At 46.2% G+C, this 144179-nt stretch overlaps 1 long non-coding RNA gene across 1 annotated transcript; it reads right to left on the bottom strand.

Annotated features, from left to right (window-relative positions):
- Positions 1–47101: 47101 nt before the first annotated feature.
- On the bottom strand, positions 47102–116669 carry LOC144770111 (uncharacterized). The gene is made up of 2 exons (XR_013598798.1): positions 116591–116669; positions 47102–47355 (listed from the first exon to the last, which is right to left on the bottom strand). It is a non-coding gene; the product is annotated as an uncharacterized LOC144770111 (long non-coding RNA).
- Between the last annotated feature and the right edge of the window lie 27510 nt (positions 116670–144179).

Here is a 144179-nt window from a genome sequence, read left to right as displayed (position 1 = left end):
TGCACACTTAGGAATTCCAGCATTTTGCCATACTGGAGCCAACAACTTACAGATCCCTTTCACACTGATATGAGCCATTCCATGCGCCATCGTAACCACTGCAAGCACATACGCATCGGGTAACAACCATCGCTGATGCTCTGACAATTCAACCCAACAACCACTTGCATCTAATTTACCCGTACTCTCTCTCCACACACTCAGCTCTTTCTCTGTAGCTTCAGCTTGAATAGACATCACACTCTCTATCGTATCTTCACACATTCCAACGTCACTAATCCATCTTGCAGGGCCCGCCACATACATTCGACTCATCACATCTCTTGCTGTTTCTTTCGCCACTTCAACAGCAAACGCATTATCGCGACCAACGTCGTCAGTAACCTTCTTGTGTGCACTACATTTCACAATCGCAACTTGCAATGGCAAGGTAAGTGACTCAAGAAGCTCATTCACCAGCTGACCATGCTGTATCTTGGCTCCATGCGAAGTCAGTCAATCTTCTTCCCTCCTTTGATAAGAGATGACCCAAGTAGGTCACTTCTTGTCGACAATACTGTAATTTAGAAAGGGACACTTTATGATGCAGATCAGACAAATGACGCAACAACGACAATGTGGCTTCATTACAAATCTCCTCAGTATCTGCAGCGACTAGTAAATCGTCGACGTACTGAATAAGAGCAGCACCATCAGGTAAAACAATCGTATCAAGCTGTGTCTTCAAAGCCTGACTATATATTGATGGACTCTCACAATAGCCTTGGGGAGCGCGTTTGAACCGGAAGCTTCATCCTCCTAAACAGAAGCCGAAAATATCCCTACTCTCCTCGGCAATCCGGATGCTGAAAAAGGCATTTTTCAGGTCAATCACCGAGAACCAAGTGGCGGAAGCTGGAATCATCGTTAATAAGGCAGTGATATCAGGAACAACTGGAAACTGTGGCACAACTATTTTATTCACCTCCCTAAGATCAATCACAAACCTGTAAACAGGTGGCTGAGAAGAGTCAGTTCACTTCAGAACAGGCAGAACAGGGCTATTGCAAACGTTACCTCTTGTTTCTTCAATTACATCTTTTTCAATCAAGTCATGAATGATCGCTAGCAACCCCCTTCCACCTTCACTAGAGATCTTGTATTGGGGAACGCGTGGCATTTTAACGTTCGCTTTCAACGTCACAACATATGGCGGTATTTCCAAAAGACCCACATCATTAGGACCAGCAGCCCAAATAGAATCAGGAAGAGAAAACAGTTCTGCCGGAAGTTTATCCTTCGACAAATACATTGAGGAGACCACTTTCTTACCCAGTGTAAGCTGTACTCCCGAAGGAGAATACAATCTCGCGTACAATCTTTTCAACAGATCCAATCCTAACAAGTTCTCACCACAACCCGTTGTCAGAATAAGGGGTGCTTCGAATTCACATGGTCCAACAGAAAGAGGGGGGCGTGGCTTGGGCACCGACAGGGATGGCGGCGTGAGCCTGTAGCTCCGAGCCGGATCCCGTATTTCTCCTGAGATTCCTCGCTTCAGAGTTGGCTGGGAACTTGCCAGATAATCTGTCGCATTGGTCCGACCTCGGAGCACTCTGGAGGGCGAGCAGTTGGCCCCCGGATAAGCAGGGAGCCGCCGCGGTGGTCCCGTGGAGCCGTGAACAAAGGGCCAAGATGGCGGCTGCCCGGACTAATGGAGGCGGCGCAGAGGAGCGCGGTGATGGGAGGTTGCTGTGAGGCGGGGACGGCTGCCTGACGGGACCCGCAGCGAACGAGCCAGATCCTTGGAGGCGGCCGAGTCGGAGGAAGCAGGGCGGGTTCTCGTCCGTGCTGCGGATCGAGGACCGGGCGGCCCGCCCCCCCCCGCCGCATACTACAGGGGCTCTCTGTGACTGGAGCTGCCCGGCGGCTTTGCGTGCGGGGTCGGAGGCAGCGCCCGGGCGCTAGTGGCCGCGACTACGCTCCTGGCGGGGCTGTGCTGGGGTCTGCTGTGGACCGGTGTGGAGCCCCAGGGACCTGGAGGGCTTGGAGGCAGTGGCACAGGGGATGCCCCGGCGGGCGCCGCCGGTCCCTACGACGGCCGGTGATTGAGGGCCGCTGCCGGAGCAGGGTTACCATAGTGCTGCGCCCGGGAGGAGAAGACCTGGCTGGCGTTAGCGAACGCGGCAATTGGTGATCGAGGGCCACTGCACGGCATGGAGGATTGGCAGGAGGCAGTTCCTAGCCGGCCTCTGGGAGACCCCGAGCTTGTTCTCCCTGCTCCTTGCCCTACTGCCGAACACGCACCGAGGCGGAGACGGCCCGGCGCCTAACACAGGGTCGGAGCGGTGCGGGACGCCGGGAGGGGCCCCCGGGAAAAGGCGGTGCTGGGCGGGCTATTACAGACGGGATAAAACGGAGGCCTGCCATTTTGGACACTGGCGCAGAACCCCCCAGCCGTGAGTGGACAGCACGCCGGAGCAAGGGGCTGCGACCCGGGGAACCCGTGTTGGAGATTCTAAGGGCCCGGGCGGTGCCTCTACCTGGCGATTGGGCACTACAATTGATTAACACGCCTGGAGACCTACTGGGACGCCACGCCTGGTGTCAGAGATGGCCGCCACTGGGGGCGCGACGGGAGCGGAGCGGCAGCTGAACCGGTCGACGGTGCAGGACGTAGATGGCACACTGCAGGAGAGCCACGATACAACTGCACAGGAACGTAGACTGAACGCACGCCTGGACAGCATATTGGAAGCGATTACTGCAACCAAAGAAACTCTGCATCACGATATCGCACAGGTGGCTACGGGGCTGGGCCTCCTGAAGGCAGACCATGCCAAACTTTCTGATAGGGTGAAGGAGAACGAGCAGCTGCTCCAAGAGTTAAAACCGGCGGTGGTCACTGCGGAGCATAAACTGTCTGATATACTCGCCCGACTAGCGACGCTGGAGAGACGGGTGGAGGATTCCGAAGGCCGGAACCGCCGGAACAACGTACGGATGGTAGGCCTGCCGGAAAAAGTCGAGATGGACGATGCAGTGGCATATATGGAACACTGGTTCAAATCGGTGGTTGCCCCGGACGGGCTGTCTCAATTCTTTTCAATTGAAAGGGCGCATAGGGTCCCGGCTCGCCCTCCCATGCAGGGCCGACCCCCCAGACCAATGGTAGTTAGGCTCCTGCATTTTAAAGACCGTGACCTACTGATACAAAGAGCACGGGATACGGGCCCCTTCAAGGTGGACAATAGCTCGGTGACGATTTTCCCGGATTACACCCAGGAAGTCCAGAGCAACCTTCCTGGCGGTGAAAAAGGAACTCCGAGAGGAGGGGATACAGTATTCACTGCTCTTTCCGGCTCGACTTAGGGTGAACATTGATGGCACGACCCAATTTTTCAGCTCCCCGGATGAGGCATGGTCCTGGCTGGAGCTATATCGAGCGGGCAGACAGCCAGACTAAGGGAGGAAAGGAGAAGCAGAGACCAGTCCGGGTTCGAAAATCTCAACGTATCCGCAAACGCAACCAACTGCAGAGGACACGGGAGGCGGAACTGATGGCTGCTGACCGCAAGGGAGCTCTGGTGGCAACGGCAATTATCACGGGGTCGCAGCAGGAGACGTTGTCGGAGGGGTCGGGTTCGGAGGATGGAGAGAACAGATCTGGAGGAGAACTTTCGGAGGTTGAAGACTCTGCGGGGCCGGCGGTCACACCACAGACAGCGGATGGCTTGTTTAATGAATAGTTTTGGGACGTCGTACTGGCTATATGTTGGGGCAGGCAATTCCTGACGTTTGATGACTAGCAGGTACTCTGTTGTAAATGTTATGGGGATCATGGGCTTGGAGTGAGGGCTGGGCGCACCCCTGGTCGGCTCAGGGACATACCCCCGTTGCCCTTAAGGCTTTCTGTGGTGACTACCACAGGTTAGTGCGTAGAAAGATAAGTTACAGGTTTGGATGGGGGCTACGGCAGTGTTGTTAGGTCCTGTCCTGGGGAGTGGGGTTGGGATAGTTTGTTGGGGCGTTTTGGGGTTGGGATACTGCTGTGCTGGTGTGGGGAGTCATTTTCTACTATTGAAGTGGGGAGGGGATGGCTGCGATGGGGTCGTTACCTGATCTGAAGTGCCTCACATGGAATGTTCGTGGACTCAGGACAATGTCTAAGAGGTACAAGGTGCACGCTTATCTGGTGAGGAGGGGCATCCAAATAGCACTGTTGCAAGAGACCCATTTGACCAAACTAGAATGTGGTGCCCTGCAAAAAGAGATGGAGGGGACAAGTGTTTGGCACCTCCTACTCGGCGTTTGCGAGAGGGGTGCTGATATGGGTCAGAGCAGGGGTCCCATTCCAAGTCACGAGTCAATTGGTGGACCCAGGGGGTAGGTTTGTGGTGGTGGAAGGGAGGCTCTATGGTAGGGAGGTGGTCCTGTGTAGTGTTCATGCCCCCAACGTCGACCAAGCCCGATATTTTGATGCTCTTACGGGCTCGCTGGCCCACTTCCTGAAGGGCCCCATAGTCTTGGGAGGGGATTTTAACTCGATCACTGATGTGGCGTGGGATAGGTCACACCCGCCTTTAGCAGACTCCCCGGTGCGTAGGCTAGCAGCGCACAGGAAGGACTGGCAAGTGAAGTGGGGCCTGATAGATGTGTGGAGGGCACAGCATCCTAATGTTAGGGATTACTCCTTTTTCTCTGCACTGCACGCTCTGCACGTCAGAATTGACTCAGTCTTGTGTAGCGGCCCCCTGGCTGCCATGGTCTCGCGCACTGAGTACCTTGCTAGGACCATCTCAGACCACAACCCCTTATTGATAGCGATGCGGTGGCAGGAGACGAGGTCGGCGGTACCGACTTGGAGGCTCAGGCCTGATACGCTTGAAGACCCAGTGTTTAGTGACAGGGTCCACCAGGGCGTGACGCTTTACTTCGATGAGAATGGGGGGTCAGCAACCACAAGATCGGTTGAATGGGATGCGATGAAGGTGGTGGTGAGAGGAGTATGTATGGGCAGCTTCTCGAATGTGCGGACGACTGTCCTGGCGGATCTGGAGAAGGCGGAGGGTGTGCTGAGAGAGCTTGAACGACATAGGCCCGAAAGGCCGGACCTACAGGGCCAGCTGCTGGAAGCGAAAGAACTGGTGGCGAGAGAAACGGAGCGCTTGAGATGCTATGACTATAAGCTGTACATCACTAAGGCGCATGCGGAGAGGGATAAAGTGGGCACGCTGCTTGCGAAACTTGCTAACCCGGAGCCTAGGGCGCACCCAATTATGGGTATCAGAACAGAGACGGGGGAGGTGGTCCACTCACAAGCGGCCATATTGACGCGCTTTCAGAGGTACTATGTGGGCCTTTATGATACCCAGTTGGACGCAGAGTCTGCATTCATAGGCGAATATTTACGCACTGTGCAATTACCGGTGTTAGATGAAGAAACGGCGAAGGCCTTGGGTGGTCCGGTCACTTTAACGGAGATTCGAGGGGCTATCACAAAGATGGCTAGGAATAAGACGCCGGGGGTGGACGGCCTCCCCATTGAGTTTTATGTGAAGTGTATGGATGTGCTGGCACCCAGGCTGTTGGCGGTGTATTCGGAGGCTGAGACTCTGGGGCGCCTTCCTGGCTCCATGAGGGAGGCCCTGATGGTGCCGCTGTTGAAGCCTGGTAAGGATGCGCTGGATGTGACGTCGTATAGACCCCTCTCAATGCTGACTGTCGATTACAAGATCCTGAGCCGTATCCTGGCCACCAGGCTGCTGCCACACATGACCATGCTGGTGCATGAAGATCAAGCAGGGTTCATTCCTACCAGGAACATGGCCATTAACACCCTCCGGCTGATCCGCATTCTGAATGGTGCCTTGAGTTCGGACCATGCTTCGGCTGTACTCTCGGTAGATATTGAGAAGGCTTTCAACAGCCTTGAATGGTGTTATCTAGATGGGGTGTTAGAGAAGTTCGGGCTAGGTGGAGGCTTTGGGCGATGGACAAAAGTTCTGTACTCAGCTGCCACTGCTAGGGTTCGTATGGGGTCGGTCATATCGCCTGCTTATCCGGTACGCAGGGGAACGAGGCAGGGATGCTCGCTATTCCCTCTATTGTTCGCTCTTGCGATGGAACCACTGGCGGCTCGAGCTAGGGAGGGAGTTTCATTTAAGGGGATTAGTTGTAATGAGGATATCCACCACATCTCGTTATATGCGGATGATCTGCTGTTGTATCTGGAGGACACAGGGGCAGCTCTTAGAGGAGCCGTAGAGATGTTATCGGCTTTCGGCGGCCTGTCGGGACTTAAGGTGAACTGGACTAAGACGTGCGTTTTTCCACTACGAACGGATGTGCTTTATCCCCCTCTGGCAGTAGACGTGGCCTGGGAAGATAGGTGTTTTACGTACCTAGGAGTCAGGATTTATCATGATGCCGCGAATCTCCTGGAAGGTAATATAGGTCGATGCATCAGGGGATTGAGGGGATGCATGTCCTTTTGGGCCTCCCTCCCTCTATCGGTGCAGGGTCGAGTGGCCTTGTTAAAAATGGTCGCTCTGCCACGACTACTATATTATTTTAGGACGTTGCCGATCTGGTCCTTTAAAGACCTGAGATCGTTGATCTTTGATTTTCTTTGGGGCCATGGCAGACGCAGGGTGGCGCTGCATAATATGACCAGGCCCAAACTCGAGGGTGGGATGGCGGTGCCCGACTTCGAATTGTATTACCTGGCGGCCCAGCTCCAGGTTCTGACTCAAAACGTCGCGCGTGAATTCAGAGGCCCAGACCAGGACCGGGGGGAGGGGTATCGGGAGACACGTCTTGTCATACATCATTATGCAGCAGAGACTGGGCTTGCGAGAGCTCACCTTGGAGGAGAGAACCCTCCGGTTGTGCTGGCATAGGAGCCTGAAGAGGGCACGGGTAACGCGACCTTACGCTCCAGAGATCCCCTGGGGATGCTGACGGCATTGCCACATGGAGGCGACTGGTCACCGCTGCTGGAGTGGGAGGAGCTGGGTCTGCAGGTGGTAGGAGATCTTTATGCGGAGGGGCAGATGGTCCCGTTTGGGGTGCTGCAGGAAAACTTTGGTCTCTCGGACGGGGGTTATCTCCTGCACGCGGCGGTCTCTGCCGCACTGCAAAAACACTGGAAGGTTGGACTAACGGAGCCGGCCACGACTAAGGCGTGCCAGTATGTGGTGATGGCGGCGGGCACGATTAAGGCGGTCACTTGTCTCCAATCGCGGATGCTGACTGAGGGGCTAGAACCACTCTCGCTGCTGAAGGCAAAATGGGAGGACAGTATAGGTAGGCCCATTCCAGATGCGGACTGGAGCCACATATTGGAGCGGACGTGGAAGGGTTGTAGGAACGCCAGGTTCCAGCAGGTGCATTTTTTTATACTGCATAGAGCCTATCTGACCCCGGGGAAACTCAGACGACATTTTCAGGTGCAGGAGGCGGCTTGCCCACGGTGCTCGGCGCCTGGAGCTGAGCTGGACCATATGTTGTGGGGTTGCTCACGGCTGGGCACGTACTGGCCGGAGGTGGGTGAGCTTCTGAATGAGATAACAGACAGAGTAGTGGAGTTTGATATGGCGGCATGCCTGCTGCTTTGGTTTCCCCACACGGCGAAAACGAAAATCACGAGCAAGTTTATTGATCTGGGGCTCATGCTAGCCCAGAGAGAGATTACATGGCGCTGGAAATCCAAGGAAGGCCCGTCTCTCAGGAGATGGACGAGCGAGTTGTTGAAATGGTCTACGTGCGAAAGTGTGCTGAGAATGCGACAAGCCACCAGAACGGATAATGAGAAGAGCCTGGAGAGTGCTAGAGCATGGGAGGTGATAGTACAAGCGTTGCGTGACTGTTTGACGGACGATGAGGATGAAAGACTTCTTGCGCAAGGGGGTCCATGAAAACAGGTACATGTAGGCATGATACTTACTGATAGCGGGCCATCCTGTCGTACCCCCACGGTTGCGACCCACATCAGCTACAGGGAGGGGAGGGGAGGGGGGGAGGGGGGAAGGGACGTAAGGGTGTTCTTGCGTCCCCCTGATAGGGATGGTCCAGGACCCGACTGGAGGGGCGTAGTTGGCACCCACAAGAGAGGGACGAAGACACTAAGTGGGACTTCCCGGGGAACAGAGTGGTGAGGGCTGATGGGTGGCCATCCTGGGAAGATGATAGCGGAGACCTACTACACAGATTCATTGGGTCCGAGAGTGGCCGTCGGGGGAGGGATGATCCCTGTTGGGGATGGTTGGGGAGGAGATAGGGAGTTGTTGAGGGGGTGAACAAAAAGCAGATACTTCGTTATACTGATGGCCGGAAACCCTTCTGTACCACTCTTGACGATTTTATGCAGTAATTCGCTGCTACGCCGCCCGGCCTCCGGGATGTGGGCTGATGGGCCGTGTACGATCTGGAAACAACGTAATACCGTATACTGAGGGGAGGCTGAAGGCTGTACTGCATTGATGTGTTTATCTTAATTCTGCAATAAAAACAAATAAAAAAAAATAAAAAAATGGTCCAACAGAAAGAGGCATAGGACTAGAAATCGGGTTCCTAACCGGGGCGCCAGAAAAACCTACTGAAACATTCATTTCGCCAGACAAAGGTGCGCCAGGGAGTTTAGAGTGCATAATAGAACTTTTTGTAGCACCGGTATCCAACAGAAAAGGCTCTGACACACCTGATGTAATCACCTCAACATAAGGTCCACTCTGATCTACTGGAACTGAAACAACTCCCTCTCTTTGTCTATGGCTGTCCTAGCAATAATCACCTTCCATATTCTCACCTTCTGCATAGTAGTCATCAGCATAGTACTGAGTCGTCCTACCAGACGTGTTATTCTGCTGATCAAAATTATTCATTGAATTCTGTGGAGGAAAGGGATGTGTGTTCTGGGGAAAACCTCCACGTCCTCTACCTCTAGGAGCTTGTTGAGCATCCCGACCTCTTTCATACGTTGTAACAAAACTGGGCAGCTACTTTTAAAATGACCCTCTTTGCAATATGCACACTAATTAGGGCCTGCAGGAAAACGTTGCTGAGAAAACTCGAACCTTTGCGAGTTTCTCTGAAACTGCTGAGGTTGCTGATAATCACGCTGGCCGCCACGAGGTGGATACGCCTGCTGCAAAAGAACCTTCGTCTTCAATTCTTTAGGTTTCTTGTCTGCCCTATCCTTCTCGTCCTTATCTCTATTTTCGTAGTACTGTGCAGTAGCCAATATCTGTGCTGAAGAGGAAACTGCCCACGAACTCTCTGAATCTTTCAATTTCTTACTGTTAGGACCCGGGGTCCTTAGGGCATGTTCTGAGTGTGTTGTTAGGTGATTTTTGCCTAACTGGGACTACAAGTCCCAGAATGCCTTGAAGCGCTCTGCGGAAGACTATGATCCGCATGCACCAATCAGATGCCGATGGGGAGGTTCTTATGTCTCCATTCCCCTATCGACGGTGCTTGGTTTTCATTTGGAATCCTGCCTGAATCCCGACCCTTGGATCATTGTTGCAGTTCTTGCTCCCTTGAACTGGTTCGTGTTTCTTTTCCTCGACTCTGCAGCAGAAGCCTCGCGCGGCCGCGCTGGCTCTTGCGACCTACCATTCAACTTCCCTCCTCACGGCACTGTGCAAGCACCCCTCGCCACAGTGCACACCGGATTTGTTTACCTCCCTTCCTTTCCCGCTGATTGCGGATCACCGGTTTTGGCGTTCCTGTCCGTCACCCAGACCTGTAAGCCTCCGCTGTGTCCCTGCTCTCTCTTACCCGATACTGGAGTATCCGCAGTGGTTTCTCGGCGTGTCAGTTGTCCGACAGGACTTTTGCCGATGGATTTTGTTTTTCCTTTCTCTGGATTGAAGGACGCCGAGTGTTAGCGTCCGTCGGCTGTTTCTCGGTGGGAAACGCCCGAGAGCGGCTCCACTGGAGTGAACGTTGTTTTGTTTTCCCTTGCTGACTCCGTGAGAAGTATCACGACCCTGAAAGACATTTTCTTTTGGACTCTTCTTATTGGGAAGTGATAGTGACTGTGTTTGAACTCTTCATTTCTTCCGTGGATTCTTTCCCTGGAAAAGAGAGACCTAAGTATCCACCCTCCCTTTTTTTTGGTTCGTATATTATTATTTTTTTGTGGATACCTTTTGGGTGCGTTACACACGTTGGGCAGGTAAGAGCCTTGCAGCACACTCATTACAGAAAAAACATAGATTAGTTTTCCTTGTTCTCTTATGGTAGTGTACTAAGCAGTCTGTTGTATGTCTGTTTTCTTCTCTCCCCTGCAGGCTGCAGCTTCCTATTTGCGTACCTTGTCTAAGTACCCAGTCTTCATACAAGGAGACCTAAGGGTTTTAGGTCTCTCTCTTTTCTGGCGTCACCGCCCGTCCTGTGTGTGTTTGCGAACCGCAGGGGGTGTTGTGTCATAGGAACAGAGGGGGGCACTGTCTACTCTTCTGAGGAGCTGGTTTCTGCCTGGAGCCTGTTGATCGCCCAACACTTACACAACTCAGGAAGCAAATTGTGCACAAACTTGTCAACGAACAACCGTTGACCACCTTCTGTACTCATGTCTTGACCACTGTGGTCGATAAGCGTCTCTTCAAACCTGGTGAAGAAATCAGACACGGTTTCCTCCTTCTGCTTACATGCAGACAATTTATCCCAATTTACACGCATCGCAGGCATTAAAGTTTTCATGTAAGTAACGATCTTACCAGGGAGTTCTGCTACTAAAGGCTCAGGTTTAGCACCACCAACTTGTCGGCCATCTGCAGCAGCAATATTAACCCAGGTATCACCTAACTCCTGCGCATGATCCGTGTGACGAATCAATCCTCATAAAGGCTGTGGAACCACATTTCCAAACAACATGTCTATATCACCTAGATTCATAACACATGAGTCTGCGGTCTGTGATAATTCCTTATAATACCCTGCAGGATTTTTACGGGGGTCAGGTAAGGTCTGCTCAAGAGCCAAAACTTCAGCTCGCTTCCATGGAACATGTACCCAAACACGCTGAAAATGAGGCTGAACAGGTGGATTAGCTGCTAGATCCCCTTCTTTCCAAACTGTGGGGACTTCTCTCATCGGATATTGTCGCGCTTTTCTCCTAGCAGAGGGATCAGGTTCAAACAACGACCAAGAGATAGCCTCACTCCTAAATGACAACAATGTCGCAACTGCTCTCTCAACGTCGGAACCCACAATCGTGCCTTTCGCAAACTCGAACCGTACATGACACAACTCAGGCGGATTGGATTCCAAATCATTATCCTCCAATTCTTCACAAAGAAAAACACACATTTTGTCAAAAACATATCTCTGCTTCGGTGCTTCCCATTGACGGAAGACATCCATAACAGACTCTAACTCATATCTTGTAGGATCAGTAACCCATTTATGCGCCAAGTGATCCAACACTCCCTTCTCTCTAGAATCCGGTAGTTGGCTACGTAACTGTTTACGCTCTGAAACAGGGGTCATAATTAATGACCCAAAGAAAGGAGACAAGAGACTAGTAACAGTATCAGTCATTCTCTGTCGAACAGAAGGAGAAGTCGACAAAAGAACAGGAGGAAAGACAGGATGAGACAAGGCAGACACAGAGGCAGTATCAGGAGGAATATCGTAAGAAGTAGTTGATACAGTAGGCAAAGTCGTAGGAAGTATAAGCGGGGTAGGTAGCAAAGTCGGCGGCCCTTGATGAGGCTGCGCCATAGCAGTGGGAGCCAACTGAAGAGGAGCTGGTGGTTGTGGAAGAACCTGAGGCAAAACAACCAGAGGTTGCACAACTAAAGGTTGCGGAGGTGCTGTAGCACTCTGCGCATAAGGGGGTGGCGAGCTCAACAAATGCGACATTAAAGGATCTTTCTCAAGTTCCTTTGCTGCATCCTGCTGAAGAGGCGGCAAAACTGGATAGCATTTATCAATTGCCATTTTACGTTGCCTGTGCAACTGCTCACTCGCTTGTTCTTCTTCATCATCTTTATACTGCATAGTGGCTTGCATTATCGAGATACCCTTTTCTCTTTTGTAGTGTAGTTCCTATCATCCCAATAGGCTCTGCGCATTGGAATAATATCTTCAATAGTATAGACGTAGGACAGAGGTTAACTAGGTCTTCTACTGACGATATTAGACTTAAAGTTTAATGTTTGTGCCAGCTAGCTCAGAGTTCACTAGAAACTTTCTCGAATAGACAAGGAGGAGTTTAACTTCCCTGGATAGACCAGAAGGGATTTAGTTTCTGACAACCATAGAACATGACAACTTTGCTCTCCCCTAATCAAGAGTGTATCTCTAGAGTCGTGTGAAAACAAAAGACAACTTATTTTACTCAGTCAGTTCAGTGCATTCTTAGTTTCACCAGATTGTAGAGAAAAGGAAGAGACGGGCGTGTTCAATAAAAAGATGTTATTTATTGATCAGTCTCTTTTCTCATACAAGAGAAATGAATCGCTATTATTGTAATACTTAGAGTTAAGTAAAGTGCATACAGTAATAACAGAATTATAAAATAATACTGTAAAAGCATTGATATGGTTTCTTAGCCATATGATACTTAAAATGGATAAAATAGATACATACATATATACATTGACTAATCGTACTCAACTGGTGCTTCTAACTACGCCTACCCCAATGTACCTGACCTAAGCCTAATACGTGGCGGGAGTAGATAAGTAGCAGTTTAAGTTAAATTTGCTTTGCCAAGAGTCTGCTTCAAGAATTCTCTACAAAGGATGATTCAGTTCAGTACCTGGGAGTTTAGAAGGCTGGAGGGCTGGTATCTCTATCTCAGGTCTTGATATTCCAGCTGCCAGCGAGGGCTGCTTGGAAGCGCCGGAGCTGGATTTCTCGGCAGGAGAAAAGGCAGCGTCTCTCTCTCTCAGCGCGTCAGAAAGGAGGGGCAGCGTCTGTGGGCTTCGCTGTCAGCTGGGCTCCTCGGCAAGTCTCGCTGCTCCAATCTTGTCACCACCTCGTGTGTTTGCTTAAGGCAATGTCGGTATTATTTATACCTGAAAGGTGCCGGGATTGACGTAAGGATGGACATAAATACGTCAATAAGGATGTCATACGAACTGATCGTTCGCACATTCTTTACTGAAGTTCTCGGCTAAATCAAAACAATGGCTGTGGGGATTTCCCAGGTCGTGGTAGGTTTGATTTGTTTTGAGAACACCGTATGCCTATTAGAGGGCTGGAGGAATAGTGCTTGCCTAATGAGATGGCATGCGCTATGACCTAATCAGATAACGGGCTTCTGTGCCGTTGTGTGGCTAATCAGATAACGGGTTTCTGTGCAGTTGAATGGCTGCTAGTTAATTATTAACCAGACAAGGGTCAGAAATAGGGGGATCGATACAGTACCCATAGTAAATACACCACACCCACTCCACGTAATCTATGTCCATATTTACAAGTCTAGGCATAGTAAACATACTAGTAGTGCATGTGTATACCGAACCACCCCAAAATACAATCAAATGCATTTTGAAATTGCAAAATGGGAAATACACGAAAAGATGAGTATAGTCACTATATGCACTTCAAGCAGCATAATAAAGCTAAATCTAAACGCATATTTTTGAAATCAGCATGAATGAAATGCGGAAATTACACATGAAATGGCTCTTAATACAGAAGAAAAAAGTCGAGACCATCTCATCACAAAAATCATAATACTCGTGAACATGCTAGAGGGTAGCTAATGTGTCTTGAGTAGCTAAAGATAGAAATTTTGTTCTCTAAGAATAGTTTTACTTTAAGCAGAAGATAAGTGTCCCAAAAAAATCGTAAATATTTTGGAATGGAAGGGGAAAAAAATGTCTCGCTCTCTGTAAAAACTGGTGAGAAAATTTCTTTTGCTGTATTTTCAAAGTTGAAGGCCAAATACAGGGTGTAGGGAACGCCGTGTGCTAGTTTGTTCAAAGTCATTCTTTCTGCTCTGGTGAAAACATCATATTGTTGAGACTTTCGAAAAAAACTGTCAACTGCTTCTTGTGAAAGTTCCACTAGCTCGGAAAAATTTTCTAACATGCATTCATGAGCATGATTGACTTCATAGATGTTTTGTTCAGCATAGCTGACAGAAGGTTGTACCTGATCGATGCTGCTTTCATCTTGTACTTCACAACTCTTCAATCGTAGTGGTGAAGTCTCCACGAATGCCGTCGTCATGATTGGTAGCCGCTGGGGACAGCACAATGCATGAGCCGTTACCGGACCCAACAAAGTCTCTGCGTCCATTGGCACATCCGATTGTAGTGTCAGACAGGTGTCCAACACGCATTCTTCGCCGCATAGCAAGCACCTTAATACAGGCATAACACAACTTTGCCACATCGGTCTAAATGAAAGAAACCAAGTCATGTTTAAATCTCGTAGCCTTGCTAGTCCAAGAACTTTAGTTATGCGGTCCCGGTAGCCAATAGCTCGGATTGTTTCTTCCATTATCGCTGGTGTCTTGTCTGTGACGTGGTTTGCCATAGCGAAGTAACAGGATCAAAAATAGGATGCCTGCCACTAGTCCCAAAAGGAGAGGAAGTCCGCCAAAGATGGAATGGACAAAATCAGGAAAAATACCCAGGATGGCTTTGAATGGGGTTAAAGCTCCCGAAAACACTGTCTTAAATACACTCGCGATTCCACTTGTATCAGAAATATTTAAGATTTCGCTCAGTATTTCTGCGAAATGTATGGGGGAATTGGTTGATAACAGTGAATGAATCTCAGCTGTTGTCCTTGCAACTTGGAGATCATATGTTTCTTTTGATGACGATAACATGGTTGGCGTCTGTAGGAGCACTGTCTTCATTCTGCTTAAAGTATCAATTCGAATAGAAGAAATCTTCAAACTGGGCCACAACCTTGCCTCCCTGTCTCGGGCATCGTTCGGGTACAATACTCGTTCACAGCACATGACCTTCGTAGTCACGGTTATGAGATAAGGTTTTCCGGGCAGCAGACTGCAACATCTGCGATCTACAATTAGAATGTAACTCCCGTTCGAGAGTCTCTTGAAGAATGGTTCTATTTGTGTTGCAGGTGTGCCTAGCTGGTGACATGAAAGGTTATTTGAGTTCCCTTCACAAGCTCCATGCAAACTAATACCCTGACACAGAAGTGTACCGCTTAGTGACCTTTCACAATTATTGCCACTAAGGAACACACTTTGTCCTTTATTACTAACACATGCGTGTGTATAGGGCAAGTTCCATGTTGACTTAATGTATCCTTTACCCAACCTTTCATACTGGCCTGCCTGTATATATTTTTGGCAGTATTGAAACTGGAAAGTTGTTATCGGAATATTTATTATCCCGTGTATTTTCCATTCAATGACAGGTCGTTCTGACATTGTCAATGGTAATCTCTCAAGTTTTTCAATGCTCAGAATTGTATAGTCAGCGCCCTTCTGTGCCAAACTGATTTGTTTATCAGTAAGGTTAAAGATATTAAATAGTGACGTTGTGTTGATTAAACGCCAAGGCATATAGCCTGAACGCAGATTTTGTAACGTCCAGCCAAGTTGTACAATAGAACGCAATTGGGACTGACCGTGTTGTAACATCAGCAAGTCTTGCGATATTATATCGATTGCTGAAGACACAATACTGTCCAGTGAATATATTCTGGAGGACAGAGTCATTAACCCATTGTCCACAACAGAAAGTGATTTTTCCAAATGAATACGGTCAATTTCCCGTATTTTTTCTGCTGTCTCAATTTGAGTTACTTTCCAAACTTCTTTGTAAGCTGCATATATAGAGGCCGCTATGAAACGTTTTTGACGCTGTTTGCGTGGTCCCATAATGAAATCACGCAAGTCAGCACCTTCTTGAAGTAAAGTTAGGTGTTGCTTAATTTCCGCCAGTGTGGATGTTTGTAGCCATTGAAGGCAGAGCTTGCCCACACTGTAAGTAGTTACTATCCCTGGATGTTGTCTTTGGGAATATCTAGGGTCTGGCCTGGTCAATTTGAACCCCTGTATTTTGTTCAGGAATCTGTCTTGACAGTTATTTGTGTCTGTGGGCCAGATCAACCATTGTTTCCAATCAGGATGTGTTCTGTTTTGGTTTAAAATATGGTTTACGTCTATCTCAACCTCTATAGAGTTATTACTATTCGTTGTTGGCTTTGGAATAGACGGTTTGTTTAAGTCTTTGATTTTGGCTAAGCCAAGACAGGTAGTTTGTTGAATAGTGTCATTCAAAAATATAATTTGTTCTGGGATCATGCAGGCTCTGAACAATGATTCTATACCTTGTACTTGCCAATCTTTTGTACCCCAAACAGTTTTTGTTTCAATGTTACTGTTCCAGAAATCAAAACCAAATGTATTCATTTGCTTAAAAAATGAATCTGAATATATCAATTTTGTGTTTGTAAGCATGGTCTTCATACCGGTCTTATTTGATAATTTGAAATAAAATGTTTCTGCATTACTTGTATTAAACCCTGAAAAGTATGAATATTTATCAAAAAATGTTTTGGAACTACCCTTTGGTGGAGTAGCACAATGTTCCCATTGGTTATAATTTAAAACATTTCTAGGTTGTGCAGATTTATGGAGATAATGGTTACCATAGTGGTTATAGCAGAACATTTGATCATAATTAGATGAACCCTGTAAATAATCATGTTCTGTAAACTTAGTAGACATTACTAGGTCAGACATCATATCATTAATACTTTCAAAGTCCCAATCATCAGCAAATGTGCTTGGTTTTACAAAGTCACTTAACGAGATCTTAAATTGGTGTGGATACTTCAGGATTTCAACCGGGCCATAGATTTCATAATCAGTATTGTCCCATGCTACACCGCCTGGTATAGGATTGGCTGTGAAGTTCACTGAAGAAAGTTCTCTTTTCCTGACATGTGAAGATGTGTGTGGTTTAAGGACCAAGTTGATTTTCTGGCTTGCTGTGTCCATTTTAGCATATTTTCCCTCAATGAAATGTCCCAAGCATAGTACCATGATGAGCCAAAGTATGAAGACAAATGCACCTAATGTCACCCAAATTTCAATCCATGGAGAAGTCAGATAGGTTCTCTTTAGTTGCTGAAAAAGTTCCTTTGCTTTGTCTTTAAAAGTTTTTGTTGATGGCTGTACTTCTGGTTCGCTTTGTTCTTCTGAAGAATCATCGAAGTTGATGAAGTAGCCGGATGCCGTTCTGTCAATTGTTCCAATTGCTTCTGGATTACTTCTTGTTTTTGGCTTTTGCTTTGTTTCATTAGAAGAATCTGTAGTTACATCATCGTAGGTTGTTGTTTCTTGATGAAAAGCTTTGATTTGGGTTTTAAGAGGTTCAAGTTCCATTGCTTTGTTGCATAGTCCTTGTTGTTTCACTGTAGATTTTCCAAATGTGATCAGTCTTTCAGATTGAACCTCTGTGGATGTAGCAAACTTTGGTGTTCTGCTACTTCTTGGGAGTCCACTTGGCCTACTATTTGTTATCGGCCACATGATTGTGGTTTAACCAGGTCGATGGATATGACTCGGTTCTCCTTTTTACCAGCAAGGGACGGTAGTACTACTGATCTTGTCCCGTTGATAGACAAGACAGGAACTGCTTTTCTGTAAGAAGGCCCAAATTCCTTCTTTACCGCGATCTTTTCTCTGACCAGATCCCCGACTTTTGGAATCCAGACAGGCCTTGCTGGGACAGGTGGTTTTTCTTCAGTGGTTGTTGGCTACTGTTTCAACTTTATGTTGCTCAGGTCTTTTCTTGTTTCATTTAAGTCCTGTAAAATAGCCAAGCGATCTTTGATATCAAAGCATTTTTCTTTAACCACTGAAGTCTGACTATCTAAGTCCTGGATTAACATTCTAGTCCCAAACAATAGTTCGTACGGACTGAGTCCTTTCAGAGAATTTCTTGGCAGGTTATTTAGACTACGTTGGACACTTATTAAATGTTTGACCCACCCAGCTCCCGAACCTAATACCTTTGCTGTTATAGATTGCTTTATGCCTTGGTTTTTTCTTTACACCATCCCGTTTCCCTCAGGAAGGAAGTGAGAAGAGTCCCGCAATGCAATGTTAATTCTGGCCAGCCACCCCCCATAAGCTGTTCTAGAGCTAAAGGAAAGATTTTGGTCAGAACGTAACATGCTTCTAGCGTATATGCCATTATAGACTCGCAAATCTTTGTATAACAGTTCCGACGTCAGCCGAAAGTTGGGGCCTACATTATAAGTGAAAATAGTCTCTTCATGTTAATACGACGCATTATTCATACTGGAGTGAAACGCCATGATATTAAACCGTTTCTCTCGCCACTGCGATCTCTATTGCAGTCTGGGCAGTTTTTTACAAAAATGTGATGATGCAGGCTCATGCCTGGCCACCAGTACACTGATTGTAATTCTTCCAGAGAATCTTTTTGCTTAAGGTGTCTGAGACCCTCACCCATATGTGCGTCTGCTATTAACAAGCCTCTCCTGTCCATGTTTGGAATTACTCTATCCCCCACTCCAGGGATTCGAGCAAAAGGAACGGAGTTTGCATCGATTATGTATGTATTATTGAGTGGATAATTGATCGGTAGTGCAGAGCAGTTGCCTTTTGATGACGTTTTTACTGCCAGCACAGTTTCACCGTCAATGTATTTTACTGCACGCTTTTTTTGTAGTTACGGAAGCCGATTTAGTTGCTACCGCTGTGGCCGTCTCAGCCAATGAATTCCCTGCAACGTGAACGCCATCACGCTGATGACTCAGTGAGTGTATCACGTGAGTTTTTGGTAGTTCTTTCTGTAAAAGAACTACTTGTTCCCAAAGCACTTTTTGCTTTATTGTTGCACCTGTGTCATCTTTGTAACCGTTTTGAATCCATTTCTGTAAATCGTTATTGTATGATTTGACGCAGTAATTCGAATCGCACACTATAAGTGTCGGGAATTCGCGATCGGCATTATCTAGCGCCATTTTTAACGCTATTATTTCAGTTTGTTGTTCTGAATTATTTTCCACTGAGTGTGTTTTTGTAAGTAGAGGTCTTAATTTACCTCCGCGCCACACTTTTTACAATTTCGCATGTGGCGTTGTAAGCCAGCTCTCCCCAAACTGAGGGTTGAGCATGTCAGTCTGTATATATTATACAGGCGTACTGTCGTAAAGGCAGAATGTCGATTGGCAGAGGGTATTCTCTCTCATATTCTAGATCATTTAATTCTTTCATTTCCGGGTCAAAATAGTATTTTACTTTGTCTGTAGCAACAGAATTTACCCATTGTATCCATTCTGGATTCAGTGCCGTTGTCGGTAAATTACATGGTGTTGTTAATGCCTCAAAAGCTGATTCTGCTATTCGGACTGTAACCTGTCTACCGTCGGCTTGGTATTTTTCCTTTGCTACAGCTGTTTGAACCGCATGAACAATGTTTTCCTTAATGCTGAACCTTTTTTCAGCTTCTGTGTACAAATGTGATTTGTATGCTATTGGTACCTTCTCTCCCTCATTAGAGGTCAGGTATGTGAATCCGCATCTTCCTGGGATGACTCGAATCACAAGGTTGCGTGTGTTGTCACGTGTTTGTAATTTTGTTTTAACTAACATATCTGTTTGTAAAGATCTCAAAATTTCTGTGTGTTTTTGAGTCCAATTGATTCTTTTAAAATCTGGTTTTATAAGGTCATAGAGAGGTTTAACTCTCTCTGCATAATTTATAATGTAAGTTCTTCCGAAATTTAGGAAACCTAGAATTGATTGTAAGTTTTTTAGTGTTCTAGGTGCTTGGATTACAGCACATTTCTCTAGGAAATTGTCAGCCAGGCTTTTGCCTTCACTTGATAGTTCATATCCTAAAAACAGGACAGTTATATGGGCAATTCTTGACTTTTTAAAGTTGAATTTGTAACCCTCTGCTGCGAACCCAAGTATTATGGTGTTCACTCTCTTCAAGTGAGTATCCAAGTCATCATCTGTTAGATAGATGTCATCGACATAAGATAATGCCTCATCATCATATATTTGTAGTAACTCTGTTAGTCTTGCTGAGAATAATCCTGGGCTGTTCTTGAACCCCTGGGGCAAACGACAGAATTTTTTTTGCGCGCCATTTATTGAGAATGCGGTCAAATATCTGCTTTCTGGTGCTATATTTTGACAGAAGAATCCATTAGAGATGTCTAATGTTGTTTTGTATTTTTTGCGCACTATGTTATTCATTAGTGCAGCACTATGCGAGTTTTCTACTGCAAAAGTTTTGCAACATGAGTTAAGGTGTCTGTAGTCCAAAACAAGACGATATGAATTGTCTGGTTTGGAGACAGGAAACAAAGGATTATTCATTTGTGAGGTGCAAGTTTCAATCACCCCCTGGTATTCAAGTTGATCTAGGATCTCTTTTACCCGTTTTTTAGCTTCTTGCTTAATTGGATACTGCCTCTGAGCAGTAGGTTGTGATTTTAACTGGATTTTGTGAGGAGGAGAGTCCTCATCCCATCCCACATGGTTTTTATATAATGCAGGAGCTTGGGCTACTGCCCACTTCCTTGCAAGTGTATATTTTTTATGAATTGGAATATGATTTGAGAAGGCAGGCATAATTATTTCTTCGCCATGAGGGCACTCCCTGACAAACTCTGATGGCCAGTCTCTTTCAGCTAGAAGGATATCATAGCCTTTGGAGAGATTATCCCAAAAGAGACCCCTTATTTTCCTAGTCTTATCCCCCTCTATACGCAATGTTATTTCATATATTTTATGAGGTTTGCTAACTCTGGTATCTGCAGTTTCCACCTGAATGTATTCATTCGTGTCCACTGTCTCCAGATGATTCATAAGGATCTTGCGAGCTATGCTCACTTCTGCTGCGCTGTCTAGCATTGTCTGAGCCCATTCTCCGTTTTTCAGCTGTGTCCTCAGTATTCTCGGCATGGTTGATTACTTTAATACTGGCTACCTTCTTTTTTGGAAACTGTAATTTTTTATTTTGATGAGCAGGTTCCTTGTCTTTGGACTTGACGTGCTCTTCCCTGTGTTCTGACCGTCCTCTCCTTTCAGATTTCTGCGAGGAAGTCTGAAAAGATTGAGAGGGACGTGTATCAATATCTTGATATCTATCAGGTTTCTTCAGATTATCCCTATTTCTAAGGTTGTATTTTTTCTCAGAGGGCTCCCTTTGGGGAGACTTGTGTCCTTGGTCCGGAGATCTTTCTCTCCGCCGAGGAGACCTTCCTCTGGACTGGAATCTTTTTTCTTTAGGAGTGAATTGTTTATTTCCATCCCAGTTCTTTTTGTGAGGGTTTAGATTATTTTTAATAAATATTTTTTCAGGTTTTTCAATTAGTTGGGGTTTCACCGGTTTTCCACCCAAACTATCTCTTCCTAGTTCTTCATAGGATTTTTCTATGATTCTGGCAATCTCAAATGGTTGGTCTGCTATATCTGTCTCTTTCAACCTCTGGCGGATCGCCACATTTGCTGCTTCTCCCTTTATATTGGCTAGTAATATTGCCGAGACCTGCTTGAAGTCTTTTAGTAATTTCATACCAAGAGTTAAAGCAGGTTCTGGACCGTATTCATCTTGAATTTGTTTTAGCACATCTGGTATTACTGACATGGATGGAACACCATGTGTTTTTGTGTAAATGGAAGCAAAGACTGTACCCCAAGTGTCACAGTCCTCCACATGTGGTGCGATTCCCATTGGAAGACAGATAGTCAGAATCCTGTGTTTCTCAACCGGGGTGGTATCTGGAAATACCGCCTCTATTTGAGTGATTTTTTGTGCTAACCAGAATGGAATTTGTTCCCGTTTTGCGGGTACTTTACCTAGACAGGACTGTATGTTCTGTGGTGTAATTTTATTTGTGTTCCCCTGGTGAGGGATCAGCTGTGGAATATTAATAGCTGGTAGGACTGTTGAAGTCCGCATTACATATTGGACTAATTATCTGTGTATTTTAATTAGTTGTTTTAGCTGTGCTAAAAGATCTGGTGCAGACATTTCTTCAATGTCTGGATGTGGTGTGTATCCGGATAGGACCGGCCACGTTGCTCCTGGTCTACCTAGTGGACCGAGCCTGGTGATGTGATTATTATGTTTTAGGGCGCCATTAAACCAGAGCAGGTGCTCTTGGTATTTGAGTGGTATTTCCACCTCCTCGAAAGGAGTGTACTCATTTGGAGGTTCCTCTATTTTGTAATAGTGGAAGTCCTTTGTTACAGCGTTTGCTGCTGGAAAGTTTATCCATGAATAGAATACCTCTGTCTGCCGATATTCGTGTGCCTCGATTACGAATATGACTGTACCACCTCTCGGTGTCAGCCCATCTTCTATAAGTTTTAAAGTTATAGATTTCCTTATGTTGACCGGGATGAGTATTGCCTCCGGGTCAGTTTGCAGCAGATTATTGTCAGCTGCTATGAGTTCAGCTGCTATTCTAGCTGTCTCCCTTTCTTCTTCAGTTTCTGACATTCTACTGTCAAGAAGATTTTGTTTATTTGCAGATCAGGTTTCTATGGAAACAAAGATTAGATGCACAATATTTTGGAACAGTGTATCCTTCAACGTTGAATAAACCAAGAACCATACATAGGAGTCTCCTCCTACTAAGTTTGGCGGATTTAACCTTTCACCCACTCCAGACGTCTTTGGAGTATTATGGGGAAAAAGGGGTCTGTGTGAAAAAGCACGACTGAGTTACTCTAATGTATTACGTTAGATTTATCGCCCATCTAAAAACGTTGGGCGCCATGTAGTGTAGTTCCTATCATCCCAATAGGCTCTGCGCATTGGAATAATATCTTCAATAGTATAGACGTAGGACAGAGGTTAACTAGGTCTTCTACTGACGATATTAGACTTAAAGTTTAATGTTTGTGCCAGCTAGCTCAGAGTTCACTAGAAACTTTCTCGAATAGACAAGGAGGAGTTTAACTTCCCTGGATAGACAAGAAGGGATTTAGTTTCTGACAACCATAGAACATGACAACTTTGCTCTCCCCTAATCAAGAGTGTATCTCTAGAGTCGTGTGAAAACAAAAGACAACTTATTTTACTCAGTCAGTTCAGTGCATTCTTAGTTTCACCAGATTGTAGAGAAAAGGAAGAGACGGGCGTGTTCAATAAAAAGATGTTATTTATTGATCAGTCTCTTTTCTCATACAAGAGAAATGAATCGCTATTATTGTAATACTTAGAGTTAAGTAAAGTGCATACAGTAATAACAGAATTATACAATAATACTGTAAAAGGATTGATATGGTTTCTTAGCCATATGATACTTAAAATGGATAAAATAGATACATACATATATACATTGACTAATCGTACTCAACTGGTGCTTCTAACTACGCCTACCCCAATGTACCTGACCTAAGCCTAATACGTGGCGGGAGTAGATAAGTAGCAGTTTAAGTTAAGTTTGCTTTGCCAAGAGTCTGCTTCAAGAATTCTCTACAAAGGATGATTCAGTTCAGTACCTGGGAGTTTAGAAGGCTGGAGGGCTGGTATCTCTATCTCAGGTCTTGATATTCCAGCTGCCTGCGAGGGCTGCTTGGAAGCGCCGGAGCTGGATTTCTCGGCAGGAGAAAAGGCAGCGTCTCTCTCTCTCAGCGCGTCAGAAAGGAGGGGCAGCGTCTGTGGGCTTCGCGGTCAGCTGGGCTCCTCGGCAAGTCTCGCTGCTCCAATCTTGTCACCACCTCGTGTGTTTGCTTAAGGCAATGTCGGTATTATTTATACCTGAAAGGTGCCGGGATTGACGTAAGGATGGACATAAATACGTCAATAAGGATGTCATACGAACTGATCGTTCGCACATTCTTTACTGAAGTTCTCGGCTAAATCAAAACAATGGCTGTGGGGATTTCCCAGGTCGTGGTAGGTTTGATTTGTTTTGAGAACACCGTATGCCTATTAGGGGGCTGGAGGAATAGTGCTTGCCTAATGAGATGGCATGCGCTATGACCTAATCAGATAACGGGCTTCTGTGCCGTTGTGTGGCTAATCAGATAACGGGTTTCTGTGCAGTTGAATGGCTGCTAGTTAATTATTAACCAGACAAAGGTCAGAAATAGGGGGATCGATACAGTACCCATAGTAAATACACCACACTTTTATTCCTTTTTGCTAATTTAATTTCTTTCTGTTTGGCTTCCTTTCGCCATAGGCGGAAAGAGTCAAACGTCGCCAGCCGGGTTGTCTTCTTAAAAAGGCTAACCTCTGAATTATCTAAGATTTCTGTGTCAAAGCTACCATAATGAGGCCATTTGAGGACACCGTCCTTCCTCGTGTATCGGATCCACACTGCATTATATGTGATGGGGCCCACGCCATGCTTCATATAGAGTTCATAGGTTGGAGTTCCAATCGGAGGAACCGGACACGAGTCCTCCAATCGGGAATCCCTATTTCGACCACAACAAAACAAATTTCCTAGTCTGCTAAGACCAGGCATCTTCGCTCACTAGTCTAGCTTCAAACGTCAAAGGATTATCAAATACGATAGTCTCGTGAATACACGAGTCCCTCGGCTTTGGTACTTGCAAGTTCCAAATCAAAGATCCCAAGGGGATACCCAAAAACTAAGTACTGGGAGACGCTCCACTCATACTTAACTGAGGTATCGATGACCTCACCAGAAGACTCGTCTATCGTTTCGCTCTACAAATCATCAAAGGGTCCAGGACAGGGCGATAGTCAGGGCAGCAGTCCTTCGTAGCCGTCGGAAAGCGGGGAACCTCGCAGCAAAGACTTTCGGACCACGACGACATACAGGGGTCGATGAAGTGGTTGGCCTTCCTCCAGAATTCTCACACGAAGCTCCTCACGAACCTCTGGCTTGGACGGTACCGCTGAAATCGCCCCACGTTGGGCGCCAAATGAAGTACCGGGTTATTTAGAACCCAGCGGTGCCAGGGGACACACCCAAAGACTTCGGATTCTCCTGTCTCAGACTACAGAAACGCAGAGACTTCTTGGTGACGTCAAAGATCAATTTTATTGGCTGCAACCAGTAACAGAGTTCCTAGAAGTACACCACTGTGTATGTTCTCAGGAGACTGCTCCACAGAATTTCAGTACCACTTAGTTTGCAAAAATGTATGGGTTTACTAAATTACCCTTGGTGCCGGCAGAGCTAGGGTTAAAAAACGACAGCTACACACTTCGCAAAAAAGGGTAAATTGTCATTGTGAAAATGTGGTGTGTTCACGTTGGGTTTTGAGCCCTTTCCGGTCGTGGACACTATGCCTACCCACACAAGTGAGGTACCATTTTTGATTGGGAGACTTAGGGTAATTAAGATTTGTAAAGCAACTGTTATAACCTATTGAGTTTTGATGCATTTCTGCCTTCCAAATGAAAGACATTGTGTAAAAAAGAAGTCATTTTAAAAAATTACCAATAATTCTCATGCTAGAATGAGTATTCCCAATTTTGAAAATGTGCAAATATGTACTGTTTCTAAACTCTATAATTTGTAACCATTTCAGAAATACATAGGTGTCTTTCTTACAGATTTTTCCATGTATGCATTTTCGCACAATAATTGCTATATACCCGGTACATAATAAAAAGCCATTGCAAATTGCTACTCAGTTTTTAACTCTGGGTTCGTCTCCTTCTTGGTGAACCTACAAGTCCTATATATCCCCACAACTAGGAAGGTCCAGCGGATGTAACGGTATATTGCTTTCAAAGAGCTGTCATAATTACAAGAAGTTACAGGTGAAAACATTGACATAAAAGGCTGTTTTCTTCAACTATTTTTCAATTTTTCCAATATTTAACTGTTAGTTTCTATAAAGAAACCTTGATGGATCTACACAAATGACCCCTTTCTGAATTCAGAATCGTGTCTACTTTTCTAAAATGTATAGCTTTCCAGGATCCATTATTGCTTTCATACTCATTTTTACCATTAACTGGAAGGAGGTTAAAAGCACTAAAAATAGCAAAAATAGGCTATGTCCCAGAAAAATGCCAAAACGGTGTAAAAAATGTTGGCTCTCTGACAAAAGACTGTCATTCCCTAAAAGCTGGGAAAATGGTGATTTCAGCCCCACAAACCCTTTTTTGAAAACATTTGCAGGGAAAACCCCAGAGGCTTTCAATTGTAGCCAGTTTTTCCCATTTTCTGGAAAAAAAAACAAATGTTTACTGTATTTTGGCTAATTTCTGGGACCCTTCCAAGGGAATCCACAATCCCTGGGTACCTTTAGAATTCCCATTATGTTGGAAGAAAAGGACGCAAAATTGGCGTGAATACCTTATGTGGTTAAAAAGTTACAGGGGCCTAAGCGCACACTACCCCAAATAGCCAAAAAAAGGCTTAGCACAGGAGGGGAAAAGGCCTAGCGGCAAAGGGGTTAATGCAGTGAAATCATCATCATCTGTAAACCCAAAAGTTTTAAGACTCTCCATAGTGTTTTAATCAGTGTGCCAAAAAGAATTCAAAAACACCCAAGTGCAGAAAGATACTCACCTAACATACAAAACAGTGTGTTACCCACAACAAACAAATTATAACAAAGCACGTGTATATAGGTCCAATACAAATGGCACAAATTTGTCCGACCCACACATATGGTTAATGAAATCCCACAGTTACAAAAACCGTGAATACTGCGTAAAGATTAGGGGACCCCCTCTAGTAAAGATTATTTTAGGTCAGGGAGAAGAGGGGAGAAAAGCAACCAACACTATGAAAAAGCTCCCTCGTGACCTCTCTATTTTGTCAAAGGATTCACATTTTGAATTCCAACATGAGCAAACCTAAGTACCAAATACATATTTTTTACTTTCTCATTTTCATTTTTATTTACGTTTTTTTCTCATTAAATATTTTTGTCATCTCATTTTCAGCATAAATCTTTATCAAAAATACACAATTTTCATCAGAGATCTATAATACATAAATTATTTTCCACACTGCAGTCCATTCATTCCTAGGTAGAGAACCAACACAACCAAACCACTCATTCATACCTCATATACATTCCAATCCCAAAACAATCTATCTGAACAAGTTAACACGTTTAGTTGATTTTCATCTCTTGCCTCAAATGGGGTTACTACATTCAGTAGCATTATACAAAGACTCGCTCAATGCGTTTCGGTGGCATACAACGACAATCGGAGCCACCTTCTTCAGGACCCGTCAGATATGTCACACCTTGTTCTCTACACCCAGGGATCTCCTGCAGAAATGTATATATAAAAAACCCACAATAGGTTCCATGCCTATGACACATCAATTACAAACGACATTGATTGGACGAATATCAATTCATGCTATTATTAGAAGCTCAATACACCCGTGCCACCTTATACCACCAGATTATCCGTGATTATCTCAATACAGCTCGCACCATTGCTGTATTATTGTTGCCCCCACTTACTAGGGGCAAGAAAAACACAACCATCAAGGACAGAAAGAGAAAGGTTTTGTCTCTTTTTACAAATCTAATTAGGGCACTCTACACTCAGTACATTCAGTAAGGCGCCCACATTCCCTATATCCTCACTTTTTCAACATAATTCACTTCTAAGTGTGTACTCAGCTATACTACATTGATATTTACTTTTAACTTCTCTTCAAAGAAGAGTTTTAGGCATAAAACATTGGAGGCGGTACTCCAAATGTATACTTGTTTGTCCGGGAGAGCCTATTCAATAAAGAAATCATATTCTATCACTGACTTCATATTATCGATCACCTACATGTTAACCCACCTTATTCCCGATGTCTTACCTAACGACAGCCGCTTTTAATCCTGCCTATAATGACAAAGGTAGGGGACACGGGTTGCTACAAGGCCTCATTCACTTGTTACTTAACCTGTGTGTGAAAGGTATATAGTATAAAATCTATTCTAGCCCATTAAACACCTGGTCATAGTATATAATAGCCACAAGCAATCTATTTGTCCATATACCTTCAATGTATCCATTCCCGATATATATGTGCCAAAAGTCTTAATGCTGTGGTCCCTTGCGTTGTAACATCTTCTCGGTAAACGTTATTTCAACTTTTCTCGAGTCACTGCCAATAACGGAAAAGCAGGGTTCACTCTTCTCTGTTAGCTATTACCAACGATTGTTAAGAGAATGTTTTGCAATTTGGCCCTCCTCAGCAATGGCAAAGTATGGCATGATTTTGCCCTAACAGTGTGCAAGAAAAGGTACGGTGAATTAATGGATGAGGATGAAACAAATACATCACAGGAACAAAGTCCTGCCTCACCAGAGAATGTTGTATATGGTAAAAGATGTACAGAAGGGTCGTATGATGAATCTGATTCCGGTGAAGACTATGGGAGTACCCAACCCCAGGATCTCAACATAACTTTTCCCCCCAGTCTCGAGGAGGAATCAACCAACCAATCTAATGTACAGGTAACAACCAACCAGTCTAATGTACAGGTGACAACACCTGTTGAAGGGTCTCTAAGTAAGACAGTCGGACAAGAAGGTCCATCTCAAGGTTGTGACATAGAGGAACCCAGTACTAGCAGTAGAGGTAGAGTTATTGTTAAACCATGTTGGTATAAGGATTTTGAATGCCACTAAAGTGTTATCTTCCACTTCTTTATGTTTGCCTAAACCTCTTTCCTCCTCCCTTGTTCCCCTCCCGCCCGCCACTCCACTCCACTCCACTCCACTCCACTCCACTCCACTCCACTCCACTCCACTCCTCCCCCCCCCATTTCCTGTCCACTCCTCCCTCCCCATTTCCTGTCCTCCTTTGGGGAGGAGTTGTGTTAAGGTGGATGCTTGTTTCTAGAACCTTCCCTACCCTACCCTGCCCTGCTCTGCGGGCACCCGTACCCTCTCGTGCACTCACCTGCAATATGATGTATCAGCTGATGTTCTAGAATGTTAGCTTAGCAGTTGTTATTTTCTGTAGAAGTCGTTGGGGAGTTAACTGGTCTGTGGTCACTGCAGTGTCCTCCCTTTGGTGTGCTGAAATACTTCAATAAATTCTACTTCCAATTATTCTGACTTCTCGTTTTAATAGCCATGCCCTTAAAACACTTTTATGAAAGTTATGTACTGCTTACTTTTCTGATTCAAGCATGTGAATCTATGAAAGATTCAATCCTGCAGAAAAAGCAAGTTACTTACCTGTACACTGTGGTTCTCCATTATGGATATCCTTCATAGATTCACACGTGGCCCGCCCGCCTCCCCATTTTAAGGCGAACCACTTTTACCTCATGATGGGAAGCTTGGACTCACACTTTTGCTCGAAATCTGAGGTATGGTGGCTCTGCAGGGGATTGTGGTCTTAGGGCTGGCATCTCATTGGCTGATAGTTGGGTCTTATAAAGAGGACCATGGTTTAACACAAATTTGGTTCCCTTTGCATTGGTTTTATACGGATTTTCTTATATACTACTATATTTTAAATACTGTGAGACTCCCACCATGACGACAGGGAAGATTCAAGCATGTGAATCTATGAAAGATATCAATACAGGAGAACCACAGTGTACAGGTAAGTAACTTGTTTTTTTACAAATATTTTCTAGGATTACTATTTCTTGTCCTACTTCTGTAAATTCTTGGGCATTCATGAAAGTCGTATAGCTGCACTTAATGCAAGGACATATACCATGGGTGCACTTTCGAGACTTTCTTTAATAATTGGGCCTTGATCTGGTGTTGACCATGACCTTTTGCGTTTATTAAAATTCTGTCTCTCTATATCGGCTTGCTTCACCGTAAGTGACAGTATTCTGCTCTTTCACAAGGAGCATATCGGCACACAAAGCAGTTTTGTTCAGTGCCAGTAACTACTGTGGCAATGTGTGCTTTTTAATACCAAAAACAATTTTTGCTTTTGCCAATGTTTGTTATAATGGCGAGGGCCCGGCAGCTCCCACACTTATAAGGTTTAACAAAAACCATGCCAAAACAATTCACACATTGAAAAAAGCTGACCACCAAATTCAGACCTACTGACTTCGCCAACACTTGTTTATTTTTGTTTCCCATAATCTAATTGAAACTGGTTACACTGATTTTCCATTATGAATATGTTTGGGAAATACTAGCATGCATCAACACATGTTACTAAATGATGCTGCAAAGAAATGGTACCTGAAAGTTTACAGTAGTTTAGCTAAATGTTTTTTTTTCTGTTTTTCATTTTTTATGAACATTTTGGGCACCATTACGATCGCCCGCCACCGTAACAGAAAATGGGACAGAACGCCAGGCAAAATAGCAAAATGGCAAAATGAAAAAACTCTTGCGCCACCGCAAGTCTGGTGGTGGCAAGACCGCCGGACTCTTAATCAGGCCCTTAGTTTCTTACAGAATTGTAGATGGTACCCCATAGCTCTCAAGTCAAGATGAAGGTTATTCCAGATTTTAGAAACCAGAGAAGAAAAGACTCAGCTGCTATTATGTATCTTGTGAAAACAAAGGGTGGCAAAGAGGAATGCAGAAGCCAATCTAATGGCATGCCAGGTGCATAAAATTGGAAAAGCTCTTCAAAAAATGGGGCATGATTTTTTTTTTTTTAAATGCTTGCTGAGCCATACTCACGTTTTTTTGAACGGGACCCACTCTCTGACAGGGAACCAGTGAAGGGCCACACGATGAGACAGAATGTGAAACTCAGGCCTAGAATAGGTTGGGAATATTGAGTTTTAAGTAAGTTGGAGCTTTTGAGTCAGATAAGGTGGCATACCCAAACGAAAACCCAATATTCCAGCCTCAATGTAATCATCAAACAGACTATGATCTTTCTGAAAAAGGAAGAAAGCAAAGGAAGAATTATCCTCAACACTTTGAGGCGTAAAAAGCAAGACAAAGCAATTTTTCCTACAGGCCTTGTAAAGTTAAGCTGCTTGTTGGAAACAGACCCGAAATGCCAGTAATTCTTCCCATAAATGGGTTGGGGGGCAGATCTGTTAGGTAGCATGCATTTCACCACACTAGTATGTTGCTCCTAAAAGCCAAGATCTATGTCCTGTTGGACTTATGTTGCGGGGAATTAGCATCCTTTTATGCTGCAATGGAGCATAGACATTGTTTACACGTCTCGGATGATGGCTAATAACCCCAGTTACCAAAATGATTAACTGTCTGTTATCTGCATAAACAACTATTGCAAGTTCCTAAAGAATGAATTAAACGAGTCAAGGAAGCCATCTTGGTTTTAAATACAAAAGGAATTGGTGCTGTGCCCCCTACAGATTTCTGACACAATTCAAGAAACAGAGACGGCTCGAGAGTAAGGAATGACTACAGCCACTCCCAGATGCAATCTATCCTTCTAAAGACAACAATCTAGACAGATGGTGTAGGAGATTATATTGAAGGCAGTCTTAAAGTCAAGCAGGACCAGGACCGCTCATGGCATGTGCTGGTTGAAAGTCATCCTGGGTAGGATCAAGAAATGTGCAGTCATCCAAAAAGATTGCCAATTAGGAATTGGCCACTGCTTTAGTGAGGTTAGACTGAAAGGACAGTTGTGCTATAGAATGAAAGTTGGCCGTCATAGATGGATCGAACTTGGGTTCATTTTAGCAGTAATGATCATAGCTGTTTACCAGGTGGAGGAAACAGACAACACACATCTACCAGAGAGCTGCCATCGCACCCATTCTGTAATGCACCATCCACACCACCTTCAAAACTGGCTCCTTCCCCGACAACTGGAAGCGCGCAGAAGTCAGACCCCTGGTCAAGAAACCCTCAGCAGACCCGACGGACCTCCAAAACTACCGGCCCATCTCGCTCCTCCCCTTCACAGCAAATGTCGCAGAGAAGGCCGGAAACACAAAACTAACCGGGCTCATCGAAAACCACACCATCCTCGACCCCTCTCATTTCAGATTCCGCAGCAACCACAGCACCGAGACTGACCTACTCGCCACCACAGACAACATCCGCGCCCTCCTCGACCAAGGCCACACCACAGCCCTAATTCTACTTGACCTGTATGAAGCATTCAACACCGTCTCCCACCTCACACTCGCAGCCAGACTACACGACGCCGGCATACAAAGAACCGCCCTTGACTGGATCCGATCATTCCTCACCGGCAGAAGCCAAAGGATCAGACTTCCACCCTTCCTCTCCGAACCCAAGGGAAATCAGAGTCCCACAGGGATCATCGCTCAGCCCAACCCTCTTCAACATATACATGGCCCCCCTTACCGCCATCGTCCTACAGCACGGTCTCAACATAGGGTCCTTCGCTGACGACACCCAGCTCATCCTCTACCTCACCAAGGACCCCACCACCACCAGACTCAACTTCCAGAAAGGAATGCAGGAAATCGCAGCCTGGATGAGCACCAGCGGCCTGAAGCTCAACTCGGAGAAGACAGAAGTCCTCATCCTTGAAACCACTCCATCAGCAAGGGACAATTCCTGGTGGCCCGCCACCCTCGGCACCCCCTGACCCCCACAGACCACGCTAGAAACCTCAGCATCATAGTCGACTCCTCTCTCTCCATGAACGGACAGGTCAACGCCGTTGCTTCCAGCTGCTTCAACATCCTCCGCAAAACCTTCAAGTGGATCCCCCCCGAGGCAAGGAAGATAGTCCCCCATGCCCTCATCACCAGCATTCTGGACTTTGGAAATGCCCTCTATGCCGGCATAAACAAGTCTCTACTCCGCAAGCTCCAGACAATAGATCTTATATCCCCACAGGGAAATGTATTTATCATTTGCGGAGCACACCCTTCTTATATATTAATGAGATAGTTACCATGGAAAAAGAATGCCACTTGGTGGTTCTAGTGGGAGATTAAATGCGAAAATCTCCAATTCTGCTCTAGAGATTTATGCTAAGCCAGATAAAGAGGAAATCTGGCATATTCCTGACCCCTTTCTACCGGATAAAATAAAAACGGATAAATGGGGATTCTTCCTGCTTGAAAGTATTAGAAGGGCCTCAGACCAAGTCAATATTAATAGAGCCAAGGAAAATAGGAGGGCGCACTAAAGACGATTCACAACAAGATCACCAACCCTAGTAGAGACCCAGGGAAGCGGGGGAGCGGAGGACATTGCTGTCGCATGCAAGTAGGGAGGGGGAGGGAGAGGGAGGGATAGGCAGAAAGGGAGAGGGGGGGAGCACCTGTATTCGTCATTTATGTTGTGCAGTATTAGTCACGTTCGTTATGTTAGTCATGTTAGTCAACACCACACCCAATGCACAACTCCGGACAGGAGTGAGGCCCAAAACCTTACGCACCAAGAGCACCTTGACACCCGACAAGACAGACCGCACAATACACTTCCCAGACACTTAGAGACCAAGTTAGAGAGACCACTGCCAAGACACAATGAGTTAGAAGGACACTCTACAATCGGATCTCAAGGTGGTATCGTTGAACGTTAAGGGGTTGAACCACCCGGTCAAAAGAAAAAAGATACTAGACTATCTAGCAAAAACTAAAAGGAAACATCATCCTACTGCAATAAACTAAACTATCGGCAGAAGATGCGAACAAGCTCAAAGCTCGATGGATCGGCCACCTAGCATGCGCACCAGCAGTAGGAAAAAAAAGAGGAGTGGTCACCATGGTGAGCTCTAAGTCCAAAATGACAATCGAAAATGTAGAACATGATGAGGAAGGCAGAAATCTGCCCACACAACTCAAACAAGGAGAGGAGACTATATCGGTAACAAACATACGCGCCCAACACGGCGAACCCACCATTCTGGGAGAAAGTAAACAAGGTACTAGGAAGACACCACACGAACAATCTAAACCTAGTAGCTGGTGATTTCAACCTAGTCCTGGACCACACTCTAGACAGACAATCACACGCCAAGACAACACCAACAGCCTCCCATAGCATCTTAAAAAATATCTGCAATAGATTCCAGCTACAAGACCCATGGAGATTACAGCACCCAGACACTCGATACTATACGTTCTACTCCAACCCGCACAATACCTACAGCAGAATTGACTACATCCTCATCTCTAAATCACACACGCACCTGATTGAACATACAGAGATAGCAACTAGGACGATCTCAGATCCCTCGTGCATAAGTCTACACCTAACAGGCAGACACAACAACCACATCACCAGAAAGTGGCGATTCAACAACAGAACCATAGCTAGACAAGGAAACATTAGAAACAGCGATCAAAAACGACATCAGAGAAAACGACATTGAGGGCACCAACCCAAAATGTCTATGGGAAGCCCTTAAAGCGACTATAAGAGACAACCTAAATTAAAGCCAGGAGAGATAGAGAAGCAAAAGCGCAACTAAATAAATTAGACTATGACATCAAGCTACTAGAAGCAAAACGCATATATGATCTGACGAACTCAGACCTCCTCCTCACCCTCACAGCTAAGAAATATGAATACAACAGAATCCTAAGTGAGAGGGCAGGTTTGTGGATCAAGATATACAAACAGATCAACCTATGCGAAGCCAACAAAGCAGGGAAGATTCTAGCTTCATACCTCAAACGCAAACAAAGACAACACTCCATCCCTAACATTACTGACAAACAAAACATAACACACACAAGCCATACGAGTATCTTACAGACCTTCAGAGAGTTCTACAAAGAGCTTTACACCAAAGACAACAACATAGATGAACACGGCACCACAGACTACCTAAACAAACTCAACCTGCCCAAACAACTAGATGAGGAAGCTAGAGCATTAGGCCAGGATTTCAAGCAATCCGAAATAGCGACGGCCATACACTCACTTAAAGACAACAAGGCACCAGGGCCAGATGGCTACACAGCACCCTTCTACGAAAAGTTCAAAGAACTCGCACCAGTCCTGACAAAAACATTCAATCAATGCGCGAAAGAGGGCACAACAACAGAAACTATGACACAAGCTGATATCATAGTCATCCCCAAAGAAGGCGAAGACACACAATGGCCCAAAAACTACCGCCCCATATCTCTCATCAACTTAGGTTGCAAGATATACGCAAAAATACTAGCCACCAGACTCAACAAATTCCTATCGCAACTAATTGGGAACACGCAAGTAGGGTACATGAAAAAACGTATGTCACATGATAACATCAGACTACTATGCCACATGTTCGAACACGCCTCAAACTCGACGCACCCAACCGTAGCTATCACACTTGACGCGGAAAAAGCGTTTGACAGAGTCTCCTGGCACTTCCTCGAGAAGTGCCTACACCAATACAACGTAGGAAAGGAATACACGAAGAAAGTAATGGCGCTATACACAAAACCCATAGCAAAGATCGCCATAAACGGAGGATCCTCCGCACCATTCTTATTTGAGAGAGGAACGAGACAGGGTTGCCCTCTATCCCCGCTACTATTCCTTCTAGGGCTAGAACCACTGATCACGGATATCCTAGCGAACAGACAAATAGCAGGAATATCAATAAACAACTCGACTGCCAAAATAGCCGCCTACGCTGACGACCTTTTAATCTTTTTTTTTTAAAATTATTTTTATTGTTGCATCAAGAAGTATATTTATAGAGATAATCATCTGCTGGCATGGCGTCAACATTCCGCCACTCAGCCATTTGCGCAACTTTTTGGTTTTACAACTCTCAGCTTGCATGTTATGTTCATAACTTTAACAAAAACAGTCATGACGAAAAGCAGCATACACCCCTCTACTCCCCCCTCCCACCACAAAGCACAAACATTACATCCTCCTATTCTTGGACTCGTGCCCACCGCCGTCTGTAGTGTGTCTATTCGGTGTTCTCACTGTCTGCAAGGTTACCTCTGGTAGTCCCGTAGCGATCTCGATCACCCCACCACCGGGTTTCCTCCTCGTGTTGCCCACACTCCAATCCATGGTATTGCCTCCATTTTGCCCATACTCTCCGGAATTTTTGGGGGCAGCCTCTTGCTTTATAAGTTACTCTTTCTGCCGCCATATATAAGTCCAAGCCCCTCCTCCGTTCCTCTATGTCAGGCGTTTCCGTCGCCCCCCAGTACTTTGCAATGTCCCTTTTTGCCACCACCAATGCGAGCATCAGAAAGATAAGCAGGGGACGTGGCAGGTCCACCTCGTTTGTCATGCCTAATAGTGCCAATTTAGGGTCTTGCGACAGAGTCACCCCTAGGACCTCCCCTAGCTCTGTGAATATGTGCGACCAATATGTTTGTATCCTGTCGCATATCCAGATCGTGTGGTAAAAGTCCCCCCGCTGGTGGCGGCATCGAAGGCAGGTCGGATCCTCTATTTTCCCCATTTTAAGGAGTCGTACCCTATCAAAATAGGTTCTGTGGAGCACATTCAGCTGGATGAGGCGCAGTCTCGATTTGATCGCCACCTCCCGGGGATGCATTAGGACGATCTCCCAGCCAGATCCTCCATTTCTCCCACTTCCGCTTCCGCTTCCCACACGCTCCTCAGCCCTGCCAAGTCGCCTAACATATTGTTTGTCAAAGTTTTGTATGTGAGGGATACCGCCTGACCCATAATCTGTTCCTGAAGCAGCCTACCCTCCAATGGTGCATATTCCGGGATCTCCGTGAGCGTGATATTTTGGGCCCTCCATGCATGCCTCAACTGTGTGTATTTGAAGAGTTGTGTGTGGTGCAATCCAAATTCAGTCCTAAGTACCTGGAAGGACTTCAGCTCCCCCTTTGCAATCACATCCCCGATAGTCGATATGCCTATATCATCCCACCTTCGGAAGCCGCGCAGCTTGCTGAGTTCTTTCAACCAATGACAGTGCCATAGCGGCGTCTGTCGGGTAGGTTTCTTTTCCCACCCCGTCCGCCTTGTGGCCTTGGTCCAGGCGTTCATTGTGATTACCATTGCCGGTTAAAGCGGTGCCCGCACCACGCCTCCGTATAGATAGTACAATGGATTTCTGGTGGACATTTTGAACCTTTCCAACGCATAGGTCGGATGGTCTGCTGGGGCGTGCATCCAGTCATTTATTGGTGTTAGGTGTTCCGCCCAGTAGTAGGCCTCTAGGTTGGGGAGTGAAATCCCTCCACTATATTGATGGCGCTGAAGCGTCGACAGGGCCACTCGCGGCTGCTTCCCCAGCCATAGATAAGTACGAAGGTCCGCGTGAATTTTGGATATCGTCTTGGCCGGGAGTGGGTAGTACTCGTTTTGGAGCGCATATAGGAACTTAGGGAGGACAATCATTTTGTACATTGCCGCCTGGCCCAGTAGGGTGAGCGGCAGTTGCCTCCACCTGGTCATGTCCGCCACCGCGCCATCCATTATCCGCTCTATATTTTTACAGAAGGAAAGTTTCCCGTCTAGGGTAATGTAAATGCCCAGGTACTGGAATCCCTCTGAGGTATTGACCAGTTGCTCCGGTAGGTTCCCCCCTCGGACCATTCCCTGTGGATCATAGAGGACCGATTTGTGCCAGTTTATGGTATGACCCGCCCTTGCACCATAGTCTTCTAACTCCCTGAATAGTTCCGGGACCGTGATTTCAGGTTTAGTGATGGACAGTAACACGTCATCGGCGTATAGTGATATTTTTTCCTGTGCGGAGGCTGAGATTTCCCGGGAGAAGCCACAAATCTCTGGGTTCTGTCTTACCTTTGCCGCCAGAATTTTGATGGTGAGTGTGAATAGAAGTGGGGACAGAGGGCAACCCTGGCGTGTACCCCTTTCGATACGAAATTCGCGGGACAACCTTCCATTTACCCGAACCCGCGCTCTTGGTGCCGTGTAAAGGAGCTGAACCCACTTCCTGAATTTCGGGTCGAGGCCAAACCTCTGTAGCGCCGCCATCAGAAATGGCCAGTGTACCGCGTCAAACGCCTTCTCCGCGTCAAGGGAAAGGAACCAATGGGGCTCACTCCTTCACTTGACTTCTTGCAACCAATTGTGTGCGCGTCGGAGGTTTAACTTGGTTGCCCTATCCGGCAGAAACCCCGACTGGTCCATGTGTATGAGCTCTGGAATAACCGACCTCAAGCGACTAGCTAGAATAGTCGCTATAATCTTCACCTCCATATTAAGGAGGGAGATGGGACGGTATGAGGCACACTCGTCTTTTGGCTTGCCCTCCTTATAGATCGGGACGATCGTAGCCAGAGCGAGGTCCGGTGGTAAGCTCCCCACCCGATACGCCTCCGTGAAGAGGGTTTTAAGGTGTCGTGTCAAGAGATCAGTCGTCCGCTTAAAAAATTCTGCTGGAAAACCATTCGGCCCTGGCGTCTTCCCCGGTTTCAATTTGGCTATGGCGACAGATATGTCCTCCAGTGTTACCTCCGCCTCCAGAGCCGTGCATGCTTCGGAGGACAGTGAGGGTACCTCCGTGTGTCCTATATATTGCAGCGCATCCTCACTAGTCCCCAGGTCCTTAGCCTCATAAAAGTGCTCGTAGTGTGACGCGAACACGTCCGCTATCGCCTCATCTGTGTGGACCTGTCCTCCCTCTGCCGATTTGATCTGTTCTACCCATCTAGCCGCCCGCTCCTTTCTTCGAAGCCATGCCAGGAGTTTGCCTTTTAATCTTGACTAACGACCCTGCCAAATCCATACCAGCACTCATGCACACAATAGAAACATATGCCAAATACTCAGGCTATAAACTCAACAAGGACAAATCCGACTGCATGCCACTCAACGTCCATACCACCAGAGAAGTAATAGATAATATAGACCTGAATTGGCAACCAAAAGCCATCAAATACCTGGGCATCCAATTCAAAAACAATCTAAGAAGAACTCTAGAACTAAACAAAACAGTGACGCTGACCGAAGTTAAAACCCTGCTAGATTCCTGGTCACCCAAGTTTATCACCTGGTGGGGCCGCATAGAAACAATCAAAATGATGGTCACGCCAATAATTAACTATCTAGCAGACATGCTCCCACTGCCCCTTACAGAAGACTTCCACAAAAAATTAGACTTAATGATCAACAAATTTATATGGCAGGGCAAGAAAGCGAGAATAGGCCTACGCAAGCTCAAGGTTAGCAAAAAAACTAGGCGGGCTAAACATAGCGGACCCAAAAACGTTCCAACTAGCATTCATAGCTAGACAAGGAATGCAGTGGTTGCTTCCCACCCAAAAATACACACCCACGTGGCTAAGCATAGAGAGAGCGATCCTAAACAACTCTGCACCACTCACTATACTAACAGCAAACAAACACGCACTCAACAGCCCCATCTTGAGGCTCACAAAAAAAGCGCTACTGACAATAGACCGGAAATTAGAAGTCAGCATCAGATATTCAAGATGGGAAACACTATGGGGGAACCACAAGATTAAATACAGAGGTAAAACCCTTGATGAAGGCTTGGAAATGCGCAGACATCCACTTCCCAATTCAACTAGAACCTGATGGAGTACCTTACACTTTCAACCACCTCAAAGAAGAACACAACTTGCCTGACGTACAACTTTACAACTTTCTAGCCATCAAAACAGCCCTAACGAAGGCAAAGATTCACAGACAGACCCCCTCTATCTTCCAACTAATGGAGAACATAAACCAGACAGGCCACCAAGTCTCGCTTCTATATAAACTGCTCCGACCTGGCGCATCCAAACTAAATGACAAAAAAACGGCCTATTGGGAAACCCATACTAAGACAAAACTGTCACAACAAGAGCTTCACACCCTGTGGGCTTCCCCTTCTAGAAGCATGATATCGCCAGTACTGGCGCAGACAAAATTCTGGCTGTTACACCAGGTCTATTGGACACCAGCAAGACTAGCATCAATAGGACTACTAGACAATGATAGATGCTGGAACTGTGACACAGAAAAGGGAGATCTAGAAAACATCATTCTCAACTGCACTAAATTCAAAAACTTCTGGACACTGGTTTTTTTCCTTCACCAATGACATACTAGGCAGCAACATTAAGCTCACATTCGCCTCACTAGCCACAGCACAGATCTCACAAGAAGACAAGAACCTCCTTGATTTTCTTCTCACCACAGCAACAAAAATCATACTCACGATCGGGCAATGTTGATTGGATTTCTTGACCACTATTGCTTTTATACGTTCACTGTCTTCCTGCTCATTGGGATGCAGTGTGTCTGTTATATTCTGTCAACTGCTATAAAACTAATAAAACTTGTTATGAAAAAAAAAAAAAAATCATACTCACAAACTGGAAGAATACAGCCAAAGCCACCTTTAAAGGATGGCTCAACTGGGTGATCTTCCTAAGGGTGCGGACACCACCACCCTTAGAAACACGCCAGGTAGACACCACGACCGAGCAATGTGGACCAAACTGGACAAGCACATGGACACCTTCAAACCACCATAGCCACACCTCTTCCACAAACTCATGCCCACCGACCCCTGACAGACAACGGCCACATTCCTGCCCAACACACCGCCCCCACTCTGGGTTTTAATGTTTAATGTTTTATGTTTGTATGTCTCTTTTCTTTATTTTTATACAAAGGTCAGCGAATAACATCCAAAAATGTTTGCTATATCTGTTACATGTAACCTGTAAATACCAATAAAAACATTTAAAAAAATAATAATAAAATAGCACAATTTACTTTTCAATCCCATCATACACAAAGTCTACTGGACTATGTGGCTGTTTCCTACCAAATGATCGGGCCTGTAAAAACTTAGAGGTTTCTCCGTCAGTATGGAGCAATCAGAGCGTAATAAGTTTGACATTGGCCTCTAATCTACCTGCACTGAATCAAGGGAACTTGGGCCATGGCTCAGTGGTCTTTAACAAAGCAAATGGATGTTCATTTTGGACGCAATAAAATACCTCCGAGGTAGGTGTGATAGTGAAGAAAACTTTTGTAGAGCAGCAGGGCCGTGTTTATGCTATTATTATACAATTCTTTGAGGCCCAAATGAGTGAGATAAAAAATGTAAGCTCTGAATCCACTGGTCTCCGTAGGGCAACCCACGGCACCCCTTCGCCGAAGGCACTAAATCAAGAAACTAACCATTTAGTCCTTAAACAACATCTACAATTTTCCACAGGTAAACAACAGGAAATTAATTGCCTTATGTAAGAAGTAGTTATAAACAAAGAGAAAAGAGAAATTAGATGGATGCTAAATGGATTGTGTTGAGGGAAGCCGCGAGACCTACAAATTCAAAAAAGTATTGGCACTTGATTGCAGAATATTGTGATTCAAGACAGATGTCTCCCCATTCCGATCCCAGAAAGGGAGTAGGTGGACTATAGTTCACTATTATATATAATCAACAATTCAGTGCTTTTTCAGAAGCCGGTAACAGACTAGTTCTCCTTTATTGAATATGGTCCCCCATCAAGGGATGAAATAGTAGCCCACATAAAGAATGCCAGAACCTCGGCTGCACAAGGACCGGATGGTATCTCGATTATGTTAATCATAATCATGAACACCTAGAGGAGGGCACTGAAGACCTGGCTGTTCGGCTGAAGGGAGCTGCTGACCCCGGCCCACCCCACAAGCGCCTTGAGACCCTCACAGTTGAGTAGCGGGCTATATCAAACCCCTGATTGATTGATTGATTAACTCTTCAGAGAGGGAACGACTGCATAACTAAGTGATCTGCTGTGCTACGACCAGACTAAATGCTCAGTCCTAAGGCAAGGCCGTATTGGGGAGCTAGAGCTGAGGGGCATAATCTTGCCTACAATGATCTCACTAGAATTAGGGCGAAAGTGGTCAAGAGATGTGGAAGAGAAAGGTCAGTTACAGGAGATGCAGTCCTTCTATGTGACTTGATGGGTGGGTGGAGGGGGTGATTGAAACATGTCCTGTTAGAGATAAGTTAATCTTGAAATTAGAGAGACCAAAGCAAAGCTTCAAAGAAGATACTATTGTGCTGGATGCTGCTGTAAAGGCAGAAAGTGAATGAAAGATGCAGAACATCTCAGTGGTTGATTCTGTGCAGGATACTTGAGAATCTGACAAGAAGCCACTTTTACTAGTATTACCATTTTTTTGGGTTAAAGGTGCAATATCTATTTTTGTTTATTGTGGCATGTACACCCAGTACCAATTATGTTTTAATTGCTTACTGTGCTTCTTCATGGTGGCAAGTTCAAAAGAGAATCAGGCCTCGCAGAGTTGAGCCAAGGCATGAGAATTTTGCCTATAATTCCGCTTCAGCCATTTGCTACATGATAAATGTGGTGAGCAAGTTGCAGAAATAAGAAAGTAATTAGTATGCTTGCACCAAACTCTTCCAGGCAATGAGTGCTATCTACCAGAGTGTCCCGGGGAAGAACCAAAGGATCTATAGTGAAAAACAGTAAACTGGTGAATGGCTGAGAGCCGATTCTGAATGTATCAAATCTAAAGAAAATGTGGTTATTCATTAGACTGAATTCCTTAAAGACCTGCAGACTAACAGAGTACTGAGTAGGGCCAAAATGTCCCCAGGATGTTACAATTCTGATTTGCCTTGAGGGCGATTGAGCAGGAGGTGTTTTAAAATGTGGGCAACAAAATAGTAAAATATAGTATTGGGAGAAGGGATGGAAAGAGAAGTGACCACTAAATAAGATTTTAAAATGGGCAATACCCTTCCCCCCAACCTTGTTTGCTTAGGCAGACTAGGTTTAGAATAGTTTGTGTGGCAGGGCAGCTAAAACATTGTCTAGGGCTGTGGTCTCTTTGATTCACGTTTTTGTGACTGAACATCAAAATGGTAATGAACATAGATGGTGTTAGAGGGCTGCATCAAGATGACCGCAGATTAACGGAACTCCTGTAGTCACTGCTCAAACGCTAGCAAAATGGGGTGTGTGGCCAAGATGGAGGCCGGGTCGGATGCTTACTCGTCAAGCTCTGGGCTGGCCTAACCTACATACTGAGTAATCCGTGCCATCAGGCAGCACACAGAACTGCAGCTGACTGCCCAGGGGTCCTGCTGGCACTGAGGACCTATGGGTGGGCTCCCACACCCAATATCCAGTGTCTTAATGCGTGGGACTGCCTGCCAATACGCGATACAGAGCCCGGGATTTGCCGTGCGGGGCAATCCTCCAGGCCGCAAGATCCTTTTTTGAGAGGTCTCACCCCGTCGGTCTGATGGCCAGATACTGATCCCACATCCACAGGGAGACGCCACATTGCGTAGAATAAGTCACGGGGCAGGCCTAGGTCGGGTGAGTCCTGGTGGCGGTGTCGCCTACCTCTTTGGGGACTATGGGCAGTGGCCCATGCCCCCTCTCTCCAGTGGTGGTCCTGCAGGCCGGTGCTGCCGACTACACCGGGGCTCATGACCACATGACGGAGGTGGCCGGGGCCCTGGGGGAGTCTGACCTATAATACTAGTTGAAGCCTTCCGCTGCGGGCAGTGGAGCCTGGCTACAGTGGTGATTGTGAACCTGCCTACAGTGTGCGGGTGGAGGCCACGGGTCAAGCGCAGCCAATGAAGGAGGGAGCTCCCCTTGGCAGGCCCTGTGGGTCCGCACTGAGCCCCTCTGGAACATCAGAGGAGACACCGAGGGGATGAGAAAACAGCAGCTAGATGTGTTGCCCACAATGCATAGAGAGTCAGTATGAGATGGGAGTGGACTGGATCCCCATCAGAGAGATCCAGAGCCCAGATCCCCTGTCACAGTGAGTACTGGGTGAACCTGCTACACACGCTATGCGTGGGCTGCCATTGAGACTACTCTCTGGGTCCCATACCTTGGGTCAGCTCTTGCATGTAAAAGTAGCACCTGAGATAGCCCTATACCTCACCAACTTCCCACAGGCATGGTCTCAGTGGCAGGAGAATCAATTGTTGTAGTCCCGGGGGAGAGGTGGCCCCTGCAACCCCTCCAAAGTCATACTTGACAGATACGGTGCCATCTGAAACGTCTAGCAGATACGGAAGAGACAACCATATAGCCATAGTGCAGCATAGGATTCATAGACTCCAGCCTCTGGTCAGCACTCTCAGCTTACTCCACTGCCTTTGTAAGTGACAGAGGGCTCTCCCCCACCCCCCTGGGGGGGGGGGGGGCTCTAAGACAGGACTTTCTCGAGGCCATAAGCGGACACTGCTCCAAGAGAAGAGGTCCCTCCAAATGTGCAAATGACTAAAGATAAAGACTCCAAGCCCGCCCATCAGGGGAGAACTGATCGCTATGGCAGGGATTTGACTCCCCCGTGGCGTCAGCTGGCTGCAATGCCTATGCCTGATAATGCTGTGCTACTATTTACTATACAGCATTAGAGAACAGAGTGGGGGAGGTGCGATCTGAGGTTACTCTCCTTTGGCAGGACCTCCGCAAAGTGGCTGAGGGGGTCACCTCTGCAGAATCAAGGTTTTCAGACCTGGAGGACCTGGTTTCGACCTTTCGTAAGGATGTCAATGAGGCCTGTACTGCCATTAGGGATATGGGTACCGGGCTAGAGGATGCAAAAAATTGAGCCTGCAGAAACAACTTTCGATTTGTGGGCTTTCCGGAGGGAGTTAAAGGACTTGATATGGTCCAATCCGTCCCCCCTCGAGATAGGATCTCCTCTAGCTTTGTCATCAATACGGCCAATGGAGTGCTGGGAGGTAGGCCTCTGTAAGGAGTGACTCCAAGAAACGCGATTTCAAGTTTCCTGAACTTTTGAGATAGGGACATAATTCTCACTGAGGACCGCAAACTGGGCAAAGTAAGTCACAAGAACTCTAAAATCGTAATATTTATAGACTATACCAGAGAGGTACAATGGCAAAAACGCACCTTTGATGAAGTAAAGGCATGACTATGAGGCCTCCAGCTTGAAGCAGGGTCTAGTTTTTACCCCAGGCCAATTCTGCCCACCCTTGAGGCATGAGACCCTGATAAGCCCCCACCAGCTAGCATAAAAAGGAATCTGTTAAATTGACCAATTTGTCTTTGTTTATGAATAGGCCCCACAGTGTCTCGCTCATACAAATCGTCTCAGTGAGGCCCAGCTCCCCCAGGGCCCCCACTCCCTCGATCTGCACGTCGTCTCTTACACCCACGGAGATACTGCAAGAATAGCAATACCGCAAGAACAGGGAACTTCCCGAGCTAAAAGAGACATCACGCAATACCTGATGGTCGAGGCCATCTGTCATCTATCATATTATTGTATCTGTTGCTAGCCTTAATGTAACTAAGACATGCGACCAATATCTTCCTAAATGTTCCTCTTTCTTATAAAAGTTTCCCTGAAGTGACGCAAATCCTGGTCAATAGATGTGCAATTTCATTATGATTCATGGTCAAACATCCTGTGACCTTTTGAGAAACGTCTTGAAGCGTGGGTGGCACTTCTGTGTCCTTAAATATGTTCCAGACGAGATCAAAATGTGTCATGTCCTGTAGGTCAAAGACACCTGATAATGTCGTCATCCTCATGTCAATAGTTCACCAGTGAAGAGTATAAAGATCTGCCCCTCAGTCCATTCACCAGACTACCTCGTGGCAGTGACCCATGGGGTCACTGACGCCGGTGTGGTCTCCTTCAGCCCTCTATCTAAGCATCTTTGGCTGAAGCTCTAATTTTTTCTGGCACTTTAAATTGTCCTTCTCTCTCTCCTCTGCTTCGCCCTTATTCTAAAAACATTATTGCAATTGCAAAGCAATAACGTTGTTCCTCCTAAACTTAACATGTGGATCACTAGCATTGCAGTCAAGAGTAGTTTTCATATCGAAAATATTTCCATTGATTTAAAATATTTTTGCATTACCTAAAGTTTTTCCTTCACTCCAGAAATGTGGGTTGCATTCCCTAAGCAATTTCAATTGTGCCGTTTCAATAATCCTGGCCCCTCACATTCTGGGTCTCTTTAAATTGTTTAACTTGCATGAATTATTCTCATCAGGAAGGCTTGTTTCAAGTTCTCTATATTTTCATAGAATGTATCCTGTGTCTTTCTGAGACTCTAGCTGATTTAAATGTAATTTTTAATGGATCCTCACTCCAGCTTGCCTTATAGTCCTCATCAGAAAGGCTTGATTCTAGGCACTATGATTTCATTACAAATGTACTCCATGTCTTTGGATCTCTGGCAGTTTTCCATTATGCAGTTTTAGGAGTTACTCATTTCAGCTTGCCTCGCAGCATTTTAGAAGCAAGTTCTATTTAGCATGTACTCCTGGCAGAGTGAAGCCAGGTTTTCTTAAGAGAGTTCACCAGCAATGCGTTTTATTGAAATACATGTGTTTTTGTGTAATAAAGTGCCACCTCAACTGTGATCTTTTGTCATCTCATATCATTGTTCCTTATTCCTCAGTGAAGTGTTGCGTCGATGACACGTGACCACGGCTCAAAACCACAGCAGGGTGGTTTGTGACTCGTGACCCCACCCCAGAGGGCTTCCGTTCTCCCCTCGTTCTCCCCTCAACAAGCTGCAGTACATGTTCCCAGCTAAATTAAAAGTCCTGTATCAAGGAAAATCCAACCCAGGGGTGGCGTGGTCCTGGTTGGAGGAGCTCCCTGGTCCCAGTGGAAGTCGCAGTGGAAGGTGCCAGACCCAAAATCAAGAGACATCACAGAAAAAGGTGCCAGGTCAATCAAGAAAAGCACTTGGAATTCGATGGAGAAGGTGGGGCTCCCCGGGGGAAACAACAGTCCTCATCGTACTCCGATGAGGACTATCGGGGTAAAAGCCCATATTCCAACAGCACGGACATGGAGGAAACAACCTCACTTGGATCTCTTCGGAGAGGACAGAAAACACAGAAGGAGACCCCTCACCCACTGGTGGCAACCACCAATGTCCTGGAAGGAGGTTCGGAGGGGGAGGCCCTCAGCATCTGCCATGACCACAGACCCTCAGCCACTTTAATGACCTGCACCTTGGCATTTTCTCCTGGGCCAATCTGCAGCTAAGTAGCAGCGTCCACATTTTGGCTGTTCCCCACGAGACACAGCGTCTGTTTTATTTTCTTCTTTCGATAGTTCCCTTTTCCTTCTTTATCTAGGTCAGAGTTCTTAGGGACAGTTGTGCCTAGTGTTAAAAGGTTGGGGTGGCTGAGCTAGTGTTTTGTGGGAGGGAGGGTGGGCTGCAGGCCTCTCAAACCCGCTGTTGAGTAGTTTTCACATACAGTGAGATGGGGTTTCACTCACAGGGGTTCGTGTGGGGTGGGATGTGGGGGAAACTGGGTGTTGGGCATGATTTTTGTTTGTTATGTTGCAGGGAATCTGTTATTTTTTTTTACTAACGAGAGCCTTCAGGTGCCCTGTATGACACTCTGGTTAGAGTACTGCACAATGAAAAATGTTCTTGTAAACATGAATGAAAGTTTAAATTTTATTAAGGGCCCAAATGCGAGAATTATACTCAAATGTCTTTATTCCTCCTTCCAGCCGCTTTCAACACCAAGAAAAAACTCTTTCCCAGCATGCACAGGGAAGCAGTCGAGGTCAACAGATTAGCCAATCAGCAGTCCATGAGTCCCACAGAAGTATATGCAATCACGTTCTCTTCCTCTATCTCGAGTGCAACATGATGTTGTCCCCATCGTCCTTTCACTGTTTGAGCCCTCCAAACCTGAAAGCCAGAGAGAACCAAATGAACCCAAACATTGGAGAGAACATCATCCAAACTACTGCCCCAAAGGATCATAAATTTGTAAACAGAACACTAGAAACAAGGCATCGCAAAGCACCAAAGCAGCCGAACAAGCCAGTAACAGTCAAGCATGGAAAATTAATACCTACACCTAAACTCCGGTGTCCAGTATTTGCTCAAGGAAAGATTGCATTTAACACCGCTTCCAGGTAGGGGAGAACAGTGACCCCAGGAAACACAGCTAGGAATAATCCTTGCCTCTGTGCCTTTAGTAGAATGGAAACTTTCCTACATACTTACTACGACATTTTGTATTCTGTGTCAGGACAGGAGGCTAGGATTATGCTAGTTCAAAGCTTGTCCATCACCAAAGATGCCATATCCATTACTGGTTTAAAATAGAAATGCTTGAACATAGAGTCTGAGGACCAATCCACTGCATTAATGAGGTCTTCCGAGTAAGCTCCAAGGGAAAAAGCTCTAGAGGCCATGGCCCGCAGACAAAATGAATGCAGCTGATAGGGTTTTAAGAAATTTCAGAAAATTGGCGCTCTACCTGTAGTATACGTTACACCTGTAGGAAGACAAATTTTAAAAGTGGTGCGTCTAGAGCGAACGGAGTCACCCTAAAACCGTCCCAAGACAATCTAAGATTACCGTAGACAGTACATAGCAAAGCTCTCGCAACCACACACAGTGTAAATAGAAAAGACAATGTCACAGTAAGTAAACAGAAAGCAGCAGATCTCAGAGTTCTTGTTCTTTTTCAAACGAAAGGTTTAATTTGATCCAACATCAGCCGACACGTGTTTCATCGCGTTGAAGTGGAGTCAACACGACTCTTCAGGGCTGGAAATCCCAGGTTAGTGTGGGTAGATATGTAGAAACGTACGAGGCGGTTGGAGTATAAAACCTAAGGCTATATTGACGGATATGTCAATATATAAGTGGTGCAAAGGACCCTGGTAACGGGTTCGGCAGAAAAACGTTGACAACGATGTAGCGCTGTGTAGAGCAATGTTGCTCGTTATTTCCAAAAGAGACTAAACACGTGTAAGTGTTTAGCAGTACCGGGAGGGGATTCGACTGTTCAAGTGTTTAGAAGTCGAGTTCCGAGTAAAGTTCCCTTCAGTCGATATCCCTCCTCCGTTGGTTCCCGGTCGCCGTGTTCCCTGGACGGACCAGGGAACACGGCGACCGGGAACCTAGGATTTCCAGCCCTGAAGAGTCGTGTTGACTCCACTTCAACGCGATGAAACACGTGTCGGCTGATGTTGGATCAAATTAAACCTTTCGTTTGAAAAAGAACAAGAACTCTGAGATCTGCTGCTTTCTGTTTACTTACTGTGACATTGTCTTTTCTATTTACACTGTGTGTGGTTGCGAGAGCTTTGCTATGTACCGCAGACAAAATGAGCTTGGAACTGAGCAACATCTATACCAGTTTCCTGCATTACCCAGCAGATCCAGCCAGCAATGGTGGGAGGAGCAACCACCTTGAACGGTTTCCTATGGGAAATCAGTAACTTACATATGCCATGTGGATGGAGTTCCTCCATTATTGCCTCGTAAACACAAAAGCATCTCACCACACACAACTTGGGGCTTTGTCGAAAGCCAGGTAAGTGACCAACCTGGAATCGGTTTTCGTTCTGCCGGATATGTGAAATGAGACTCCCTGAGGATTGAAAACCCGAACCGAGATGTCATTGGAAGATTTGGGATCGTCCTCCATCTCTAGGTTGGGAAACAGGTCATCAGAGGAAACAGGTCAGAGGAATCACCAAAAGCTTTAATCACCTCCAGAGGTGTTTGACGGGCTAGGAAAACCTTCTTAAGACTCTCAAAAGTGCTTAGGTCCATTCCTGACTCTTGCTTGCGCTTCAGCGCATTTTTAGAAGCAAAACCCAAAGGATGGCTCCATTGCTGCTGCCAGCGCCTGGTGGATGGAGGCATCTATGGCGTCACAAAAATCGTCATCGAGTGGGAACACCTGGAGTGACTCCTCCTCGGTATATTTCTCATCCATTGTTACTTAAGCAGAATGGGGAGGAAACAGTACTAATGCAACCCACACACAGGAAGGACAAGATAGGGCCGGAGAGGGCCCTGCAATACATAAAACCACTTGCAGAGGCAAATACATGGAATCCGGGCAAAGGCTAAATAGGACTACTGGGGACCAGCCTTAATATTACGCTCTAAGCGCACTGAGAAACGCTGCTCATGCCTGTAGCCGACTCCCTGCGACTGCGATGGTGTCAGTGTCACATGGGCCGTGCCCCGAAAAGCTGAAGCGGTACTGCTTGATGCCAACGCACCTGGAACAGGGTGCGAGGGAAACTGGCAGTACTATGGACCCGTGAGGGAGATGACCTCGCGGGCGTCTGACTGTTCAGTAATAATGATACAGACCCGGTAAACTGGCGTCATGGCTTCCAGGTGGCTCGGGAGGAGGTCGAGGGCTCCTAGGGGACGTAACGCGTCTCTGAGGGGATCATACCGTGACTGCCCATAGAGCAACGAAATGCTCTGGAGCGCTCTGGTGCCCTCAGGTGGCTCACCAGCCTCACTAAAATTGTGCGGACCGAGTCTAAGGAGACGTCAGAGAGCGAAGCGTGATGAGCATTTCCGCTGCCGGAATGAAAGGCCAGCGCTCGCGCTGGACAGTAAAATCATATAACATTATACAGTAAAGGCAGGCAACGAATGGGTAACTTAACTGCTGGAGAGCAGGAAAGGAAGAGGACGGTATTGCATATACTTTTGTTGGACTTCTGATTGGCTAACCTGTGGTGACTTCTACTGCTTACCTGTGCATGCTGGGAAAGAGTTTTTTCTTGTTGTTGAAAGCTGGTTGAAGGAGGAATAAAGAAATCTGAGCATAATCCTCGCCTCCTCTCCTGACATAGAATTCTAGATATAGACTTCCACCCCGGCCAGTCCTAGCTAGAACCTAGATACTATCCCGCTTATCCACCAAGGTAGCTGCCCGTCAGTCCCCCTAATTGTCCTATCCTTTTTCTATCGATACAATGAGCTCCCCAACAGCAGATGAAGAGGCGTTCTCCATCCTATCATGAAACGCGAATAGCTTAGGAGATGGGGTAAACAGAGGACTAGTTTCCCCAATATATTAAATGAGTGAAGCCATCCATAGTATTCTTACAAGAAACACTTCTCAAAGGCTCCCAGTGTAAATTCCCATGGTAGAGGGGTCCTGTGACCCCCTTGCATGCCTGGGTCTACCTCTGGGTCCAGAGGGGTGGCTATCCTTATTAGTAAGAGCCCACCCTTTGTGGTACTAAAGTCCTCAGCAGACCCACTTGGGCGTTATGTTGAAGTGAAAGGTCTTACACTGATCAGCATTTATGCCCCTCCGCAAATGCAGACCCCCACTATGGAGAGGGTATCCAATATCCTCTAAGAGGCAGGGTCCTCCACTTATATTTTGGGAGGGGATTTCAATGACGTTATGGCACCAGAGTTGAAAACTTCAAGCGCTGCAGGTCCCCGCGGCATACTTACCCCACTTGCAAATTTTACCAAGACCCTGGGATTGTCTGATTTATGGAGGCGGGCATTCCCCTTTGCTAGAGGCTACTGTTATTATTCGGGAGCCCACAAGCTCTTTCCACGTCTTGATTATATCCTGGCCCTGGCGGGGGAGACCAGCACCATAATGCAAGTGATTGATACAAAGTTTATTTAGACAATAGTCTATAAACCATACATAGAACAATGGAAAGTGGATTTCTTGGCCCAGGGACTGTCAGATCATCCACCCTTGCTGGTGTGGTCAAGTAAAAGGATTAGGGACGGATATGGATGGAAACTCAATTCTTGGAATCTGTGGGATAGACAAGTAGCAGTTGGACATCAGGTAGATACTGAACTTTACTTTAAGGAAAATATAGACTCGGTTGCCTCCAAGATAGTTCTTTGGGAAGCATATAAAACTGTCCTTCGAGATAGGGTGCAAAATGTAATTGCACAGAAGAGAAAGATGGCAAACAGGGCCCTGTAGGACCTCAAGCATCAGTTAGTGACACTGGAAAAAACTTGGGCCCTGAACCCGAACTCTTACATATACCGACAGATTGGGTTGCTACGGGAAGAATTCCATGCTTTCGCACAAGAACTCGCTAAAAACCAAGTAGTATGTAACCTGCATAGATTATAGAAAGCCAGTGACAAGGCGGGTAGGTTGCTTGCTTGACTAGGAAGGAAGAAGCAGGAGGCACGATGGGTACATTGTATTATAAGCCCAAGCAGGGAGATTGTGGAGTCTGATGGCTGAATCGTAGAGGCTATTGCCCATTACTATGTGGATTTGTATGGGTCCAAGCAGCTGCAATCGCCTCCTCAGATTATGGTGTATCTCGCCTCAATTATAACCCCTGTCTTGGATGATGAGGCGCGAGAAGCGTTAGATGCTGAGATTTCCCTAGAGGAGCTCCATAATGCAGTTACTAAACTTAAATCCAAAAAAACTTTGTGCCCTAATGGAATTCCCTTGGTGTTCTATAAAAAAATATCTTGAACTTCTGAGGCCCCATTTGTTGACCATGTTTCAAGAAGCATACTAGACAGAAGCTCTCCCTCCTGACCATGTGCAGGCAACTATTGTGGTAATACCCAAGGATGGAAAACCCAGGGAACATTGTTGCTCCTATCGACCAATTTTCCTCTTAAATATTGAAATCGAAATCTTGTCCATTATCTTAGCCACACGTCTTGTGCAATATATTATGTCGTTGAGCCATAGAAACCAATGCAGCTTCATGCCAGGGAGCTCCACCCGATATAATCTAAGGGACACACAAAACAGGCTTAATGCCATGAAAGCCACTCGGATACTCACGTGCTGGTAGACATGCAGAAAGTATTTGACGCTGTGCATTGGCCCTTCCAAGAGTGCACTTTGAAGCAATTTGAATTTGCCCCCATTATAGGAAGTGGATCTGACTGCTGCATCGGGACCCAGTGGCCTCTGCTAGGGTTAATGGTGTGATGTCCACTGCCTTTTCGATAAGGAGGGGTACGAGGCAGGGATGTCCCCTCTACCCCCTCCTATTTGCTCTCACCATAGATTTGTTTGCAGTAAAATTGTAGCTCATACAAGGATCTGTGGATTTTGCATTTTTAGCCGACACTCACTTTAAGGAAAACATTTCACTGTACGTGACTGACCCTACATGTTCTCATCCTGAGCTATTTCAGCTGCACCAACAAGGGCGAAAAACTAAAGCATGTCACTGAAATAAGTGTTATTATGCACTGCATTTACTATGATGCATCAGAGCAAAGTGAGTGCTGGGATGTGAGGCAGTGTGCGCCCACCCTCCTCCTGAAAAGGCTTCCTTGAGCTAATGAGCTGACAAGCTATGGTTGATGCACCTGCACCCAAGGAGTGGTACAGAGACCTGAGAAGACTTTGGGCAGTAGCTCCAGCACCCCCAAAAAGAATGTGTTGCGCTCTACTGAAGAAGGACAACTATCCTGAAACAAGTGTCTAGAGACACACAGCACTGGCTGCACCAACAAGGGTGAAAAACTAAAGCCTGTCACTGAAGTGTTATCATGCACTGCATTTACTATGATGCATCAGGGCAAACTGAGTGCTGGGATGTGAGGCAGTGTGTCCACCCTCCTGAGCTATTTCGTACACTGGAGGAATTTGGAGGATACTCGGGATACTGCATTAATTGGGAGAAGTCTATACTGTAGCTCCCGCAGGAGAACTCCTCTCTTCCTCCCCTCCATCATTGCTTGATACACACGACCCTGGGATTAAAAAACTTGGGGATCTTTCGGACATTGCAGCAGTAGGAATATGCTATACGTAATCTAAACAGAGTCATAAGCACAGGTCGCGCAGAGATGGAGATATGGCAGGACCTCCCCCTTACATTACTTAGGAGGGCTGCTATGTTTAAAATGATATCACTTCCCAAACTGCTCTATATCCTCCAACACACACACTCATTCCTCCAGAGACGTTCTCCATGCTAGAGGGCGACTTAAGTGTTGTGCTAGGGTAAACATCCCAGAATAGTCCTGTAGACCCTTCAGTGCAGTCAATATAATGGTGGTATTGCTCTGCCTGACATACAAGCACATTATTGGGCATCTTATCTTATTAACATTAATGACTGGATATACTCCCCTCAAGACCACTCTACTTTCCGATAAGAAAAAGTTCAGTGAGGGATGAAATCTTGTCTTCACTACCTGTATGGGGGCCATGGGGCCTTTCAGCTACTTCCTGCCACTCAGGTAGCCATTACAGCATGGATTAAGGCAACAAAATCTATTAGATGGTACCAGAAACCCACCAGATATTGCGGATTTAAGGGTTCTTGATCTAAATCCCTTTTTTCCCCAGGAGCGAAGAAAATGTCCTTTCCCCTCCTAGATATATCGATGCCCCTTGATTGATATGCCACGTACAAAAGGGAGCCAATATATCCAGAAAAGGAGGGGCCAAGAAGAACCATCCACAAGTCCCAATCAGCAGCCAACTAGGAGAAGGTTGAGTCCCACAGGAAATAGGAAGAGCTAGGGATAGAGAAAGACAAATGTTATAGAACAATATTCAATATAACAAGTACACAAGAATACTCTCTCTAGGTATTGTGCACCCTTCCACTTGTACTCTGGGACTCGTAGGAAGCGATGGTCTTCTTTAATTGTAGAGCTCCCACTTGCCTTAGGCAAGTTCGAAGAGTTAGTAGGCAGGAGCTCTATGGGGAGCTTGTAGAATGTTCCAGAAAGAAAAAACAATAAAAGTTCCACCAACATAAAGCACAGCGCTCCAGCGCGTCAGGAAGGATTCTGTTAAGAACCACGGTCAGTGATTGTGATCAAGTTCTATTTATTATGTGACCAACACAAATGCGGCTCGGTGATCAGCTGGTAACTGTCAAATGTGACAGTTACAGCTGATGACCTCACTGCAGTATGGTGTCCACACAGGGACAATAACACGCACACCTGATACGGTGTCCCTAGAAGGACACAACTATCGCAAACATAACAGATTCCAAAAATTAAAATAAAGATAAGCCTCTAATTGACAAAATATCCGCAATCCAATCGCGGTAGCGCTATCTTGAAGAGCCAAGTCACAGTCCAAACCGGCATAAAGAAAAAGTCAGCTGGGCAGCTCGCAACCTGGAGCGGCCGTGTAAGGAAGGCAGGGCGTCCCCCGCAATACTCCGCGGTAGCGCAATTGCCAAACTAAAGGCGGACTCGCTTTTATTTAATAACAAAAAATGACGGCAGAGTTGGTCACCAAATAAAGGAATCCCCTGCGTGGGCAGACCACCATGCAAACTAAAGAGTTGGGCAAAGAGGCAGTCAAGCCACAAGACATCGGGAGCAGCCATTTCCGACTACAACTATTAGCGGTGGCTGCAGTTAGGAAAGGCAGAGACTGCCAGGAGTGGAGGGCGGAAAAGACCGCTGACCTGATCTGGCGCGTCTAGTATTGAAAGGAAATGTGTTGCGCGAGCTAGCGCTACTTACAGACACAGCCACAGGGTTCCAACGGCGAGGCACAATATAACTTGATAATGCAAATCCAAACGGGAATCCAAGGAACAAGGGAGCTGGGCAGGAATCCAAACAAGAAAGCCAAGCACCTGTGGCCGATCTCAGCTGGCTTAAATCTCCACCATCAACTGACCTGCCCTCAGAGCAGCATGGGAGAGTGCACAATCCCCACCTATCGCTAAGCCTTCTGGGAGATGTAGTCCGCTAGCAACACAGGACGACTGACTCCTAACACCAGAATTACGCCACTGTGGGAGGGGAGATGGTTGCCTGACTTAAGTAAAATGAAAGACTTTTGGGATTGGGACCTGATAGGGACAGTGCTTTAAATGGGCCAGTACTCACCGGTACTGAGTACCGCCACGTATTAATTTTGTCCCTTCAAGTACCGGCACTTCTCTCCACGCCAAGAAGAGTACCGGTACTATTGTCATATATATATTGTTCATTGCTAATTCTGCGGTGGCAGGGTGGTGCCTGCCTCTATGATGATACTTCGACAGCCAAAGTGCCCCTGTAGCCTTGTGCTGAGCCGATGAGGAACCGGAGCCTTTCAAATGCAGCTCAGTTGCGTTATGTCTTTCATGTGCAGGTATCGAGAATGTCACCTTCACGCTGAGCTTGCCAGAGCAGTGTCCATATCATTCAAGCACTGCTCTGTCCATCACATTTACACTATGGTGTGAATTGTGCGCACCCTGGAATCCAGGCGACCCACTGAGAGCGGTAATTAAGGAACCACGGGAGGCAAAGAGGTAAAGATGTCATTTACCCTGCGTGAGCCTTTTGTGTGAGTGTGTGACTGCTTGTGGGTGTTTAACGGCTTGTGGGTGCATCTATGTGTGAGGGAAAGAGGAAGATAAAGAATCTGGATAGACTGAGAAGGTGTTTTAAAGAAAGTGTGAGTACTGCTTTGTATGTGTATGTGTGCTCGGGCCTGTGTGAGTGTGTGCGCACACGTGAATTTCAGTATTTAAGCCCAATGCAAATAAATAATAATAATCAGAGCCACTGTAATTATGCATTAGAGTTGATTAAATTAAGCGGTAAGAAAAAGCAATTTATGCTGCATAATGCAGAATAGTTCCTGATTGTATTACTGTATTACTTTGTATACTTGTTAACACTGTCTGGGCATAGGTTGCCCTCAGTTTAAACATAACAATAAGCAACAGGAAGGTGAGAAGTCAACCGTTGGAAAGGGCATTCCAGTGCACAGCAGCACGTATTGGTACAATTTTACTAACTTTTTGACTGTTTGACGTAGAAACTATTTTTTTTGTTAACATATGATAATTATGCATTAAATGATGTGGCAAATGCAGCAGATCCATAATTTATGTGAAAAAAGATCACATAATTCCACTTTCCTGACAATAACAGTGTGGTATCAAGAAGCTGCACTAGACAAACAAGTATTGGCAAAGCCATTAGGTGTGGTCTTGGTAACGCTAGTGTAATTGTTAATTCAAAAAAGATTATTGCACTAATATGCCACAAAAAAAGAAAACATGCCTCCTATATGTGGTGAGCTGAAGCATCCAAAAATTAATTTAAATAAAAATGGATTTACCATTGCATATAAATGAACAGTATCAGTGCGCCCTATCGGGCATGTGAATTAGAATTGTTTTTTGGTTGGATGGTGGGGGGGGGGTTTAATACAGTGCAAACTAGGCTCCAAGGTATTAGAGCACTTTACATGAGCACCATTTGTACAGATGGGACACATTAATTATGTTGCGAGGCACAGGGAGATTCATTGATGTTGAGCATCACTATTGATACCCATGAATTATTAATGTCTATTGTTTCTTTCTTGCACTTTTGAAATGCGTGACGTAGTAAATGCACTAATAATGTACCTTATAGTGTCTATTGCACCTATTGTAACTGAAATTGTAAATGCCAATTGTTTTAAAGTGTGCTTTTATGGATTTTTGAAATCCGAATAAAGATTTTTGAATTGAATTGAATTGAGACTCAAACCATGGTCTCCAGCTTCATGTTCAGCTGAAGTTACAGTAAGTTCAGCAAATTGCCTATAAATTACTAAGCAAGTGTTATGTCACATGTGCAGAGGGACATATGGGGAATTTGAGATTACCAACAAGGACAATGCAAATACAAAACGAATACACATCAGATGGAAGGAGTGCCATTTTATCATATCCCACCCCTAGCCCCGCCCACTAGCCACACCCCTAATTCAATTTGATGAGTACCTGCACTTATATTTTTCCATTTAAAGCACTGGATAGGGATCTCCAAGATGGGTGATCTCATGGAGCATGGAGACACCACTCAGTTTTCCTTTTACCAATGAGAGTATGGCATGCACAGGAACCAGTTTCTTAAATATGCACAGGTGTGACATGCATGGAAGGCCCAGGACCTTCCAGGAGAGGAACTCCCGGACTTTGCTCCCATAGAGGTTGTTGCTGGAGGAACAGGGATGTGGCGCAGTCTCCTTCACCTATAGAGCTCTCATAAATAATAAACCTGACTCCCTAAAGGGCCTATGAGAGAACCGGATGGCGGATGTGGGTAACATAGAGGATATCGACTGGGATGGAGCCCTGATGCATCCCAGAGATCTCGCAACTAAGACATGACTCCAGCTAATTCAAAATAAAATTCTCCATCATGTTTATTATGATAGGCGTCATTTACATGCCATGGGGAGGGCTCCCGATCCATACTGTTTGTGATGCAATAGCACTGAGGGTTCCTTTTTCACACAATTTGGTTTTCCCTCACATACAATTATATTGGCACCTTATAGTTGGAGAGCTTAGTGCTATACTCTCATTGTCTCTCCCATCAGACCCCAAATTCCGTCTGCTGGGTATTCCCAACAACATTGATGTGATCCAAGTTCAATTATTGTTCTGTGGCCTTGAATTGGTGGTGGTAGAGAGGGATGTTCAGAGAATGGGCCTACACTGCGGGAGTGGAAGAGAGGTGTTGATTTTTTTTCTCAAACACATTTTATTCATTTTGATGCTGTGCATATATATATATATCAGATCATCTGCCTTCGTGAAATCAATAGTAGGCTTTCACATGAGTAGCATAATAGTCACATTTTTGCAGTTTGTACATTCATATCCCAGAAATAAGCATGGTTTCTGTGTAGACCCATATATTGCTGATAACCATATCATTATATAGGCACTTCAGATGGTGTTATTTATGAGCAATATGCTCAACTCCAGCCCCCCCCCCTGTGAAACTAATAAAAACTTGTTGTGGTCCAGGTGACCTGATGTGTGTGTCATTTATTTGTAGGATGATGGAGAAGAGAAGAGGAAGGAAGGGGGAGAAATGGAAGGATAACTGGCCAGTTGTTAAAAAGTAAAGAATCTGCTGTGACCCATTCTAAGTATTGTGGCCAGGTGTGTTAGGGTGGGCCATAGTGTAAACTCCCTTTAATCAGATGTAATATACGCTTTGAATTGTTCCAGTAGGTGGGCCCATACCATTGAACGTGTTTTTTTTCAGAGTTCCCGGTATTCCTCCCGCTATAGCGCTTCTCTTTCTGCTGTGGCCCAGCTGATGACTTCCTCCCCCCATACTCCCTTCTTCAGCGCTGAGTGGGATTTCCAGCGCTGCGTGAGCAATCTTTTGCCCAATATTAGAGAAAGATCTGGGATAGCAGAGATAGGCCCATGAGGCATGCTTCGATAGTGGACCAAGAAGAGTGTTCGGATAATTATGATAGGTCAGAAGTAACTTCACTCCAATACCCTTGTTAGGAGGAACATGCCCAAAACATATGCATGAAACCCGAATCAGGAAAATGACAACGAGGACAGTCTGAGGAAGCAGAAGGGTGCATTGCCTGCACCCTATGTGGCGTTAAGTGTGCCCTATGCAATATTAAGAGCTGCATGAATTTAAATCGGACATTACGAGAGACTCGTTTGGGATATTGTACAACCACTACCCATTCCTTGTCCGTGAGAGCAGCCCTAGCTATGTCCGTCTCCTACTTCTGCCTAAGGGAGTACAGTGGGAAGTCTAAATGTTCCCTCAATCCCCGGTGTAATCATCTGACCGTGAAACAACCATTACAACGCAGTCATTACAATGCACTACCTTTACAATGTGGGTGTTACAACGCGACTGCATTTACATCACATGCCATTTCAACGCAGGCATTACAACGCATGTCAATACAACACATGCCATTACAATGCATACCATTACAACACATGGTATGGGTTTGGGGGGTACATGGGAATAGTAATTTTTACCCCTACACTATCCAACACTTGCCCTACTGTTGCCCTCACTGGAGTGGGAATAGTCATTTTTACCCCTATACTTTCCAACACTTACCCTACTGTTGCACTCACTGGAGTGGGAATTGTAATTTTACCCCTACACTATCCAAAACTTATCCCACTGTTACCCTAAAAGTATTATGCGTTGTAATGGTATGTGTTGTAATGGAATGCGTTGTAAATGTAGTTTCTAAAAATGCGTTGTGATGGCATGCGTTGTAAAATCATGCGTTGTAATGGATGTTGTGAAGTAAAAACCGCATTGTAAAAGCATGCATTGTAAATGTTTGCGTTGTAACGTGACTTATTCCATCTGACCAAGTGGCTTTCATGACCCATTATGTGTAGTGCTTGCAATAGTTGAAAGGTGGGGGGTTCTCGTTGCTCCACTAGCAAATGTCGGCGTATAAAATGTGTTATTGTGGCATGGGTCAAAAACAGGGTGGTAGGTACTGCATGAGTCCGCACAAACTCTGCGTGGGGCATTAGTATTCAGTCTGTGAACAGGAAGCCCACCGTCACAGCTCCAGCTTCCTCCCAAGGCTCCAAACTATTGGCCGATATAACCCCCACAACAGAGGGGAATATTTGGGGCGTATGGGTTGGGTACATTGGCATACTTCAGCGCTAGTTTCCAATAGTGGAGCACCATCTGGAGAAGCAAGGGGGTATCCCGTATGTTCTTGGATTCAGGACAAAGTAGTCATTGTAGTGTTCCAAGCCGTAGCCGTGCAGTTGTATAACCAATTTCAAACAATTTATGGCCTGCTAGCCAATAGGCCATCCACTGCATTGTCCGACTATACAATATGCCTTGAAGTCTCGGGCCCCCATAGCACCTTTAGACCTAGGCAACTGCAATTTAGCGAGGCCTATCCCATGACGACCTGAGCCCCATATTAGATTTGTCAGTAAAGAGTCTACGTTTTTGAAGATCAATACTGGAATCACCACTGGGACCACTGGGAGGTTCACAAAGTGATACAGGAGCCTAGGCAACATGACCATCTTGGCCACTGCTAGTCGGCCTGCCGTAGTCAATGGCAGGTGAGTCCAAAAAGCCACCTGCAAGTTGATTGTAAGGACTAGATTTCCCTCCAATGTATTGTAAGTGGTTCTGTATATTTGGATAACTAGGTACTTAAATGTGACCATTTCCACCTTAAACTGTGCTGGGCCAAACTGTAAAAAAGACAGATTGCAATTACTGTAAAAGGAGTAGGCTATAGATTTCAAGACATTCAGGTGTGGACGCGAAATGGACCCGAATTGAGTCAGAAGAGTAGATATAGGATGTAAGTTAATTGCATGTTTTTAAAATATAACAACATGTCGTCTGCATAAAGAGATACCGAATGGATTGCCGGGCCTATAGGTATGCAATATGCCAACATTGTTTGGCATAAGTGTTGGGCAAGGGGCTCCAACGCTAATACAAATAGTAGTGGTGAGAGGGGGCTGCCTTGGTGTGTCCCACGAAAGATATGATATGCAGGGGAGATATTGGAACCCGTTTTTGCTCGCGTTGTTGGCCTGGTATAGAGTAACTTCACCCATCAACAAAAGTTGGGAGGTATCCCAAACTTAGCAAGTGTTGCAAGCATATAGGACCAGCTGAGAGTATCGAAAGCCTGCCGGATATTTAAAGAAAGACAGCCAACATCTGGAAAGTGATCCTGAGCTGCGTGCATTAAAGCGAAGAAGGGATGAATATTCAGGGAGGTACTTCACCGGGGTATAAAGCCACATTTGTCATTGTGTATCAGCCCAGGAAAATGGAGAAGTAGACATGACGCAAACATTTTACTGAGAATTTTGTAATTTGTGTTGAGAATAGATAGGGGGCCTATAGGAGGAGAGATCCGTAGGGGATTTGTCAGGTTTTAATAAAGAAGTCACTATTGCCTCCCTAGTTGTGGGTGGTAGAACTCCTTCCTCTAGTGATGTGTCATACAACTGCTGTAGCTTGGAGACCAACCATGATGCAAACATGGAGTAGAACTCGATGGGGAGTCTACCTGAGCCTGGTGTTTTATTACAGGCGAGTTCCTTTATAGCGTCGCGAATCTAGCAAGTCTTCACCACTTGCACGCAGGACAACAGGAAGTGAAATGGATGCAAGAAACTCATCAGTAGATTCCGATGAGAGCTGGGGGGAGCCTCATATAGATGTGTATGATAATCCTGGTACGCCCCCATTGATCTCTACCTGTGTGGTAACCAATGTGTGATCCGCAGTATGTACCACCAATATTGGTGTAGGTGAGAGTTGTGGCCTTATTTATGTACTGGACCTGTCTGCTATTGCGGGTGATTGCAAAGTGTATGCATTCAAGTCAATTAGCCTCAGGCGCTCCAGCAATCCTGCATATTTCACTCTAGCCTTTTGAAGTTTCTGTTCTTCTCTTGTGTCGGCCTGGGCCCCTACTTCTAGCGATTGCAATGTTGTTTCCACTTCCGTTACATCTCGAATGAATTCATGTCTGGCATCTACCACCGCCCCCATTGAGACTCCCCAAATCGTCACCTTAAAGGCCTCCCACTCTATGGATCTCGTTGCGGCTGTACCATTGTTATTGGCAAAGTAGGAGGTGATTGACGTAGCGATAGTGTTTCTGAACACTGGGTCCTCTAATAATGAAGGCTGTAAGCGCCACTTCGGGATCGGGGAGGGAACCCGATCCCAATTAATTGTTTATTCAAGCGGGTTATGATCTGAGATGGTCTTACCTAAATAAGTGGTGTACATGGGAGTAGGTCTGGAGCGCAGAGGAATTGATCTAGGCAAGTGTGTAGGACATGGGGGTGGAAAAAAAGGAATATTCTCGCATGTTTTTGTGATGGAGTCACCATACATCGACAAGGTTCCACCCATCCAACTATCGGCACAGGATCTTAGCCTGCTGTATCGTTGCAGTACCTGGTAGTGGAGGGTGAGAACGATCCAGCTCCACATCGAGAACCGCATTAAAATCCCCACCCAACAGCCATGGATATTGCGTCCACTCCGAAAGGGCATTTGATAGGTGACACAGAAACGCTTCCTGGTCAGTGTTAGGGGCATATACAGACCCCGGAACCACCCGCCTCCCATCTTGTGTGCCCTATAATAACACATATCTACCTTCGTCATCAATTTTACTATTGATCAGAGAGAATGGGACCCCGGCGCATATCCATACTGCGTGACAAAGCGGAATAAGCAGTCAAATACAATTGACCCCTCCATCTTCTATTAAGGGCTTCGGAGGGCATTAAGTGCATTTCCTGCAGGTATATTATTTGAGCACAGCGTCAGTGAAATTGGGCCAATATCCTGTGCTGCTTCTGGATCGAGCCCCTGGCCCTTATGTTCCAAGTGTCAATATTGTATGGATTAATCACAGATGTAATTTACATTACAACATGGATACCAGCGGCCCCACAACCCCCCAACCCTTCCTCCCAAAGTACAAGCGGCCAGACCACTAGCAAGTTGAACAAATAAACCTAATACTCGGTCAAACGAGTCAACTTCCGGCGACCAAACTGAAAGTTGAACTGCAAGTTGAACATAGAGGACGTGTAGGCTATGTGTGGTAGGTGATACAGCCCAGGATGCACCAGGCCACAAGGGATTATAGCGTGACTTGGTGCCGTATCCCTAGACATTGTCAGCCCAACTGGTCATTACTTAGCTGTGTATATACTAAGGGAAACAATGCAATACTCCCCCCTGAGTCCGAGTCCGATGTCGCCTCCTCCGAGGGAATGGAGCTGATAGGTGGGCGGAGAGACTTCAAAGCATATACCGAGAGTCTCCTGCCTGCCTTCCAACACCACCTGGGGAGATGGGGTGCCAGCCATGGTACTTTGTGTAGTTAGATCCTTTCTGCACCTGCGTGGTGGTCCCTGTGGTTTCTGTTGTGACTGCTCACGGCGGCCAGTGTCCAAGGTTTCCAGGACATTTCTGTCTAACCAGTCCCATGCACTTTCAGGCATGTCAAAAAAGAAGGAACACTGGTTTTGAATAATTTTTATATAACTTGGCTGGCAATAGGAGAGCAAACGCATGGCCAGCTGCGCGGATACGTGATCTGACCCCCATAAATAAGGAGCGTATGCGCTGGACTGTTAATGCATAGTCTGTGAAGATTGAAACGTTTGCGTTGTTGAACTGTAGCGGGCCATTGTCACGGGCTGCTTGCAGCAGGTAATCTCGGTCCCTAAAGTTTAGTATCTTGGCAAGAATGGGTTGTGGATTTGCACCAGGAATGGGTTTGCTAGTGGGAACCCAATGGGCACATTCCACCGTGAAAATCTCTGACAGACCCTAGGGAGCTACTTTTGTTTTGAGCCAATCCTCAATAAACGTTGTCGGCTGTGGAGCCTCCGATCCCCAGGAAGGCCAACTATTCTAAGATTGTTCTGTTGGGCCCTTCCTTCTGCATCGTCCGTGCGGGCCAGAAGGGTTTCTATTTGCTGGTGAAGTGTGTAGGAGTTGCACATCATGTTCTCTCGCCTTTGGTGCCACTGAGTCCAGCATCTGTTCAGATGCCTTGACCCTATCAGATAGTTTTCTGTAGTCATCCTTTAGCAAATTGAATTATGCAGTGATAGTACTCAGCTGTTGCGCAATTGCTGATCTGGATTCCTGTATTTCCTGTAATATCATGTCAAGTTTGTCGAGGGGGGGGGTTGGTCCCCGCCCCCACCCAGCAGAGAGTGCATGGCGAGGCCTCACAGGGCAGTGATTGGGATCTGGCCCTCCCTGATGCCGCAGCTGGTCTTACCTTCGTACGCCCTATTGCTAATGGCAAAGTACACGTAGAGGTGAATGAGCAGGAGAAGGTGAGTCCACCCTCCTACACGCAAGGGATTTGCAGTCCTATTGTAGGTCTTCAAGGCCCTCTGAAGTGGGGTCCACGCAGCCGGCAACAGAGGGTATCAGCAGTGGGTGCTGCCCCCACTTCCGCCCACGTTACCGGGAACGCAACTGGGGGGGGGGGGGGCAACCGGCTCTGGTAGCAAGGCCTCCATACACCCGGTCACCTCCTGTTGCCCCGGCTTTGGCAGTGGAAGTAAATCCCGATCCACCCCTCTGCCCGCCTGCCGCCCCTCAGCCTTGGGTGGGGAGAAAAAGTCTAGGAGAGCCTGCAGTAGTTTCTAGACTGGCCTCAGCAGGCATCACCTGGGCCCTCACTGCTTCCAGTCTCCGGCGGTAGCAGACACCGATCAGTTCCCAAGGGGTCAGCAGAACTCACCATGCTGGGTCAATGAGTCCGACACTGCAGCGTAGTCCCGCCCTTCCAGGCTGTTCCCGGGGCCCTCCAGCTAGTATCTCTTCATGCGGCCATGCCGGGCACACTACAGGTCCGTAAGCGGCTCCCTTGTGCCACAGGCTCCGATGCACTTTGCAGGCCCGCAGTCAATCAGGAATGTGTAGTGCTACAGGCCTCTATAGTGGTAGCACTCCGCCACCGTGGCAGGGCCCGTCCAAACCCTGTCCCATCAGTAGAGCTCAGTAGGAGGGAAGCATCGTACCAGGATACCCTGGGACCTTAGCGCTGAGTCTGCTGCCTGTACCTCTGAGCCGCTCCATCAGGCAATCTTCTAGGGTCTTCGAGTAGGCCAGGGGGCGGGGCCAGCTGCAGCACAGGCCGAGAGTAGATCCTGCGGCTTCACAGGCCTCACCAGTGTCAGCAGGCCCAGAACCTAGAAGGAGGGCTCCGCGCCCGCAGCTGCGTCATACGCACACCGCACTCCCGTGCACGCTCCAGCATCGGCAGCAACCTGGCACCCAGTCACGCTTTTGGGATGGCAGGTATTGCAGGGTAGTTAACGGATTCTCATTCCAGGCCCGAAGCTCTTCACTTACGCGACCACCATCTTCGGCTGCTAGCCACGCCCCCCCCCCGAAAAGAAGTGTTGCTATGTATATGACAAACACAAAGGAGATGATGGCCGGAGTGCTGAAACATTTTAGAGACTCACCCCTAGTCACTGATCTGGGTTGAATCCATCATCATTCTTTAGCTCACCTCGCAACCCCAGTTCAGACCCAGCTGTTTGCAAATCAGTCTTGACCCTGTGCCTCATGGGAACAGACTTGACTGTCAAGTCAGGTCTTCCCTGGACCGGAAACAAGCATCCTGAGACCAGTTTCGGGGTAACACCCCTCATCAGCCAGGATAGGTTGAATCCAGTGGCAAAGTGAGCAAGGGACCACGTCTGGGCATACCCTGCGAACAAAGCAAACACAAGGAGATGATGGACGGAGTGCTGAAACATTTCAGACACTCACCCAAAGTCATAGATCTGGGTTGACTCCATCATCGTTCTTTAGCTCACTTCACCACCCCAGTTCAGACCCAACTATATGCAAATCAGTCTTGACCCTGTGCCTCCTGGGAACAATTCAGTCCGAACTGCTAAGCCAGTCCTTCCCTGGACCGTAAACAAGCATCCCGGGATCTGTTTTGGGGTAACACCCCTCATCAGCCAGGTTAGCTTGAATCCAGTGGTAAAGTGAGAAGGGACCCATGTCTGGGCGTAAACCGATCCCTGGATGCTTGTTTCCGGACCAGGGAAGGACTGCCTTGGCAGTTCGGGCTGGACTGCTCCCATGAGCAGCATATATATATATATTTTTAAACTCTAACAAAATACCCAATTAATGCCTACATTCTGCAGCACACATAGAAGTAGCACATCATCATTATTTAATGATTGTTTATGTGCAGCAGGAAGGGTCACCTTCTTGCACATAAGCAATCAATGGCTTTTTGCTCAAGGAGAATTAAAAGCATTTCTCCTCGTGTGCCATTCTAACACCTGCTCTTGCATGGCATTATTTTTGGTGCCTGACAACCTTATACCACTCAAATAAATTCCAAACACTTGACCCAGTGTTAAATCTGAACTGGTTGGCACCTGAAGTAACATCACTAAAAACCAAATAAGACTCTGGAAGAAACTTTACAGCATAAAACATAAAATGGCACTCAACACGATTCCAGAAGTTGGAAGACCACCACCAGAAAAGCAAAAAGAGTCCACTCCATGCACTGTGCCTCAGAAACCTCTTGCCCATTAAGGGAACAACATGAAAATGTTTGCAAATTCCAGAAACCTGAATGTCTCGACTCAAAAGTCTCCCACTTCAGGAACTATGCGACTCTCTCTAACTAACCCCTGCATTCCAAATGCAGCAGACCTGGAAATATATCCTACTTAGAAACGTAACTTCCACAACAACTCCTACAGAACAAATAACAGCTCATCGCTGCTTCTCTTTAACGCCTGAACCCTGAAGATTTCACAAAGCCGGTGGCTCATTCAAATCACACCCTGACCCACGTCTGGCTCCTGCATTCAAGGATATATATCCTCCTCGAAAGCTCTGGTGCCTTCTTGGTAAGAGCCATTATCAGCCGTTCTGTAGCAACTGGAGCATTCCCAAGTGAACTCAAAACCATCTACATGAATCCTATGTGGGCTTGATCCTGCCAAGCATTCTGATACCAAATAGCCCTTTTTAGGTAAATGTATTCAAGGTCTGTTTTCAGCCAAATATTGACACTCATTGAAGAAAATAACCTCTACGACTACCAAAATGACAGTATGGAAATGTGGACTGGGGGTTGGTGCGGACCGGAATAACAGGCGTGGAGGCCGTATGTATTTTGCTATGGTAGCTGTTTTATTGAAGGTTAGTTATCAGGATAGTGAAGAGGGTAGTTGTCTGGAAGCCGTAGAGACCTTCCCGCGCGTCCACTGGACAGTGGGGTCTTCTGGGCGTCTTCTGGTCGTCAGGGGGATCCGGTGTAACCTCGGAGGGAACAGAGAGACAGGGCGGTTAGTCCTTTTTGACTTGGACCGGCGGAGTACTATCGCCAACACCCGGGTTGTGAGGGGACAAAGAAGAACGTGAGGACGGGGACGGTAAAGGAGGGCTCAGAGGGAAGGGGGAAGAGATGGGAACGGGGAGAGTGTGACAAGGTGAGTGAGGGGGTACAGGGACTATGGTACAAAGAGATAGGTGCAGTGACGCTACTAAGTATTTATACAGTGCTGTGGTGATCTATCAGTGCAAATTACTTCTATACAGGTATTTACAAACATCTACAGAGGGGCACGGAGAAAAGGTAACAGGGTACTCACGTGCCCCGCCGCAACTCTCCAGCGAGTCGCGGCCGCTCTCCAGCCACCTCCTGAGGACTCCACCACTCCTCGGTCCAGACGTCCTCCGCTTCCTCGTCGTCGCTCCTCACACTCCTTCCGCTCTCCTTCTCTGGTCCACTACGCGCTGTCTCCTGCCACGAGTCCGCTACCTGGAACGATCTCCTCTCTTCGTCGCCGGCTTTTCTGCGTCTCGGGCTGCTGTTGGGGGCGGGACTTCCGGGGTCGCAGGAGGTCGCTTCCGGGTCGGGACTACCGGGGTCGCAGGAAGCCGCTTCCGGGTCAGTGCACGATCCCGATGATCGGTCCGTATCCTGCAGGGAGAAAAAGAAAGGAGGTGTCCTGGTCGTCAGGGACGCAGGAGGGTTAACGTTCATGAAATCCCTATTCGGGCGCAGCCCAGTCGAGGTGAGGGGCGCCCCCCTTTCACAGGAAAAGAATGATATCTAAACTGCAGTTGGTTCCAATGCTGAAATGGAGCAGCGGTGCTCCTCGAGTTCCCAGGTACCGATGACAGGTGCGTGGTTAGCGTTCATGAAGTAATTTCTGTGCGTATACCTTCCGAAGGTTGCAGCCAATACTGCAAACAATATGCTCGTAGTGTTTTTCAAATATTCCGCACAAACAAAAAATGCAAAGGCGCCTCTTTGTACCACAAGACGCTGGACTTAGTGTTAGCTACTGTGTTATTTATTTACTGTTGCGTACTCCTACGTAAGTACCTTCACGGGGCTATAGAAGTATCAGTAATCCATTACCTATATTATAATCAATTAGTGATTGGATAGAGACATTTTTAGTCGCTTTATGAAATTAAACGGATAGGATTTGTGCAGAAAATCTAGCAGGATGGGATTCCATGTCTTAACTGCAGCTATAGAGAAGGATCGACCATATGTGACTGTCTGCACCAAAGGGACACAGGGAGGAGGTGTTCCACTGAACCAAGAGTTCTGCCAGGCCTGTGCCAGGCATACATAGCCTGGGGTGGTCTGGTAGATTACCCTATGAACAATGACTACAACCTTGAGTGTGGGAGGGATACTGTTGTATTTGGTCACACTATGAAACTGACGGGCCGCAGTATTCTGTACCAGCTGCAGATGGTTATAACTTTTCACCAACCGTTAAATAGATCGCACTGCCGTACTACAGCCATTACTGATTTGTAACTTATAATTGAAAGTGCCTTTCATTAACATATAGGATTGCTCTCAGTGTCTTTGTCAAATAAAGCATGGAATGGACACCATAGTGACTTGAGTATTCAGTGTCAAAATGGAATCCAGATGGATGCTAGTTTTTGTGTTAGGGCTAGAGGTACAATTAAGAAAGTCTTTAGCCACAAGGGCTAGGCCGCCACCCATTCTGCGGGGACGGTCATGTCTAAGGATGGTGTAGCCTTGGGGAACAGCATCGGTCAGGTCAGGCCCGAGTGTTCCTTAGCCCAAGTTTCAGTAATAAAAAGGCAGTCCAGATCAAGCATAGTAATAGAGCAATTTCTGTCTTATCCTTGATTCTTAGAGCGGGCATTAATAAGTGCCCCCTTAAGGACAGAAGATCTGCTGGTTGTAGGTGGTCCATGGATATGCATCTCCGCATCTCCCAACACCTGCGGCCAGTCTAAAGGAGCCAGAGAAGAAGCCAGACCATTAATGGAACGAAAATTGCACAATTGGCAATAGTCAGCCTCCCCGTTAGTTAGGTTTATACTAGATTCACACTTCCTAATTGGGGATCTGCGTCGTAGTGCAAGTAATTGAGGGCTCGAATACCCAATTTCCTGGTAGTTACTATTTTTTGAGGAGCTTACAGCATGCCTGGCCCCTGGCGCCGGCGGGCTTGCCTTTGGCGCGCCCACTGCACATGCGGGGAAATATCTAATTAATATGCCCCCTTCACTGGAAGGGAGTAGGAGCAGTGAAAGAACTAGACTGCCAACCCAAAAAATGGCGTTTAGGCTAAGTTATACAGAGGGACAGAGAGCAACAGGAGAAATTCTTTCCAGGGCTCTTTCCGCTCAAACGGGGAGACCCGCGGTGGACCGAAGAGTCAGGGAAAGTGAAGAGGAACAAAAAGCTTCACAAGAACAAGGTGAGTAAAAATGTCTGTTCAATAAAAAGAAATAGGAATGTTAAAAGAATGACGCGATTAGCCCCAAAATGAGCCAGGAACAGAGCAGCAAATAGCGTGAAAGGCAACACATTAAAATCAAAATCACAACAGAGGTACTGGGTAGTAGGCAAATAGAAACTTACTCCCCACGTCCGCTGTACGCTCGGGGAAGCATCTGATTAATATGCCCCCTTCACCGGAACCTGAAGGGGGTAGGAGCTGTAGAAAATAAAATGACAAATATGAACATTGCCGTGCGCCATCTTGCTTAGCGAAGGCCTTTACGTGCGCGTAAGCAGCAACCATTTTAGACATCACAGCCATTTCATACTCTGCTGGTCACCTGTGAGTCACCCCGACCTTGCTATCATCCCCCCGCGCTCTGACTAAGCCTGAACAAATGTACCAGGGTCGTAAAACCTTGTCAGAATGACAATGCTCCGGAGTCACTTCCCGCACCAAACCCACTTGTCCTTTCATCCCCCGTACACGGGCAGGCCCCTTTGATAACCTCCTTCCCTGCACCTGGCCACTCAATCCGGTCCCAGGCACTAACCAACCCCTGTGGACATAGTTTATTACCCACATACGACAGAACTTGCTTCACCAACAAAGGGGCCGGAATGTAATCAGTGACACGACCCCTTAGATCTGACCGATCCCACATGTTTTAGATCCTGTCGGAATGTCCAGCTGCGCGATAGCGATTATCTGTTAGATCTGGGTGGAGGGAAGATTCTGCTGGGTCTGTGTGGAAACTAGCTTGAGGCGGGGATTCCAAGGATGTTTGACTATGCAATAAACTGATGCCAGGAATGTTTGACCATGTAATAAACAGACGAAAAAACATATAAAAGGCCATGCCACAGAGATGCAGTTAGAGCACCTCCTGACGATAGCCTCGGTGTCTGATGTGATGTGTTCTCCTCTAGAGAAATAAACCTGTTCTTCGCCTTCCACTTGCCAGCGCTTGCCTCGTTATTTTGATCGCTAATCTTAAGGTGAATTAAAGGTGGTTTGCACCAAGCGGCATCGAAAGTCTTGGGAGTCTCGCTGCTTTTCATCAATTGGCGCACCAACGTCGGGGCCCATCAGCGACACGTGGGTCCAGTGAGAGAGGTCCTAACGACGGAGTGAACATCTAAACGATCGGGAAGTGCACCTGCCTGAAAGAGACCCTCGTCTGGCGGCCGATCAACTGAACTTCACCAGTTCCGAACAGACCTCTCTCTCGAGGGACCTGCGGTCCTGACTGGGACCTTACAGGAACGCCGCATTTGTTGGAGTGAGAGGACAAACGGACGCTGGAAGGGGACGACGAAGAAACTGTCCATAACGGTCCGGGTAAGGTCGTGATATACGACAAAACTGATTGTCTGATTGTATTGAAATTGTTTGCTCAAATACTGATTGTTAGACCTGTCTGGATTTTTTTGCGCAGTCCCTCCTCATTATTCTTTATTTTGTCCCCTTTTTGCCCCTCATACCTTTAATATTTTTCTGTCTACTATTTTTTATAGGTGTTGGTCAAGGGGATAGGTGTTCTTTCTCCCCTGCATAGTCTTTTACCTCAGGCCCTGAGGCCTGTTCTGACAGGAAAGTTGGCACTACCTAAAATGGTGGCCACCAACTGCCCTAACTGTCACACCCAGAACTTGGCCATAGCCTAGCATAGGGCATTCTAGAACCTTCTGGTCCACTCTGGACCACTGAAGGGCAGCCTATATAAGGCGGAATGCGGGGCAGCCATTTTGTCTACCTGTGAGAGTCAGCTGGAGGACAGGCTATCCTGGCAGGTGGGAGGAGACTAGTGTGAGGGTTGAACTCCTGGACTGGGAAGTAGCCCAATAATTCCACTTCTCTATTTCTCCTGTGGGATCCTTGTCCTGTCCCCGCTGTGGAAGTTTAAGGGAGACCCTGGGCGCCTGACTGACCCCTAGCTTCAAAATAGTAGGGTGTAGGTAGGGTAAGGAGACTGCAGCGCAGTGGAGCGCAGTCCTCTGCCCAGCATTGGAAACTGAACTGAGAGGGTTCCTATTAATTGTCCAGTGAAGAGGGCTGGGGTCCTAGTGAGGAGAAAGCGCCCTGAGGCTTCATTCTGAGGAAGCTCCTTTGATCCCCCCCCCCCTTTTTCCTGTTGATAACAAGAAGATAACTGTTGTCCTGGGTGGCGCTGGGCACCTCTTACCTGGGTCAGAACTGGCAGAGAGCCGACCCTGTGTTGATGGACCAGTGGTTGGAGACTGGTAGAGGATTCCCTTGAGCCTGGGCAGCCTTGTGAGGCCAGCGCCGAAAACGGGACCCCGGGGGCACCTGTCGCGCTTGGTGTCGGTGTCCGGTGAATCCAGGGATAAGCGAGAGCGCAGTGCTCCTTCCCGGTGCCAGCGCGCTAATTCCCCATTGAATTGTGGGACTGTGGTGAGAGAAGGGGCCGAGGACTAAGCAGGCCCGGAGCGGAGTCGCTTTTCCCCCGCGCATGCGCAGTGGAGGCCGGGGGTGTGGAAATTGACGTCGTCACTCTCGGCTGAGGAGCGCTGTGAGGAGGCGGCTTCGGCGAGTGATTGCGTCTGACCTGCGCGCCGAGGGACAGATCCGTGTGTGAGGAGCAGCCTGTCAAGCGGCTGATGCGCTGTGTGTAGCGCTCCGGTTCTGTTCTCTCCGGAGGCGGAGAGGCCGAGTGTGTGTGGAGAGAAGCGGTCCCAAGGTACAGGGGGTGGGCGGAAGATCCGTCTGCCGGCCCCCTTCTCAAGTAAGCAGGGAGGAGTGTGGGGTAGCGTGGGAGAGCTGGTCAGGCCTCCTACGCGTTCAGCGTCTTCCCTACACTGTCCATAATTAAGAAAAAGAGGAGGAGAGCCTGGAAACGAAAGGCTTAACAATTAAAATACTGGCTGACTCAAGAAGCCTGATCACCAGTGGGGGTTCCAGGAGCATAAAGTCAATATAAAACCCTTGGCTCTTGATATCTTATGACAGTTTGCCCCCCCCTTCTTCTACTGGAGTTGAGTTCTTGGATAATCCTAGAAAACTTGCTGTTGGCTATGTAAAGTTGGTATATTTGAATCCTCAGAGTTATGTAGTAAGAAGAAGGAGGGATTATTGATGCTGTGGGTGACAGATATAGTGCACTGCAAAGTACCCACATATAGTTGCTTCTGGAGTATAACCAAATGCACTGTTGAAGTTTAATTTACATTAACAGGTCTGAGAGTGTCAAAATTGATTTAATGACAAATGTACTGTTTTGTTAAAACTACTTGGTAAATTGCTCAGCCGGTTAAAAGTGGTTGCTATTACTGAGACAACTTGAAATGTAATAAGTGGTATATTTTGAAAACAGAGAGTATATTATTTTTATAAAACAGTACTTATTTTTCCACATTATTGGTGTAGCGTTATTTTTTGTGTGATATTGCGTGGATTTACTTTTGGGTGGTCTGCAACCTTAACACTGTGCCTCTGAAATGCATGCCTTGCCCTAGGCCAGGCTACCCAGTTCCAACATTTGGTGGCAGCGGTGGGATACTGACTTGGTTGCAGCTACTCACTAGTAATTCAACGCAATACACTAAACCTACACCAGGAGTTTTCTCCTTGCGGCCCTCCTAATTTACATTTTTGTTTTTTCTAAATTTATTTCTGGTGGTGGGTGGAGGTTAACCTCAGATCACTTCGTGGTTTTCTCCTGCGAGTAATTACATTCCATGGCAAAGATGGAGGTGAATCTTAAGGAGCTGGAAGCCAATACTGTGGCCCAACTCAGGGATTGGTGTCAGCAGAAAGGGGTATTTTTTAACAAAGGTGCCAAGAAAGGAGAGTTGCTGACAAGCATAAGGGCATGGGTGGAAGCTCGTTTGAGGGAGGAACCAGAAACTGAAGTGGGTGAAGGGGACACTGTTACTGAGGCTGCATCGCTGAACCAAGTGGGGAGAGGGAATCTTCTGACAGGTCCCAGGATACCTTCAAGGGCAAGCAGCAGCGTCTCAGACAGGGGTTTAACCGAAGCCGAGCTAGAAGATAGGAGGGAGGAGAGGAGAATGAGGCTGGAGTTAGCTAGGATGGATATGCAAAGGGAGGAAAGGAGGTTAGCTCATGAGCGAACCCTCAAAGAGATGGACCTACAGGTCCTAATACAAAGGCCTCCCACTCCAGACAATGGTGGCAGCGAAAAGAAAGTAGACACCAGGGAATCTAGACCCTACCTACCCAAAGATGTCATTGCTAGTTACACCCCAGGTGATGACATTGCCAAATGGTTGGCCGCTTATGAGGTTTCTTTAAGGGCTCACGGGATCCTGGAAACTCATTGGGGAGGTGGGCTGTATAAATACATGCCACCTGCTGGCAGAGACACCTTGTTGGCTCTGGAGCAGGATGAGCAAACCCACTACCCTGCCATGAAGGTGGCACTGGTGAAAAAGTTTGGACTTACCCCTGAAAGGTACAGACAAAAATTCAGGGGAAGTCACAAAATGAGTACCCAGAATTGGGTAGACTTTTTAGACTACGCCAAGAAAGCTTTAGAGGGTTGGGTCAAGGGCAGCCAGGTAAAGGACTATGAGGGGCTGTACAATCTATTTTTGAAAGAACACCTCCTCGAGAAATGTTTTCCCGAGTTGCGCCAACACCTGGTGGACAGCAAGCTGACCGATCCCCGGAAGCTTGCAGAGGAGGCGGACACTTGGGCAAGTACCCGGGTGTCCTCCAAGGGGACTGGAGGGGATTCTCAAAAAGCCGGACAGGGCGCCCCCCAGAAGAAAGAGGGAGGAGATAAAAAGAAGGAGTTCTCCAAAGGTCCCCAAAATAATTTCCAAGGTAAGGGAGCAGGTTTCACCCCTAGGGCAAACCCGCCCAGAAACCCTAATCCTGGCCAAAGCCAGCAGCCAAGGGTTCCCCACTGTTTTGAATGTGGTGGTGTTGGACATTATAAGGGAGATGTCAGATGCCCAAAGAGACCACCCCCTCCCACCGGAGGAAAGTCACCGGGAGTAGCTAGTGTAGCGCTCGGGGAGGAGTTGCCCTTAGATAAGGGGGGTGAGTGGGCGGGTGTCACCTTAGTGTCCCTGGGAGAGCGGGAGATGGTACCAAAGATCCAGGTGCCCCCAAATACTACAAAGTATGGGCAATGGGTTACCATCAATGGCCAAAGAGGGGAGGCTCTGAGAGATACAGGAGCCAGTATGACTATGGTGAGAAGTCAACTGGTGTCTCCAGAGCAGGTTGTTCCTAATGTACTCCACCCCGCCGCGATGGCTGACGGCAGAATGGGCCACTATCCAGTGGCTGAGGTTCCCTTTGAGTGGGAAGGGGTTGCAGGTTCACTTCGAGTTGCCGTAAGCCCTGCCGTGCCAGTTGATTGTCTGTTGGGGAATGACATGGAGCACAACACTTGGAGAGAGGTGGAATACCGGACGCATTCTGCGATGCTGGGTACACCTGACTGGGCCTGTGTAAGCACACGGTCTGCGACTGCCCGGAGAGGGAGTTCGCCTGGGTTGGAGCCTGGAACAATGGCCCAACCCGCTGCCAAAAAGGGTCAGAAACGGAGACAGGGACAGCCTGCTTCGGCTTCCACGCCCCATGTGACAGATCGGCCACCTGCAGTGGTAGGCCAGGAGTCCGTGGAGGGGGAAGTAGACTCTCTGGAGGATTTACCCATCCCTGCTGAATGGCATGTGGAGGGAGGTCCTACCAGAGAGGAATTCTGTAAGGGGCAGAGGGAGTGCCCTACCCTTGAGGGACTGAGGCGTCAGGCTGAAGCCCAGGCAGCAGGTGATGCTACGGGACACCACCATATTTACTGGGAGGATGGCCTCCTCTACAGTGAACCCAAGATACCTCTACCTGGCTCATCAAGAGCCTTGGTGGTCCCGCAGCAATACCGAGCCTTTCTGCTGGAATTGGCTCATGCGATACCACTGGCAGGACACTTAGGCCAGGACAAGACCTTTGCACGGCTTGTCCTCCACTTTTACTGGCCTCAGATGAAAGTGGCGTCCAACACATACTGTAGGACATGTGTATCCTGCCAGGCCAGTGGGAAGACAGGGGTGAAGCTAAAGGCTCCCCTGGAACCACTTCCTGTCGTTAGCACCCCCTTTGAAAGGGTGGGCATCGACATTGTAGGGCCATTAGATCCACCAACAACAGCTGGTCACAGGTTCATCCTGGTTCTGGTGGATCATGCCACACGGTACCCAGAGGCCATCCCTCTGAGGACTGTTACTGCACCTGTGGTAGCTAGGGCCCTGATGGGAATCTTTACTAGGGTAGGATTCCCGAAGGAGGTTGTGTCTGACAGGGGGACTAACTTCCTGTCTGCTTACATGCGGACCATGTGGAAGGAGTGTGGGGTGACCTACCGGTTCACCACTCCCTATCACCCCCAGTCCAATGGACTGGTTGAGAGGTTCAATAAGACCCTGAAGGGCATGATAAGAAGTCTGCCAGAGAGCTTACGGAGGAAGTGGGACGTCCTCCTACCTTGCTTACTGTTCTCCTACAGAGAGGTGCCACAGAAAGGAGTGGGCTTCAGCCCATTCGAATTGTTGTATGGACACCCGGTGCGTGGGCCTCTCAGCCTGGTGAAGGAAGGATGGGAGAAGTCTCCCAGAAAACCTCCCCAGGATGTGGTGAGCTACATGTTGGCCTTCAGAAGCCAGATGGCCAAGTTGTGGAAGCAGGCTGCTGACAACTTGGAGGCCAGTCAGGCAGTCATGAAGGAATGGTATGACCAAAATGCTCACCCGGTGGAGTTGGAGCCTGGCCAGAAAGTCTGGGTGATGGAACCTGGAGAGCTAAGTGCCCTTCAGGATCGTTGGACAGGCCCATTTGAGGTGTTGGAGAAAAAGGGTAAGGCCACTTACTTGGTGGATCTTAAGACCCCGCGGCAGCCCCTACGGGTGCTGCATGCCAATCGCCTCAAACCCCACCATGAGAGGCCAGAGGTCATCCTGATGTTGGTGACTGATGGTGCTGAGGAAGCAGAAAGCGAGCCTCTCCCAGACCTCTTTTCATGTCAAGAGAAGGATGGGTCGGTGGAGGGAGTGATTCTCTCCCCGTCTCTCACTCCTGAGCAACGAGAGGACTGCCGACAGGTATTGGGGCAGTACTCTTCACTGTTTTCCCTTGTCCCAGGAAGAACTCACCTGTGTACCCATGATGTGGACACAGGAGACAGCCCCCCAGTGAAATCCAAGACCTATAGGCTGTCGGACAAGGTGAAGGCTAGCATCCATGGCGAAGTTGCCAAGATGTTGGAGCTAGGAGTGATAGAACCGTCCAGCAGCCCTTGGTCCAGTCCGGTGGTGCTAGTCCCAAAAGCCGCCCCACCGGGCACCACACCAGAACTGAGGTTCTGTGTGGATTACCGAGGACTGAACTCAGTTACCAAAACTGATGCTCATCCAATCCCCAGGGCGGATGAGTTAATTGACCGGCTAGGAGCTGCCCAATACCTCAGTACCTTTGACCTCACTTCAGGGTACTGGCAGATCTCCTTGACAGATGGAGCAAGGGAAAGGTCAGCCTTTTCCACGCCCGAGGGACACTTCCAGTTCTGTGTGATGCCCTTTGGTCTCAAGAACGCCCCTGCCACATTTCAGCGACTGGTGAACCAGGTCCTCTCTGGAATGGAGGGTTTCTCGGCTGCTTACCTGGATGACATTGCTGTCTTCAGTTGCAGTTGGGAGGACCACTTGCAACATTTGCAAGCAGTTCTCCAGGCGCTGAAACAAGCTGGATTGACCATCAAAGCCAGCAAATGCCAGATTGGGCAGGGGTCGGTTGTGTACCTTGGACACTTGGTGGGTAGGGGGTCAGTGCAGCCCCTGCAGGCAAAAATTGAGGCAATCATGGCCTGGGAACCCCCCAAGACACAAACTGAGGTCCGAGCTTTTCTGGGCCTCACAGGTTACTACCGTCGCTTTGTGAAGGGGTATGGCACTATTGTAGCGCCCCTCACAGAGCTCACCTCTAGGAAACAACCTCGACGGGTAGTTTGGACAAAGGCTTGTCAGCAAGCCTTTGAAAAGTTGAAGCAGGCAATGTGTGAAGCACCGGTCCTGAAGGCTCCCGATTTCTCCAAGGAGTTCATTGTTCAAACAGATGCATCTGAACATGGCATTGGGGCAGTGTTATCGCAACTAAATGAAGAGGGCCTGGATCAGCCTGTAGTCTTCCTATCCAGGAGACTGCTTCCCCGGGAACAGAAGTGGAGTGCAATTGAGAGGGAAGCTTTTGCGGTGGTGTGGGCTCTGAAGAAGCTGCGGCCATACCTCTTTGGCTCGCACTTCCTGGTTCAGACTGACCACCGCCCCCTTCGTTGGCTGATGCAAATGAAGGGGGAAAATCCCAAGCTGTTGAGGTGGTCCATCTCCCTACAGGGAATGGACTTCCGGGTGGAACACCGGCCTGGAGTGGACCACGCCAATGCAGACGGTCTCTCCAGGTATTTCCGCCTTAGTGAAGAGGACTCCCAAGGGGTTGGGTAGTTCTCCCCACTTTCAGCTGGGGGGGACGCGTGTTAGACCTGTCTGGATTTTTTTGCGCAGTCCCTCCTCATTATTCTTTATTTTGTCCCCTTTTTGCCCCTCATACCTTTAATATTTTTCTGTCTACTATTTTTTATAGGTGTTGGTCAAGGGGATAGGTGTTCTTTCTCCCCTGCATAGTCTTTTACCTCAGGCCCTGAGGCCTGTTCTGACAGGAAAGTTGGCACTACCTAAAATGGTGGCCACCAACTGCCCTAACTGTCACACCCAGAACTTGGCCATAGCCTAGCATAGGGCATTCTAGAACCTTCTGGTCCACTCTGGACCACTGAAGGGCAGCCTATATAAGGCGGAATGCGGGGCAGCCATTTTGTCTACCTGTGAGAGTCAGCTGGAGGACAGGCTATCCTGGCAGGTGGGAGGAGACTAGTGTGAGGGTTGAACTCCTGGACTGGGAAGTAGCCCAATAATTCCACTTCTCTATTTCTCCTGTGGGATCCTTGTCCTGTCCCCGCTGTGGAAGTTTAAGGGAGACCCTGGGCGCCTGACTGACCCCTAGCTTCAAAATAGTAGGGTGTAGGTAGGGTAAGGAGACTGCAGCGCAGTGGAGCGCAGTCCTCTGCCCAGCATTGGAAACTGAACTGAGAGGGTTCCTATTAATTGTCCAGTGAAGAGGGCTGGGGTCCTAGTGAGGAGAAAGCGCCCTGAGGCTTCATTCTGAGGAAGCTCCTTTGATCCCCCCCCCCTTTTTCCTGTTGATAACAAGAAGATAACTGTTGTCCTGGGTGGCGCTGGGCACCTCTTACCTGGGTCAGAACTGGCAGAGAGCCGACCCTGTGTTGATGGACCAGTGGTTGGAGACTGGTAGAGGATTCCCTTGAGCCTGGGCAGCCTTGTGAGGCCAGCGCCGAAAACGGGACCCCGGGGGCACCTGTCGCGCTTGGTGTCGGTGTCCGGTGAATCCAGGGATAAGCGAGAGCGCAGTGCTCCTTCCCGGTGCCAGCGCGCTAATTCCCCATTGAATTGTGGGACTGTGGTGAGAGAAGGGGCCGAGGACTAAGCAGGCCCGGAGCGGAGTCGCTTTTCCCCCGCGCATGCGCAGTGGAGGCCGGGGGTGTGGAAATTGACGTCGTCACTCTCGGCTGAGGAGCGCTGTGAGGAGGCGGCTTCGGCGAGTGATTGCGTCTGACCTGCGCGCCGAGGGACAGATCCGTGTGTGAGGAGCAGCCTGTCAAGCGGCTGATGCGCTGTGTGTAGCGCTCCGGTTCTGTTCTCTCCGGAGGCGGAGAGGCCGAGTGTGTGTGGAGAGAAGCGGTCCCAAGGTACAGGGGGTGGGCGGAAGATCCGTCTGCCGGCCCCCTTCTCAAGTAAGCAGGGAGGAGTGTGGGGTAGCGTGGGAGAGCTGGTCAGGCCTCCTACGCGTTCAGCGTCTTCCCTACACTGTCCATAATTAAGAAAAAGAGGAGGAGAGCCTGGAAACGAAAGGCTTAACAATTAAAATACTGGCTGACTCAAGAAGCCTGATCACCAGTGGGGGTTCCAGGAGCATAAAGTCAATATAAAACCCTTGGCTCTTGATATCTTATGACAGTTTGCCCCCCCCTTCTTCTACTGGAGTTGAGTTCTTGGATAATCCTAGAAAACTTGCTGTTGGCTATGTAAAGTTGGTATATTTGAATCCTCAGAGTTATGTAGTAAGAAGAAGGAGGGATTATTGATGCTGTGGGTGACAGATATAGTGCACTGCAAAGTACCCACATATAGTTGCTTCTGGAGTATAACCAAATGCACTGTTGAAGTTTAATTTACATTAACAGGTCTGAGAGTGTCAAAATTGATTTAATGACAAATGTACTGTTTTGTTAAAACTACTTGGTAAATTGCTCAGCCGGTTAAAAGTGGTTGCTATTACTGAGACAACTTGAAATGTAATAAGTGGTATATTTTGAAAACAGAGAGTATATTATTTTTATAAAACAGTACTTATTTTTCCACATTATTGGTGTAGCGTTATTTTTTGTGTGATATTGCGTGGATTTACTTTTGGGTGGTCTGCAACCTTAACACTGTGCCTCTGAAATGCATGCCTTGCCCTAGGCCAGGCTACCCAGTTCCAACACTGATATTCCGTTCTTTGAAGTTATTGGTAGTAAATGAGACATTCCCTGCTTGCAAACAACGTAGAATAGGAATATTCCCTCTTTGCAGGCAGCGAAGGGCAGGTAGTGTGGACCTTTGTCCACGACCTACTGAGATATTTATATTGACCGCTTGTACGTCATGCCTGTCTTCTCAAAATTGTTTGATTGTTTTGGACCGGACCATTTGTTAGAGGTCAGTCATCCAGCACCGCAGGAAGGCACCCCTAACAAGGACATTTATGTTGAATATGGAGTAGCCATCGTTGCTTATAGCAAACTATGGCACAAATACACTAGAAAGGACTGGGTAAATCAGTGGCCACTGAGGGGATCTTAGAAATAGCGCTCCACAAAAAGAAAGCTACGCCAGCCATGCTTGACAACTTTGGTCTGTGGCAAAAAGAAGCAACCCAACGAAAGAGAAGAAACAAAGCTAGACTAGATAAAGAGATGCGAAAAGCAGCTCACCAAGCTTGTAAAAAGTTAGAGGAAGATATACAAGAAAGAGAGACTGATAGAAATGAACAAGAATCAAAAATATCATGCCAGTGCCCTGTTAGAACGCCTTCAACTCTTTACCCCGAGTTACCGGCTAAACAGAGAATAAATGATGACCTCTTGTTGGGTCCCCCGATCATCTACATGCCACCTCCTTATGCCCCTACTCATCCCGTAGTACAGCACCAAGAACAGCAAGGTACCAACGGAGAAGCGACAACCGTTTCCGCTGCAGTCGAGCCACTTGCACCAAGTGCCTCATCAACTAACGCATTAGTAGAAATAGGATCAGTAGAAAAAGGGTTGCCCAGGGTTCCACGATTAAGTATGCACGAGCGGGCAAACATTGACAAGATAGTCAAAACCCTCGTGAAGAGAAGAGAAACGGAAGAGTATGTGACTGACATATGCAATTCTTATGTCGAGAGCCACAAACGATTCTTCATTGTGTTCTTCTGCTACTGCACACTTACTGCCTATGAAGAGAAATATCAGGATGTAGGGCCCGGGAGGCTAATGGCTCTTTATAGAAAAGTCGACATAGGAGACGAAAACAACAACGATGTAGCAGAACTATTTTTGTCCACGTTAGAAGTATTCCGCCATGTCGTAGAACTGTGGTATATAAATAAATAATACCGGATCTATTTTTGAATGAATGAATGAATAACAGATAGCTCAATAAAATAAGAGTCAAGATTCGAGGTAGTAGGAGTTTCTGCAGGTTTATTACAGCATAAGGACAGGATCAGGACAACCTGCATAGAACGGGGTTAACAGGGCCCGGCAGCTGCCGGGGCTGGGTCAGGAATGAGCGCGCCAACTTTTAATAACAATACATGGACTTATATACATAGCGCAAACACATAGCATTACATTGCAGTAGGCGTAACAGTGGGTGGAGCAGAAGGCGTGACGCGTAGCAGTCGCGAGAGATAACAGTAAAAGTAGGTGTAACTGGGAGTATACATAGACATGTGATGCAAACGTAACAGAATATGTCATGAATGGGCGGAAACATAGGAGGAGGCTACCTAAGGAGCCGGGACCTCTAACCTAATGGTGCGCGTAAACTGGCAATGACGTGTTACTAGGAGAAGCTGGGGGCTACGAACTCTGTGCTAGGAGCAGAGACTAGAGTCTGGAGGGTCGGAGCGACATGTACCTAAACACTATCTGGTATCTGATGTTTAGGGAACATGTTGATATAAACTAGAAGTCATGAGGGGAAAAGCTAACTTGATTCTAAGACTGGACCATGCATTATTCTACATGTAGTGCGTGATGAAGAATATTAAATGACCATTTAATACAGTAATTCTCTAACGTGGAGCCGCATAGGCTAGACAATGACGGAAACTATTGATGCAGTTCAGTAGCTTAGGAATGCAGAGAAGGAGGACTGAACTGATAGCTGGAATCATAACATACTTTTGGCAGACTCGGAGGCAGAGCCAAGCTGCACCGGGCACTGCGAGGCAGGAAGTAAGTGAAGGGTCGAGGATACAGGTGGGGGCTGTATCGCTCCTCAGCGAGGCTTTCAGGAGACAGGAGCTGAATCTGATGTCCGGGCCCTTTTGAGGCCTAGAAACGGGGACTTTATTATGGAATAACGTGCACACTGGGAAACGTGGCAACGTTACTTTACATAGGCCTGATATTCGTAGTATTCACGAGGACTGGAAACTAGCATACTAGAGGTGGACACAACTGGAATTGCGTCATTAATCGGACATGGGGAATAACATATGCATATTGGTCATGCACACATAACATATGATGGATGAGGCGTAGGGACACAGAACATGGCAAAATTTACTTTTCCACATTCCCTCCTTGTCACTACGTTTCCATCAGGAAACATCAATTTTCATGATACCATCTATCATTTCATACAGTACCATTTGCTCGTCTCGAATTGTCTTGGAACGGGATTTAGAACGGGGCTTGGGACTAGGAATACAAGAGGTAGCACACATGCTGCAAATCGCAGGGCCACATTGTATACAGAGGCAGCAGCTAAATATGATCGCTACTGCAATACCTAAAAAGGACAGGACTTTCCATCCCCATGCGGAAATTATATTCCAGAACCAACCTGACCATGTCCAGGTGCCTGGATCTTGGTGTAACAGATGGGCAATTTTATGGAGTCTGGTTATAGCTGAATAAACAGACGGCGCGTTATTTGGAATGAAAATACAGCAACTAGATCCGATGACTCTACAGGCCCCGCCCCTATCGGCCAGTATGACGTCAAGGACGAGACGATTTTGCAAAACGACAAATCTCATAGCAGATTGTTCTTCGGTTAAGTTACCTAGAGCAGAGGCAGTCTCATTTACTACAGCTTCAAGGGTTCTTGTTAACCTACGGATCAGTTTACTATTCTGGACAGGTCCTACAAAGAAGAAGAAACCTTTATTGAAATCTGTATACTGTTCTAGAGTAGTTTCAGTATAATCGACAATTGGGGACTCCCTTCTATGTCTAATGTGTACTAGATGTGTGTTTCTGTGATAATCAGATGGGGCTAGGAAAACAGGTGGCAGTAGGAAAGCAATGTAACAGGTTCCCTCCCAATCGAGGGGCAGACGAACATATGCAGTTTGACCACAAATAAAATAAGAATGACGTGAAGCTTTGAAAATAGATTTCCCACTGTCACTATACTTGATAATGGTAGTACATTCACTATGTCCTACGTGTACAGAACCATAACTACGGACACATAATTCGCCTTTGACAGGTAGTACTGAAATAGCAGGTAAGTCTGGAGTAGTATCAGACTGAACATTCAGGACCATGAAATTCGACGAATAATTACCTAAATTATATACTTCATTTTCTAGATCTAAACCTGTTCTGTGGGGGAAACCTTGCTTGTCTGGAAAACATGTACTGTTAAGAAAAGACATATCTGTTGAGGATGACGTTAACGTGGACCATGCTCCACACGAACCATTATGTGAGAATGGATAAGGAAAAAGTGGCAGAACTCCCTTCGGCATCTGGAAAGGGGGGAGTCGACCACACACCCAACAATTAGTGGCATTGCTGGTCTGGTGTGAATAATGTAACATACGGATAAATGTGTTGTTGCGCATAGCAAGGCGGTAAGAATATTCGTGAGGAGGCAGATCACTAAACGTGTGCTCTACTGTAGCATTAGCAGACATATTTACATGAGGAACTGGAAAATACAGATAGAATGCATAGCTGGTGCAGGAAATCAAAATGCTGATGAATAATACGAAACTCAGAAAAACGATACATTGAATTGAGCTTTGACTGACTCTCTCACTATGGGGGTCTATTTTATACATGTCAGAAACAGTCTAACCGTTTCACCTAGGGGAGGACTTATACAATCAAACTGACTGACTTATTTTACTAGACCTGAGCTTTAACTTATACTCCTGTTGCGGAGTTTTCTCTAACAAGGGAGGGGTTGTAATAATGTCTTTTGCGGGACAGTCCTTTAAAACAATGTTTTGGCAGTCTTTAGAATCTTGGGAATCCTTGGAAATGTTTTTAGAAACCGGTTTCAATCCATTGAAAAGTTTAATATGAGAAAGGTGGATCCATCCTTTTCTGCCTTCCAACTTGACGGCGGTACGGGTGGTCAAGAGGACCTGACGTGGCTCCTTCCAACGAGGCTCCAGCGGACTTGATCTGTCGAAATTCCGGACCATCACTAGGGAACCTGGAACGATTTCATGCGGTGCCACCTCGGTATTGTCTGGAAATGCGGCGGCAACCTGTGAACGACATGAGTTGAGGGCAGACATCAAGGAAGCTAGGTAATCTGTCAGCATATTACATGAAACATCGGTAATACTTCGGGGTCTAGGAGTACCCCACATGTTAGGGGGGCGGCCGAATACGACCTCATACGGGGACAGACCTGATCTGGAATGTGCGACCATGCGCATATAAAACAAAGCGACTGGCAGAGCTACTAGCCAGTCCACACCTTTTTCTTTACAGACTTTGGCAATGCGGATTTTCAGGGTCTGATTATGTCTCTCGACTAGACCGGCTGCTTCAGGATGGCGTACACAATGGAACTTCCACTGGTACCCTAACAAAAGGGAAACGTGCTTCATCAGTTCAGATGAGAATGGCTGGCCGTTATCAGAATATACGACTCTAGGGAGTCCATATCTAGGGAAAAATTCACGAACCAACTGCTTGGCAGTGGTCGCGGCTGTGTAATCTGGGACTGGATATGCTTCTGTCCACCTGGACAAAGCGCATACAACTACAAGGACATACTTGAAACCTCGACATCGCTCCATCTGAATATAATCCATCTGGAGGACCTCAAAAGGGTGGTCAGGGGGCTGGAAACCACCTTGTTCCACCGGGACACTTTTACCTGGATTAAACTGACAACATATCATACAGGTACGGACTTTCTGTTTGGCTGCAGCTCGTAAATGCTTGTTGAACCAGATGTTCTGGATACTGTCTAACATAGCTTTTTCTCCTAAATGTGCTGGACTATGTGCGGTATTGATAATGACTTGAACCATAGAATCGGGGAGAAACCATGTGGCTCTACCCTTCGTTAACCATCCTTGATCTGTCTGGACCCCTCCTTGTTCAGACCATTTCTTGATTTCATCGGGGGTAGCATGTAACTGTATATCTATGACGTCTTGTGTAGGGTCCTTAACTGTCATGCATGTCATCGGATCTGGAGTATGTGTCTGATTAACTGGAATGTCTGGAGTCTGTGCTGTAAGCTTGGCTGTGCGATCTGCTAGATCATTACCTTGGGAAATAATGTCTGTAACTTTCGTATGTGCTTTGCACTTCATGATAGCAATAGATGTCGGTAAATGTATGGCATCTAACAGGGCTTGAATAAGGAGACCATGCTGAATCTTGGTTCCATGAGAAGTCATGAAACCTCTCTCCTGCCAGAGCACTCCGAAGTCGTGTACAACTCCAAATGCGTAACGTGAATCTGTGTAAACATTAACTTTCAGGTTCTTGGCATGTATACAGGCTTGTGTCAGAGCAACTAGCTCTGCTGCTTGAGCGGACAGGGTGTCAATACGGTGTGTTTCAATAACTTCAGTGTCAGTAGTCACTGCATACGCGGCGACTAGTTCTCCTGTACTAGTTCTCATACATGAACCATCCACATAAAGTGTCAGGTCGGGATCTGGTAACGGAATATCTGTCAGGTCTTGTCTTGGCTTTGTCGTAATGTTGACTACTTCCACACAATCATGTGGGTCTGGATTTGAATTAACTGATGGTAACAGTGTAGCAGGATTCAGAACGTTGCAGCGTCTAATTTCTATGTGTGGCTGGAACAGTGTCAATTCATAACCTGTTAAACGTGCAATTGTCAAGTGCTGTGTTTGTGTTCGGTTTAAAAGAACTTCTACTGAATGTGGGACTTGTACGGTCAGGGAATGCCCTAAAACTATGGAATCACTTTGTCTGATTGTTAGTGCTGTGGCTGCAACTGACTTGAGGCACGCAGGCAACGCCTGGGCGACTGGATCTAATGTGCTCGAAAAATAAGCACAGGGCTTGTATTGTCCTGCTTGATCTGTGTGAGAACAGATAATGCTGTACCTTCGCGTTCAGTAACGAAAAGTGTAAAAGGCTTACTGTAGTTCGGTGTAGCTAGAACTGGAGCTTGACATAGGGCTTTCTTTAACTCGTTGAAACTAAGTGTATGGTCAGATGTCCAAGGGAGGACAGTCGATACGGCTGCCTCCTGTGTCGTTAACTGTATCAGTGGCTTGGCTAGAAATGCATACTGGGGAATCCATTGTCTACAATAAGAAGTAAGGCCGATAAAGGCACGTACCTCCTTCTGGGTTCTGGGCTGGGGAAGACTCGCTATTAACTGGATACGGTCTGGTGTCAACTGCCTACCCCTCTTGGACAGCAAGTGTCCTAAGTATACCACTTGCTGGACACAGAATTGAAGCTTCGAAGGTGACACCTTGTGCCCCATCTCGGCAAGGAAATACAAAACTGTAAGTGACGCTCGTTCGCAGTCACGTTCAGAACGGGCTGTGATCAGTAGATCATCGACATACTGGAGCAGGGCAGTGTCAGTTGGCATGTGAATGTTGTCTAGTTGTCTCTTGAGTGCTTGACTGTAAATACTAGGACTTTCTGTGAAACCTTGAGGAGCGCGTGTAAACATATAGCTCCTTCCATTTAAACAAAATCCGAAAAGAAACTGGCTGTCTGGATGAATCGGAACACTGAAAAATGCATTCTTGAGGTCTATGACAGTGAAGAACGTGGCTTCGGAATCAATGGCTGTTAACAGGGAAGAGATGTCTGGAACAACTGGGTACTGAGGAATAATACATTTATTAAGCTCTCGTAAATCAATCACTAATCGATATACTGGGGGTGCATTTGGATCAGTACGTTTCATGACTGGAATGATCGGAGAATTGCATACATTGGAGTCAGTTTCTACAACTACTCCTTGAACAATGAGCTCGTCAATAATTTTGGATAAGGCTGCTACAGCCTCAGGTGGCAATCTGTACTGTCTGATTCGGGGTAACACTACACCTGGTTTGAGAGTCACACGATGGGGTGTGATTTGCATGTAACCTACATCAGTTGGACCTTGCGCCCATAAATGCTGTGGAACATTAGACAATCTTGAATCAAAATCTCGTAATACATAGTGACCCTTAAAGTCACGTAGGAACAGACGTATTCCCTCTGGGGAGCAGCAAATAACTGCACCTAATTCTTTCAGTGTCTTAATACCTAATAGGTTTTCTGGACATGACTTAGTAAGTAACAGATCAGTAGTACGGGACAATGGACCTACTTCTAGAGTAACTGGCTTGGAAATCTCATTAACTATTGGCTTTCCTGAAAATCCAAGGGAAACATTTCTTGAGCCTGAGAGTGGAGCCCCTGGAACTTCGGCATGACTGATTGTGGTCCTACTTGCCCCTGTATCGATCAAAAACTTTCTGTCTTTCCCTAATACTTGACTGTGAACATAGGGACCTTCTTGATCTACAGGTATCTTGATGAGAGGCAAGCCTACCTCCCTCTCTAGGCTGTTTCATGAATATGGCTGGTACTCTGGATACTCTGTCTGAGCATACTGGTACATCTGCGATGTAACGTGCTGTGTTGCAGCAATAGGCTGCGGTGCGGAAACTGTCTGTTGTGCATTCTGTGACTGAGGAATCTGTGAAACTTGTTCTTGTCTAGGCGGACGTGGTCTTTCTTTAGTCTTACCAGTAGCTATGTTATGTTTCAGAACTGCACACTCGTTTATAAAATGACCTGGCTGTTTACAATAATTGCAGTTCCCTTTAACGGGAGCTGCAGGATGACTGGCTTGATTCGGACCCCTCTTCTGACTGTCTTGAGGAACAGATTGTGCAACTAGCACTTTCATTTTCGTGTCTTTCATACGTTTTCTTTCGTGTTCTTGCTCTTCTCTGATTCTATTCTGGTGATACTGGAGCATCTGGAGCATTTGGGACGGAGTATTTGCTTGCCAGGTGCTTTCGACTTTCAAAACTCGGTTTTTAATTTGTGGACTTGAATTCTCGACTAATTTGGTAACAAAAAGGTGAGGGTATGACTCACTACTTGTCTTGAGACCACTGTTGATACTGAAACATTTTTCAAATCTAGAATAAAAATCACTAATATCTTCATCTTGTTTCTGTTTACAGGCTGAGATTGCATCCCAGTCTTCTTTTCTCGTTGTCAATAATCTGGGTAAAACTTGAATCAGTAATTCTGGTAATTCTTTACATTTATCTCCAAGACCGGTACCTGGTACTCGTGCCTTGTCTTCAGCTTCTAGAACTGCCCAATCGATCTTTTTCTCTCCCACCTCCCATTCCTTTTCCTTTAGCTTTTCATACACCCCTGCGGGTAACAGGACCTTTAACATTTTAATGATATCTGGGTAAGTGTATTCTCCCATACGGAGCATGTCTTTTAATTCTCTATGGAACCCTGCTGGATCTTTGTCATGACAGGGAATTAATTTCTTCATTTCAAGAAGTTCCATCTTTGAAATCGGAGTGTATACAAACACTCGTTGCATTTCGCCACCCGTCCCTCTGACTGGGTGGACTTCTCGTAACGGATTCTGTCTGTCTATGTAAAATGATTTACTTTCTGGGGGTGAGACATGAACAAAATGCGGGTTCAAAAACGTTCTATATTTGTGGCGCTGTTCTAGAATGACACTAATTAAATCGGTACCTAGACCTCTCCATCTATACTGGAGTAACTCGTTCAGGATATCATGCAACGGACCTGGATCAGAATGTTGACCCTCATACAGAGTAATGAGGTGCTGGATCATATACATTCCCACCAGTCGTTGCTCGGCTGGGGGCAGTTTCAGAAACATTTGTGCCACTATTTCGTCTGGAAAAGTGGTAGAATCAGTAATCCATCGGACTGCTGATCGGGCTAGTTCTTGTTCATGCATGGTACTTAACTCACTATAACCGATTCGTGATTTCAGAATGTGATCGGTAGCTTGAAATACTTGTTCTAGAGAACCTTGTTCTGGTGCTGGATGATGAAAAATAGACTTGTGTTCTAGACGTAAATGGCGATCTGGAAATCTAGATTTTCCTACATACGCTATTCTGGCGGAATTCTCGTCTTCCTCTTCAGGATCAGAGATACTTTCTTTCTCGCTTACTTGTGCTGCTTTACGCTGGTCGTGTAACCTTATTATTTCTTTACGAATTTTCTTGTACATACTCTCCATGGCACCGACGGTCTTGTGCTTACCCTCGGCTATATTATCACTCCACCTTGTCAGAATTTTCATCTCGGCGGAATCTTTAGACGGGTAATCTTGTTCTCTTATTAGACAATTGATCAGGAACTTTAATATCATGAGCTGAATCTCGGCTTTCCTTTGAGACATAATCTCGCCAATACTTTCTGGATCATCCCCTGTACGGATGAAACGATATATTCTGTCTAGATCTTCTTTCATATTCGGCAAGGTGACTAGATACTCGGTCACTCTCCTTACACGTAAGGAATATAAAACCATATTATATTCGCCTGGAACTGGATCATAGACACATTCGTTAAGGGTTTGCCTGATTTCTGTAACAGACTGATGTTTGGGCGTGCGCTGTAACGCTTGAGCATGTAATTCGAGTAATGTTAAACGCTTGTGTGGCGGCGGGGTTTGAGGAAGACCTCCTCCTGTGGCCCCTAAACCGGAATCGTCGACTGATGCCTTTCGTGCTGGCAAGGTCGGTAATTGTAACGTGGGCTGGACTTGTATGGCGGACTGGGCCGGGGGAGCTGTTAAGGGCACCCCGGTGTCTGAAGGAGCAGGAAGTGCCTGATTTACAGGGACTGGCGGAGCGCGAACAGGATTTGCATATTCGGGGACTGTGTCGTCCAGATAGGACGAAATAAAAATATCAGCTGCGGTTGGTTTGTGACGTAGCTTGGTCGGAACTAACGGTGGCGGGAAATTACTAGATGCCTCTGGGGTCGCTTTTGGCAAGCCCTCGGCAAGGAGAGGATACATACCCTTAATGAGGGCATGCCTCTGTCTGTCTGACTGTTCGGTTTTGACTTGTTCACCTATCTCGATTAATTCTCTTTCTTGGGCTCGTTCTTGGGATTCTCTACTTAACTCTGACTTTCTGACTTCCTTTTCAGTTCTTTTATGAGCTTCTTTACGCCATAACTCGATGGCATCCTTTTGTGACTGTCTGGCTTTCTTTTTCCATAATGCTTCTTCTACTCGCATGATACATTCGGCATCCCATGTACCCGATACGGGCCATCTATACTTTTCTTCTAACTGTTTGGTATACTCTACCCATAAATCTAGATACATTATGGCACTTATGCCATGTTTCTGATACATAAAATGACCTGGACTGTCCCTAGGTGGGACAGGAACTGCTTCTTCCAGCAGACCCTTTCTAGTTTTTAACTGACGTAACTTGGAAAATATAGGCATGACTGAACTGTAATCTGGACACAATACAATACACAATAAAAACACGAAATCACATCACACTCATACCACAACATTAAAATACATAAAGAACATTATAAATAACAGTTCGAACAGAATATTACCTGAAATACTGAGAACAGAAACAGAACAGAATTTCTCGAGAACGGAACAGACTAGAGTTACTGGATGCACTGCTGTAACAGTACGGAACATACCGGTCCCATAAAGGGACGCATCAAGACCCGTATCCACCTAGGTGAACACTTCGTTTGTGAGTCTGGGCACCACCAACCCACGGACCAGGAGTCAATTTAGATTGGTCCTGTCTAGATACTACCCCAGCAATGGTACTCACCGGGCAGCACGGAACGGAAGGCCTCGGACTGGACTGGACGACGGACGACGAACTTCGGACTTCAGTTACAGGTGGGCCTCCGGATACCTCGGACCTTGGACTCTCGGCTTGGGCTCTGGTCGGGACTCGCCGCGTTCCTCCACCGTCTCGTTTGGATGCTGGACCGCCTCCTCCGTCTCCTCCGTGGGCCTGAGGGATACTTGGAGCAGAAATATCTGCCAGTGCACGGTATGGTTCCGTCACGACTGCAGAGGGTCAGGGGGTCGGCGTGGCTTCACCGACGCGTGGGGAAAGGGCAAGTCCCTATTCGGGCGCCATTATGTGGTATATAAATAAATAATACCGGATCTATTTTTGAATGAATGAATGAATAACAGATAGCTCAATAAAATAAGAGTCAAGATTCGAGGTAGTAGGAATTTCTGCAGGTTTATTACAGCATAAGGACAGGATCAGGACAACCTGCATAGAACGGGGTTAACAGGGCCCGGCAGCTGCCGGGGCTGGGTCAGGAATGAGCGCGCCAACTTTTAATAACAATACATGGACTTATATACATAGCGCAAACACATAGCATTACATTGCAGTAGGCGTAACAGTGGGTGGAGCAGAAGGCGTGACGCGTAGCAGTCGCGAGAGATAACAGTAAAAGTAGGTGTAACTGGGAGTATACATAGACATGTGATGCAAACGTAACAGAATATGTCATGAATGGGCGGAAACATAGGAGGAGGCTACCTAAGGAGCCGGGACCTCTAACCTAATGGTGCGCGTAAACTGGCAATGACGTGTTACTAGGAGAAGCTGGGGGCTACGAACTCTGTGCTAGGAGCAGAGACTAGAGTCTGGAGGGTCGGAGCGACATGTACCTAAACCCTATCTGGTATCTGATGTTTAGGGAACATGTTGATATAAACTAGAAGTCATGAGGGGAAAAGCTAACTTGATTCTAAGACTGGACCATGCATTATTCTACATGTAGTGCGTGATGAAGAATATTAAATGACCATTTAATACAGTATTTCTCTAACGTGGAGCCGCATAGGCTAGACAATGACGGAAACTATTGATGCAGTTCAGTAGCTTAGGAATGCAGAGAAGGAGGACTGAACTGATAGCTGGAATCATAACATACTTTTGGCAGACTCGGAGGCAGAGCCAAGCTGCACCGGGCACTGCGAGGCAGGAAGTAAGTGAAGGGTCGAGGATACAGGTGGGGGCTGTATCGCTCCTCAGCGAGGCTTTCAGGAGACAGGAGCTGAATCTGATGTCCGGGCCCTTTTGAGGCCTAGAAACGGGGACTTTATTATGGAATAACGTGCACACTGGGAAACGTGGCAACGTTACTTTACATAGGCCTGATATTCGTAGTATTCACGAGGACTGGAAACTAGCATACTAGAGGTGGACACAACTGGAATTGCGTCATTAATCGGACATGGGGAATAACATATGCATATTGGTCATGCACACATAACATATGATGGATGAGGCGTAGGGACACAGAACATGGCAAAATTTACTTTTCCACATTCCCTAAGTGACTGACATATGCAATTCTTATGTCGAGAGCCACAAACGATTCTTCATTGTGTTCTTCTGCTACTGCACACTTACTGCCTATGAAGAGAAATATCAGGATGTAGGGCCCGGGAGGCTAATGGCTCTTTATAGAAAAGTCGACATAGGAGACGAAAACAACAACGATGTAGCAGAACTATTTTTGTCCACGTTAGAAGTATTCCGCCATGTCGTAGAACAAGGGCGGATAGATACAGACAGAGCATCGAAACTAGTAACACCCCCATTAGAGAAGCTAGATAACATGATGCCGATAAAGGAAGCCGCTCCGTATTGGGTCCCCTCTAGAGGACAAGGGACCAATGATGACATAAACCACCAGGATGCGAAGGGAAGGGTGGCCTACAATTGGGTAGATCAGCCATGGGACAGACAAGACATCCTGACATTCCGTAAATCTCTTCCAGATTTGCGAAAGAATCCCACCACCTTTTACACAGAACTAGGGACTGCTCTGGGGTCCACTATAATGACACTTGCCGACATTGACTTGTTCTTCGGGTTATGTTTGCCAGCCGATGTGTGGAAGCAGATTAGAAGGATAGACCACACAGAATTGCTCGGCCATACCTGGGAGCAACTCGGTGTTTTAGATAAACAGCGAAACCCCGGACAGAAACCAGTAAAAGCCATATTAGACCTTCCCGACAAAATAGTACAGAAAGTAAAAACACTGATATTGGAGAAAAAGATAGACTAGTCCATAGTAACAGCGTACCGCCAGAAACCACAAGAGGATGTCTCCGAGTATTTCTAAAGATTCGAAACAGTGTTCTCCGATTACAGTAGACAGGACATGTCCACCGCGACCGGACACTACTTATTCGTGCAAAATTACGTCAAAGGACTGCTGCCGGAGGTATCACAGAAATTACAAACTAGCGAAAGTAGTTGGGCAGCCTCTAAGCCAGCGGCTATTCTCCAAATGGCCCAGTATTATGAACATCAGAAAAACGAGAATGACAGAGCCGCAGAATAGAAAAAGAAGGACTTGAAGGAAAGAGTAATGATAGCCCAACTCCAAGGGGTGAATACAGGACGGGAACAATATAAAGGAGGATACCAACAGAATGTCCCTAGAGTACAGCCTCCTAGAAATGACTCATTGGCACCATATGTACGACGCCAGGACTTAGGACAGGATCAATGCGCATTTTGCAAAGAATACGGACATTGGAAATCCCAATGCCCAGCCTTATCAGGAGTTGGTAGGGGCAGAGGGATAAGGGAATTAAAAAATGAACAGAGAGGAAGAGGACGTGGGAGAGGGTACGCAAGTGAAGCTAGCGAAGGAAGGCCAGGAAGAGTGAACACACTTGACCGCCCTAGACAGAACCAGTGTCAACAGACAGATTACGACAACATGTATGACTTTGCATAGGACAACCAGGGGCAAGGGAGGGATCCAGTCGAGCTCTATGTTGATCAGCAAGGCCCTTATGTTACTGCAAAGGTCCTGGGCACAGAGTCGCCATTTTTGGTAGACACAGGAGCAACACGTAGTGCGCTATCCAAACAACTGATTCCAAGGGCACCCTTGTCTGGCTCACATATAACCTCAATAGGATTTGACGGTACGCCCTCCACCAACCCTTTGTCCAGACCAATCCCCTTCAAACTTGAAAACAATGTTAACGACACGACGTTCATTCTCTCTTCCAACACTCCAGACGCCATTATGGGTCTCGATCTACTGAAACATTTCCGTGCGACTATCAGATGCTCGCCAGACGGAGTACGTCTCATCTTATATGACAATCACCAACACCTGAGAGATAATCCATCCCAACACATGTACCCCATTTCTGAGACAGACACATCCCTACTAGACACTTTACCCTCGCATCTGTGGGCTAGGGCTGATTCAGACGTAGGACGAATGATGATTTACCCAGTACACGTGACAATACGACAAGACGCAACCTTACCGAAAATACCCCAGTACAAGATATCACCAGAGGGCAAGAAAGCCTTGACCGAAATCATACAGTTACTAGTAGAGGCAGGAGTGGTAGAAGAGGTAGTGAGCAATGTTTGTAATAGTCCCATTTTACCGACCCTAAAGAGACAGGGAGAGGGAGATGGAAAAGCCTACCTCTTAATCATCGACCTGCGGGAGACAAACAAAATAGTAGTACCACAGTACCCAGTAGTTTTCTGACATCACCACCATCCTGACCCTAATTCCTTCAACTGCTACCACTTTCACCGTTATCGATCTCAAGAATGCCTTCTTCTCCATACCCATTCACCAAGACAGTCGCTACCTTTTCGGATTCACTCTAAGATCCCGCTCATATAGATTTTGTCGAGCACCCCAAGGGTACACCGAGAGCCCGAGCATCTATAGCCAGGCGCTCAAAAGACAGTTAGATGCCGTACAGTTACCAGACGGGGTGGTGTTGATACAGTATGTAGACGATATCCTTCTAGCAGCAGATACCACTCCGCTAACCGTCAAAGCCACCATCCAACTCCTACACTTCCTTGCAGAAAATGGCCACAAAGTTTCTCGAAAGAAATTGCAGTTCTGCAAACCACAGGTAACATATTTAGGTCACCTCTTATGTTTGTTGGAGCCGCTGTCGGATGATGACTGGGCTGCATGCTGTGCTATGACGGGCAGTTTTGCTGCTAATGGGAATTTCAGGCTCATACACTATAAATTCCTGCAACAATGGTATTACACTCCGGAGCAACTATTTAAATATGGGCTCCGTGACACACCTGCGTGTGTGCGTTGTGGGATAGCTGTAGCCAATTTTCTACACTTAGCCTGGGTGTGCCCGCGTGTGTCTACGTTCTGGACGGGTGTGACGAAGGCTCTGACTGACATGACGTCAGTGAAAGTAGATGTGGACCCGCGCATATGTTTGCTGGGCTTGGTGTCTAGTATACCGTTGAGTATAGCGTTGAGTAAGGCGATTGGTTGCATTAGCGCTACAGATAGCCAAGCGTAGAGTGGCGGCCTGCTGGGGAGGGAGGAGGGCGCCTGATGTAAAAACTTGGTTGCAGGAAATGGCGTACTGTCTGGATCAGCTGACGTGTTATTATGAGGAGCTGCCAGTGGGCTCACGCCCAAGAGATATTTGGGGACCATACACCACCTACATGTTGGCGAGGCTCTCTGATGCTGAATGAGCTTGCTCAGTGCTCTTATTGTGACAGGCTGCTCTACTATAGGAGGCATTGACACGGGGGCATCAGACTGCCAGGCAGTTAGGGGTCAGTTGGTTCAGCCCCTCCGATGCCACTTCAGGCATGCACCTGATGTCTCGCCGGTAGTACAACGCTCCCTATGCTGGTCTTGCTTGTTGTTGTCTTTCTACATTGATGCAAGTATAGGTGGTTCTTCACTAATGCCTCAGGTGTCTACGTACTGTGAGTATCTCCACGATGCTATGTTCACCACTCGCCATGAATGTTCTATCTTCCATCGATTGAGTAGCTGTCCGACTGGGATCCGGAAACAATGCAGGGGGGGGTTTTGTTTAGTTAATAAGTTTGACTGTGATTTATGAAAACCTACGGCCACAAGGAGTTTTGTCATCGATCCTGCAAGTTTGACTCTGTTATATCAGCATTTGCTACGCCGCCGGGCCTTTGGCTGTCGGCATCACGGCTGTGTACTGACAACTGAATGAACGTATGTTTTACTATTTGCGGCCGGCCCATCGGGTTGTTGGCCAGAAGCTGTGTTCTTGCAGAATGATGTAATAAAGGTCTTAAAAAAACCCAAAAAAAACCTATTTAGGTCACCTCTTATCGAAAGAAGGGAGGAAACTCACCCGACAGGATCCAGGCAATTGTAGACACTCCTGTTCCCAAGAATCAGAGCAAGTCCGCTCTCTGATAGGCCTCACCTCATTCTGCCGACAGTGGTTACCGAACTTTAGCCTCATTGTTAAACCCCTTCTCTCCCTCCTAGCCAAAGACACCCCCTCTCCTTTCCTCTGGACACCCGAATGCCAGTCAGCATTCCAAGAATTGCGAGATGCTCTTTGTTTGCCACCTGTTCTAGGAACCCCAGACTACTCCAAACCATTCTTCCTCTACACACATGAAAGGGAGGGATGTGCATTGTCCGTCTTAGCGCAATCAATTGGTCACAAACATCGTCCTTGTGCATATTTCTCTGCCACCCTCGACCCAGTAGCTAGAGCATTGCCAGCGTGTTTGCGCGCTGTGGCAGCTGCAGCAGTATCCATACGCCAGAGCGAAGGAATAGTGCTCTCCAATCCAATCACTGTGTTAGTACCCCATACAGTCGACACGCTACTGAACCAGACCAAAACCAACACTTGACTAGCGCACAACTGACAGGTTACTAGTTGACCCTGCTAGCACCACACATCACCCTGAAGCGATGCACCACTCTCAATCCAGCCACATTGTTACCTCTACCCGAAACCGAACCTGGTGTGACTCCCCTGCACGACTGTGTAACCCTCACTGACGAACAGACCAAGACTAGAGTAGATCTCCGAGACACTGCCTTTCCAGAGCCAGATGGGGAACTATGGGTAGACGGCTCGTGCTTCAAACTTCCCGATGGCACCACCTCAGCTGCATATGCCATCACCACAGCCCGAACTATCCTAGAGACAGCCCGCATTGCCCAACGATCCGCCCAAGCAGCAGAGCTCATTGCCCTCACACGAGCATGTATTTTAGCAGCTGGTAAACAGGAAACATATACACCGACAGCCAGTACGCCTTCGGGGTAGTTCACCATTTTGGGCTCCTGTGGAGAGAAAGAGGGTTCCTAACTTCACAGGCACACCCATCCAACATGGAGATCTAGTCTCCACCTTGACGGAAGCAGTCTTCCTCCCCAAGCAGCTAGCAGTGATGAAATGCCAGGCACATAAGAAAGTGACCGACCTCATTGGACAGGGAAACGCATTAGCCGACATTACTGCCCGAACCATAGCCCAGGACAGAACCACGACACAAATGTATGTGACCAGGTCACAAGCAGAACAATGGACTGACGCTAGAACAACTGTAAGGGACATACAAACGACAGGCACACAGGACAAACTGACTGAATGGGCTCGGGTGGGACTGAAAGACGAGGAAGGCTGCTGGAGGACAAAAGACGGAAACAAATGGCTGCTACCTAATGCCTATCTGATCCCCATATTGACCATGGCACATTTACCAGCACATATAGGATCTGCCCCCATGATAGAACTGATCACCAGAGTATGGCATAACAGCAAGATAGCAGAATCAGCAAAACGCCTAGTACAGCAATGCCTAGTATGCCTGCAACACAACCCAGGAAAAGGGGCCGTAGTATCACGGGGAGGGTTTGGAGTCCCTGATCACCCCTTCGAAGTCCTCCAAATGGACTACATCCAGCTAGAGAGGTGCCATGGTCTAAAATACGTTCTAGTGATCTAGTGTGGGCCTTTAGCAAATGGGTGGAGGCCTACCCCACTCGTGACAACACCGCCTTAGCTACTGCGAAGGTATTACTGAAAGAGTTCTTCCCCCGATATGGCCTTTGTAGAATTTTATGGAGCGACAATGGCCCCCACTTCGTAGCAGAAGTTATACAGAACATACTGAAAGGGTTGGGGGTAAAGCAAAAGTTCCACGCCGTTTTCCACCCCCAATCAGCGGGTCTGGTAGAGAGACACAATGCCACGCTAAAACTGAAGCTAGCAAAAATAGTTGCCATGACTGGGTTGAAATGGCCCGACGCCCTCCCACTGGCATTGCTGTCAATGTGCTCCACCCCAACCAAACACCGACTGACCCCTTACGAAGTAGTTTTCGGCAGACCTATGAACATTTGGGCGGCACCAAAGCCAACCTCCATTAATGATGTCCCGGACATACTAATGTCCGACTATTTGTACAAATTAACGAACAAACTAACACTTATCCAGCAACAGGTGCAGCAAGCCATACCAGACGTATCCAGGGGCTCTGGACACGATATCAAGCCTGGGGACTTCGTGCTGACGTGAAATTTTCAGAGGTCGAAGAGTCTGGAACCCAAGTGGATGGGCCCCTGGCAAGTCTTGATAACCACCTGAACTGCTCTTTGAGTGGAAGGAAAGCAAAATTGGCTGCACCCACATCACTGTAAGAAGATCTCCCCAACGCTGACAACCTGCGAGGAAGTGGACATCCAAGAAGAGCTCCTGACGACGGATCGACCAGCCCTGAGTTGCTACCCACAAACAGAGACACTTGAATTGGCAGAGTTTCCTGACCCCACGGTACCATCCAAGAAAGGGTACAATTTGAGATCAACGAAAGGAGAGTGCTCCGACAAGCAGACCACTAACTGAGTCAAAAGTCTCAGAACGTTAGCTAACACTACATATGCTACCAGGAGAAACGCTAGACGAAAGTATGTGGTCCTGCCAGTCGTCGAGCCTCTTGAAGGTGATGGAAGAACCCGGACGACCGAAGAACCACTGCGACGACTCCAAGCTTGCCAAATTGCACAGTACAAAGACAATAACCCTTGTGGCAGCATCTCTCACCTGCCTCTTGCTGATGGTCACAGTCTGGATCGTTGAAGAGAGTGTTCCCGCTTACGGGACAATGTCACCCACCATGCAACCCACCACCAAGAAAGAACACTATCTGGTGTCACTGTCACCGCGTCTCCGAGAACGACGCAAAGAATTCTGGAATAATTCTTTCGTACAATTATTGCACCAGCACAATCTTGCCGCAAATGCCATGAACTGTTGGATCTGTGGGTTGCTACCTCATGCCACTGAACATTCCATTCCTTTCATCCCTTCACCCTTTTCTGTTCATGGATCTTGCCTCGCCTGGTTAATGCTCCTGCAAGAGAGCTACAAAGACAATGCCACATCCGATGAGACAATCAAACAATTTTACAATGAGTTCTAGCTGAACCAAACGGGAAGAACATCTGCTCCCTTCTGCCCTCTGACTTCGAATGCAACCTTTCCAATGAACATTCCCGCCAAAGAACGAGTTGAAATGCAAGTGTACAACAACCCCGCCAGACCTACCTTTTCCTATCTAAAGAAACGAACTGCCGCAACTCGGACAGTGGCCCTATCTGTGGTGAACGTCTCAGGCCTTGTCTGCATCGAAGGCCATGGGACTAAGATCGTGGGTCACAGCTCTTGCCAAATAACGAAAACTCTGAACACCGCCGACCCCCCTTCATTTGTTGCATCACCCAACATGTACTTCACCTGTGGTACCAAAGCCTACACCTGGCTCACAAAATGCTGGGGGGGGGGGGCACGTGCTACATCGCTTTTGTTCTGCCTCCAACCTACGCAGCACCTGAAGACCACCACAGAGAAAGGCGTTCCAAAGACACAGAACAAGCAGACTCCACCACATCACAGTTCGTCGATGTGGCAAAAGGACTCGTCCCGCTATGGGGTCCGATGGCAAACAGCCGAGCCATCCGACACCTAACTCAAGCAGTTGAAACAGCCTTGAACGTCACTGCTGGCATCCTCACCAACAACACAGCTGAGCTTCAGGCGGTCCGCCTGGTGGCTTTACAGAACCGCATTGACTAGCGGATCGTGGAGGAGCATGCCGCATCATCGGAGCCCGTTGCTGTACTTACGTCCCTGACAACTCACCCTCTGTTTTCAAGGCAATTGAACACCTCCACAGGCTGGTGTTAGAAATCCGTCAGGAGTCGGAGACTTGGACACTTGGAAGCTGGCTTGGGGCATTTTGAAAGAATGGGGCTGGAAAATAATGATGATCCTCTTGGTTCCAATATTAATAATATGTGGTTGTTGTTTGGGATACATTGTATACCACTTTTCTGTTCTATTTGCCTGAACTACTTGCACCCTAAGACTATGGACCCTGACCTCACGAAGATGAGAGTAATAAACAATAGAGAGATACAGGACATTATGGACATTGAGATAGACTAGCAAGCTGGCGGGACTATGTTCAAAGGGAGGACTGTAGAAAATAAAACGACAAATATGAACATTGCCAGCGCCATCTTGCTTAGGGAAGGCCTTTACGTGCGCGTAAGCAGCAACCATTTTAGACATCACGGCCATTTCATACTCTGCTGGTCACCTGTGAGTCATCCCGACCTTGCTATCATCCACCCGCGCTCTGACTAAGCCTGAACACATGTACCAGGGTCGTAAAACCTTGTCAGCATGACAATGCCCTGGAGTCACTTCCCGCACCAAACCCACTTGTCCTTTCATCCCCCGTGCACGGGCAGGCCCCTTTGATAACCTCCTTCCCTGCACCTGGCCACTCAATCCGGTCCCAGGCACTAACCAACCCCTGTGGACATAGTTTATTACCCACATACGACAGAACTTGCTTCACCAACAAAGGGGCCGGAATTTAATCAGTGACCGATCCCACATGTTTTAGATCCTGTCTGAATGTCCAGCTGCGAGATAGCGATCATCTGTTAGATCTGGGTGGAGGGAAGATTGCTGCTGGGTCTGTGTGGGAACTAGCTTGAGGCGGGGATTCCAAGGATGTTTGACTATCCAATAAACTGATGCCAGGAATGTTTGACCATGTAATAAACTGCCGAAAAAACATATAAAAGGCCATGCCACAGAGATGCAGTTAGAGCACCTCCTGATGATAGCCCCGGTGTCTGATGTGATGTGTTCTCCTCTAGAGAAATAAACCTGTTCTTCGCCTTCCACTTGCCAGCGCTTGCCTCGTTATTTTGATCGCTAATCTTAAGGTGAATTAAAGGTGGTTTGCACCAAGCGGCATCGAAAGTCTTGGGAGTCTCGCTGCTTTTCATCAGAACGGTGAAAGTACTAGACTGCCACCTAAAAAATGGCGTCTAGGCTAAGTTATACACAGGGACAGAAAGCAACAGGAGAAATTCTTTCCAGGGCTCTTTCCGCTCAAACGGGGAGCCCCGTGGAGGACCGAAGAGTCAGGGAAAGTGAGGAGGAACAAAAAACTTCACAAGAACAAGGCGAGTTAAAATGTCCGGTCAATAAAAACAAATAGGAACGTTAAAAGAATGGCGCGATTAGCACCCAAATGAGCCAGGAACAGAGCAGCAAATAGCAAGAAAGGCAACACATTAAAATCAAAATCACAACAGAGGTACAGGATAGTAGGCAAATAGAATGTTCTCCCCACGTCCGCCTGCAACATACACAATGTGTACATACACCTATCACTCTAAACTCACAAAGATGTAGGTGAAAACCCTAGTTAATGGAGATTGGTAGAACCTTTTAGATGGAAGTCAGGAAGCATCTCCCACTTAAAGAGACAGATAAAAAGGTATGCCTCTTTAATACAAATTATGCTTTTGCCACCACCAGTCCCATTAAGTCCAGGCTGTGAAGACAGCAGCTGCTATCTCAAAATGAAGCACTTTTTGTGCCTACCTCAACCTCAGCACCACCCTGAGGTCTCTGTGTCCATATAACAGGGAGACCTCATGGTAAGCACCATGCCACAGCATCTATACTGACCTCTATCCCCGTGCACTGTCCCCACCACCCAAGGAGAACCAGTGTTGCATCCCTAGCTGTGTGTTTCACATCAATTCCAGTCAGGCCCCTGAGTAGACACATAGTGTAGGAAATTGGTTTACTGGTTAAGGGGGGTGCAACCATACTCAAGCAGCAGGCCCAATTTCTGTTAGAGTGAAACAGAAGCACACCTCAAATTAACCTGTGCTTAACCGTTGGTAGCATGGCACAAATCAGTTAGGCTTAACTTAGAGGTAATATGTAAAGTATTTATGTAGTACTCCAAACAATAGTAAAATAGAAACACAACACAAGAAAAATCCCTCACCAATTTAGAAAAATAAGTACAATTTAATAAACTATTTGAAACCAAATGACAAAAATCCAATCAGTAGAACTGGAGATATGTAGTTTTAAAGATTTAAGTGAAGATAGTGCTTAGAAGCACAAAGCGCCAAGTGTGGGTATCTGGTCGTGCCGGACCGGGACAAAGTCACAAGTTTAGGTCGACCACGATGGAGCACTGGCTGGATAGAGGGACCAAGTTAGTCCAGCTGAACAAAGTACCTTAAATCTTGGTTTGCGGAGCGTTGTTAGATCCTTTGTCGAGGATGCATTGTGCAGCTGCGGTTCCAAGGAGCTGTGGGGCTGCAATGCAGAGTCCTGTGTCATCGGCGAGGATGACATTGATGAAGGGCTTGCGATGTGACATCTGGCACCCACGATGTGTCATCCGAAGAAACTGTGGGGCTGCCATGCAAAGTGCTGCACCATTGTTGAGGATGCTGTTGATGAGGGGCTTGAGATGCGTAGGCCTGCTTTGAAGATATGTTGTACAGCGGCAGTTACGAGGAAGCTGCAATGCAAGGTTCTGTATCAGGGATGGGTTACGCTGTGGCTGTTCCAATGCGGCAGCGTGGAGATGCATTGCTCTGCATCGGTTCTGCTCACAGAACCACAGCTTGGATGGTAGAGCATTTTCAGGCCCCCTTGCAACAGTCAAGGACTGGGGTGGCACCACTTGGGGATAGGACTCACAGCAGTTAGCTAGAGTCCAGGTGCTGAGTTCAAAGTGGGAGGAGCCATTTTTGTTCCTGCGCCTCTGCTCAGGAGGCCAGTTAGCTAGTCTTTGGAGTCACACTGGTGCTCTTGAGTTCAAGATGCAGGTCCAGTCCTTTTTACTCAGGTAGCAGGGCAGCCGAGTAGCAGTACTTCTAGCAGAGCAGCACAGCAGTCCTTCTGGAAGTGCCAGTACTGGGCTTTAGTATGAGACACTGCACTGCAGGTGTGAAGCTGTCTCTCCTCAGTTGCAGTGGGCAGGGCTGAGCAGTTCGGCCAGCGAGTGGAGCGGAGTGGCATATGGGCTGCAACTCGTTTGAACAAAGCTGCAGGACTCTAGCGTGAATCGGTGAGCTGGTCACAGGTGGCTATTGCTGTGGGGGCTGGTGGGGGCAGAGCAGTACGCCCTCCATCGGTGCTCTCAACGCTTCCTGGTCCCGTGCTTCCACCGCCAGCACCTGAGCGAGCATGAGCTGTGATTGGTGCCTGGGTGTCTACTGTACCCACGCTTGCTTGCTTGCCCTATCCTTCTCTGCCCCAGGCTTTCTTTTATCCCCACAAAAAGATTGCTTTGTCACCACCACTCCTAGCCCAGATTATCGACAGTCGGTCACAGAGTGCAGGCAGCAAGGTCAAGGACCTGGTTACAGACTCAGGAAATTAGAGGCAGAAGGGGGTGACCTGCGGCGAAATAGCAGCGGGTTTAGATCCCGGAACACGGGGTTTGTCCCGGGTAGAGACCTGGCACACAGAGGTGGCCCAGCTAGGCCTGGGTGCGGCTTGTGGTCTGGGCGAGCTTCCTGCCTCTGCTGTCTGTAATCCCTTGAGCCTAGCTCTAGCTCCTGCAGCAATTGATAATTGGGGCTAACTTCCCAGGGCCTAATCCAGCAAAACCAGCTAAATATTTTATCCAGTAAAGGACGGAGCAAGGACCCAGAAAAAGGACCCAGGAATTTGTTATTCCCTCACATTGCAATCATATGGGAGGCACAAACAAATCCAACTAATTTGTAGAAAAACTGTGCTCAGCCTTTGCATTTCACTGGGCTGAGGATACTGGATGGGAATTGTGAGAGCTAATTTCTATCACGCTCACTTGTTTTGGTCTTGGTGGGGGGGGGGGGGGGTAACCAGAGGCCATAAGGGGGCTGGGGAGTAGAGGAACTGAAGCTGTCGAAAACTCCTGCCCCGCGCTTTAACAAATTATATCTGCCTCAGCACAGCAGGTTGAAACACATAAAAAGAGCAGCAGAGGGCACTTCAACCAGTTCAAGAAAAGCGGGCACCCCCAACTTAGCTGGAAACTTCCCCACAAGCTGCCATTCAAGCAACAATAATAGCTACTTTACAAGGCGCATGGTCTGTTCAGCTCAAGGCTGGTGTCAATAATGACAATGAGGAGGATTGGAACAAAAAAGAGACCCTCCAAACACCCAGCTGCACGAGGACCACCCACCGACATTCAACTTCTAAAAGAGCCAGACTGTTGTGTCTCCAAATCCACAATCAGTTTCAATACGCAGGTACTTTACACCAGAGCCCATTTCAAACAGGGCACACATTGAGGGAATCCTGGGTGTGCAAAACTCAATCCCACCCACATTAGACGATTTGAGAGACCAATCAGTATATCTCCTCGAATCAAACCAGGAACAAAATTCTTACAACATGGGACACCCAGGAAGGGCGGCCTCACTTTTCTGTCAATCCATCAAGCCAGGCCTACTCCCCAGCCAGCACCCTCCAGTTGTGTGCCATTTGAGGTTATTGAGATATATTCAGTGCAGACTTTGCTATTCTACAAAGCCCAAGAGGAGGGTCTGTACGGCTTCTTCCTTCTATAAAAATAAATCCCCACGGAGGTGGTGGTCCCCAGAGCTTCAACAACCCCAGGACGGGGGTCCATGCAGCCCCCGTCCATTTATAAAGATAAAGCCCCAGCAAGTGGTGATCCCCAAGGCTCAAAAAGTCCTAGGAGGGAGGCCCTGTGTGACCCCTACTTTTTTGTTTTATTGCCCCCGGGACTTGCCTCACCTGGGTGCTCATTTCAAAACAAGCACAAGAGACAGCACTTGCTTTTTTATGTTATTTCACATTAAAAAACATAGAAATTCACTGAAAAAAACTGAGGTTACAGGGATTTTATAGTTGGTTTATATATATATATACATATATATATATATATATATATAGCGCACTAATCAATAAAGAAAAAATATTGCACAAGAAAGTACGTTATTCAATTAGAGCCAGATGACTCAAAGATGAGTCAAAATGTAAAAACACCGAAAGGGCTTTACAATTTGGCTCCTCTAGGTATATAAATTATAATGGAAAAGCAGTGAACACTATCCATTTTAAATGTTAAAGAAGTTGCCAATCAGTGCACACTGTTGACTATACCGGAGGAGCAGTAGTCTCTATCCGAGTAATTTAGTTAAAAGGCACCGCTCTCTAGAATCAAGTCGGTGATCGATGAGTCGTAGTCTCACATGCGTCCCACTTTCAGAAACCAGGTGGCATGGAGACCATTCGTAAAGCCCTTTAGGTGTTTTTGAATTTTGACTCATCTGGCTCTAATTGAATATTGAACTAGATTGCAGGGCCTTTTTTAACAATCGACTTCACGTCCTGAAGATGGTCTGACGGACAAATCTGCACCAACAGACCGAAGCATCGACTGACACATCTACTTCACTAGCATTTGTTGCTTTTCAGGAACTGTTTTCTGTTGTTTCAGATTCATTTCCTTTTTCATCCTTATTTGGAATAGATGTTTACACCTATGATTTGCAGGTTGTTTATTATATCCTCTATCATGGTGTTTTAGTTGTATTTGAACGTACCCTTCTTAATTCTGTTTACATTTAATATTGTGTACCTTTGAAAAAAAGATAAACCTGTGTTTGTATATTTTCTGTTATTGAATATTTGTGTTTTGAATAACCTCATTGATGTATTGATTGGTTAATGGTTAGCTATCAATTGGGGCTTAACGCACAAGTGATTACTTTTGTATAAAATTTGACTAAGAGTAGCTAATGAAATCCCTTGAAGGCACTTTTACCTATTGTTAGTCTATCTGCCCAAGCCTCCAAGGGTATATTGGGTTTCCCAATTTTCTGTTACTTTTAGAAATTTGGCATTTTCTTGCTTCAGCCATTTGGTCCCTGCAGCCTGTCTCTGATCACATGACTGGGTGTAGTTGGTAGTTGGGCTTTGTGTATTACTTCTAAACAGCCGCACACAATGGGATGCTTAGGTAGGCCTGAATGGGCAATTACTAGCAGGATGGGAGGGAGTAGCTGAGCACAGCCCCACTTACACTTGAATAGGCTGTGCCTTGCCTCAGCCCAAAAGTGCATAACTACCCTACATTGTCACTTCAGCCAGCTTAGAGCCAGGGTAGGAGAGGTATGGAATTCCATGCACTTCAAAGCTACTGTCTAGAAGCTTCTCCCACCTTCCAGACCCAGGACACCAGAGTATAAAAGAAGGATCTCAGACACCACCACTTCAGTACACTTCTGGACCTGTGGATACTCTACCAAGAAGAAGGACTGCTGTGCTGCTGAAACTGTCATTCTGCTGGACTGCCACTCTGAAGTAGCTGCTGCCCTGTTGTGCTGGCCTGCTTCCTGTTGTACTCTTTCCTGGGGGAGCAGAACTGGACCTGCAACTTCATCTTGAACCCAGGATCCCAGAGTGACCTATAGGAGCTAGTCTGCCGGCTTCCTGATCTGAGACTCAGGGACATAAAAAGCTCTCCAACTGCTCTTGGACCCATCTTCAGCAAGTTCTTGACCTCCAAGTGGTGCCTCTCTGGTCCTGGACACTTGGTGTGGGTCTTGAGTTTTTGAGCCCATTCACACCAGACCATGCAGCTCACACCGAAAACCACCGCAAACTGGCACCAGCCAGTCTTTTCGCACAGCAAGCATCCATCAACGCGGAATACTGTCAACGCAAGACTCCAGCCGGCCTGTCCAGAGCACCCAGCCTGTTCCTCGCACCACGCCAACCACCACTAGAGACAAGCTCCTTGCTCCCTATGGCCCTATCCAATGTGAATGGGATTCTTGGCACAAAACTTGAGAAGGTAAAATTTCAGCTGGACTAATCTGGGACTGTATCAGACCCACGATCCATTGCGGTTAGCCTGAAGTTTTTGACTTTGACCCCGTCCAGCGTAACCAGATAGCCGCTGTTGGTGCGTTATGCTTTTAGGCTTTATTTTGCAGTTTATGGTTGAAAAATTCATAACTTTGATTCTACTGATTGAATTTTTGCTGTTTTGGTCTTGTTTTAGTTATTTAATTAAGCTCTATGAATCTCACCTGGTGGGGGATCCTTTTGTGTGGTGTTTTCACTGTTGTACTGTTTGAAGTGTTGCATAAGTACTTTACTCATTGCCATGAAGTAAAGCTGGCTCTTCTGTGCCAAGCTACCAGGGGGCTGAGCACAGGTTTATTTGGATTTTGCATGTGCCTTAACCTGACTAGGACTGTGGTTGCTGCTTGACCAGGGCCCACACCCCAGTCAATCAGTAACCCAATTTCTAACAAATAAAATGCCCACGTGAACCAGATTTGTGAGTGAGGAGAAAGTAACTATTTTTAGGTAGGTGTGAACAATATGCACAGGCATTGTGAAGTCACTCAAAGTGATGGTAGCTAATGGATATAGTTGGCTGACGCATTGTCCCATGATCTGTGCTGTGATGGGCAGAAGCAAAATGTCAATGACCAAAGGATAAAGCCTGTTGACTAAAAGCCCCTCTATCCATGTGTATTGTGTGTGATTAAAAAAACACACAAAAAATAGAGTGGTGAGACAGCTTAAGGTGTATCAAAGGCAGACCTAAGTCAAGTAAGATTAAAAATATTAGAAATACCTCCACACACAGCTTTTAGTCCCATCCTCACTATTTCACCACAGAGCCAGAGAAAAGCAGACACAGAGTATGTTATGTACTCCAATGCTTACTTTTTCTTTCAACTCTCTCTTGTCTTTTCTTCCAATTTCCTCACGTTTATTGTAAGTAAGCCATGTGTCTACGTGTTGGGTGCCAAACTTTTTTTCCCCACAACACTTTATTGAATTTACGGCCACAACATGACCAACAGGGCCTGGTATTACAAAAACATCATCTCTCTATTAATAACATGGCAATTTTCGTTGTGCTAAGACCAAACAGTAGTGCCAACACAAGCAGGAAAATACAAGTTAACAGTTGGACTAAGTATGCCACAGCTCTCAAATCCCCTGTCCCCACCTGCTACCGCACCATGTATCTAGATTAGGAAACAGTGTGTATGTCTGACTATAGTGTCAGATTTCCGTCTCTAGGAGTGCATCTGCTGGAGTGACTGGCTCAAGAGTCAGGCCCCGATAGTCCACCCATCTCTGCCAGATCCTTGGGTGTTCCTGTGGGCACCCCCTCACCTGGAATATGGGTGCCTCCAACCCCATGCAGAAGTCCATTCCCTTCTTCCAGACCCCTGTCAGGGGTGGCGACCCAGCCTTCCACTGCCGTGCAATATCTCTTGGCGATGGTGAGGCCCAGAAAGAGCAGGTGTCGATTTTACCTGTTGCCGCCAATCCCCTCTGTTCAGTGTAGTAGAACTAACTTTGGTGACATGGGAATATCCCAACCCAGGACCTCCGCCAGGCATGCTACTACCCCACCCCAAAATCTAGCGAGAGCGGCACAGGCCCACACCATGTGCAGAAATGTACCATATTAAGCCTTACAGCGCAGGCAGGTGGGAGAGCTGATAAGCCCATTTGCCACAGCTTGAGGCGAGTGAAATATACGCAACGAAGATATTTAAACTGGATTAAATGTAGGTGGGAGGATATCGCCGCCGCCATGTGGGGACTCAAGGGCCTCCCTCCAGTCGTCATCATCTATTGTGCCAAGGTCGTCCCACCACGCCACCCTAAGGGTATCAAGAGTGGTGGTCCTGTTTGTAATTAGGGACTGGTAGATCTTGGTTATTTTGTGATCCCCAAGGTCTCCCATCAATAATTTAACCTCTAACGGGTTGAAGTCCGGGAGGCCCGAGAGGTTGGTAATATATGGCGTTAGAGCAGAGGTCTTCAAACTTTTGTAGGTTGAGCCCCACCCAGCTGAATTCTTTTAGATGCCAACCCCCCCACCACCTGACAGAAATTTCTGGAATCTAGTACACTACATAATCGACCACCACCCGCATATCCAGGGCCATATCCGGCAAATAATGTTCAACACAGTAAGAGTGTTTAGTAAACTGCAGGTTTGTGAGTGGGTGTGTTTAAATGACAGAGGCTGTTTACACAGTTCAAATCAAAATTTTCCGAGATAAAATGTGCGCAAATAGTTTTTACTAGGATGCTTTGTTTTACACATATAACACACAATTTGACATAGATTGATAATAACACCACCAACATTACTGTGACGGGTTTGCCTGTTTTTTGCCACAGCGACGGTCAATCCATGGATGGATTTTTGCTACTGCTATCCTCAGGTTGTGCTCCACATCCAGTCTTGAACGGTACTTAGTCTTTAATACCACAAGTGCTGGGAAACAAATCTCACATAAATAGGACAAGCTGAAAGGCAAGAGAGTTTTGATAGCAATTTCTCTCAAAGCTGAATGTTCTGCTGGCATTTTCAGCCAAAACTCCCCCAATGATACTTTGCTGAATTGCATCTGCAGGGTGTGGTCACTTTGAAGATCAATCAATTCTTCCTGAATGAGAATCAGAGATGGCTCCCCACCTCTGCCAGAAATGGTTGAAAGACTCGGTCATTGAAGTGATCATTGACCTCTGGAAAATACTTTTGTAAACTGTCCATGAGAGACGTCAGGAGATTTTCTATTACCTCAGCAACACTTGGAAGTTCAATTTCAGTCTCCTCAAGAGCATCTACTAAACATAGAAATGGCTCAAACAGGCCATCTTCAACTATTCTTCTCCATAATTCAAGCTTCCTCTTGAATGCGCTTATTCTTTTATTTATTGTAAAATAAGTGATTTCAGCTCCTTACAGAGACAGATTCAGGAAATTTAATTTCTTGAAAATGTCAGCAAGGTATGCTAAAAGCACAAGCCAGCTGGGATTACATAGTTCTGCTTTGCAGGGGTCCAAACACTGAACAAATTGTCATACTTCATTCCTTAATTCAAAGATGTGAGTCAGCACTTTTCCCCAGGATAACCAACACACCTCTGTATGAAACAGCAAGCCATCATGCTCAGCTCCCATTTCTGCACATACAATAGCAAATAGATGAGCTCTTGTGGGATGGGTCTTTATAAAGATTACTATTTTTATAGCAGAATTCAGCACATACTCAAGTTCACTGTCCATGTTTCTAACAACAAGGGCTTCCTGGTGTATCATACAGTGGGTCCACAGAATATGTGGAGCCACTTTCAACACGTTAGCTTTTAGGCCAGTCCTAGCACCACACATTGAAGGAGCTCCATCTGTACAGATTCCAACACAGTTTTCCTATTTTAAGCCATATATACTCAGGAAGTCATTGATAATGGCAAACACATTCTGATCCAGTTGCTCGGCCCTTGATTGGCTTGCAAAATAAAAAATCTTCCAATAATAGCGTTTCATAACAGTATCGCACATAAGCAATTAAATGGGCCTCCGTTGACACATCAGTTGCTTCATCCAACTGCAAAGCAAACAAACTTGATTTCAACCGGGCTATGAGCTGTCCTTGGATATCTTCTGACATGTCAGTGATGAGGCGGCAAACTGTCGTGTCTGAGATGGGTATACTTTTGAACTTCACTGCTTCTTTTTATTTTTATTTTATTTTATTTATTGCACCACAATATCAAAACAACATAATACATCAATTATTTCTGTACATTCATATGATCATAGAATGCCCCCCAGATACATATTCCGATCTTGCGTTTCTGTGCACCTTTTGCTGAATATAAACTGAATTCTAAATTAAATAAATTATACATTTTAGCACGCCATCGCTCAAAGGGGCGAGGCTCAGGCTGAAGCCAATCAGCAGCGAAACACAACCGAACAACAACCATTGCAATAAAAATTAAATAACGATGTTTAAACATAGGCATCCCTTTTTCTAAATCCTTACCAATACCTAGCAGCATTATACCTGGAGTAATTGTGATAGCGGTCCCAGTGATCTCTGACAAAAATTTCTCAATGTCCATCACATACCTAGACAATTTACTACAGCTATAAAAGACATGTAGGCTATCCGCACTGTCCCCCCCACATCAAAAACATTTACCGTCATATCTCTTCCCGCATTTTGACATCCGAGCTAGAGTATAATATAGATTAAAAGCAGTTTTAAAGATCTGAGTTCTCACATTAGCAGACAATAGAGCTCCCCTAGACATTGTAATAGCTTTCTCTATTGAGATGTCATGTTCCCCCAACACATTGGACCATTGAATATTGTGTTTCTCCAGGTCATCTGCCCTCAATGATAAAAAGATCTTATATAGCACCCCTATTTTCTCCTGGCGCCTATTGCTTTCAATATATTGATTCGGAGATAACACCAAGTTTTTCAGAGCATGAAAGTCCCGAACTTGCAAAAACTTAAAAAAGTGTATATTAGGTAGATTATATTTCTTATCCAAATCCAAATAGTTAGAGAAAAGCCCCCCAGCCCCATAAAAATCTCCAATCTGCAGAATATCTTTATTTCTCCAGCTTAATGCAACCCGATCCCAAAAGATGGGAGGGAGGATCTTAAGAGCATTCTTAGGGGTATAATATGTTAGCCCTTCCAACATAAGCAGCTTTCGTACATTTTTCCACACCTTGAAAGCGGCTTACATTACTTTAAACCGTGTCCTTTTAAAATAACTACCATCAATTTCCTTAAACAAACAGTTCTTTTCCTCAGAACCACACATCAGATGAAAGCAAGAGGCAGCCTCTGCTGCATTACATTATCTTCCCCAATCAATAATACTCGCATCTTTAACAAAAAACAAACATAATAATAAAGTGTAAAATCAGGTAGCGACCACCGCCCCCCCCTCTGTCTTGGCAAGGTCATAAACCTTATAGCACGTCTAGGTCTACCAGGGGTCCAGAGCAATTTAGTACAGAGAGATTGCAGTTGTTGAAGTTGGTCTCGCGTCACTTCTAGAGGAATAGATCTGAATAGATATAACACCCTAGGTAAAATATTCATTTTTATAATGTTGCCCCTCCCAACCAATGTAAAATGTAGTCGCCCCCATCTTTCAAACGACTCCTTTATCCTGACCATTATATCCACCCAGTTAGCCTCAACCAGGTCTTTCATCGATGTTCGAAATTTGATGCCTAAATATGTGACCTCTTTCACCAGTCTCGGATCATTTAAAACAATATTATCTGTACATAGTATTTGCGTTTTAGCTACATTAGGTTTATAGCCTGAAACCAGACCAAATTATTTTGCTAAATGCTCCAGCTCTTTAAGAGCAGTCATTGGGTCTACCGTGGTAATAGCTATGTCATCCGCATAAGCGAAAACAGAATGCGGAATCTCCTGGACAATAAAAGGTTTAACGAACAAACTGTTTCCCAACATATCTACAAAAGGGTTAATATATAAAGCAAACAGTAACGGGGAGCAGGGGCACCCATGCCGAGTTCCTCTGGTTATTCTCACTGGCTCTGAAGCCATACCCATAACAGCAATTCTAGTGACCGATGCAGTATATAGTACTTGTAATGCTGTCATAAACCTCTTCCCAAATCCAGCCCGATACAGAAGATTCCACAAATAGTCCGACCCCACGCGTTCAAATGCTTTTTCAGCATCTAACAATATTAAACCCAACTTTTCAGCCTGAGCTATGTCAAAAAGCGTAATCACCTTATTAATATGAGTAATCGTACCACGGCCCAGTATAAACCCATGCTGATTTAATGACACCAATGGGCAAATAACCTTTGCCAACCAATTAGCCAATATTTTTGCATATATTTTGCCATCACAATTAACCAATGATATTGGTCGATAAGATCCTGGCAACTCTGGTGATTTCTCCTTCTTCTTAAAGACCACAAATGTGGCCTCATTCCATGATTTGGGAACTCGCCTATTCTGTGCAGCCCTAATAGTGGCCAACATTTCATTCTTAATCTGGTGGAAAAATCTTTATAGATCTCCCCCGGAAGCTTATCGGGTCAGGCGGCTTTTCCCACTGCCAAACTATTAACCGCAGCCTCTAGTTCCTCCATAGTGATTGGACTATCTAGCATCTCTACCTCATCTAGTTCTATCTGTGGTGTTTTGCCCTCCATAAATATGTTATTACTGACATCTACCTTTTCCTCTTGTGTATATAATTCTGTATAAAACTGGTGAAAAATTGCCAATATCCCTTGCGGATCTTGACACAATACACCTAACCAATCTCTAAGGCCCAAAATTCAATGGGAGGCTTCCTTCATGCGTAGCCGTAATGCTAAGCACCACCCAACAGCTACCCCATACTCATGGCATTGTTTCTTACCAATCAGATATCTCCTCGCACTTTCCCTATTTCAAAGACTATTGATATTAGCCCGACATCTAGCAACATTAGCCTCAGAATCCCTTACACTATTTCTTTGTGAAATACCCTGCGTCAATTTCTCCTCTGCCACTCGCAGTTTAGAGTAAAATTCCTGTATTTCTAATTTAGTTTTCCTCAAATTATATAAACCATAACTCACTACTTCGCCCCGGAAACACGCTTTAAAAGTGTCCCATACAATTGCAACATGAGCTGATTGTCTATTGTTTAAAAAAAACTCTAGACATATGGTCTTTAAAGCTATCATCTAAACACAGCTTCCGATCAAATGAAAAGACTCTCGGTATGATCGTGAGACCAATTGCCGCTATTTCTAAGACTATTGGAGCATGGTCTGAGTTAATCCTTGGAAATATTTGAACCGATGCCCCTGATATATACGCTGTAGATAAAAAAAATAGTCAAGCCGTACCAATTTCTTATGAGGAAAAGAATAAAACGCGTACCCGGGATCAGTTGGATGGAGATTATCCCACACATCAACCAGCCCATGATTGTTCATAACGTTATATAGAGCTTTAAAAACTCTTGGTTTTCGTCCCTTATATCCTTGTGGCCCACTATACAATTCCTTCTTTACCAAGTTGATATTAAGATCTCCACATACCACTAGAGGAGACGGCCAGGATGCAAGCTCCAGATTTAACTCATCCAACACTGCCGACTCATCTAAATTGGACCCATAGATAGTACATATTGTGACTTTACTACTACTACTGATCACACATTCAGCAATAGTCCAACGACCCATTTTGTCCGCTAAACAATGGCCTGTTATCCGTACAGCAGGTTTAGCTAATACTGCCACCCCACGTGTCATTGCAGTTTGCTATGAGGCAACTAATACTGAAAACCCTAAATCCACAAGTGTATTGCCTTGCCCCAGGGTATATGCGTCTCTTGGACGCATTACAAATCTGGTTCAATTATACGGAGCTCCGCAGCCACCCTTTTTCTCTTATTGTAATTGTTTAGGCCACACACATTTCTTTTTCACCAAGAATTGTCCTAGCCACGTCGTGCAATGCTGGGTGAATGACTTTTTCTCGATATACAAGGGCCTTTTGCTTTTGGCAATGTGGTATGCTACTTGGTATTATGCTTTTAATGCATTTTCTGGAGTATTTGCCACATGTTTCACCGCTTCTTTCTGCTGAGTTATTTCTTGCAACTTCCTAGCAAAAAAATCTCAGCTTTTACCTGCTAGAGACCCATGTTTCGTTTCAAAGTGACACCTTAGTTTGGTTGGCTTCAAGCTGTTGTTGGCTAAGATCACGCCACAAACCACACACTGTGGTCTACTTTCTCCTACTTATAAACTTATTAAATAAAATGAATACTTTCTCCACTAACAACAATACAAGTGAAACCAAAGTCCAAATAGGAGGCATCATATTTCCTTGTTTTTGCAGCTTTTCTCTCTCCATCTGTTTCTGTTTGAGTCTTTCGCTGGAGCACTCTACCATCTTTTGGGAGCAGAAAACGATTCATGTCAAATGTTTGCTTAACCTAAGACACAAAATTTGAAACTGCGTATTAACGAATGGTACATAGCTAAAATTTTACAGCTGCATGAGGTACAGCAGGTTTTTACCTTTGTAGTTTCAAAAAAATCTTTGAAAAACTGTCTTCTTATATTTTAAATAAAATACATGTGGTTAAAAGAATAATTTTGTGGTAAGTGGATAAAAAGTAATTCCAACTCATCCAGGCTTTAAGTAGGTGCTCCCAAAATTGCTGCAGTATTTATATGCTGTATACCACTAATGAGGCTCTGCAAGTTACTTGTTTAAAGGTTAGTAAGGGCAAACTTCAGCGCTGCCCCTTCACCCATCACTCAAAAACAAATGTGTACCTTCTTATTCACTTCCTCAGATGTTCCTTGAATAGGAGTCCTCGGCCTAGCGATCAAGAAGCTTTTTCCCTCGCAATGAAGAGAAAATGTTTAAGAAATATTACTTGCATGCTCTCAGTATGTTTTGCATGAGACATCATGAAAGCTCCATTGAGATCAGAATCATAGTGTCATGAAGTGTTTGGTTCCTCAGGAGCAGTACCCTCGAGATGCCCAGCTCCGATTCTGCGCAATATGCACTAGAGGCTCAGATTGGCCAGAAGAGGGGAAGGGTATAAGGGAGGGTACTGCGGGGAGGGAGATCTGGAACAGATGAATCAAACAGATAAGGACTGGTTCTTCCTTTATCACACCTTCTCTATATAGATTTTAAAGACATAGAATGTAAACAGTCAGTACCTGAAAAGTAAAACAAGATGCTTCAATGGTATGATCAACAGGGTGCTTCAATGGTATGATCAACAGAGTACTTTCTTGAGTGAAGAATTTACAAAGCAGCTAACTTCCATTGTTGTTTATATGTCCTTTAGTTTCTATTGTTGTTTACAAAAATAAGACTGGAATAGCTTAGTCTCGAGGTTTCAGAATTGTCTGAATGTTCCACAACCAGAAACAAATTCAGAGAAGTTCTAGGCCTTAAAAAAGCATCCAAAGGAAAGTTCTGGTCTTTCACTGAAACACGCACTAAAAGAAATGCTGGTTTTAAAATAAATGAGTATCAAAAGGAAAATAGATGGAACATTCCAGTCTCAATAGTAAATGCACACTTTTGTCCTTATGTAAAATTCCGTAAGTCTCCTAGCATATGCATTACCTTGATAATTTGTTAGGCGTATTTAAAAGATCACTTGCTAAATACATTCCACTGGTGGTTTGTTATGCGCATTTCACAACTCCAGTTTGTTCATTGCTTTTTGTGTAGCCACATGATTATACTAACATTGTTCTCTTGAAGACACGCACCTCAACAAAGACACACGTTTGCTCTGCACTTGCATGTAAGTACATCAAAAGTCCATCAGAAAATGCTGCCTCCTTACACTATACTAATGCCAAAAATAGGAGTGCAGGAATGCTTGTTCCCTTACCTGGAAATAGAGTGTCTATCTCACTGTCCACTGGCAGAGTCAGAACCTCCAACCACAAAGAATCCTTCTTGCCTGGTGCCCAAAGAATAATCTGCGTTGAGCAGATGGGTGTGGTCCGTTTTATAGCGGCTGAGCAATGTACGGCAGCCGCGAAATGCCAAAATGCTCAGGATTGCGAAGAAGGTGGTAACTGAAACAACATAAACAAAAAGGCTGGCAAGGGACGTTGCCGTGCTGTGTTAGGTACCCAAGCATTACTATCTACACATACAAGGCTTGTCCAGCGCTAATAGGATTTCTGTGATGTTTTTGCACACTGGTAACTGTCTTTCACGCTGTGGGGTAGGACAGTACTGTTCCAAGTCGGTATACTGTCCTCTTTATTCACACATAATTGGAATTATGGTGATTCTGAGAGTCTCAGCCTTTGGAGTCATGATACATAGTGATGGGCAAAGGAGTAATTGACATGCCTAGAAGTTACCTGCTGCCTTGTCTTAAGGGCAAATAAAATAATCCATGATCTGCAAGTTATTAGTTTGAAGTCCTGATGGCTAGTTATATAGCCATGATCTCCAAGTTAAAAAATGTATTTCTGGCAGCGCCACATTACCTTTCCATTCTTTCTAGTTTGTTTGAAAATCTGAAACTTACATGTGCATACGGCGTATGGTGCTTGAGAGCGGAGTGGTCGAAGCACGGAGCGAGTGTGTGTTGGCAGCGGAGGTTACGACGGAGCGGCCGTGGAGAAGGGCAGCCCTGGAGCTTCGCAGGGGGTGAGGCGCTGCGGCCAGAATCTCCTTCTGGGGGAAAGGGGGTTGTGGTAACAGCGGGCTGCGTTGCTTCCCCGAGAGAGGCTACGACCTAAGAAAATGCCCGGAAAAACTGCTGGCTTTAAGCCGGGAGGACACGGTTGAGACCCAATCCTGCCACTCTCTTCAGGAGCCGGCTTTGAAATTGGGAACTGACCAGAGTTCATTGAGAGATAGCGGTAAGGAGCATCATTCCAAACTAAAAACCCATAAAGACAACAAGATTGCCTCACAAGCAGAAATAACCGCCCAATACGCTCTAAGAAAACTGAGGCAAGGCAAGGGAGGCGAACAAAAAGATGCAATAAGCCCTGCCATAAATGTAAAATAGCTTGGAGTGGTGGAGGAGGTTGTATCAGCCAAGAGTAAGTCAAATAAGGTAGATGTGAGAAAAAAAAAACAGCACGAAAGCGAACGGCAGGTCAGAAGGTGAAGGTTACTCCCTCTCTAAAAACATACTTTAAAGTCGTGCCTCAAACAATAATTCTGGCTGAGAGCAGGATGGAGGGGGTGAAGGGGGTGAACATTGTAGAAGAGGAATCAAGTACAGATCAAGCTAAAACTCCTGTGGAACCAAGTCCAGAGGATCAACAGTAGAGGTCAAAGGAGCTAAATATGAATTTAGATCAGATGCTTCAACCGCTACCTCAAACAGGCAATGGGAGCTGGGAAAGAGAGTGGATCAACTTAAAAGCTTAGGAGCAGGGGTTCAGCTTAGATTTCCAGCATATCTGAAAGTGATGTTCAATAACAAAATGCATATCTTTCATTCCTGCGAAAAGGTGGATGAGTTTATAAATGACCTTCAAGTAGGCAGTTCGTAATCCTACTCGGCTCAGCTTGCTTGTTAAATGGATCTTGCATGTACTTCCTTGGAGCTCCTTCACTTCAATATCCCCCATACATAACACACCCACTCTCCTGTAAGCACAGAGTTTATTTTACTTGTGCCATGTTAATATTTCAACACCTGTGCAGTTCCTTCTTGCACTTTTGCACAGAATCGCAACTGGCACATGTGACTAATGTAATGTGCACTCTGCAGAGAAGCGCAGGATTAGATGAGCATGTATTTTGAACAACTTTAGGACCCACTGACAGCCACTGTGAGAAACTTGCACTTCCTTAGATTCTCAACTCCAGAGGTCTTAATTGTAGTGTTTGGACTCTTTAAGTATGGAGCATAATTTTCATGGAGCCCTGGCCTTTGCTCGTAGGCCTTTGCTATATTACAGACTGACTGCCAGGGCAAAAAAGCACTGGGAAAAACTAATTTGCCTGCATCAAAAATGGTTCATACGTGTGCTGCTGAATGGCATCTGAAAAGGAACAAAGAGAGCTCCTGGGATACTCCATACCACCACATTGTACCTTTTTTTTTAAATTTGTACTCAAAATATAAATTGTTCCTTTGCCAATGCTAAGACTCCATTGGTTAAGACACCACCTTGATATATTGGGAAAAATGAGTGCCACAGTTTTGCATTGTGCAAGCTCAGCTCCTGGACACTGGAACACTTTAAATGAGCACCAGTTACATTACACAGGGTCAGATTTATTACAATAAGCATGGATACATTAAATGATTTCGTCTAAGATCACAGGGTTTTGCGCCAAGGCCAGGATTCAAACCCGACTCCCCAGTTACAAAGTCAGCAGCTCTGGCTATAAAAGCACATCCTCTCAGCTTCGATTTTTTAGACATCCAATGTTCTACGCACCCAGGTAGCTATGAAGAGATAGCATTTGTATGTAAACATATCCTACAAATGCCAGAAATATGAATTTTAAGTATGCTTTTTCAGCCCAAATCAATCTTCAAAGTGGAATCATGCTAAGTGCAATAATGTGCGTATGACGCTTTGAATCTCTGTAACTTCTGTAACGTTTTCAATGCTGCTAGTTATAGCTGTGTACTTACGTGTGCACTAGTATGTGTTTATGTGTCACAGAATGTGCACCCATGTAAATGATGGGGCTCTTCAATGATTCCCTCACTATCACCTGCAGTGCCTCTCATCTCTCCTCAGCACCTCTCTCACATGTATTTAATTTGTTTTATAGCCCTTCTCGTACCAGTATAAGATGTCGTAGCACTTTACATCACACACACATACAGAGAAAATTAACCATACGTGTGTAAATCAGTGTTTAAAGCATGTTACATAAGGCAAAGGGCACTACAAGATGTAGGATGCACATGTCACCTATAATGGTAGGCATTTTTAAGAGTACTTGGTCTGAAGAAGAACAAACTCAGGATTCAGAACATAACACTGTGGTTAGGGTTAACTTTAATGACAATAATGCATTCCTATCCTAACCTTTTTTAGCAACATCAGGATAATATAAGACTGGGAAGAAAACATAACTTTGTAACCTGTACCATGCAGCTTGCATGCAGCTCTTTGATGGCAGTTCATAGCTCACTGTGCTAGATTACGAATGTAACTTATGAACTGCACAGTAACAGAAGAATCTCATAGACAAAGGTAGTAACCCACTGAGATCTGCACATAAAATACTATTCTTGGAAATGCATGGTACTCATTCTTTGCAGCAGGCATATTAACCCTCTGTGCTACCTAGATGATTCAAAACTCCCATCTCGCTCCAGACACCGGTGAACCACACCTGAATATAAGTGATGTTGCTTTTATTGTTGCCTAAAAACTGCCTGTTATACAAGGAACTTTGCAGTGCCAGCCCCCAGTAACAAAACCGCCCCGCCCACATTTCCTGTCTCCCAGGGAAAAGCCTAAAGCCCAGTCTGGCCAGTCCGGCCTTGCTACCACCCTCCATTTGTGCCCCTCATCTTCACATAGACCCTCTCTCAGGTGTATTTAATTTCTTTTATAGTGCTACTCATCTAAAGTATGTATGGCAGGGTGTCGGAGTGCGTAACATCACACACATATTATATAAAGATAATGACTCATATAAATGTGAAAGTCAATGCACTTAAAATAATGTGGGTTACAAGGGGTAATCATTCTTTCATCCATCATTCAGTCTGTCACCATTCATTCATTTCACCATGTCCTTCCATCTGTGTGCCCATCCTTATCCACACATATTCAACCATTTGCAAACCTATCCATCATGTATGCTTCAATCCATCATTTCACTCATCCATCCCTCCATCCACCCTTTCACTCATCCATCCATTATCCATCCTACCACCCTTTCACCCTATCCATCCTTACACTCATCCATCCACTCTTCCACCCATCCATGCATTCATTCATCCATCCAGAATTGACCCTTTCACCCATCCACCATCCTTTCACTTACTCATCCACTTACCCAGTCACTCATCCTTCCACTCATTCACCCTATTAGTCATCCATCCATCCACCCACCCATCCTCCCTTTCTCTCTCCATCCCCTTCCACTTAGCCATCCATCCCTCCATCCATCCACCCACCCATCCATCTACTCATCCACCCTTTCACTCATATATCCATTGACCCTACCACTCATCCATCCTTTCTCTCACCCATCCACACTTCCCCTCCTTCACTCATCTATTCATCCTTTTGTCCATCTACCCTCCCTTTCACTCACTGATCCATCCTTACATCCACCCTTTCATTCATCCGTCCATTCATTCATTCACCCTTTAACTTATTGATTCATCCATCCATCATTTCACTCACTCATCCATCCACCCACACACTCGCCCATCATCCACCCTTTCACTCATCCCTCCATTCTTTCACTCATCCATCCACCCTTTTACTCATCCATCCACCCTTTTACTGATCCATCTACCCTTCTACTCATTCATCCATCTATTTACCTTTTCTCTTTTCCATTCTTCCACTCACTCATCCATCCTTTCTCTCATTATCCATCCATTTATCCTTTTATTCATCCATTCATCCATTCACTAATCCGTCCAGCGATCCACCCATCCCTTCACTTACTCACTCACCCACCTTTTCACATTAATTATGAGCTGAGCTTTCATCTGCAGAGTTGCAGACAGAAGAGGCCCATCAAGAACTACACCCTCATTGTAGTTCCTAAAGCAGGTGGGGTGGGGGAGGGTTCAATATGCTCCTGCACATAGGCAATCTGAAAACTTGGAAGTCACGAGTCTTGCATGATGCACAGTGCTAGGACGTGAGGTGACTGTGACATGGTGTTGTTTCCAGGGCTCTATGTGGGATGAAAAAACGGGGGGGGGGACTCTCCAAAGGGGGTGTCCGATGTAATTACGGGCTTAAAACACCTAAGCTAAAAATCTGTGCTTAGTATAATGTGCTGCCCGACTCGTATTTGGCTGCTTCTGTCATTGCATCCAGATATATATAATACAACAAGTATCGTTACACCTACATCAAGCCAGAATGATTGGCTTTGTCAATGGTTGTTAGTTGCATAAAATAAAAAAGCAGCAACCATAGCTTCGTAGAATATATTATTGAAAATGCGTCAGTTATAAAGTGCTGACACTGAAAGAACTATAACCCCTTGTTTTTAACTTGTTTCAACATCTTCTTTTCATGAACTGGATTCTCACGTAGCAGCATGGGCGTTTTTGCACATTTCTTCCTTCTGACAGAACGCCCTGCCCTAGATCAAGGCAGGGGGAGGCCACCAAATGTTTTAACAGCCCGGACTGGCCCATTGCCATTCTGTATGTGACAATCAGTTGGCAGACAGAATGACAATGGGCGGGGTGGTGCTGCTCTTGTGCGCAGAGGATGAGTGTGAGGTGGCCCTATCAGGGAGTTGAGGCTTCTCGCAGGGGAACAGAGCTGTTCCCCAATGCCCAAAATTACGGACAAAAGCGTCCGTAAAAGGGATCATCACGGACAACAGACATGAGATCCAAATGATGGCCGGTCCGTGAAATTTATGGACAATTAGTCACCCTACTTCAGTTCTGCCATACCCACTTTAGCCAGGGCTTCTAATGGTGCACAGGCACTATGGTTGAAATTCTAAATGTGCTTACATCTAATATTCAGAGATAGTGATGTGTGTTTTCACTGTTGTAACACAGCAGCAGCCCACTAATTTTACAGTGAAGAATATCTGTGACATCCTCCAATTCCTCATATGTGAGGTCCTGTTTTGATCTAACAGAAACTGTTTTATGGTTGTTGCATGAAACAAACACATTTCTCTGCAAATAGTAATAGACAATCACATCAAAAAGAAATTAAAGAAAAACAGCTTTTACAAGAATCTGTTAAGGAATTATTCCAGGCCCTGAAGGCAAAAAAACTGTTTTACTATCAGGAGTCCCCCTGAAAGGCTGCATTGCAGTGCATGTAAATGTGCACTTTTGAAGTTTAGGAATGAAACCTTGATGGGGCACGACATGCCGATACTTGTGTAATTTAAAGAGAAACTTTACCCCTCTTTAGGTCTTGCTTAGGCAGCGCTTGAGCTGTCTCTTTGAGACAGGCTGTATTCAGGATATGATGAAAGAAAAAGGTGCGAAAGTGGCGACACCAACTGCTGCACTGCTGAAATTAGGACAACAGACCTTCGTTTTTAAACCATTTTCAAACATTTAACCAAAGTGATCCATTGTATTTCCATCTTTTTAACATGTAAGGTAATCCATATTTTCGATTCTTATTCCTCACTGATCACTGATACAATTTATTTTTCACTACCAATTCAGTGCATATTTTTCTGTAAAATTGTTTAAACAGTTATTTCTGATTTATTGCAGTACCCCTGACGAAGAACTTACTACGTTCGAAATGCATTGTTTTTTTTACTGCATTGGGTCAAAGGATAGTTGGCATCACGTGTCTATGTCTAAGTTTGGATAAACAGCATGTGGAATTTGAAAATGAGGAATAAAGTATTCCAGCTCAACTCATCTGTCTCCGCAGTGATTCTTTAAGAATGGAAAATATAGATTACCTTACATGTTAAAAAGATGGAAATACAATGGATCACTTTGGTTAAATGTTTGAAAATGGTATAAACACGAAGGTCTGTTGTCCTAATTTCAGTAGTGCAGCAGTTGGTGTCGCCACTTTAGCTCCTTTTTCTTTCATCTGTTGATATGCTGTGTGGGACGCACAGCACTGTTATGCACGCACCCATTTGGCAGTCAAAGCTAAAAATCACGATTTAAAAGGGAAGGAGTGCATTCACAATTATTACTCTTGCTTTGTATTCAGGATATTGGCATAAAGCTTTGCCTATTTTCCGCCCATCTTTGTAATTGGCTCTTGTCCCTGTCCTTTGTAAATGGTGGCTTTTCATTGGTAATGAAGTTAGCCCAGCACACTTATAAAAGTCAAACAGTAATCAGTTGTAGAATACAAATATTTTTCAAAGAAGAGTCGATGTTATGTTGTCATGTTAAACTCCATCCTTTATTTTTCTGTTTTAAAACGTTTTACTACCGCCAACACGTTTCGTCCACAAACGGACTTCTTCAGGGCTCACAGTAAGTTTATGATGCGCTTTCATATGACCATTACGAGCGTTTTTATTAACCAGTTAATTTGAAAAACGTCAAAAGCCTGAGAACAGGTTATTTCAGTTCAGTTTTATGGCAGTATGTATATATAAGGGACGGAGTTTTGAGCAAAAATGTATGTGCTGCCTCTGCTCTGGACAATTGTGAGAATAGACCTGCATTTCGTTACTGCCATAAAACTGAACATTGAAAATTACTTGGGCTGAAAAATAACCTGTTCTCAGGTTTTTGACTTTTTCAAATGAACTGGTTTGCTCAAAACTCCGTCCCTTATATATACATATAAGGGACAGAGTTTTGAGCAAAAATGTATGCGCTGCCTCTGCTCTGAACGATCGTGCGGATAGACCTGCATTTCTTTACTGCCATAAAACTGAACATTGAAAATGACTTGGGGTGAAAAATAACCTGTTCTCAGGCTTTCGACTTTTTTCAAATTAACTGGTTAATAAGTACGTTCGTAATGGTCATATAAAAGCGCATTATAAACTTACTGTGAGCCCTGAAAAAGTCAGTTTGTGGACGTAAAGCGTTGGCGGTTGTAAAACCTTTTAAAACAAAAAAATAAAGGATGAAATTTAACATGACAACATAAGATCGACTCTTCTTTGAAAAATATTTGTATTCTAAAACTGATTTACTGTTTTACTCTTATAAGTGTGCTGGGCTAACTTCTTTGTTGTTGCTTTGGGTAAGCTGGTTGGGCTATTACTGGCTTTACCAATTTGTGAGGTATAGGGGATTGTGCCTTAAGCCCTTTTGTACCTTTTGTATTGGACAGTCAGGGATGTTAGGACTAGTTCGGGAACCAATGCTTCGATCCTCAAATTCTTTGAAACATGGCTTTTCATTGGTCATTAGGCTTAGTATTCCCTCCTTAGTACCGCCTTGTCTCTTCTTGTAACCTCCCATGAGTACAACCCCTGTTACATTTCACATTTATAAGAGACTGTCTATAAATTTCCCTTCATCAGCTCCACACAGAGTACAACCTAATCCGAAATTAATGTAATAATTATTTTGCCACATTTCGAAGCGACTAATTGTATATATGGACATAGCTATTTGAATGTACTGGTAGTACTGTCTTGCATGCAATGCATTATGGGTAGGGTGGATTTACAATATCTTCTGCAGGGTGCAGTATCATATGTGACCAAAAGAGGTCCCATTTTGGCCACATATTGTGCTGCACCGGGCAACATGGCTAGATAAAAAAACATTGCCATTTATGCCAATAACTCCAACTTTGTAGAAATGCAGTGCTGGTGCCTTGCTCACTAGGGACCTCTAGGAGCAGCTTGCGGTACTGCACCTAGACATGCAGTGCTGGTGCCTTGTTCACTAGGGACCTCTAGGAGCAGTTTGCGGTACTGCACCTAGACATGCAGTGCTGGTGCCTTGCTCACTAGGGACCTCTATGAGCAGCTTGCGGTACTGTTCTGGCAGGGGTCTCCTCTGTTATAAAACCAAAAGGAACAGACACTAATTTCAGCTGCAGTGGGAGGCAGGGCGTCTCCTCTGCTATGAAACCCAATGCGAAGGAAGAGACAGTCTACTGTGGACTGTCTGTTCGTTCGCTTTCGGTTTGGTAGCAGAGGAGACTCCCTGCCTCCCACTGCAGCTAAAGCATTTCAGCTCTGGGAATTTACCCCGTCCCGGGACGGTTAGCTCTTCTCAGAAGGAAGGCAAAGTTTCTCTTGAAAAAAATATGGGCACGTCGTGCCCCATCGATTTCCCCTCCAACCCTCTGTGACCGCCAATCACCCTCAATACCCCCCACACCTCCCAGACTTCAAAAACTGGGCAGCACGGAAAGGCCCAGCAATATATTCTTTACAAGGCTGTGTGTATATGAGGGCAAAATTCTATTACAAAAGCCTTTTTCACTTACCTGTAAGGTGTCAAGAGTCCAGCAAAATCCTTCACGCAGTGGCAATAAAAGGCAGGAAAGCCTCGACAGCAAAGAAGAAACAAAGAGAAAAGGCAGCAAGCACGAAGCAAACAGCAGCAATGAAGAAGCGCCACACTACCAAATACGTAGTAGCATGCAGGAGCTTTATGCACGCAAATTTTGCGGCACTTCCTGCCATTTATGCTGCTGCCCCCTCATTGGTGGAACGTCAGTGGTGACGTTCCTATGTGCTGATTGGCTGTTGTTCCGAAGTTCTCCAATCCTAAATCCCCATTTGAAATGGATGAAGAAATACCGGAAGAAAAACTACTTCCAACATGGAACAGTGGGAAACAATGGTAAGATTTTAGGGTGGAGTGCGCGCCTCCACTGAGATAGTGCCCTACAGATTTAAGAATTCTGCATTAGAGCATGCCGAAATTGTAAACACTTAAAAAATTGGCTATAGGGCATCGAGAATTCAGACTGGAGATTCTAAAACGATTTAAGTACGGGCCCGCATCATATTCCCCAAGGTGGAATTGCCTACGTGGTCCCACTCTCGAAAACCCAAAAGGTCAGCCAACCGGTGAAGAAGCCTATTCCGCCAAGCCGAGGTCGCTCGCGTGAGTGGGCCCCACCAGCCCATCCTGTGAAGAGATTGTCTCCACATGAGTATTGTGACACGAGTAGCTGGAAACAGATGTACTGCATACGATCTACTACAAAGATACCTGAGCAGAGACAAATCGACCATCACCCAGCATTCAACGGCGTATGCCAGGTCATCCCTGGAATTGTACCACAGTTTATTAAGCAACAGTAGGTGCGAGGCCACATGATAAGACTGGTCGTCACCCGCAGCTATACCACCACAGTATGGGGACTGGAATCACATATGCAAAGACACCTGAGAGGCACCTCCTCCCCACAGAAATTGGCCCAAAAGCACATTAAACCGCTGAAACCATGCGGGGAATCAGATATGGGTGATTCTGAAGTTGGTATAAAAGGAGGAGCAGGGCGACCATTTTGAAGATAGCGGAGTGACTTTACAGGGACAGTGGCAGGGGAGACCACACCCCAACATCAATCTTCACCCGCACTGCTAGGGGGCACAAATTGCTTTTCCATGAGATTAACTAGTCCATAGGGACAGGAAAACACCAAGGTATTGCAGACTATCACTGCTAGGTCCCCGGTCCAGGTGCCCTGCGCCGACTACCCCCGCAATGGCCACAGTGTCGACTTGCTGGTGTTCATATAAACACCTGACGTCTCCCTGAGGAACTGCATTATACGTAAGTTTATAGGGACTGATCTGTGGGGGTCTGTGTCGTCGGCAAACAGAGCAATATGGTCTGAGACTTCCCTTGACCATTCAAAGACCCAGACCAAAGCATCCATCCTAATTCATGCAGCCAATGGCTCCATGGCTAGGGCAAATAAAAGGGGGGAACAAGGGGCATCCCTGTTTGGTACCACCTTGTATCAGAAAGGGGGTAAGATTGAGCCTCCTATGCGCACGACAGCAGTCAACTCCGTATACAGTAGGCGAACATAAGCTAGAAATATGGGGCCCATATTTAGGCATTGTAATGGGGCGAATAAGTATATCTAACTAACTGAATCAAACACATTGTCAATATCTGCCAAATGTAGGTCCTCCGGGTGCCCCAAGTGATGGACAGCTGCGATGGCATTGTGTGCTCGATGGATGTTGTGGCATGTGGCGCATGAAGCCAGCCTGGTCCGGGTGCACGAGGTCCACAATGTGAGACATTAATTTATGAGCCAAGGCTTTGGCCAGCAATTTGACCCTGATATTCAAAGTGAGATTGGACGGTGCGAGGAGTGAATCTCTGGGGGACGACCCGGCTTTCGGAACACCACGATCTCAGCGTGATGCCAGTCCGAAGGCATGCGGGCTTCCCCCAATGCCTCCCGGAGTGCGTCTAGATACGGTTGCTCAGCTGCAGCCAATACGCCTTGAAACATGCACTTGAAAAGCTGCTTGGTCTCGGGGTCTTTGCTGGGCATAGGTCCAATAGAGCCATAGCAATTTCTTCGACCGTGAAGGGAGCCTCACACAATTCTCGTGCCTCGGTCAACAAGGCTTAGGGGGTAAATCATCCAGGTACTTAGCGATCAAAATATCCCTATTGGCAAATAGGGCCCAATAGAAGCCGGCGAAACAACGTTGTCAGGTTTAGTAAGCACATAGGTTGGGGTCAAAGCATTCTGACACAACTGATGCAGTAGACTCCCCGACTTGCCCCCCCCATTGACCGATTCTGCTCTGTGAAGCGAGCCAAGTGCACCTGGCTTCTTCTAACAGCACCCCCTAATAATGTTGTTGAACGAGGCTCAACTACTGTTGTGCTTGACCTCCTCCTCCCTACTCTGCTGCTCCAGCTCTAGGGTTGAGGCTTCCGCCTATGATAATTGGTGTCTACGCTGTTTGCGTGCTGTCGTGCAAAAATGTATATCAGCCCCTCGTAACATGGGCATCATAGCCTCCTACAGAGTCTTACTAGAGGTAGCAGTTGCCTCGTTGTGTGTGAAATACTCTGCCACCGCGCAGTATATATGTGTTCTCTATGATAGGTCCCTAGGGCATCATGGGGACAGTCGCCAGCGGAATGGGGAGCCGCAGGGGCCCACCAATACCTTTACTGCTACTGGAGAGTGGTCTGAGAGCACCCTAGGCAGTATCTCAGTATCGACTACTATAATTGCACATCCCATCGATATAAACCGGTCATCCAGCTGGGAAAACGAGCCATGCCCTGGGGAATAGCGAGCATACCCGGCCTCTGTCAGGTGATGGGCCCTCCATACATCTGTCCACCCCATCATGTCTGCCAGTGGTTTGAGGCGGGAGGCGAGGAATACCCCCACCCCCAGCTGTACGGCACAATCCTGATCAGGATACATAACGCCATTCCAGTCCCCACCGATGATTGCCAGGCCACCTGGCATGGACTCCCACACATCTACCAACTGATTGATAAATGATTAGGTGAGTGGCAGGGCATATAGACTACCTAAGACAATGGATTCCCCATGAACAATTCTGGTCACAAACACGTGTGGCCCCTGTATATCTACTCAGGTCTTCAGGAGCTGGAAGGGAGCCCGATGATGGATAAGGATAGCCACCCCTCGGGAGCCCGTGTGAAGCCTAAATGTAATATGTTCATATAGCCAAAACGGGCCAAACAGGGAGCCTTAGACCCTAGGAGATGTGTCTCCTGCACAAACAAGATATCCGCCTGTAGGCTTTTTGATTGATGGAGCACTGCACACCCTTTTGACTTTATCCAGAAGCCCTTGCATGTTCCAGCTGACTATGTTTAATCGCCCCAGCTAGTGTTTGTATCAGCCATTTGGGTACTCAGTACACATGTGATGGGTTATCGGTAGACCAGGCTCCCAAGCAAAGGGCACCAGAGCAGTGTATAAAATAGAAAATGAACAAACACCAACTTCGACCCCTACTCAACACCCCCACCCATATACCTCAAAACTGCTGAAGTGTCAGTCGCGGATAGAATCTGACGCGTGCCCCATTGGAGGACTAACGCAAGATCCATCCAATGGCTCCCCACATGCCCCATCAATAGAAAGTCTTTCTGGAAAGCTTTAACCTCAACTCTCCAGAGGTGCAGCCATTGCATCATGCCATCATACTTGGTGTTTAGGCTTATATAGTAGTCTGTCAAGCCCGACCCAGGAGCCCCACACGGCACATCCTGTCCAGCGTTTGTCTGCTAGTCTTTGGTGGCATCTGCTATGTCCTCAGCATGGGGTTGAAATGGCCACAATGATCTAGATTCATGCCGATGTTTCTCCTTCATCTTGGTCGGCTGCTGTCCTGGGCCGCTGGAGGGCGAGTCCGAGTCCGAGTCCGAGTCCATGCGCGGAGGGGTGTGGGGCCTCAAGGAAACAGTCTTGTCAGTCCAAGCGAAGATCTCTGGATTGTCAAATAGCAACATGCGTGAGTTAAAGAGCTCCCATAGCTGAGCCGGGAACAGGAGCATGTAGGAGATTTTGAGATATCTAATACGGGCTTTTGATGCAGTAAAGGACTGGCGTTGCTGCTGGACTAACATGATCCGTTGGGAGTCATAGACCAGATTCTCCTGGGATCTCACTAGTGGGAGGATGAGCATCTGGCGGAATCCATGTAGATATACAGTGGGTAAGAAATGTGCCCATTTCCTCACCCTTGCAGCCCTCTGGAAAGCCCACAAAGTGAAGGTTTTTTCTTCATGCCCGCCATTCGCCATCTTCCACACGCGTTGCCAATCCCTAAGTTAGGGACTTGAGAGATGTGACTTTCTTCTGGAATGTGACAACCACATTCTCCACACCTGAGACCCAGGTCTCAGCCACAATGATGCGCTCCACAGACTTGCGAAGATCTTGGCGCAGAAGTGTCACGTCGGACCCCACTGCGCCTACCTTGGCCTCCAGCATGTCCCTAGACTGTGTGATGGTGGTCAACAGATGCACTCTGGGTGCCAGGGGCCTCTGCCTTTGTTGCCCCAGCCTCTGTGAAGTGATTCATCGTGCCTTCCTTGGTGGAAGGCCACAGGGGTTTACCTTTTGTTATCTTTAGCTCTCCAGAGGTCCCCACGGGTGGCACAGCTGAGCCCCCGGATCCGCCACAGTTTGAGCCACCGGCTAAAGTCACCCCCTGGAGTGTCATGAGATAAGCAGTCAGGAGCTCAAGCGCCCCATCGGTCACGAAGGTGCCCAGCTAGCCAGCAGGCCCCAGGCTAGAAGAGACAGCTGCCCCTTGCAGTGAGTGATGTGGGTCGGGAGGGGCCACCCCAGCCCGCAAGCCGCAACAGGACCTGGCGCGACCGCTACCACGGACAGGTGTCAGGCCCTCACCTGGTGTTACTCCCCTCGATTCGGCTTGAATCGAATCGAGGAGAGTAACACCAGGTGAGGGCCCCACTAGGGGCCCTCACCAGGTGGTCCTGCCCCTGAAATTCGGGTACCTTGTCAGTCAGTCAGTTAGGCCCTCGGGCCGCCCGCCTCCACAGCGGCAAGCACACTGGCCCCCAAGTCACACCGTTATTGTCTAGGAGTGCCTCTCCAGCCACATCTAAGTCACCGACTGGGCACGCTGCCCGCCCCGCCTACGGCCATGCCCCCTGGGACTCGTGGCCACAGCGCCCCGGCTCACTAATTCTGCAGCGATGGGGCCTGGCAGCACCACCCGAGCCCATCTGTCAGTTGCCACCAGGTGCACAGAGCAACTTATGCTCACTCGCTTTGTGGGAAAGCCAAAAACCACACTGCTTACGGATTTTTCCCACAAAAGGATTGTCCTGAGATGGCCATCTTAAGTAAAAGAGACATTTCTTTTCTATCATGCAACAATGTGAGGAAATGTATTTTTGAACGACAATCATTTTTACAGGACTCCACTGATTTTTTGCCTTGCCATCTCGTGGCAAACACTTCCACAGGACCCACTTGGTTGTTTTTTCCTTGATATACAAAAGAAATTCCACCACCACGATAAAAACCCATTTCTTGCAGGCCTGCATTTCTGCCCAGAGACTGTCGCCCACCCAACCCCCGTTCTCTGCAGTCCTTCAAAGAGCAACATGGCCCTCACCCCGAGTAAATGATTCATTTCCCTGTTCCTGCTCCCAGCCTGACAAACATCCCTGACACCATGGTCAGGTTATCTGGACAATGGTCTGATTGCCGCATTCTCATCCAGAACAATCGGAGAATGGCTCGTAAAGCCGGGGCTTTTTGATCAAGGCGACTGGGCATAGAAACATGAGGAAACCAAGCCTCGATCAAAGCAGAACCAACATTTGACTGTGTGCTTTACCTTGATCAGGTCACTAGCTGCAAACACCACCTGGATCCGGCTAATCAACAATAAACACTGCTTTGATTGGACAATGGTCTTGCAGCCAAAAGGCTGGAGTATGAAATGTTAGCTACGGATTTAAGTAGCAGCCTCCTCTGTCGTGTCTTTGACTGGCTTTGGACTCTGTTCCATAGCCCGGGCTATTGTAATAAATCTGGGTTCCTCCTGCAGACGAAGGCTCCTGTGTCTCCTTTTACTACGTATGAAGGGTATGGGAGATTTGAGTGGTTCCCCCGCTGCCGAAACCCTGTAAGTGGGTTATTCCGGTTCTTCAAATGGCGCCCGAATAGGGACTCCACGAGTACGGAGGTCAGGCCCGGTGGACGTGAGGAGGTGCACGGAGAGACTCTGACAGAGGCGCCCTACCCAAGGATTCTTGTTATATTCCGGTAGACCGAACGACTCACCCGGTGTTTCTCCCCACCCGGTCTGGGCCACTTGACCGCCTTCTCGCTGGAGTCCCCTAGCAAATATTTTCTGGAGCAGGACACAGCCCTACGTCTGCAGAAGAGAACTACCCCTGTAGGGTAAGGGTGGACTTATCATCCACCAAGTCTGTCTGTTATTGACTTTCGCAAAAGCCAATTTGTTATTGACTTTTGCCAAAGCCAAGCAAGCGAGGTAAATTATTAAAAACCCGCTGGTGTCTGTTCTGTATGAAATATGTATGAATAATTAACTTTACCAAAGCCAAGCAAGCAAGGTGAATTTTTTACCCGCTGGTGTCTGTTCTGTATGATTCCGCTATTTAATTGTCCTTTGCAAAAAAACAAGCAAGCGAGGTGAGTTTTAGGAACCCGCTGGTGTCCGTTATCTGTTCTTAAGCATGCCGTTCAGTAGTAAATTCAAGAGGTTATGTTGTTGTATGTGTACACAGGACTCCCAGCTGGAGGAGGCCTGCTCGATTCCTCCAGAAGGAACTCCTGGCCATACTATGTATATTAAATATGGCCCTGCTGCCATAATGTTTTCCTCCTTGTGGGTGAAATACACCAAGAAAAATAGCGCGGAGTTACAGTGACCATTTTTTGTCTCCTTTGATTCCCAAGTCCTTGCTAACTTAGAGGAACAATTAATTAAAAGAAAAAGGCCCCCGTCCATGGTTGAGTCTGTTCGATTTTGGAGGAAAGAGGTAGAACTGAGAGCTAGGAAACAAAAGGCGCAAGAAAGAAAACAAGAACGAATGTCTATGGCCGACCACGCCAGAGAAAATTTGCAAAATAGAATTACCAAATCGGTAGAAATAGCCGATAGGGAGCATGGGGCCCGTGTAAAGAAATGTTATCCAGTCCGTGAGGAAAAAGTAAAGGTCCAGGTAGAGGGGGGAGAAGAAAGTGATTCCTTGCTTGATACCATGCTAGAAAGCCCTCCTGCATATGCCCCAATATACCCTGTCCTGTCCCCGCATGTCCCCCTACCACCACCCGCTCCAGCCCCCACTGCCCCTCCTACCGTTTCCCTTGTCACACCAGTCCTCCTGAGTTTTCCCATGACTTCGACCACACCCATTAACTCTGTCCTCGCCGAGGGAATGACAACAAGTCACCATCAGTCCAACCCTAGCGGCTTTACCCCTACCCGTTCTTCTCCTGCTTCCCCGTGGTCTACAATCAAACAAGACTTATGTAAATTATTTAATTCCCCCCAATTAGCCTCCTTACGCTCAGCAGTCAGCTTTTCGTCCCTTCATGAGAAAGACCTACAGAGGCAACAGTGTGAATGTTGGATGAATCAAAAAACAAACCGGGAGAATGGGGTCAAAGGGAATGGATTTTTAAACACCTACCACTGGTTCACTTCCCCAGTAACATCACATGAATAACAATCAAGAACCTAGGAGGTCTATGGGCCAGACAACTATCTGGCTGAACTGGCAAGTCTAACTTTATGTCAGTTGGTGCTGCAGTCACCATGTAACAATATATATAGAGAAGAGAAAACAAATGTGTGAGACACAAAAGAGTGGTAATGTCGAAGACTCAATTAGAAGAAACTGGTCCAGTACACATATTATTTGTGAATAACAATCAAAAAAACCAAGTGATCAGTCCTATCATTTGGTCATTCACACTGTGACCAGGCGGGTCCTTGGATCATCTAGACCTCATGCCACACAGTCATAGTGAGTACTGGGTATAGTCTACAGTCAAAATTGGAACTACCAGTTGTTGGTCTGATTATGATGGCTCATAACGGTGATGGGAATACAGTGCAACGCAACAAAAAAGTGGTGAATCTAAAATAGGGTGATATGTCTAAACAAATACTTTAATAGAAACCAGGCACATCCCTAATTAAAATAGGAACAGCGCAAACGACAGTATGGAACAATGACTGTCGCAAATCGGGCCAACATGTTTCTGCCTACCGGGCACTGAGTCCCTTGGCTTTCATCAGGGCCCCTGCTCTCAAATAGTTGCTACTGTTAAGTGTGTGTGAAAACAATAATAGTGAAACAAGAATTTGAAAGTAGAAACAATACAACCTGTACCTACAGTTCATTACTCTTCCTCCTAGTCAGTGGACGTTCAACGTGATCCAACATGACAGGGGACTGGACCTCACCTCACCTGGACAGTGCCCAGGTATACGAGGCCCCGCACTCTCCGTCGGTGCCACCAAACTCGCCTGAGACTTGGGAGTGCCCGGTAGGCAGAAACATGTTGGCCCGATTTGCGACAGTCATTGTTCCATACTGTCGTTTGCGCTGTTCCTATTTTAATTAGGGTATGTGCCTGGTTTCTATTAAAGTATTTGTTTAGACATATCACCCTATTTTAGATTCACCACTTTTTTGTTGCGTTGCACTGTATTCTCATCACCGTTATGAGCCATCATAATCAGACCAACAACTGGTAGTTCCAATTTTGACTGTAGACCATACCCAGTACTCACTATGACTGTGTGGCATGAGGTCTAGATGATCCAAGGACCCGCCTGGTCACAGTGTGAACGACCAAATGATAGGACTGATCACTTGGTTTTTTGATGGTTATTCACAAATAATATGTGTACTGGATCCGGTCTGACCAGTTTCTTCTAATTGAGTCTTCGACATTACCACTCTTTTGCGTCTCACACATTTGTTTTCTCTTCTCTATATATATTGTTACATGGTGACTGCAGCACCAACTGACATAAAGTTAGACTTGCCAGTTCAGCCAGATAGTTGTCTGGCCCATAGACCTCCTAGGTTCTTGATTGTTATTCAATGTTGGATGAATAACAAAAATATTTATTCTTTTAAGGAAATATGGTCCACCTTTTCACAATGGACAATTATGGAACAAATCACCTGGGCTGAATACATGTGTGTTTTGATCATGCAAAAATTTGAAAATGTGTCTGTTCAGATACCTACCGGATTGATGGACCTTAGGTCACAAGTAAAAAGGGGTGATGTTCAGGGGGAGGGGATGTTTAGTGCTATATCTGTTTTAGTAGCTTACCGTGACATGACTACCTTTTCAAATGCCCCTTTAGAAACAGCTATGCCAATGAGAGAGGCGGCCCCTGTCTTTGTTAGTGCACTTACCGACGCCCAAAATAATGGCTGAGGGGCTGTCGAAGCACACTGGCGCAGGCTTTGGGTTCATGTCCCTTGGAAAAGGTCAGAAGTAATGCAATTAAAAGGTCAGTTACCAGATCCCTGGAAGAATCCGGCTGCCTTTTACCGAGAGTTAGGCCAGATTATATCCGCAGGTACTCTTGTTCTGGAGGATATAGATTTACTTTTTGGTACGGTTGTACCCACTGAGATTTGGGATAAGATCATGAAGTGGCATTGGGAGGTAAATGGGCTGACCTAGAGGCTATGGAAGAAGCAAGGGTAGGAGGAGCTAAACCAGAAACTGCCATCCTGACTTTGCCCAGTAAAATAATGACATTTATGAAGACACTTTTACCAGAAACTGTCATCAATTGGGATCAAATAAACGCCTGTAGACAGCGAAAAGATGAAAATGTGGCTGATTTCTTCACCCGTTTTGAGACTGAATACAAGGGGCATAGTGGTTTGGATCCCCAGACCCCAGGTTCTGGCCCAGTGTTTGTCGACAAATTTGTCAGCAACTTACTTCCTGAGATCTCTGCCAGGCTTAAGAAGGTTGAGAGTACATGGTCTGCCCAAACTATGACCGGTATCTTGGCTATGGCTCAATATCATGAGAATAGGGAGAACGAAGATAAAGATAAGGAAAGTAAAAAGGTTATGGATCTTAAGACTAAGGCACTTTTACAGCAAGCTTATCCTCCCCGAGGTCCCGATGCCCGCGGAAATTTTAGACCACAATCCCATCCCCTCCAAGGGCTCACCAGTCCACCCCCTCCAGTAAATGTAAATGTACACGTATTTATATAGCGCAAATCACCGAGCCGGTATCTAAGCGCTTGCTTAGGGAACCCATCCTGGTATTCCCCTGTGAGATACCCCGGCAGGGTATCCACAAGGTGAAAGCCAGGCATCCCGCCGCGAGGGGCCGTTGTGGAGATTAAGCAAGCTATTGCCCAGAGTCGCAGAGTGTGAACCCGTGAATCGAGTATTTTGAGAAACAAGGGAAACCCAGCGGGTAGCTAAGAACCATGGGTATGACTAAGTTATAGAAACAAAGGTTCAAAGCTTCTTTAAATTTTAACAATACAATATAGCACACAGTGGACTACTATATGATAACTTGTTCCTGCCCAGCCGGGCCAGGAAGTTTATTTTCTCAAACAATGTCGAATTAGACACAATATTTTCAAACAATTAGTATGACACAAGCCTGTGCCGTACTTAGAAGAGAAGAAAATAGAGGAAAGGTGAAAGGGGTGTCTTCAGGCAAGGAAAAAGAGCAAAACAGGGCACTTTATAGTTGAAAAGAAATAATAACAGTGTCGCCTGGAGTGAAACAAACATTCTTAAATTATGAATTTCTACATGTATGTACACTCATAGGTGTCGACGTTTCGATCCCTTCGCTCAATTAATTAATTGGGATCATCATCAGGACTTAGTAAATAGGATTGCCTGAAAATAACAAAGCCTGTTGGGAAGATAAGAAAAACAAGCACAAGAAGAAATCCTTAGAGAAAATATTAAAGAAATTTTTAAGAGAGCAGTAAACACATGCCTAAAACTAGCTTTTTTCAACTGCGATCGCAAATTGTGACATGTGCCAAGTGAGTGTGCCTTTGTGGAGCAAACAATCAGATTCATAATTTATATTTGCGTTTTGACATTTACTTAACATACTGATCCTCGGAATCGCAGTGATTCAGGTGCAGAAAACGCCGCAGGTTTGTACATAACGAGTGACTGTGGGGAGTATGGTGAATATAAGAACCTTGTGGCTCAGTGAACTGGTGTTAGAGCCGGTGCACATGCAGGTTTGGTTTTGTTGTGATATTGGGCTTAACAGACACTATTGGGCATTTCAGCACATACCTCTATAATAAGAAGAGGTTTTTTGGGTGAGGCGTCAACCTTGCTAGGGGCGCCTGGGGGCAGTGGCATCCAGGATTTCAGTGACTTGTCCTGGTAGAGGGTTTTAATTGTTACCCATCGCAATTTCAAGCTGGACAGTGGGAGAAATTATTTGTTATAGTATCCGTAGATTGGGTGAGGTAATATCCGGGTCAACTAATAAGGATACCTACCCTTTGTGGGCTCGTCTCGAAACTTGTTAGTTTCCATGGGCGAGATGACTCAGTGATAGAGAATGCCGGTTTGGGCTTGCTGAAATAAATAATATTATAGGTTTAGGTCTGTCACAAACACTGGCTTAGGACGTCTAAATGGGCCAAGGCGTGGGGCATTTTTACCTTATATTCGGTCCTGGAGCGTGCCAATACGGGCTCGGTGGCCTCAATAGATGTGCACATCAAACACGAACAATGTCGTCAATACTGCAATAAAAATACAGAGCGTGGTTTACACGGCGCCCAAAACGTAAAAATTAGGTCAGAGTCTCGCCGCCTTAACCTGGGGAGGAGTCACTTACCGATTAAGAATGACCCTCGCACTTGGTCCGGGTGTCCAGTATCACTGCCAGTTAGCCCTGATCCTCGCTGGCTTGTTTAACCTGGAATAGCGTCTGGTCACGTGGAAGTGACTCCGGGCGCCATCTTGGAATGGTGTGCCCGTCATGCCTGACTGTAGAAATTGAAGGAGTATTCATGCGCTAACATGGGCGCCATTTCGAAGTGTCTCGGAGTTGGGGCGATTTTTAAAAAATTTAAAAGTTAAAAAGATATTATTACCCCATGAACTGGAGTGCAGGATTGGAATCGAATTTTGGGAATTATGGGGTATTAGCTAGCGGAAATCGCTTTGCAGTCGATTTGCCGGGGGAGTTAGCTTGGCAGTAAATTTGCTAGGTGGGTAGCCCAGAGTCAGGCGAGTTAGAGGACTGCTATCGGAGTAGTCCTACATACAGCCAACTAGAAGGGGTGATAAGTGAAGTGAAAGGATTACATGCAAAACAGTGAAGCACTTGTGATAATTTTTTATGTTCATTAAAAACTAGAAAAAACCATTAGAAGGGAGCACTGAGTCCTTTATCTTTGAAGTTCCATGATACAGTAGTGTCTATTCATAAAAGAGTGGTCCAGTCCTCACTCCTGTTCAGTCATGTGTGGATGGTGTTGAACTGTATAATAGATTTCAATTCTTCACGATTCAGAATTTGTTGCAGATTGCCGCCTCTTTGTGGTAATCTTACTGATTTCAAGACTGTCCATCTCAAATCCTCAGCCGTGTGTTTCATGGATGAAAAATGTTCCACCAGTGTTGGCTTATGCGTGTCTTCACCTTCTGTGTGGTCTGTCCCACATACATTTTTGGACAGGGGCATAAGACCGCATAAATTACATTGTGACTGTTACAGTTTGTTAAGGTTTTCATTTCATTCGTGACATTATTGTGAGTGAAAGTGCGCCCCTCCAGTGTCAAATCACACACAATACATTGTCCGCATTTAACATGTCCTGTCACAGGTGGTAAGCCCCAGTTGGACTCAATCGTTTTACTTGTAGGTGTTGGAGGTAGGGCCGCCCTGACAAGGTGGTCTTTTATATTTTTACTCGAGTAGGCACCGGAGCGAGAATTATTGAGTCCGTGGAATTTTTTAGCCCGAGACCCGCCGAGGCGGGGAATCGAACCCTGGTCCACAGCCGATCTCAGCTTCCGGGTCTGCCGCCTCTAACCACTGAGCCACGCTTCTCCAGTCCTCAAGGTACGGGAGCCCTCCAAACCGATCCGTGTGCTTATTGTAAGGGGTACGGCCATTGGATAGATGAGTGTCCTGTATTAGCAGAAAACGTAAGAACAGGGAGGACTCAGCCTCGCGCTCCCAGGGAAGCGAGGCCGACTCGGGATCATGGCCCGCCCCATCCACAGGATAAAGAACGTAGGCCCAGGGATGACGCCCCCATCTGGCAGCGCCCGACCAACAGGTTTGATGGGTACGAAGCAACACGCACTTATTACAATGATGATTATGATGAAGTTGATGAGACAGGATCCTACCAAGCATAGGACAGCCAGGAAAGGGGTATTACCAGAGTGGAAATTCCAGTGGATCAAAAGGGCCTGTATGTTAAAATGTCAGTTGTGGGGAATGATAAGAATTTTCTTTTGGATACTGGGGCCACCAGGTCTTCTATTGCACGTCTGTCAGTCCCGGAGGCACCCCTTTCTGGCAATATGAATTTCTCCGTGGGTTTTGCAGGGACACCCGTGACCAGTCCTGTCTCTGAACCCCTCCCTCTCGATATTGGCCCTGCACATGTTGACGCTCCCTTGGTCCTTACTACAGGTTGCAGTGAGAACTTGCTAGGTTTGGATTTACTAAAAGCCCTGTATGCGACCATATCATGTAGTCCCCAAGGTGTATCCCTAACAATCTCTCCGACTGCAGCTTCCTACATGTATCTGCCCGGTCCTCTCCCACTAGAGTTGCAGTCTTTACCTTCCTCCCTCTGGGCATCATCAGACACTGATGTAGGGTGTCTCAACATTCCCCCTCATGTGGTACGCATCCAGCCAGGTGCACTTCTCCCCCTACTCCGGCAGTATCGACTGCCCGCGGAAGGAGAAATGGCCCTGTTGACAATAATATCCGAATTGATAGACAAGGGCGTACTAGAGGAGACACGTGGCAATATCTGTAACAGTCCAATTATTCCCGTTCTTAAAAAGACTAATGGAAAGGCTCTCTCCCCTAAAATATACAGATTTGTGATTGACCTGAGAGCCCTTAACAAAATAACAATATCCCAATATCCTGTTGTCCCCGACATCACTGCCCTCTTGACGATGATTCCCTCTGACGCCACACACTTCTCTGTCATAGACCTGAAGAACGCCTTCTTCAGCATACCCATACATCCTGACAGCAGACAATTTTTTGGTTTCTCCCTTGGTGGGCGGAGTTTCAGATTCTGCCGCGCCCCCAAAGGATTTTCCGAGAACCCCAGTATCTACAGCCAAACCCTAAAAAGTCAACTAGATTCCTTGGAACTTCCTGACAATTCAACACTATTGCAGTATGTAGACGACCTCCTCATTGCTGCAAATTCTGCCCCAACATGTAAAGAAGCTACTCTCTGTCTGTTACGCCACCTTGCCCTCCACAACCATAAAGTGTCTTTAAAAAAGCTTCAGTTTTGTCAAGAGAAGGTGACCTATTTAGGTCATCTCCTCTCGAAGGAGGGAAGGCAGCTCACCGCTGATCGTGTAGCCATTATCAATGCTATGACGGCCCCACGAACACAAAAGCAGATACGAGCTTTCATAGGCCTAACCTCATACTGTAGACAGTGGATTTCAAATTTTTTAAAAGACATAGATTCATTACAATTAAGAATAAATAGGTTAAAAACTGACAAACTACAATGACTTTGGTGTTAAAAATAAATTAGACATTTTCAAAAAACATGTACTAAGTTAAAAACGTATTAAACCAAGTAAAGTAGTTATCATAAAGATGCAATAATTATCAATAAAATACAATAGCAGAAAGTTCATCAAATAATCATTGTATAAGGGAGTTACGTCGCTTCAGCCACATTGCATTTAAGAAGTGGGACACTGCAAAAACTATTGGGGGGTGTGTGTCAAATTTTAGAACTCTCAGAGCCGTGGAACATTCCCTGAATCTGAGGTTCCTACAGATTGGTTTGACCCAACATCAGCGTGCTGCCTGATATTTAGGACAGAAAAAGAGTACATGAGTTTCATTTTCTAGATCGTGATTGCATGATGGGCTCTCAGTGCTTTGGTTAGTGTCCCATTTACTAATAAAAGATTTAATTAGCAAACAACCCATCCTGAACTGCATGTACAATTTCCTTGACATAGCCGGGAAGATCGCATCCAAAAACTGTTCCAATTTGTACTCTACTTTAACGTGTAGGAACTGGGTTGTCAACTTGCCGAGTGTAGTGCTCCTGTGCAGGGGGGTTAAATTGTAGTACCTACAGTGGTGCACAAGGTTGGCCTTGGTTATTGTAGAGCAAGCTACTTCTGGTGTGGCCCACAACTCTGGCAGTCCAATCCTACTGGTATATTCCTTAATGTGATTTAGCCATGGAATCCTTTTATCTCTAATATCCACCCAGACATTGCTAAACTCGTTCTTGTAGGCAGATAATTCAGGAGAAGTCCACAGTCTTCTCCAGAATATTAGTGGCCTTAGTGCTGCCTCATCCTCAATAGGAAGGAGCCCTAAATCCAGTCTGAGGGGTACTAGAGGAGTGCTGACAGGCAGTCCTAAAAAGTTCCTCATAAATGTATTTTCAGTCTTCGTGAGGTTGGTAAGCTTGTTGTGACCCCATAGCTCAGCTCCATACATCGATGCAGCTCTAACCTGCACTTTGTAAATTTCTAAGGCGGGTGCAGTAGGCTTGTAGGCCGAGAGTCTATACATTTTGGTTAACCCTCCGACTTTTTGTCCCATTTTGAGAGCTGCCTTTGACAGCTGGGTACCCCAGTTCAGATGTTCTTCAAGCGTGATTCCCAGATACTCAAAGGTTTTTACCCTCTCTAAAGGAGTACCATCTAATACTGGGATTTGGCGGGTCTTACTGGGGGGGGTTGAAAATCATAAACTTGGTTTTGGCCAAATTGATTTCCAATCCTCTTAGTGCACAAAAATTGGCAAAGCCGTCCAGGACGCGTTGAATCCCCATTGACATTCTGGATAACAACAAGGTGTCATTCGCGAACATCAATGCGGGTACCCGACCTGAGACCAGCCTCGGGGCATCGATGTCCTTTATACCCACCAAATGATCCACAAGTCCATTTATGTAAATACTGAAAAGGGTAGGGGCCAGGACGCACCCCTGGCGTACTCCCACACCTAACCTGGGCATAGGTTTCTGTGTGTAGCCTGATTAGTACATAAAGAAGGTAAGGAAGTAGGCCTAAATCTGTGAGGACTTTCCACAGTTTTCCTCTGGGCACCAGGTCAAATGCATACCTCAGGTCCACGAAAATGAGGTAGAGGCTGCCACCCTCTACACTCACTGCTCTCCAATACAGGACCTGAAGTCTGAATAACTGGTCAGTGGTTGACGTACCTGCCCTAAAGCCAGCCTGGAGAGGACTCAAGATCTCATTTTCCTCTATTCAGGCTTGCACTCTATCCAGGATAATTCGACCCATCAGCTTCTGCGTGTTATCTATTAGACTGATGGGCCTATAATTTGATGGTAAGAGAGGGCAGCCTTTTTTGTAAATGGGTACTATTTCTGCCCCCGCCAACTTTCAGGTGGATTCATTCCCCTCAGGATAGAGTTGTAAAGCACACAGAGATAGGGGGCCCATATTTCAGGTTGAGACCTAAACAAGTCACCAGGAAGTCTATCCAGCCCGGGCGCCTTGTTTGGCGCTAGTTTGTTAATAGCAGAAACAACTTCTGCAAGAGTAATTTCCTGTTCCCCACCCAGTCGATACTCGTGAGTGGGGGAGGAAGCAGAAAATACTACTGCATCTTCGCTTGAACACACGTACAAAGATCCAAAGTGTCCCTCCCATACAATTGGGGCTATATTGGGTTCAATTGCCGCTTTAGGCTCTCTCCCACCACCACTCACTATGGCCCAGAAGGATTTCAAGACATTTGAAAACGCTCCCTCATGACCTATAAATACATTTATCTTCGGAAGTGATTCTCAAACACAGGGCATACACCAACAATGTCTACACAGATAGTGAATTATTTCTCATTTTATTTCATTTGTCAGTAAAAAAATCTTTTTTCATTTTTATCATAATTCTCAAATATATCAATTATAAAAATATATACATTCTGCAAGGAGGCTTCAGAAGATATATTTTACACCACACCGAAGCTATGCATATATGTCTTTAGTTATACAAATTCATATAAACCAAGGTCAATTAAATATGCACAAAACAGGTAAAGAGCCACACACGCACAACACATACATACTTCCTAAACATCCATCCCATCACAAAAACAAAAGAATATATCCTATAGCGTTGAATCTGGTGTCCAATACATGACCAGAGTCATGAGATTTAAAAAAACTGAAGGATTTCAAATCTCTATTCTGGAGTGAAATTCTCAGTTCCTCCCATTTCTTGGCATCCCAGTCTTTCTTAGCGTTTAGGATAGCCCGCTTATATAGATGTCTATGTTCCTTGATACCTGTCCTATCCCTGGCTTTAATAGCTTCCAATAAGTCTTTCTTGGTGCTTCGACAAGACGAGTTATACCAGGGATGTGACGGGAGGGGTTTTGCCTTTGCGCTAACTTTTGGGTAGAACATCTCCAGAAGACTAGCAGTCCTAGATTTCTATTGTGTGCTTGTGTAGAGAACGTATGTTGAGGAGGATGCAGTTAAGTGGTTTGTTAGCAGTGAAGTCCAGTGGGCGGGAGATGCTGCTGGGGTACAGAGATGGGTAAAGGTACTGCAGCGGTGTAGACAGGAGAGAGGGCCATGGGTGTTGGTCAGAGTTGAGAGCTGGCATTTGTTGCTGCATCCGGGAATGAGATCATGCAGGGTGCTGGAGTTGTAGCAGAAGATGGTCAGGGGACCAGGGTCCCAGGAACTGGTTACGGTTGGGAAGACTCATCTTCAAACTTCCAACGCTGGTTACTTTGAGTCCATGTTTCGTTGTTAGGGTCTTGCAAGAAATAGACAGGTCTTGAAAGGTAATTGTGCAGCTCAGCTGCAAACTTTTACTTTGGAGCTGCAGTTGTTCATGCGTCTGCAGGTCTCACCATATTGTCTGTCCCTATCTCTTCACTTCTGTTGCCAGCTTCTCCGTGTCATTCCTGCTCAGCCTTTACACTTTTTTACAAACGTTTACCCTTCCAGCTCCTAGATTGGGGAATAATTTCCCTGTCGCGTTTGATAATTCCACCTCCCTGTAAACTTCACACTTTCCTCTACAACCCTATTTTTAGGTCGACGCCTGCGTTGCAGCGCATGCGCTGTTGCAGGCGAGAGTTCTTGTAAGCAAGAAGGGGCATGAAACCACGCCCCTTCTGCCAATGGCCGGCCTC

The sequence above is a fragment of the Lissotriton helveticus genome, chromosome 7 (assembly GCF_964261635.1).
Source record: "Lissotriton helveticus chromosome 7, aLisHel1.1, whole genome shotgun sequence".
NCBI classification, from domain to species: Eukaryota; Metazoa; Chordata; class Amphibia; order Caudata; family Salamandridae; genus Lissotriton; species Lissotriton helveticus.
Note: the sequence above shows the minus strand (reverse complement) of the source record. Positions and strands in the feature narration are given on the sequence as shown.